The sequence below is a fragment of the Acinonyx jubatus genome, chromosome C1 (genome assembly GCF_027475565.1).
Source record: "Acinonyx jubatus isolate Ajub_Pintada_27869175 chromosome C1, VMU_Ajub_asm_v1.0, whole genome shotgun sequence".
Lineage (NCBI taxonomy): Eukaryota > Metazoa > Chordata > Mammalia > Carnivora > Felidae > Acinonyx > Acinonyx jubatus.
This window is the reverse complement of record NC_069381.1, coordinates 19,749,242-19,855,710: the sequence shown is the minus strand read 5'-3', so window position 1 is coordinate 19,855,710 and position 106,469 is coordinate 19,749,242. Positions and strand designations below refer to the sequence as shown.

At 46.1% G+C, this 106,469-nt stretch overlaps 2 protein-coding genes and 3 long non-coding RNA genes across 12 annotated transcripts; 2 read left to right on the top strand and 3 right to left on the bottom strand.

The window, feature by feature from the left end:
- Positions 1-3,339: 3,339 nt before the first annotated feature.
- On the bottom strand, positions 3,340-12,991 carry PIGV (phosphatidylinositol glycan anchor biosynthesis class V). 6 transcript variants are annotated; one of them, XM_015075077.3, is made up of 5 exons: positions 12,112-12,991; positions 11,717-11,811; positions 9,800-9,934; positions 5,508-6,629; positions 3,340-4,154 (listed from the first exon to the last, which is right to left on the bottom strand). In XM_015075077.3, exons 3-5 carry the CDS (start codon positions 9,875-9,877, stop codon positions 3,873-3,875), a joined length of 1,482 nt encoding a protein of 493 aa, XP_014930563.1. In that variant the 5' UTR covers positions 9,878-9,934; positions 11,717-11,811; positions 12,112-12,991; the 3' UTR covers positions 3,340-3,872. The 6 variants fall into 6 exon arrangements, with proteins under 6 accessions (XP_014930563.1, XP_014930564.1, XP_014930565.1 ...); XM_015075078.3 differs by having other exon boundaries at positions 12,497-12,987; XM_015075079.3 differs by having other exon boundaries at positions 12,530-12,987.
- Positions 12,992-19,500: 6,509 nt separating this feature from the next.
- ARID1A (AT-rich interaction domain 1A) lies at positions 19,501-89,911 on the bottom strand. Of its 3 annotated transcripts, none has more exons than XM_027059970.2 (20): positions 88,052-89,911; positions 63,404-63,616; positions 61,597-62,049; positions 60,286-60,402; positions 36,788-37,028; positions 36,416-36,505; positions 35,687-35,854; positions 34,679-34,991; positions 33,215-33,360; positions 33,008-33,117; positions 31,584-31,793; positions 28,831-29,038; positions 27,531-27,663; positions 27,182-27,357; positions 26,667-26,817; positions 26,451-26,585; positions 26,270-26,366; positions 24,904-25,795; positions 24,426-24,556; positions 19,501-22,593 (listed from the first exon to the last, which is right to left on the bottom strand). In XM_027059970.2, exons 1-20 carry the CDS (start codon positions 89,189-89,191, stop codon positions 20,863-20,865), a joined length of 6,855 nt encoding a protein of 2,284 aa, XP_026915771.1. In that variant the 5' UTR covers positions 89,192-89,911; the 3' UTR covers positions 19,501-20,862. The 3 variants fall into 3 exon arrangements, with proteins under 3 accessions (XP_026915771.1, XP_053065547.1, XP_053065548.1); XM_053209572.1 differs by having other exon boundaries at positions 27,182-27,354; XM_053209573.1 differs by lacking the exon at positions 88,052-89,911 and adding an exon at positions 82,680-83,599.
- LOC113599468 (uncharacterized) lies at positions 47,336-54,105 on the top strand. Its single transcript, XR_003420332.2, has 3 exons — positions 47,336-47,593; positions 49,862-50,039; positions 52,254-54,105. It is a non-coding gene; the product is annotated as an uncharacterized LOC113599468 (long non-coding RNA).
- LOC113599466 (uncharacterized) lies at positions 68,334-70,343 on the top strand. The gene is made up of 3 exons (XR_008293290.1): positions 68,334-69,190; positions 69,318-69,400; positions 69,621-70,343. It is a non-coding gene; the product is annotated as an uncharacterized LOC113599466 (long non-coding RNA).
- Positions 71,066-73,915, bottom strand: LOC128313085 (uncharacterized). Its single transcript, XR_008293289.1, has 2 exons — positions 72,163-73,915; positions 71,066-72,119 (listed from the first exon to the last, which is right to left on the bottom strand). It is a non-coding gene; the product is annotated as an uncharacterized LOC128313085 (long non-coding RNA).
- Positions 89,912-106,469: the final 16,558 nt, after the last annotated feature.

The window sequence follows — 106,469 nt, the reverse complement described above, 5'->3', positions numbered from 1 at the left end:
CATGTGACTGAGTTCTAGCCAATGGTACGAAGTGCAAGTGATGTGCATCTCCTTTAGGCCTGGCCTCTTAAAACCTCTCTGAAAGCAGAGGACTCTGAGCATCTAGAGGGAGAGTCACAAAATGGTAGAAGCCTGGGTCCCAAACGACTGGGTAGAAGAGGCCTCCCTCTCCAAAGCTGCACCAGACTACGATGTAAACAAGAAAGGAGCTTGTATGATTAAGCCACTGAGTTTTAGTAGTTGTTTATTACAGCAGTTAGTCTATCTTGAATAATATCCCTGATCCCTAAATCAATAACTTTTCCCATCCTTTCCTTAACAGTGTGTGATCTTAGTAACTATCTTTTTCTTCTTGAAACTTTCTCTTCCCTATTTTTTTTCTAGTCCTTTGATGATGATGATGATGATGATGATGATGATGATGATGATGATAAATACCCACTGTTCATGAAGTTCTTACTATTGCCAGGTGCCGTGCTAGTGCTTTATCTAGTGTCTCATTTAATCCTCGTAACTACTCTGTGGGGTTGGTGCTATCACCCCCATTTTCAGGATGAGAAAACAGGCTTGGAGAAGTTGAATCAATTGCCCAAGGTCTTCTAGGCCCTCCTACTCTATACTTTTCTGACAGTCTCATCCAAGATCGTGGCTGCTGCTGTAATGATCATGTCTGTGTGGATGGCTCCCTGACCTCTCTCCTTGTCTCCAGTTCCACATTTCCTGGCGTATGAATGTGTTGAATGTGTTGTCATTGTAAACTCAGCAAGTCTGAAGTGCAGCTATTCATTTGTTGGACTGTTCTAAACACTTTTCCTTTAGTTTCCACAACAACCCTATGAGACGGATATTATTCACATCTGTGAGGTAGATAGTGTTATCCACACTTCACAGATGAGTAAACTGAGGCTCAGAGATTCAGTATCTGGCTCACATTTATGCGTCAGTACGCAGATCTCAATGACAACACCTCAGTTCCACTCAAGCTAAGCTTCTTCCAGTCCTGTTCCATGGCCTGCTTCCTATACTCATTCTCTGCCCTTAACTTTCAAATCCTTTCTGTCCTTCCAAGTCCAGCTCAAAGGTTATTTCCCCGCCAAGTCTGTTCAGGTATTACAAACTGGAAGGGATCACCACCTTGTGTGAATTTACAGAGGACTTAATCTGTACCTCACTTACCTTTTCCTAAGCATACAAGCAAAACTTTAACTCTTCCTTGTCATAAAAAGTTCAAGTAGAGAGGTACAGAGCAAGAAGTTTACGTGGCCCTTCAGTCTTCAGAATTTTCCAGTTTCTACCTTGATTAACGTTTCTGTGTATCTGCTAGCAACTCTGTTAGACAGTTATTTGAGGGCAGGACATATAGCAAATCACCTTTCGTCCCTAAAACAGGCATAATAAACAATTGTTGAAAGAATCCATCAATTTCAAATCCTTTGAGCTTGCACACACTACATTTTTAGACGAAGGTGAGAAGGTCTGTTCAAGAAAAGAAGTGATTTTTCCTCAAGGGGACTGGTAAAGACATGTCAAACACTCCCTCTCCTCCCACCTTCATTAAAGAACAAAAAAGCATCTACTTCTTAGGTGTATGAAGCGTCTGGTTTCTGTTTTAGCTGGGTCTCAGAAGGAAATGACTTTTCTCTGAAATTGTAGACGCCCAACCCAGCTGCAGCATTGTTAGACCTTAGGGTAAACAGGAAGCTTCCTGCCTTGGGCCCTTCATGTCCCTCTCCCAGACTATTAAAGACTGTTAATAGGATGGTAAAAGGACAGCTGCTGGCCATAAAATCAGCCCATTCCTTAGATCCTTGGAGAATAGCAACTAGATCCCTCCAAGGTCAGAGAGAAAACCGTGCCCGTCTCCAGGTCACATACCAGGTGTGTCCACCTAGCTGGGGTCCTCAGTTATCTCCTCTATGATCAAATGTAACCATTAAGGCCTTTGCAGAACACCAAGAGTTTGATTCCTCGGTATTAGTTGAGAAGGTGGGATTTCCATTTGTAGGGTTTCTGGTCCTTGAAAGAATTTGTGTCTGCAAGCAACATGTCCTGTTCACCCCCCAAAAAGAGGTAAAGAGGAGAATCCATGAAAACAAAGCATCTAGTGCTCCTACCTCTGCGGTACAGAGCTGAAATAGGACCTCAAGTCTTCCTGCACACGGGGTGGATTTGCAGCTGTTGGTGAGGAAGGAGGGAATGGTTTCTGCCAACTGGAGGGACACTAGGGCAGGGGTTATCCTCTTTTGCCAAGAAGGGCACTCGGGTGTCTTGGCAGAAGGCAGAGGGCTGCCCCAATCTGTGTGTACATTTTCAGAAGCATTTGACTCTGGACCAAATGCTCTCAGCTGTGCTAAAGCTGGGGCAATGGATGGGAAATGCTTATTGGCCAGGCTGACTGGAAGCTCCAACAGAGGGTGTTGGGGCTCAGCCAGGAGCTTCCCTTCAGCTGGCAAGTTTAGCTTTCTGTCATGGTCAGAGGGAGCATGTCAAAATTCCAATTCTCAGTGCTCTCCAGAAGCTATGATTACCCATCTATTTTGAAATTTCTGCTTGTTGGAATTTTTAGCTCAAACCGGGATCGAGTGGTGACGATACAGAGCCTCTTACCTGGCTCAAAGAATGAGCAAAAATAGCTGAGGAGGGGTCAATGCTCTTACCACCAGTACCGTGATGGGCTCATAACCAAATGGCAGCCAGAAAGATACCATTTCGTTCAACCCTGTACTTACTCACAATTTTTCAATTCATGCTGCCTGGTTGGCTCCTCTGACCCATGTCTACCAATCAAGCAAGCACAGACACTTGGGCAGGGCAGGGAAACCAGTCACCACTTTGACCATTTACTTGCCCGGCACAGATTTACTTACACAGGTCAGGGAGCCGCATTTGCCAGGTGTCGCTGCTTTCCCTCATTCAAAGGAAAGGTCACTTGAGTTACTCCTCAGAGTTGCACCCAAGAAGGGAGAGTTCCTTCTAAGTACTGAAAGCAGGAGAATTGGATATTTTCTCCTAAACTCACATGTTTGAGCCACTACATGAAGTGTTTAGACTGGGGTGATTCCATGGCTGAAGGCAGCTCGTAAGATCCTAGAGCAGAAAGAGACCTACTAGATTATATGGCCCATCCCCTCTCCTCTCCCAATAGGATAATATTATTTCCCCCAGTTTCAGAAGAGGTGACTAAGGCTGTGAAAACCCGCCCAAGGTCACACAGCTGGTAAGTGGGGTTTTACTGAGAGGACTACAATCCAGGTCTCCTGCTTCTTTGTGCAATGTTCTTTTTACCATGACTTTTTCCCTAAGAAATTTGTAGTATTTTAAAAAAGGTAATTCATTGCCTGCATAACCAACAGTTGTTTAATTTGCCTATCTTTGCAAGTTTTTTCATATAAATAAATGAACGAATCATGAAAAAAGTAATCAGAAACAATGTCCTATTAAAAAGGTGGTCCTACTTTACTTCTTACTGCCACTACACTGTTCAGGCCTCTGCCATCATGTGTGGACTATTACCAGCCTGTCAGCTAGAGCCTTTGATGAAATAGACATTTAAACGATTTACATTTAAATTTACATGTGGGTCAGTGGTAAGTCTGCAACGATTTTTGCTATGCTTGGTTGAGGGGACAGATCCAAGTGTAACTGTAGACCTAGAGTATGATTTCTTTACTCACAGAGAAAATAGCTGCTACTAATCTAAAATTTGCCACAGCCAGGACCAGCAGGGGTTCTCCAGTGGCTCACACTTCTCCCAGTCCTGACCAGCCTTCAGAGAGAGAGACGGAGGGGTTCTAATGGACGGAGCAACGGTCCCAGGGCAGTGCAGCCAGTCCCAGTGTGTATCTGTACTTCCAGACCCCTGAGACTTCAGGTCACGTCCAAGGCAGGAAGTTGCAATGTAGGAGTAGTCCCAGGAGCCAGTAAGACAGGAAGTAGCCCAGAATGCATCGTGTGACTAGAGAACAGGTTTTCCAGTTGTACAAAAGTCCCATGATAGAATTCCTGGGGACCTTTTGTCCTGGTGGGCAGGCCCCTGCAAGCGGCTTCCAAGGCACAGTCTCCAGGGATCTCAACAGTGGCTCTTGATCCTGAAGCAAGTAAGCTGGAAACCAGTACACAATAGGAGTGGAGGAACCTAGAAATCTGGTGAGAACCTGAAATCGTAAGAGAGGGAAAACCGACATTTATTGGACTGTCAATGCTTCAAACCGGACCAGCCTGGGACTTCCCTGCTGCTAGGTGAACTACAGCCCCATGACTAGAAATGTACTGGAAAAGAGACACAGCAGAACTTAGGATCTGCCTGGTAAAGCTGTGTGTAACACCAGCCGGGTGACCTCAATGTTACAAATAAACAGCTACAGGCTAATTACTACAGTAATGGGCCAATCAATACTAAAAACTCTTTGGGGTCCAACTTTAGCCTAGGGCCTGGACTCTAAACACTAGGCTGTGACGTGGGCTTTGGGGACCTGAAGTGGTTCCCTCATCCCCTGGGAATGGCAAAACAGAGGGAAAAGGGGCAGGCAATCCTGCAGTTCAACATTTTCCCTTCTAGGGGAGTTCAGAGCCAAGTCTCCACATGGCCTCCCTCATCTAAGCTGGAAACTCTAAGCTTTGCTGGCACGCACTCTACTAGTTAATCCAGCTACAAACACAGAATGCTACTTTCTATTTCCCCTGTGCCTCTTCTTCACACAGCCCAGAGAACTTCACAAACAGCCAATGTGCGCCTCCAAGAGGCAGAAACTGCTAAGGAGTGGCCGGCACGGAGAAAAACAACTTCCTCGAGATTATGTGGGAAATGGGGCCACAGCCAGGAATAAAAAAAAATAGAAAGTATCAAACACTTCCCATTCCTATCTCCCCACCCCCACCCCAAACATGGCACAAGGGAGCTCCTCTGAAGATGGAGTATCTGCCAGAGTGGAGAGCACCTCAACAAGTCAACACTCAAGCAGACACTCTGGGTGTTAACCATAAAGGAGGGGAAGGTCCCGAGCTCTCCTCTGCACTTACTCCTTTATCACCATCACATCAGGTCCTTCTACAACTCTCGTGTCTCCGCACACACCCTTCATCTGCCCAGAATAGTTTTCCTCTGCTTCTTAAACGCATTCCTTCTTACTCTTTAGGACCCAGCCTTAGTATGATGCCCTCCTCAACTCCTTCAGTCCATTTTTTGCTCTGTGCTCTGTGCTTCCACAATACTTGATCTCAAAACAGCAACTCCTCTTCCATCCCGCTATACTAGACTTTTATCTGGGAAGTGTCTGTCTCCCCATTTCTACCATGAGACCCACCAGGGCTCACTTGTGTTCCATTCCTCAGTGGTCTGACCCAGGATCTAGACAAAGAAAGCCCACAAATAGTTGTTGAATGAATAAATTACGTGCAGGTTTCTCAAATGGGAGAAGCTAGCAGGCTTCCTTGTCCCTGGCCAAGGGGTCCTGCCTGTATTCACACCCTTATCCCAGCCAGGAACTCACACCCTTATCCCACCTCACCTGAACATGCATGCACAGACTGCCAAACAGCAGCAGTGCTGCAGCGTGGACCAGGTACACAAACACCCGAGGACCGAGGAATCCAGAATCAGATTTTTCTAGGGTCTTACTCTTCTTGCTCCTTTGCATTCCAAGGGTAAGGCAGAACCAAGGGTGGGTGGTCACATATGTCCACGTGGCCCAGGCAACCAGGAGGGCCACTGGTGCAGCCAGTAGGAAATTGGGCACCTGCTTGAGCTCATAGTATCTCAAAAAGCCAACATTCCAGTAGATATCCTGGATATAGCTATATATTAGGGGAAGTTCCCAGGAGCACCAAGGTGGCTCATTTCCCTCCACGATCCGGTAGCCCTTGTCAACAGCTAACTGCAGCAAGGGCTTAGGGATGGGGTGGGCTGAGCCTGACAGACAGAACTGAGTATAGGCATAATACTGAAAGAGGGCAAAGGGAAGGCCAAGTATGAGCACAGAGAGGAACACAGAGCCCATCAGCTTCAAGAGCTGTCTCAGAGGATTCAGCACCATGAGAGAAGACAGAAAGCTTTGGCACTGAGAATACACGAGGAAGCCAATGTTGACCAGCCCATTGGAACGTACACCAGTGGCAAGGGCAAAGAGGAGTCCACTAGTCCAGCTTCGGCCCCTTTCCAGCTGCCCCATGGCGCTGAATGTCAGGAGGGCAAACAAAGCTTCTGAGTAACCAGCTGCCAGGAAGACATTGGCTGGGCTGAGGCAGAAGAGCAGGGCTCCGTAAAAGGCCTGGCGGGGACAGTGCAAAACCAGACAGCCCAGGTCGTGAAGTGCGACTGCAGCCAGGACGGAGAACAAAGAATTGAGCAATGCTACTGAGATTAACAGGCAACTCCGTAGGTTCAGTAATGCCCGCAGGGGTCTCAGGAGTTCAGCTCCCACCAGGAGAGCCAGGGGGAAGCCAGGGAAGAAGGCAAAGTTGTGCTCATACAGATAGCCATGCTCGGCAATGAACAGGAAGTGTTCCGCATCCCAGTGAGACAGGCCACCCAGAAGACCTTCCACAAGTTGGTCCACAGAGCCCGAGGGGGTGAGGCGAGGAGGAGAGAAGGCTTCTGCACGGTGATCTGGGATGACGACATTGAAGAGAGCCTGCGGGATGAAGGAGAACTAGGATTTCGGTTGAGCAACTGGAAGGGAAGAACTACCGTTTAATAAAATGAGGAAGAACCGACTTGTTGGAGGACAATCGGGAGTTCGGTTCTAGATTAGCTAAATTTGAGTTAAGACATTCCAGCGCAGAGGTCAACAAGGCAGTGAGATCTAGGAGTCTGAGGGTAAGGAGGGCAGTCAGGGCTGGAGATGTAAATTCAGGCAACATAAGTGCACAGAAGGTATTTAAAGGCATGAGACTGAATGAGATCACCTGGAGAGGAAGTATGGCTAGAGAAGAGATATGGGAGGATTGGGCCCTGGATGTGTCAACATTTAGAGGGTTGGGGCTTGAAGGACAATGAGGATCCAGAATGAAGATAAAGAAGGAACAGTCAGTAAGGTACGAGGAAAACCAGGAGAGAGTGGTGTCTTAGAACCAAGTGAAGCAAGGGAGTGACCAACTCTGTTAAGTGCTGCTGGGAGGTCAGGAAGATGGGGACTGAAAAGTGACCACTGGATTTAGAAATGTGTAGGTCACTGGTAAGTTTGACAAGAGTTATTTCAGTAGAGTTGAGGACACAGCAGACTTCATGGACTGGGTTTGGCAGAGAAGCGAAGAAGGCAGACTGAGGCAAACAGACAACTATTTGGATAAGTTTGGTTGTAAGCGGGGTAGTAGTGAATGACAATGTGGGAGATAAGTATTTGTTTGTGAATGGGAACAATCCAGTGGAAAGGCAACCACCAGGTTTGCAGGAGAGAGGGGAGAACGCTGGAGCAGGCAGAAGGGGGTAGGAACTGCTACACTGGTGGAGGTGGGGGGCGGGCCTGGAAAGGAGAGCTGGGTTCAGCCTCACTTCAGCAGTGAAGGCCCAGAGGTGCAGATGCAAGCGTGTGACGGAGGAGGTGGGAGCACTCACAAGGCCATTTCTGATGGCATCTATTTTTCTGAGTTTTCACTCAGGGAAGCAAGTTGAGGAAAAGGTGTCAGGGACTTGAACAAAGAGGAAAACATGTAAAATAAGTCATCTCTGACTCTAGTTCTCAAAATAGGCTGTGCACTGGAATCACCCCAGGAAATTAAAAACTACTGAGGTCTGAACGTCTGGGCCCTATCCCCAGGGTTAATGATTGAACTGGTATGAGATACAGCCTGGGTATTGACATTTTTTTTAAAGCTCCCCCAGGGGGATTCTGATGTACAGAACGATCTGAGAGAATGGGAGGGTGAATGGGCCTGGGAAATACACTAAGATTGCCAGGTAGCACTAAAGACTCACTTGGGCCAGTGATCTTGCAGAGAAAGAGACTAGTCAATACAGTTGTGTGTTCTCTGGGCAGACGCAGCAGTAGACAGAGAATGAAACTGAGCGGTGACTGGGCTTTTGTGTTGTAAGCCAGGGAGAAGGGAGCAAGCAAATTATGCGTGTATGCCTGGTGGACCATGGAATCTAGCTGGCTAAGAAGGGGCATGGAAGCCATAAGGTGGATGAGGCACAGTGAAACAGTGGTAGAACCAACGGATTTTAAGTTCTGAGGGGGTGGGAGAACCGTTAGAACTGGGTTACTAGAGGGAGTGAGCTGGAAAGATAGGAGATAGTGGTTAGTTGTATCAGCTGTATTAATCTTGAAACCACCAAGAAATCAACAGTTCTGGAAAGAGCAATGGTGAGTCAGGAGCTAAAATCTTCAAGGAATGAAGAGGAATGAGTTGTCATTAACAGAGATGCCAGCAACAATGAAGGGTGACTGGGGATATCACTTGAGGCGTGAGCTTTAAAGCTGGAAGGGGGCTGGGGGAGAGAGAGGGATGATGAAATAGCATTATTGTCAAGTGTCTTTTTGCATCATTAGATTGTCAGTTACTTAAAGGAAAAGAGAGTGCCAAGACTTTTCATACTCATCACCTAGCACAGTACTCAGAACAGAGTAGGCACTTCATACAATTGTGGTGGCTGAGTGAGAGAAGAGGAGACAAACTCATTTCCAGATCACCATCGGAATTAGTCCTGGTTCCCTATCCCAGATGCCAGTTCACGGTCCTGCCAGTCACTCATCTGATGCTGTTCAAAGCCATCACTGAGTCTTTTTCCCCATATGACCCCATTTTTAAGGCTCTCTCTCTTTTTGGCCAGTTTCTTTATCAGGCCACTTTCAACAGTGAAAACAAATGGGACAGGAGAGATAGTCACAGAAAATGGCCCTAGTCTCCAAGTTGAAGCTACTTTTAACTAAACCTGGGGCCCAGCAGAGGCTGCTATGCCTCATTGTGTGGGAAGGGAGAAAGGAGGCTTCCAGAAAGGAACCAGCTATGAGCCTGAGGAAGTGCCATTTGTGAAAAAAAGCACACATAATTATGCTAATATAACATCACTAGGTTGTTGACATCCATTCAACAACACACAGTGAGAACATACTAAGCACTGAGCACCGTGCTAGGCACCAGATAGAATTCATATATGTGTGAAATTTGATTAAAATATGTATCAAGGCCAGCCTCAGAGGGGAAAGGGAATTGTAAAAGTGCAAATGCATTCTGAGGGTTGTGGTGGGTAAGGCAGCAAGGGGCGATACCAGGGGAAGAGTTGGGACACTGCTGACTAACCGAGTATACATAGAGTGTCTCAGGATCGTGCACTCAACTGACTGACACAGTGCTCAGTCTCCTGCTAAGGGGACTCTAGGGCAATGCCTTGTGCTGTCATGCCCTAATGGCATCTCTCATTACAGAACTTCATGGTCTGTTAGAAAGCCCACTACCTCTGGAGTTAGGAACCCTGGGGTCTGATTCTGGCCCTTCTCTAACTTGCTGTGTGTCTTTAGGGAAGCCATTTAACCTTTCTGGGCCTCTGCTGCTTCATGTGTAAAACAAGGGATTAAAAGATCATTTCTGGGGGACCTGGCTGGCTCAGTCAGTAAAACATGCAACTCTTGTTCTTGGGGTTGTGAGTTTGAGACCCACACTGAGCATGAAGTTTACTTTAAAAAGTCAATAAAATATTTTTTAAAAAGACCATTTCTAAGAGTCCCGACCACTTCTCAGTTATCAGGTATAGGTGTCTATGGTTCCAACCACATGGAAGGGTACACCTGGGAGGCAGAAAGAATACGGGGACAATTCTTAGTGCCTAGCCCAGCATGTTCAGGACAAAAGATCAGAGACTGACCTGCAGCACCAGAGTCAGGACACGGCAGCTGACTGCAAACCTCAGCACCTCTTTCCTGGATGGATCCATAGGCCACATCCTCTCACCACCGGGAATTCAGGGGTGTTGCTGCCAGGACTGAGCTCCCTCGGGCTTCTAAACTCCAAAACCCAAGGAGAAAACATTACATGTGGGCCGAAAGTAAATTCTTGAAAGCATTCTTCACAGGAGCCTCCCCCTTCGGCATTACATGGCAAACTCAACCACCTAACGGCCCAGATGAGGGAAAAGCATCTTGAAGGCAGATGGGACCCACTTGGTATCACCCTGAAGCACTGTATTGTCAGGGAAGTTCTACATGAAGATTGGCATGAGGTTGGCAGCTAAGCTCGCAGAAAACCTTTAAAAGACTGTTGAGTGCCTCTACGTAGGAACTAAAGACCTGGGTTCAAGTCCTGACTCTGCCGCTCACAAGGTCTCATTTAGTCCTTGTGAGCCTCAGTTCTTTACGTATAAAATGGGATCAGACTATTTTTTTCCCCAGACTATTTTCTCTCACAAAATTGTCATGATGGTGAAATGGACGAAAGTGTGAAAAAGTACTAGCAAACCCATGTTGTGGTTGCTATTATTTGGTGTGTGCCCTTTTCCTCCTGCCCAGAATAATAAACTAGATCCCAAACCAGAGTCCCAAAAGTGGGGCATAGAACTGAACTGGAAGACCATAATGACTACACACTCTAGCCTAGCTCTCTGATGTGTGTTCAGCTGGTCTGTTAAATTAAGTGGAGAAGGAAAAGAAAACCACCACTCAGCAGGACTTCAGCCAGCTCACATTGCTAAAACAAACTTAGGGGGAAGACAGAGTCGACTACTAGGGATGGAGAAAACTCTTATTTCCCCATCTCTTTGTTGGAATGGCAGCAATGTATAAACAATTGCAAAGCCATTCTGAGGCAAGGAAAGAACTTTAAGGCTTTTTTTTTTCTTTCTTTTTTTTTTTTTTTTTTTTTGGTCTTAAACAGTTCCTTGGGCTGAAAGAAGTAGCAAAGGCTCCTACAGAACATTCAAACACCAGTCTGGGAAATCAGAAGTGGGGGCAAGAGCACCAGAGGCAGCTCACTGACTTGGGGTGCACTATCCCTAACAGAAAAAATATTAAAACTTAGAAATTAATGGAGAGGGCTGGAAGAGTGTTCTTTCTTATCTGGCCAATACCTATCACATCTTTAGGTGTCACCTGTTTCTGGAATTCTTCTCTGATGCTCACTAGACTATTTGATATGCTCTCATTATACTCTGCCTTGTCGTCCTTACTGCTGTTGCTTATTTAAGTTGCTTGTGAGGGCCGGGGCTTTGTTTTGCTCCCAACTATACCCCCAGGGCCTGGCATTATAAACAGGCATTTCAAGCCTGTGTTCCCATTGAGTGGAAGTGGCAAGAACAAGATATGGCATCACCAGTTCATTGGCTCGGGATATAAAATCACTGCTTTAAGTATTCCTCCCACCATATCTCACGGTAAGATCAAGACCTAAGTCACAGAAGCCACAGGAAAATACAATTCCTCCAGAAAGGGAGCAAGGTTGGCCAAGGCTGACAGTACACTGTTCTCAGCAGAAGGGGGCGCCTGCTGCTCACTCCATCACCAGGAGGCCCGAAGGAAGGGAGGGGCCGTTAACGCCACACCGGTTTGCTCATCAAGATTCAGTTCAAAGGCAAGCTTTTGAAAAAAACCAAAGAGCCGCGGTAGTTTATGAATCTACCCAACATTTCCAGCATCTGACTCGCTGAATTGAGAGGAATTGTAGAAACAAGTACAGCCAACTTCACACGGCGGCTGATTCTTTATCCTAGGGCGAATTCACTTTTTCCCTTCCTTCTCTTCCCACTCACATGCAGAAGAAAAAGTTGGGGACAGAAAAGCAGTTAACCCACCTCTGCCTCTTCACCAGGCTTCCATTCTTCCTTTCCTCTCTCCAGAGTCAAGCTCTAGCCCCAGCGACCACCGGAGACTTGTAACCTACTCTTAGCTTACAGGTAAACCAAGTAAAAAACAAAATAAAGCCAGTGAGTTGTCCCCCTTGGCTAGTTGCAGACCTCACTTCCCAACAACCCCTTGACGGAATCAGACTCTTGAATTGGCAGGACATTTACAGGGCAACTAGTTTTACTCTATCTTCCCGGGAGATAAATATGCCCATAGTGGTGAATAATAAAAATCTCCTTGGTTTTTACATCAGAGATCTCATTAGGCCCTGTGAGGCCAGTATGGTTACCATCGCCATTTTATGGATGTAGAAACTGAGGCTCATTGGGGTCAAGTGACACACCTTAGGCTATATTTAAAGAGAATGCCATTTTTTTCCTTCTGGAACTTCATGGTCTTCCGACCAGCCTTCACCCGGGCCAAAGGGGATGCGCTCTTTCACAGCCAGGGCAACAACCCAGGTCTCCCAAGTCCTAGCCCAATACTTGTCCAAAGGCAGCGCATGCTCCTACTGGGTATGCTCAGGGCAAGGGAGGGCCCTATCTGAGACTCTGGGGGAGCCTGAATCGGAGCCCTGGACCCTTGGATGCTCCCTTGGAGCATCCTCTGTGGAGTGAGGAAGTTTCCGTGACTCAGGGTCCTTGGGGCCAGAGGCCTCGTTGGCTGTCGGGAGCCAGGGGCCGCCTTCTGCCAGCCCAGCCGGGTCGGAAGCCCATTCTAACCCTTACTCTCGGACATAGTCCTAAATGGACAGTGGGCACCTCTTCTCCCAAAAGGAGCCACGGCTCAGGGACTACTCCCGAGGGGGCCGGCGGGGCCCGGCCTAAGGCCGGAAGGCAGGCTAGGGCGGGAGGCTGTAAAGGAAGAGGCGGCACCGGGAAGCCGCTATGGCGGAGGGGCGGGGCTCCCCGCTTCTCGGCGGCCTCCGCCTCATTTCCCTCGGCCTCCGTTTGACGGCTTCCCTCTCCCGAGAACTCCAAGGCTCCCGAGCTGGCGCCTGGTCCACAACGCCGGCCCGTCTCGACCTCCCAGGCGGGGCCCGAACCTCGGCTCCTCCATCCGGGGCCCCGAGCATCCCGCGCTTGCGCACTGGCTCCGCCGAGGCGACCCCGCCCCCCTCCTGCCCGGACTCGGTGTTGCCCCGCCCCCTTCCGCGGCGGCCATGTTGACTCCGGGCGCGCGGGGCGGGGACGGCGTGGACCCAAGAGTCCGCGCCCCTCGGCCTTGGCACCTTCCCGCCTTGGTGACACCTGAAGAGTTCCCCCTGGCGCTTTACGCGCCTCAGGCCCCCTCCCTCTCCTTCCGTTAGTCCGCCGTGTGTCAGAGTCGGCGCTCTCGCCCGGGTTGCATCCCGCAAACATCCACTGAGTTCCCGATGTGTGTGTGCTGAGGCTCTCGGAGTTTCGGGCCGCCCCGCGACCTCTTCGCAGAAGCCGGAGAGAGCCGCACTTTCCCTGCTGTCAGGCCACCCCAGCTCAGCACAGGGCCTGGCACACAATAGATGTTCCCTGAATAGAAAGAAACGCCTTGGGGTTTCTGTGGCCAGCAGTGGCATTCTGCGTCCTGGGTGTGAGGAAAGTGGGGGATCCCCCTGCTTTTCCCCTTCAGCTCCCGGGCACCTCGTGTCCTACTTCGATCCTCAACCCCACCTCCTCAGGTGGCTAACGAGGATTATGAAGGAAACTTAAGAGAATGCGCCCCGCCCCTCCCCCCCCCCCCCCCCCGACTCTTCTTCCTCATTCGGGCAGTTGCTCTCGTAGGAAGTGAGGCCAAAAAGAAGAAGAAAAAGAAGCTAACTCAACAAAACCGTCTGTTAGGGAGGAGCGGCCGGTGGGCACCCCTGTAACGGAAACTGTTAGAACAACTTTGCACCCTCCTTAAAGGAAATAGATAATAAATCCTTCTCCGTTGGTGGATTTCTTGTTTCTCAGGATTCCAAAGCCTTCTGTGGTTTCAGTTATCGGCCCTCCAGAACGGAGCGAGGGTCTGGGTTAGCCTCTGGCCACAGCCCCGGCTGAGGGAGGGGTTTTATCTTCTGCCACAGCCATTAACGTGGGTGGGAACAAAGGGATGGTTGCTATCTCTCCAGGCAGAGAAAACTAGCCTCCATCAGTTCTGTGGGGGCCAGGGACTGTAGCTTTTGGTTCTCCCTCATTTCAGGCTCTGAGACCTAAGCTGCCCTAGGGTACTGTTGTGTGTAAGGTGGATCGGGTAGAAATCACATTTTAGTCCTGTGTTGGAGAAGGGAAACAAATGGAGAGGACTCTCCCCCCCCCCCCCCCGTTTTTTTTCAGGGACACTTGTCCTCAGCTTCAGACGCCCCTGAGTGAATCGGCCAAGCACACTCGTGACTGGGGCCTGAGGTTGTGGCTTGAATCTCTAAAAGTCCATGAGGCTCCCAGCAGCACTCAGTTTGCAGAGACAAAACTGAGCAGTGTACCGTACTTGCTTTGTGAATTCACAAGGGAGAAAGACCAGCATTCCTAAGGTTCCCTCTATCCACACCAAATTCTCTCAAAAATCTATTTGTAAAAAGGACAGGGGTCTCTTGTGACAAGCCAGAATGTTTTCTAACAGTTCAACTGTCACCCGTTAGAGGTAGAACTTTGTCCAGACCTCCAGCTCTACTTTCCAGCAATTTCTCCTTCCTTCCTTTCTCTGCTGCCCACCCCCCTCCTCTTCCGCTCTGTTTCCTGTTTCATTTTCTGGCTTCTGCTCTGACAGGAAAACAAGAAAGCTGAACCTTGTGCTCTCAAAGCCCTGGCTTGTCAGAATGGAAGAAGACTAGGTGGGATGGGAGGGGGTTCTGGGCCTCCAAGGCCGTGGGTAAGTAGTTGAGGAGGCAGCTCTCTCCAGTCTGCGTTTAGAGTCTGCAGCTAAAATGGAGTCTGCATCTACACAGGGAGCCAGCTGAGCAACCAGCACTGTGGGAGAGCCAGAGAGACAGATACGTATCCAAGGGCTCCACAAAGACTCTATACCACCCATCCACTTCCATTAAGAAGCAAATGTCCCATACCACCAACAAATGATTTCATAATACAAACCCCTGACCTAAACAATACAAGCAATGCGTCACTATTTCTAGAATCCTAGAAGGTAAGAGGGTTACAGCATTTCTGTTTCTTCGACTTGCCTGGCTCTGCTCTTGCTGCTTCCCCTGTTTGAAATGCCTCACTGGCAGACCACCCTCTAGCCAGCCCACTACCTTCAGGTCTCAGCTGACAGGTGGCTTTGTCAGAGGGGCTTTCTGCCACTACCTGGCCACAGCCAGCACCCTGTACTATCCCATCACCCTGTTCTGTTATTTTCATAGCACCTATCATCACCTGATTGTCTTAGGAACTTTCCTCCTTTCATTGTCTGTTTCCTTCTTATGAAATATAAGCTCTATGACAGCACAGGCCTCGTTCACCAAAGTGTTACCAGCACTTAGAACAGTGCTTTGCGCATCGTATATACTCAGTAAAGACCTGGTTTATGAATCAGCTTAACCTGACACCAGTTGTTTATGGATATGGGAACTAAGGCTCAGAAAAAGAGGAGTTACTCGCCTGAAGTTACATAGCTGGTGGTGAAGGTGGGACTTGAATTCGGATCTCTGGCCTCTGAAGCTGGTTTTCTGTCACTCCACACTGTTTTAGTCTTTTTCAGGTTTATTCTTTCCCTCTCTTCCTTTTGTTCCACACAACTACGAATCTGTACAGGCTATGCCAAGAATCCTGCATCGGGCATACCATGGCTTAACGGCTCCTATCTCATCTTTCCTCTAGTAAATTCCCATATTACCTCTTTGATTTAGTCAACAAAATGGGACTGCCTACTGTGTGACAGGGGATGAGAATGTAACACAGAGCAAGACAGACACAGTCGTCGTCCTCGTGGAGATGGTGGTAATATCTACCTCATGGTTTCTATAGTGCTTGGCGCAAAGGGCTCGATAAAGATGGGCTTTTGTAATTCCCTGAACAAAAAGGGGGAAAGAGTGTGTGAAGGGGGAGGTGTGAAAAAGGAAGGTTGGTAGTTCTCATGGAGCACTCACCATGCTGAGCAACCTGACGACTCATTTCTTTCTGTAGCTGCCTTGCCTTGCTCCTGCACCATATCCAAGCCCCAGACCGAGCAGTGTTATCTATTCTCAGTAATTCAGTTTTCAGACACTAAACTTTCCTTTTTTTTTTTTTTTTTGAGTTTATTTATTTTGAGAGAGAAAGAGAACGGGCGGGGGAGGGGCAGGGAGCAAGGGAGAAGGAGAATCCCAAGCAGGCTCCTCATTGTCAGCACAGAGCCGGATGGGGGGGCTCGAACTCACGAACCGTGAGATCAAGAGCTGAGCCGAAGTCAAGAACCGGATGCTTAACTGACTGAGCGACCCAGGCACCCGAGACACTAAACTTTCCATGGCCCCAGTCCTATGGGAATGATGGGAGTAGGTGACCCTGATCTTGACTTTGAGGCCACGCCATTATGGGATAAAAGTGACCGCACTGGCTTCTGATTCAGTCACCGCCAACTGTTAGCAGGCAGGTCTAATGCCTGTGATGACAGGCAGGCATCTGTGCCTTACTAGAACTTTATGCCACTTCTTTCCCCTGTGGGTATCCACTGGCAGTTTCCAAGGGTGCCCGGTGACATTTACATCCATCCTGAGATCTGGGGTGGCACCAGCCAGGTTTTGGACATTTACCAAAAGCAGCATCCTTTTGGCCTCTGTTGTATCATTTGAAGATGTCCATCCACCGTAGGACAAAGTCCCCACCCTGCCTCTCAATTGCAGGAGCCACCAGACACTGACCCTTTAAAGGTCATGACACTAAATATTTTTCACCCTTCTTTCGGTGTTTGCCTTTCAGTAATTAGAAAACCTTGACCCCACTGAGAGGCCTAGTGGGAAGGGCCTTAGCCACTTGGGGGTGGCAGTGGCTGCAAGGCAAAAGAGCCAATGAGGTTGAGAGTATTGTTTAGGCCAGACTTGGCTGCTCTCCAGCTATGAAAGAAGGTTAAGGTCATTTGGGGGGTGGGGAGGGAGGAGCCTGGGAAAAGAACTACTGGCCACACCCCTGGGTTCTCTACTGGCGAGGTTCTATTTACTTCTCAAAAGCAAATTACTCACAGCTCAGTGGCTAGCTGTTCTCTTAGCCTGTGGTAACTCCAGTCAGAAACTGGAGACCAGGCTAGGCTCCCCCTGCATTGCAGGAGAGTAGATGAAAGGAACCCGGGAAACCAAACTCCTAGGTAATGCTCCACACACAGCCCAGAAATGCACTTTCTAGACTAGAAAATGAAGTTGAAGAGGCCCGGTGCAAATATAGCCATTAGCAACACCGCTCACCAAAATATAGATATGAAAAGTTTCCCATGTAGTTTTTTTTTCCAGGAAAGTCCTAGGAAGGCATCCTGGTTGACGGAGGTTCGCCATTGTCTCTACCTCCCCCTTAATCAATAGAGAAAAACACTGACTATTCATTCCTGTCCCTGACCCAAATATTAACAACCACACTTAGGCTGATGAACACTTGATTGATATTCTTGGGACACTTTTTACCTCATGCTGAATACAACAAAGATCTTTCCTGCGGAGCTCCACAAGTAGATTCAGTTACTCCTTGTTGTCCTCTGACCCAGGAAGGAGGGTCTTCGTCAGCAGGACCTTGCTGGGTGTGTGAGCTCAAACCAGCTCAAACCATTTTCAACTGTAAAATGGGAACCAGAATACTGATTCACAGGCACAATCCTCAATCCTCCCTTGTAAGGTTATTTGACCTACTACATCTGGTACCCAAGTAGGTACTCACTAGAAAACCGTGGTTTCAAGTTTACTTCTAAGTGTCCACAACAACAGCATTTTCTCTGTTACTGCTTCTGATCTCTCCGTTGTTTCCCCAAAGAAGGAGATGAACAGAGAAGCTCTATATTGCAACATTTAGCCTCATAAAAGTAACTGCATCTGGCCAACATCTACAATTTCATTCAACAGCTACTTAAGTGGCCAGGCTGTTGTAGGACAGGGATGGAGCAGTGAACAAAATAACCTCCCTGCCCTCAGAGAGCTTACATTCTAGTGGAAGACGACAGGGGAGTACAATATACAGTTGACCCTTGAACACTGGGCTTGAACTGCACAGGTCCACTTAGATTTTTCCATACGGTGCAGTACTCTAAGTGTATTTTCTGTTACGATTTCCTGACATTTTCCCTCTCTACCTTGATTGTAGAAACACTGTATATAATACATGTGACATACAAAATATGCGTTAATCAACTGTGTATCAGTAAGCCTTTTCCCGTCAAAAGTAGGCCAATAGTGTTAAGTTTTGGGGGGGGGTCAAAAGTTATACGTGTTATTTCTGGGGCCCCTAGCCGGCTGGCTCAGTTGGTGGAGCATGGGAATTCTTGATCTTGGGGTGATGAGTTCAAGCCCCACGCCGTGGGTCAAGATTACTTAAAAAGAAAAAAAATAAAAGCAACATGTGTAAAATTAAAAAAATTACACATGTATTTTTTGCTTGGGCAGGGGGTTGGTGCGCCCCTAACCTCCGCACTGTTCAAGGGTCAACCATACACTAGGCCAGATGCTAACAAGTGCTACCAAGTAAGGTAAAGCAGAGAGGGAAATAAGGTAGGGGAGCAGAGATTGCTATTTTAAATAAGGTAGCCAGGGAAGGATTCGCTGATACAGTATTTGAGCAAAGACCTGAAGGAGAGAAGGACTTCAGCCGTGTAGTTATCTGGTCAAAGAGTATTCTGGACAGAGGGAACAGTAAAGTTCCCTGAGGTGGAAACATTGCTATGTGGTGGAGCGAGCAACGGGGAAGAGAAAAGGGGCCCAGGGAGATAATAGCAAGCCAGATAACGGAGTGAGACGCACTGAAGGATTTTTTTTTTGATCTTAGGTTTTAAAGGGAGTGTTTCTGGTTACTATGTCAAGAATAGGTTCAACCAGGCAAAGCAGAAGCAAGAAGGTCAGTTTGGGGAGTAGTTCATGAATTCAAGAAAGATAGGATAGCGTCTCGAACTACAGTGATAATGGCTAGACTGAGGGTTCTTTTTTGGAGAATGCTAACATACTGGATGTAGAAATGATAGTAGTTGGGTTTTTGGGGTTTATTTTTGCCAAGGAATGGAGTTGCTGTTTACTGGGAAAACTATGGGAGAAGCAGGCTTCCAGGGGGAAGTCAGAGCATTTTAGCTTGGGGGGGGTGTTCAAATTAAACTTCCAAGCAGAGATGTCAAGAAGCAGCTGAATGCTCAAATCTGGTAACAGAGGAGAGTGCCAGTCTGGAGAAATAAAGTTAAGTTGGAGGCTGCCTCAAGATAAATGATTGTCTTACTGTTAAAGATTTTCTAGAAAAGCAGATATCCTCCCTTTGCCAACTATTTCCGAAAGTTTTTTTTTTCTTTCCTAGAGCATCATCAATTTCTTTGGCTATTGCACCTGTTTCATTTCAAGAGGCTAATGTGTTTTTTATGTCTAAAAGTTCCTATTGCAGGTGTAATCATCTCAGACGCTTTCTTGCACTGTAGAAGGTAAAGCAGGATGTGATGCAACAGTGACATCGTCCAGGATGCCACCACTCAGTGGGGAGAGAGAGCGCACCACAGGAGATTTCCAAAACAAAACAAAACAAAACAAAACAAAACAAAAACCGAGACTGGCAACTCCCCATGCCCCACCCCCCGAAAGATCAAGCTTTTAAATAGTCGGAAAACAGTAAAAAGCCTCACAAACGTCTTACCAAGATTTAATGTACATTTATTCTTAACACGTGGAACATATAGTATAAAGATTTCATACTGAATAAATGATATTCATTAAGCCAAAAAAGGAAAAAAGGAGGAATTTACATCAAGTTTTAGCTACATTGTTTGAAATACAAATATGCAGATTTTATCACTGAAAAAATCTCAATTGTGTTTCTTCATCAGGAACTTCAACTGAACCTAGAACTTTTTCACACCTCGATTAGAAAGAAAACAAAACAAAACAAAAAACCCGGAAAAAAATAAACTATAAGTTGATTGGCTGCTGAGACAGCAAGGACTTTTTACAGAGACCTGTACAGCATCGCGCCGAGGGGGGCGATGTCTGGCAAGAGATTAAATAGCTGTGTCTCGCTTTGTGCAGGTCACCAACTTGTTAACTCGTCATACTATAAAGGGGTAGCTGGGAGGGGGACCAAACTGTGGGTATCCAAGGGTATGTGCAATGTACAACGTCATGTATATACACACGTGGCAGCGCAGCCGCTGCAGCTAAGGTTAAAACCAGTTCTAAGAGGTGATCTCAGGGTTATTCATACAATCAAGGAGGAGAGAAAGAGGTCAGGGTGTTGTAGGTTCACACATGATACTTTGGGGGAAAAGCCTTTTTTTTTTTTTTTTTCTCCTCAACGTTTAACTAAAAACATTTTTAAAAACTACAGCTTGCTGCTGACCCAGCGTTTTCTCTTGTTTCCATGTGAGACATTATTATTACAGTATGTTTACAGTATCGGGTGTACAGTACAGTACATGAAAGGGTCTACACTCTACTGCACAGGCCTCTCCAGTGAACAGAGTCTGTCCACAACTGCGAACTTCTCGGCTCCCGCAAGATTGTGAATGTACAACAATAAACCACACACAGTTCAGCAGTCACCTTTTTTGTCCTTCAGAGGGTTTTTTTTTTTTGTATTTTTTTCCTTTTTTTTTTTTTTTACCATTAAAAACAGTTATGAAATGTGGCATCCCGTCGATGCAAGGGCCGGGAAAGCCATTTTTATTTTATTTTATTTTTTTTCCCCAAACTCACTGTAAACGACAGTAACTTTGGTTAAAATAAAAAAGTCTTCTATGTAGGCAGAGCTTTGTCTTTCCAAACAGGGTGGGGTCCTGAGGGGAGTGAGGTGAGGACAAGGAACAGACAGGTGAGGGGGGGGTGGGGGGGAGAGGAGGAGGAAAGAGAACTAGGAGAGACTTTTGACCCAAGGGAGAAGCCGGACAGCACAGGGTAAACTGGATTCTGAGGTGGTTTTGCATAAATAAAGGGCAACAGTCAGTTTCTAAGTTCTCCACACACGCACACACACACAGGGAGGGAGGTGTCCCACGGCTGTCATGACTGGCCAATCAAAAACAGTACATCACAAATGACTTGTGAAACCAACGAGTTCATCAACGGCGAGACCGAGATGTCCAACAGCCGCGACTCGTACAGCGTGAACTCCGAGTGGTTCTCGTCCACCTTGGCCAGGGCCAGCAGCGCGCGGGCAGCCCGCCGCATCATGTCCACGCTGGTTGGCTCGAAGGGCGGGTTCTGCATGTGGAGCAGGCTGGCCTGGCTCTGCTGGAACTGTGTGGCGGCGAGGCTGTCCTCCAGGAAGCCCAGGAGGTTGCCGATGCTGCCCTTCTGCACTGCGATGGCACGGGCCGCCAGGCTGTCGCCCTGCGCCAGATTGGCCAGCAGTACCACGGCCATCTCCCGGCACACCGGGTTCTTTCGGTCACTGAGGAAGCGCACCATGGTGCTATACAACTTCTCCAGGCGGCTGAAGGGGGGAGTGGCCAGGATCAGGTCCACATTGTTGTCCTGGATGCTGAGTTTGCTGAGGGTTTCCAAGACCAGTCTCTGCGGGGAGAGGACGGCGTTGGGGCCCAGGGTGGAGAAGGGGTCCTGGGCTTCGGCGGAAGGGCAGACCGCCCAGTGTAGGAGTCCGTCCAGGACAGGCAGGCAAATGCTCTCAGGGTATGGGGAGAGGTCCAACTGCCCCGAGATGTTGGCGAGTGTGACCAAGGTGTTTTCCCGGAGCATCTCCAAGCAGTCCCACCACCACTCCACCTTGTTGCAGCTCACCCCTTGGTCCTGCTCCTCCTCCTTCTCGTAAGTCAGTGGTGCCTGCTTCCGCTCTGGGTGCTTGTGGTGCAGAAGGATCAGCTTGCCCAGGATCAGCAGCAGCCCCGGGTGTTTGGACATCTCAAAGTCGTTGCCTGGCACGAACGACAGGCTTCGGATGGTGTTGGAGACACAGACACAGCGCTTGGCGAGGGAATCCTGCCAGTCCAGAAGGGTACACAGTGGGGTCTCATCTTTACTGTGGGGCTCGTCCTCTAGGATCTTGATGTTCCGGTGGCTCTGTGCCGGGCTGATGCCAAACGGAAACTTGCTGCTCTCCTTGGTGGCCTCTGCACTCTTAGCTCCCTCCTCGCTCAATGTGCTAGACCGGGTGGACAACATGTCATCCATTGTGGCTGTGATCCGTTTCTCTGGAGCGCCATCGGGTGGGGGGCCCTCCTGTTCTGTTGTCCCTGGTGTCCCCTCTGCCGCCGTGACGTGTTTCCGGGTGACTGGTGGGCAGGGCGCATGAGGCCGGGTAGGCAGCAGCTCCGTCTTGCTCTCAAAGTGGGTCTGGATATGCTCAGTGGTGTCCCCCCCACCAATCCGCCAGTGCAGCAGGCCACTGTCAAACTCCTGCACACGCCCAAGCTTATCTGAGCAGTCCACCACAAACGGGTCATTCTTCTGCACGATCTTTACCGGGAGCTTGTCAAACTTGCTAACCAGTTTCTCCTCACTACTCTCCGAGGCCACCTTGTCCTTGCTCGAAAAGGCCATCTCCTCATCATTTTCCACTACTTCCTCCTCTTCTTCCTCCTCTAGTTTAGGACCTAGAAGGTCTTCCTCCTCCTCCCCCTCCATAGGGGCTGGACTAGACGCCTTGCTGAATCTCCCAGGGTCCAGTAGTGTTCTCTGTCCTGGGTCACCCACCTCATACTCCTTTAAAATACCAAAGATCTCGATGAGGCAACGCCGGAAATATTCCACGAGGAGCTCTAGCAACCCTGGGAGCTAAAAGAGGAAAAAAACAGGAGATAAATTACGGGAGAGAAGTGGGCTAAACGAGAGGATCCTTGACTTGAGAGGCCCCCCCCCAGGTCTTCTAGCAGATCTCCCCGCTTTCCTTGTAGGTCAGACATCTGTATCCCTGGGAGAGATGAGAGTTGCTCCTTTCCCCAAAGGCTCTCCACACAGCAAGTCGTTGGGTCTCTCCAATGCCCAGCACACAGTTCTCCCTTCTGCTCAGCCTACCTCCACATAAGCCTGCTTCCAGCAGGACAGACGTGCTGACCGACAGCCCTGCACCTCACCATCTCACAGCCTCCTCTTTCCCTACCAATCCCTGCTTTTCTTCCTCAGGCCCAGTTTCCTACCCACTGGTCAATGCTACTGTCCCTCTTACGACACCCTACGCCACACTGCCAAGTGTAGCCCGAGGCTAGGCACGGTGGGGTGACCCCTCTAACACGAGCGGAGAGAAGAAGAGATGCAGTGTGGACAGATGTTCCACCTGCTGTCTTCTCCAAGCTCCCCAACATTCCAGGAGGCTAGACCTCCATGAATCAATCGTGCAATGTAATGAAAGGGATGAGGCTTCGGTCCTCCAAACACTGGTGCACGCTGGTGCTAGACAGACCCAAATCCCAGCTTGGATCCGAAACAGGCTAGTTATCTCTAGAAGAAAACCCTAATTGCCGGTCAGATTAAATCTCTGGCAAGACTACAGCAAAATGGAAAAAATAAGGGCTTTAGAATTATAAAGACCTAGGTTTGAATTCTGGCTTTTCTAGGAACTATAGCCATATGATTTAAACTCTCTAAGCTGTACTTCTTCTATCTTTCCACTGAACATGACGGAAATTCCTAAACTTTACACAGTGGTTCTGAGGACTAAATGGAATATATCAAATGCCTGGCACATGGAAATCAGTATCTGTTCCTTTTCTTTCTCATGGGGAGGCAATCTTATAAAATGGACATCAAGTCAGGCTTTGGAATCAGAAAGACCCTGATGACAGCTGTGTGAACTTGGGCAAAGATAAGACTCTCAACCGACTTACTCATCTCTAAGAGGCCACATGTGCCTCGGAAGACTGTTGTGAGGCTGACATGAAAGAAAATATGAAGGATCTGGCACAAGGTGACGGCACAATAAATGGTTAACTATTAATAACAATGCTCCCTAGTCAGCTCCTTGATAGATGGGTTGGTAAGTGCTAAGGATGATCAAAAAGACTGGGATGGTGCAGCAGAAACTCTTCTCAGCTAGTGGGGAAACTCAAGGTGCACACATCCTGTGGAGAGAGGATCCGGAGAACCGTCTCTCTGCAAGAACGTAATGAAAATACCACCATCACCCCTCGCCCCCCGCCAAGCCTACTTCTTTCCACTTCCCTTTCTATACCTTAGGAAAATGGGATTGATAAAGACCTCCCGTACTCATGGTGGATGAAGTAAGAAGGGGAAAAAAAGAAACTGTCATGCTCACTAATAAAGACCACAGGTTTTTCTTGTAGCCTGAAAACGTGGTGTCCTCACTCACACCAACAGAATCTGCATTTCTTACCGATTCCAAAAAGTTTCTCCCCAATTCCCTTTGAAGTCAATCCTGATACCTTACACAAATTATTATTGTTCCCAGTGTTCTGGGCCCATGGCCAGTGGCAAAGTACTGGCATGGAATCAAAGCACTGGCATGGAAGATACCAGAGAGTGAGTGAGAGAGGGGAGACCATGTTGGCCGGGGAAGGCTTAATTCCCTGTGTCACGTAGCACTGTCTACTTCAAGAAGATCTCAGGCCCTCCTCCCATTCTTCCAATCTTTCCGAGGCACCTGTACTCACCTGACTGAGGTTGAAGGTCATGATGCTGTTGTCGTCATACAGCAGGATGTTAATGGTGTCTAATGCCCATGTGCTCTCTGCCAGCAGCCCAGACTTGAGGGACATCATTACCCGCCATGCCTCCGGGGTTCCTGAAATAAACCTCCATGTCGTCCATCTACCAAGCCCAGGTTGGCCGGATGCTCCCCCAGGGCTGGCCCATCAGTCAGGCTACTCTGAAGATAACACATGGCGGGAGGCAGTTCCTATCTAGGAGAGGACACACATCTGCTTCTAGGCTCCCTTAGGATATCACTGCATGGCGCTTGCTTTTAGTAAAGCCTGATACCAGCTGTCTTCCTTATCCAAAGTTCTTTGGCTCTATTTCAGACAACACTGGACCAGATTTTATCTCATCCAGAATGTTGGGATGGAGACAAAAAAAATGGACAAGACTTTAAGAAGAGATAAAGCAACGTGATCGGGGAGGTCTCCTTACCAATGTCTTTCATTGTGAGCCGCCTCCTCTGCTTCAACACAGGCTGTGTTGCTTCCACAGAGCCAGGTGGGAAGGTGATGTCCCGCCGAATCATGGGTGGCTGCACAGGGGCAGGTGCTATGTGCGAGGCAGGCACTGGGGGACCTGCCTTTTGCATCTTCATCCCAGAGTGCAGGAATGGAGACTTGCTAGGGGAGGTGCGGTTCTCCATTGGCCGGGGCAGGGGAGCGGGGCTGGATACCTGAGGAATGTGATTCTGCATGCTTGGCGGGGGCTGGTAGTTGGATGGAGGGGGCCTTGTCATGGGGGGCACGGGGGCAGAGGGACCATATGGGGGCTGACGTGTGCCATGGGAAGGCCACGGGCCTTCATGGTTGGCCCTCTGATCCGTGTGCAGCATTTCATCTGTTCGGTTCACACCATGATAGGCGGGGCCCTGGGGGGCAGAGCCAGTGCTCTGCCTGTTGGCGTAATTGTAGGTCATGTCATTACGCCCTTGCCACATGGTGCCTTGCTGAGTAACCTCAGCCGATGCCTGTATGGGGCCGCCCATCATTTGCGGTGGCATGTTCTGCTGGGCATTGGAGCCGGGGGGTGCAGAGACACGGTCTCGGCCAAACTGGAATGGAAACTGGTTCTGGGGGCCGCCTGCTGGTCGGCGCTCAGTAGCAGCAGCGGCAGTGGCGGGGTAAGTGTTGCCATACTGGTTGTACACATCTTGCTGAGGGGAAGGCTGGGCAGCTTGCTGCTGGCTGGCAGGCTGGGGCTGGGCTGGGGGCAACTGCTGCTGTTGGGGCTGCCCCTGCCCCGTGCTGTACGGCACGCTGTACATCTCCCCTTCGTGCCGCTTGGCAGGAGGGCCGTACGTGCCATCCATCGGCCGCTTGTAATTCTAAGACAGGGACAAGCAGAGGGGAGGTTAAATTCTGCACTCAGGGACCCAAGATCCACACGCAGCTGCCAAGATGGCTACACCAGACACTCGCCAGGCTTACTTCCACTCCTCTAGAAGAGGACACGGTCTCCAAGAGAACACAGGATTCACCTTTACAAATGATCTTTTAAAGTTGTTTCTGAAATCAAGAACCATTCCCTATTCCCCTCTGGTTCTCCCTTGCTCTGCGTAGAAAAATGTACATAAGTCTAAAAATCAAAATAAGGCCTGTATCTGGCCCTTGTGGAGAACTAGAGAGACTGGACTAGAATCTAAACAGGACAAGGTTGAGGGCTTGGCTCTTCAGCAGAATTGGTCACGTAGGTGGGAGAACACCAAAGTATCAAAAGCAAGCCTAAACTTTTCAACTTCGTCTTCTAGCTGCCTCTCAAGGGGAGCCTGTGTGTCAGTTCACCCTGCTACCCTCCTCACCTGCTGCTGCTGCTGATACATTGTGGTCTGCTGGCTGGGGAAGGGGCTGCCGGAAGGGGTGCCTTGAGTGGAGAACTGATTGCCATAGGAATCATGTCTGCGGGAGGGAGAGAATCAGAGGATCAGGGTGGGAAATGGCAAAGCCTGAGCCACAGCGACACTAGGACCAGGGTTCACTCACCGTTGTTGCTGCTGCTGCTGCTGCGGGGGGTAGCGGCTAGGAGAATACATCCCCGAGTCTGGGTTGGAAGGCATGAGATTCGGCTGTGGGGCTCCAGTGCCCATGTTTCCCTCGGGTCCTATTCCAGGCTCCGTCCTAAACACAATTGAAGAAGTGGATTGAGTCCACTAGAGCTGTGGGGTGCTGGGGTGAGACAGGAGCGGGGGCCATGCTTACCTCACTCTGTCATAAGGACCTCCATAGGGATAGTGCTGTCGAGGTCCCATCGCCACATTTCCCAGCCCAGGGCCGGCAGCTCGGCTGTAGGGGTCTCCCATTCCGCCATTGGGGCCCTGCCCTGAGGACATGAAGGGATCACTCCCTGGAGCTGAGTACAGAAAGGAAGGCAGTGAGCAAACGGGTAAGCCAGCAGGCCTAGCAACCCACACCTTGCCTGCCCCAAAGACCAGGCCCTGTTTAGAGCTTGGGTTTGTTCCTACGGTTTCACCGGCAAGTTCAAAAGAGATCTAAAGAGGCTCCAACCAGCAAAGAGCACATACTTGTTAAGGTATGACAAGGTAAGGCCAGGGAGAGGGAGACAAGAAAGGAGATAGGGACGAAGAGTGGTGGTTAGGTCTGGAAATGCCTTATCTCAAAAAATGGCTCAACAAGAACCCTGAGCCACTCTCAAGACATCCCCCCATTTCCCTGGCCCTGTCCTCAAGGGCACGAGGCCAACAGTAATTGGTCACCTTTCCTCATGCTGCCATAAGGATCCTTATTTGGCTCGTAGGACATGCGCCCCATCATGTCAGAGGTATTCATACTGGGCTGGTACCCAGGGTTTGGAGTCATGGAATTCCGCTTCTGGAATGTGGGGTCACTTCCATCAGGAAAGGCATCCTGGATCCCAACCGAATTGCTCCTGCTCCAGAGTGAGGAAAGCCAATTAAACCCCAAATAAAGCAATTCCTCCAGCAAGCAGGGCACATGCGAGTCACTGGCCGGGCAGGCAGAGCAGGGACCACTCTTGGGCTGCACAGAAGCTCATGCACTTCTGCTCAGGTCTTTCAACCCCCCTGCCCCTGCTCCTGGCCTTACCTCATGCCTGGCAAGGGGGGGATCTGACTGTGTGGTGTGGATGCTGGAGTTGGTGGCTTCAGGTCTCCTCCTTCTGCCATGGAACTGCTGGTTGACTGAGGTGTCTGTGGCCCCTGCATAGACCCAGATCCCGCTGTGGACAGAGATGTGGGGTGAGCCAGCAAGTGTTCAACTCTCACAGAAATACACAAATGCCCCAGGATCTTTTTGGAAGGGATTGCTATAAGGCTAAAGCTGGGGTTCTTTAAAGCCTGAATCACCCTTCTCAGCAGGAGATCGATCTATAAGGCCAGGTAATAGAGGAGGGAATTTGAGGGGTCTATTGCTCCTTGCTACGATTTCACATTTGGAGAACAGGAGTAGTGTCGCAATGCCATCACCACGCTAGTGATTTCCTGGACTCTCTGCCAGCTTCCCTGACTATTTTGCTTTCCTTCCCCAAGGACTCTGGCTAACTTACTAAACCCTGTAATGCGGGAGCCCAAGTTCCCAGGCAGAGCCCCTAGAATCCTAGGTAGCAAGGCTCCATCTTGCCCTAAACCTGCAGCGTGCTGTAGGAACCTAGGAGCTCCTACTCACAAGAATCTAGCACAGTGTCACCACTTAGGTTCCAATGTTCCTCCTCTAAGCTGATGCGAGCAGAACCACCAGTAATTAATGTTTCCATTAGTTACCATTCCCAACAGCAGACATCCCACTGCTTAGGCCTCCCCAGCTGATGAGTCATCTCAGGCACTCATTGCGCCCTCAGAGGTCAATACCAGGGCACATGTGTTTACACCCACCTTCTAGGAGCCCTGGCCCTCTTCCCTCTCCTTCCCATGCTTGCCCAGGACCCAGCCTCCTCTCAGAAAGGAGGGTGGGCAGAGGCCCTCCCATCAGAGAGTTCCATTCATATCCCTCCCTACCCGCTCCTTCCCATTCATTAGCATCTGAGCTCCCTGGGGAATTCAGGGCTCTCGTCTGAGCGGCATTCTAAGGCGCTGACATCAGTGGGCCAAAGCTCCCAGATGGCCCTGCCTCACTGCTATTTGTCAGATTTCCCCACTCCTCTGGTGTCCCTCCCACTCACTAGTTTACAAACATTTGGCAAGATGCCAGGTGCACAATGAAAATTAAAACTTAAGGGCTGCTACAGACTACGTCTCAAGGGAGTCGCCACCGTCCGCTCTTTAGTCTGCCAACTCGTTAAAGCCCTGTGGTAGGACAGGGCAGAGTACACGTCCCCGGTGCCAGGCACTGCCGGATAATGAGCCTGGACCCTGAATGCTTTGGTGGGGCGGCTCACCCAGATCCTTACCAGGAGAGGGAGGCTGGATCTTGGGCTGGGACTTCTTGGAATCAGCAGCTGCGAAGATGTCTGGGGGAGGGTCTTCCCCCCGTTCAATCTTGCACTCAAAGGCATAGAGACACTGGATGTACTGCTTTTTCAGGGAGCTGGCAGCGCTGCTTGAGGTGCCCACATTGAGGTTGGTCGCAAGTTCCCGCCATTTTTTATTCTTGTTGACCTGTACAACCAACCAGAAGAGTCGGGGTACGTCTTCCACCTGATCTTCCTGCCCACAAGCCCCAGACCCCATCAGGCTTCCAGGTTCTCATCTCTTAGGGAATCACAGTTCTCAGTCAACCACCAAAGTTAACCCCGCTTGGTGCGTAAGTCCATGACAAGTGTTAAATCCACGGCTAGCATCCCTCCACCCTCAGCAGGCTCTATCCACAGATCACTGCAACTAGCAGACAGTGCTTATTCACATGAGGGCAAATTTCACATCACTGTTAGTGGGAGAGAACAGAATTTAGAAGGTATGATGCTTTACACAAGTATATTACTGAAAACTGTTGTGCAAATCACCATCAGATCCAAACCCCTTTCAAGGCAACAATAAAAAATCAGTTTTCAAAAACGGAGATGTGGTACTGTCAGCCACCACTCTGCCTGACTTACTTTTGTCAAACTGGAGGTTTCCGGGTTTTTCTTTTCTTTTCTTTTCTTTTCTTTTCTTTTCTTTTTTCTTGGTGTGGGGCTCTTTGCACATTTTACATTCTTGTGCCACTGCTGCCCTCCTTCTCAGTGACATGTAACTAACTACAAGCCCTTCCCTACTAGTCACTATCCTGATTGTTCAGGAGATGCTTCAGGCCCTATAACTTCTCTGTGCCTTCCCAGCAGCTAACCTACCCTTCTGCCTCCTTTCCTAAGCTTCAGGACACGCTGACCAAGACCATGCCCCAATCCCTACAATTAGACAGTCTTTCTGCTCTAGTCAGGCAGGCCTCCTTCTTCATGCATTCTTACACTTATTCATCTACCTCAAAGGCTGGGAACACCAGCTTTCCAGTCCTAACCCACAACGGAAGTTCAATATGTTGTCATATCTACTGATCTGGTACCCGTGATACCAGAGAGAAGAGTGATAAGGAAGCAAAGAGAGGGACAACCTAGATGGCGGGGAGGTGACCAGAACACTTCCCTAGAACAGGTAATGTCTGAGATGAATTCTGAAGGTTGGAGATGGTGTTGGTTGTGTATATTGCAGACTCTCTCCTATTTCCATGCCACTTAGGCCAGTCAACTGGAATGGCCCCTTCCTCTGCCTAACACCCTACTTAATCCTTCACAGAAGCTCAGGACTCATTTTCTGCCTTCTTGGAAGCATTATAGACTAGCTTATAACAGCGCTATTTCTCCTCTGAACCCCGTCTTTAGCGTTCAATTACATCATAGCGCCTAAAAGGCTGGCATTCTCTCACAAACTGCAAGACAGGCGCAGGCTTCAGGATTCCCTCTGTACCTCACCCTACATCATTTAATGAATCCAGAAGCCCATTCAATCAAAAGCGTGCCAAACCTAAGCCAACGACCCCCCCCACCCCCGACCCCATCCCCACAGGCAGGAGAAGCCTGGCTAGGAAAACTCAACGTCAGGGATAACGGCGGGAATGAGCCCAGGGTCACCTCAGAAGCCTGCTGTGGCGTTGCTTCCCACGCCAGTTATGTGGCAGTGTGCACGTGTCTTGTTTTGTTTTCCTTTGTGGGGGAGGGGAATAAAGCCTGAAGGGAGAAGGAATTCATAACTGACTGTTGGCTGGCTTCATTCCAATCACTTTCTTTTCTGCTGGTGACAGCTGTTTTCCTCTTCTGATTTAGAAGGTTTGGAACACATCTCTCCCTGCCACGCCTCCCCCTGAGCTAAGCCACAAACTCAGATCCAACAGCAGGCTCCTGATCTAATGACTACGTAACACACATAGGAGGAAAGTTTGCAAGGCACAGCATTGCCTCAACTGTGTGCCTCATGGGCTGAGTGTAAAGCAAAACTATAAGGTTTCAGAGCAGAGGCAGGGCTCAGGATGGAGTTCAGTTCAGAGTTTTTCAGCAGAAATGAATCCATTCACTTAAATATCCCATACAGAGTAACTAAACAATTTCCCAACCTACTTTGTCCTTCATAAACTATTTCTACTAAATAGCTCCTGAAATCCCATCTTCACCGGGAAGTTTCCAGGAATGAAAGGGTCAGCCACTACTCTGGCTACCTGGGTACCATCTCACAAACCAATTTATGTGGCAGAAATCTTGCTGTAAGCTTTGCATATTATTTCCAGCTTTAGACAATCTAGCAGGATACACACTATCCCTACTTTACAAATAAGAAAAGTTAGGACTCAGAGTGGCCATACACCTTGATTAAGGTGACATATATTGTTAAGTGGCTAAGGAAGAATTCAAAACCAGGACCATCTCTCCAAACCATGGTCTTGCTTGCAATGCCAGACTGCCTCCCATGGAATCAGAATGTCCACATTTTCCCTATCTTTGCACCCCAGTGAGACCCTAGACATATGGTAAACTCAATGCTAATACTTCATACTAGCCAGGGAGGTCTCAGCCTCCTGCCTATGGAAGCCCCATGCTTCCAGTCTATCAGTATGTGCCTCAGAGAGCAGGAGACGGTGACATCCCTGTGGGATGCTTTGCACCAGGTGAAGCCACTGAGCACCTAGAGAGAGGCTTGTTGAAACCACAGGGGAAGCCAAGTGCTAGGCACTCACCTGAGTCAATCCACCAATCTCCTTCACAGACACATAGAGGCGATAGAGGTCCAGAGGTTTCCTACCCACAGCAGGCAGATTTGTCATGCCCATGGCCTTCTCCTCCGTGAAGGCCAGATAACGGTCCACCCACATCTTCCTCTCAGGCTCACCACCCAGCTCATACAACTTGGTGATCTTCTCATTGGTTGTAGTAGAAGAACTGGATTTCTGGAAGGGGCAGGTCAAGATTCATAGGAATCGGTCAGATTCAAAGCCTATGCTAAGGGTCTCAGAAGTCCCTTGATTAGAGTAGTGGTAAAGCTTCTTATTCTGGGGTACCTTGCATTTGCAAGGTCAAAAGACCAAATGAGAGCTAGAAATTCTTCCTGTAAAGGAAGGAAGCTAACACTGACTATATATAATGCATTGGGTGCTATGCTAAATGCCTTTTCATATTAGGTATTATAAATTATTCTCCTCTTCAAAGATAAGGAAGCAGGCACATGGAGGCCATTCCTAAAATCTCATAGTTTTTAAGCAGCAGAGCTAAGTGTCAAACCCTTATCCACCTCACATCAATGTCACTACTACTCCCCTGCTATCACCCAGGAGCCTAGGCATGCTTTTATACACTGTTTCTGAGAATTCAAGAAACTCAAAACATGATCTTGAGACAATGGGATGGACTAAAACAAAAAGAAACTTCCTCCTCTCAAGAAAGGAAGGGTCTCCTACGTGCCTGAAAAGGCTCTGGATGTTAATTATCCTGTCCAAGACAGGAAGATGGCTAAAAGGGTTTGAGAGCCAGAGGTGAAGGTCCACAGGAGGTGGCAGCTGTAGATTTTTACTTTCCCCTACTTTATAAGATGGGGAAAATGGGGTATGACAAAGGGCAGAAATGTTTCAAATGACTCAAACACTGAGCAGGTCCCCAGATTGCCACGTATCCCAATAGATAGCACGCTCAGGACCATCCTACAGGGAGGCCAAGCAAGGGCCCAAACCCCACCTGCCTCATCTCCTTCTTTAGAGAACCCAGGGCACCAACATTCCTACTGCTCTGAGTAAGGTCCAGGAAGAGAAGAGGAACTAGTTGCCTATGGCACACACCACCTATCAATGCATGAGGACAGGGTGCACAGTTTCACAGAGGGCATTACAGAGAATTCTACACTGCTGGCCTGGCACTTCCTCTATAAGAGACAGCTGTGAGAACACTGTGTTATTTACATCAGGACCCCTTAGGCTAACTGAAATCTAATTCCATGAGCTATTAGCCTGGGAACCTTCATGATTAGAAGAGGTAAGAGCAGCCTTTTCTGAGATGATCTAATCCATGTCATAAAAGACTAGAGAATCTAGTCACCCTCTTTTCTTTTTCCTTCCTATCACTGGAAAGCATGGGACAGAGAGCTGAGAGGAGTCAAGATATAAATCATTACCTTGGATTTGGATTCTGTCTTGGGTGTCCCATCTGCCTTGTTGTTCATTTTGGTGGCTGGAGTTAACTTGACGTCCCCAAGGCCCATCATCTCTGGGCTGGCTGCCATCCCTATAAAAGAGGGGAAAAAAATCTCAAGTCCAACAAGCGTGTGACAGGAAGATCATTCTAGACGAAATTCCTGGAGTGAGCAAGGACTTGTACTTACCTGCTGAATTGTTGGCCATGGTTCCACCCATGGGATACGGGGGTCCCTGAGGGTTGATCATGCCAGCCATACTATTAATCCCTTGCCCATAGGGAGGTCCTGTTCCCATCATGCCTCCCTGATTCATATTGGGGTAGCCTGGTGGCCTGAGGAAGAAGATGGAAAGTGTGAGAGAGAGAGAGAGAGAGAGAGAGAGAAGACACTGAGCTTCACACTTGGACCTGAGCTGAATACAGTTTGTGAACCAAGATTATCTAGTGAGGCTTATACAAGGAAAAAGTTTATGGGTTTCTCAAACCAAAACCATGTACCACCTGACCTAGATATTCCCATCTTCTACCTCCCACAAGAAGTTCCAAGAGGGCTCAAGCTCCAAACAGGACACAGTAAAGCTCAATTTTAAACGATACAGTACTTGAAGAAGCAAGTCCTACAGCGTCTCTCTTTAAGTACTGCCTCCCTCTAAGGCACCTCCAGTGTCAAAATGTGTTTCCGTACAAGGACCTTCTGTATGGCAAAAGGCCTAAATTAAATGCTCAACTTTACCATTCTCTGTTACATCAAATCCCAACCAAACTGGACCCCTCACAGCATTGCACCTGGATGGACCTACTGCAAACCCTATGGTTCCATCATTTTTCAAAGTACTATCAAACTCACCTCTTTACCATTAATCACCCTATTCTACCTTAGTTCATCAAGATTTCCATAAGACAAGAGTCACTTTAAGAACTATAGCCACCAACAATGGAGTGCACGGACAGAGTCTTCAAAAACTAGTAGAATCATATTCACTGAAGTCAACAGCCACCAAATTGAGTGGCCAAGGAAGAATGGATGAATCTTCAAGTCATTAAACCAAATCACATGAGCTCTCTGCACTTTAGTACCAGACTCAAACACAAAGAACCATACAGAACAGTAGAAAAATGGCAAACCACAACCCTGCCATCCTCTATTTCTCACACTACAGATCCAAGTCATGTGTATATTAAAAATCCTTTTGGAAACCAAAAAACTAGATTAACACAAGAAATAAAGAAACTCTGAAGACTTATTTTACTCATCAAAATAATCTATGTTTACATACAACATCAGGTCATGTGAAACTTGATACCAACTGAAGACGCTTAAGAATCAGCACTTTGGATCCTGTGTCCACCCCCCCACCCCGGCTCTCTCTGCCCCTCCCCACTGGTTCTCTTGGTTCTCTCTCTTTCTGTCAAAATAAATAAACTTAACACACACACACACACACACACACACACACACACACACACACACACAGAACCAGCACTTTTGTTGTGTATTTCACTGTAAGGAAACTCAGTTTTCAAAAGAGCTCTCAATAAAATACATATTTACCAAGATGACATGGTTTAGAACCAGAAGTGTCTCAAGAACCTGAATCACTTTACAATTTATTTCCTTGTGCTGACACTCTCTTCACTTCCCAGACCTTACCTGTTTTGGATAGAGTTGGCAGCAACATGCATGGCGACAGCAGTTTCTTGAGTTTTCCGGTTCATGCCCCCTGGTGGGGGACACATCCCTGACCCAACCTGAGGTGGCATATTGGCCATGTTAGGGCCATAAGGCCGGTTGCCCATGGAGGCATGACTCATTCTCCCTGGAGGGAGTGTGCCATAAGGTGGGATGCCAGGTTGCCCATGCATCTGACCTCCAGCACCCATAGGGTTCATGCTTCCAGCCATGCCTGCACTGGGGTAGTTAGCATTGGGCAAGGCATTATAGTTTGGCTGCCTGGGGTAGCCTCCTGGGAGGGAAAGAAGAAGAGAAGACACAGAGATTTGGTTAGTGACTCGCTAGCAACTCCCAAATCTTGCTCAGCTCTAAAACTCCAAAGATAATACATGATGGGAATCACTCAATATTTGGTCTGGTAAGACCAACTTCATGGCAGCCTTCACCCCATTAAAAAAAAAAAAAAAAAAAAAGGTGGGGGGAGGCCAGGAGCATACAAAGGCAGGCCTCAGCTGTCCTCTCATCTTAAAGACAGTACACAGCACAAAGCAAGGCTGGCTGGCTGGCGAGGCTAGCTTTGTTGCTATCCAAGCCCTTCAACTCCCGGAACTCTTTCCCTTCTACGTGCAAAACCTGCATTCTCTCCCATGCTCTGTGTAAGACATTCAGTTTTACAACTGTCCAGGGCTCATTTTGAGCAAAGATAAATTCTATAAGGACTAATTTATTTTAATTACCATTAAGTGTCTGTGCCCAGTCTTGGGTTAAACACCTTCTTCCCATTTTACAGATGAAAAAAAGGCTCAGAGACTTTCCACTATTTTAGGGCCTGGCTATGTAAACATAGACTATTTTAGGGCCTGGCTTTGGTGGATTTAAAGCAAAGGGCAATCCTACTCTTGCAACCCAGATAGAAGCATATCAGACAAGGAACTGTTTTCTCCTCCCTCCCACCTGTATGTACTCCTAACTGGGCAATATACTCACCCTGTGGGCCGTACTGACTCCCCTGGGGACCATAGCTCCCCATGGAGTTCTGCTGGTAGGAGCCCATGCCTGTGTGCATCTGTCCACCCGAAGGCTGACGCGGAGATAAGGCCGAGCCGGGCTGGGGGGAACTGTACTGGGGCATCTGGGGGTTCCTCTGCATGTAACCTATTTGTGGGTAGTGTCCATATAAGTTATTACCTCAATACAATGAGAATAAATGCGCTCCCTTATCACAGGACTTCACCATCTACATTTTCTTTAGCAAATACTTGCATGAAGTCTCTTATGTTATTTGCTATATAATTAGGTGCCCTTTTAGGGACCCTCCGAAGTAACATGGCCATTAACCAGGGCATGCCAACTGTTTCTATTAAATGGAGGTTGAAAAGACAAACAGCAATGACAACAAAAAGGTACATGATTTGAAGGGTAAAGATTTGATGCCGAGTCTTCAGTATTAGCTGACCAAATTAGGTACAATGTAGGGAGGAATCCATCAGAACACAAACACTGAGAAACAAAGACTGGCGGGGTGGGAGGAGTGGTGCATGCACAGTGGAACATAATTCTGGAGCCACCAACATGGTTAAACCCACTCTAACTTCACAATTTGCTGCTGGGATTGTCCTAAGCTTCCTGGTCATACAGCTCTCCCAAAGCTATTGCACAGGATAATCAAATGGCTCCCTTAGACCTCTGCACCTCCTTGAAAGCCCAGGGTCTCACCTCGATCTTGAGCAATGCTCGACTGATTCATGGAAGGATGCATGATGCTGTCCGACTGGCCACTGGGTGGCCGAGGTGGCATCTGGTTGCCTGCTCCAAACAAAGAAAGAAGCCAATAGTGGCTAAGCCTGGAAATTCTAGCTCAAAGGTCATTTCAGAGAGAAATGGCTCCTGGGAAGGCCAATACCAATACCACCTCCCAATACCACATACACAGAGGGACCCAACCAAGGGGCTCTCATCTCTCTTCTTCAAATGCTGAAGGGAAACTTTGTGGACATGCTCTCTGTGGCAGTGGAAGGCTGGGGCTCCCTGATATCACTGGGGACTAGTCCCCTTTCCCTCTCCCCAAAGTCCAGCATTTGAGGGTACCTGGCACTGCAGCAGGCGAGAGTGGTCCTGAGCGAGACTGGGCAACACTGGCGGGAGAGCCAACAGGGGACGGGGAGGGGCCTCGGATGCCAGGCAGGTGAGGGGAAGTATGAGGAGAGAAAGGAGACTGAGCTGGATTACTCTGCTCTCCTTGGCTGCTGGAAATCCCTGATGTGCTCACTCCAGGGCTCAGAGCTCCTTCTGTCCCCATGGGGAGATCGTCTATTGAACCAGACAGATCCTGAAACACACACACAAGGACATATATTAGCAATATTAGGCAAAAAGACTCTTCTTTCAACAGTCGTACTATACGGTTAACATCTTCCTTAACCAACCAAGAGCAAATACACTGCACACGTTATATAGTCCTGATACTAAAGCTTACAGATGGCAAAGTCTATTCAGAGCCAGATAGAAAATATTTTAGACTCTGTGGGCCATTAGCATTTGTCACAACTACTCAACTCTGCCATCATAACACAAAAGCATAATCAGATAATATATAAACAAATGGGTGTGACTGCGTTCTTTTTTTTTTTTTTACTCTTCCCTAGCTGTGTTCTAATAAAACTTTATTTATATCTATAAAAAAAGGTAACTAGCCCATAAGCTGGAGTTTGCTGACCCATGATCTATCTACCAGAAGCAGATCATCTAGTACTTTCGTCTTCTTTCCTGTCCCCAACATCTACAGTCATAGGAAAGCTGCTCTTTCAGTGAGCCTTTAGTTCTTTTCCAATGGGGAAACTTTATAAAACACTGCCAGGATGGCACCAGGAGTTAGCTACAGTTCCCCTCTCCATCAGGTTATTATAAAGTACATTTACCAAGGACACACTTGTTCCAAGTTACCATACAATAAACTTAAAGTGTAGGAGGTGGGAAAAAGATGTATTGTATAGGAAAGACAATTCCCTTTCTGCCAAGAAGGTCTGGGACTATATTCCTAACAAGTGGCCCACAACAGGGATGAACAAATGTACAAATGTTTACCAAGCGAACAAATTCAGTTTTTGTCCTAGCTTTGTTGTTGTTGTTTAGTGAGAATTTGATGTTTACTGGGGGGCCTTGCTTGCCTTGAATTAATCAGTAAAGAGTTCACTCTAGGTCAGTAAACTCCAAGATTGGCAACCAAGAGCTCAATATGAAAAATATTCGCCACAGCAAATGCACCGCCGGCCCCAGCTTCATTCTCTAGCAATACCACTGGTTCAACACCACATATTAACTTCAAGCTGGGAACTAACTGTATCCTGAAGAAAGGATGAGAGCTTTGGGTATGGGCTCAGGTCTGGGAAAACTCTTAATACTCAGATGGTTAAGAAAGAAGTTCTCTTAAAGAGACACATCTGAAGAGAAAGGAGATCCAAAATGGCCTGATCTAAGTCTATTGCTACTCCCACAACAAGCTCATCCTGGAAAGATTATTTCGAGATGACTCTGACTCTGGAGTCTGATGATAACATTGAAGGACAGAAGGTACCTCTTAGGCTCTCTCCCAAGTATCCAGGTTGGTTGGACCTTCTGCAAACCATGGGTTACTTCACTAAGCTGGGAACATTTCTGCTGAGTACTGTGTGAACAAAGCCTGCCCTCAACGCAAGGCAGGCATGTAGGTATGCATTTGTGGATGTGTCTAGCTCTCCACTGTTAGCTCAGAAAGTCAGAAAATCTAGCTTTCCTCTAAGCAGCAGACCTAGAACACCATAGCATACTTTAAATATACAATTAGAATTAGTCCCATCATGGACAAGAACTCAAGAAGGCCCTCCTCTAGGTAACACCAGAGTGTCTTCCCTTCCAAAGGAATAAAGTACCTGTAGCTATAAAAAGCCCTGGGTTCATTCCAAGAAAGGAGGATTCCACCCCTATGTTGAGGGCTAAGCTATACCAGGGACAGCTGGCTTCTGAGCCAAAGAGAATAAACTCAAAAGAGGCAGCAAGAAGACAAGAGGAGCCAACTGTGTAGGCCTTGAAAGCCACCTGCTAGGCTCTGGTCTGTATCAGAAACCACAGCTCAATGCTCTCTTTTACAGGGGCCAGTAGGTTCCCTCAGCATTCCTTCCCTCAGTATCCATTCCTTATCAATCTGCCAGCTTCTGGTAGTAAGAATTACTTGCTTGCAGAAAAAAGAAATCAGTGTATTTTGAAACAGAATAGGAATCAAAGGTCCATCCATAAGAACTTGGCTCTTTTCAAATGGCTTTGAAAAATTAACTGTTTTGGGGTGCCTGGGTGGCTCAGTCAGTTAAGTGTCTGACTTTTTTTTTTTTTTTAACATTTATTTATTTTTGAGACAGAGAGAGAGCATGAACAGGGGAGGGTCAGAGAAAGAGGGAGACACAGAATCCCTGTGTCTCCAGGGAAACAGGCTCCAGGCTCTGAGCTGTCAGCACAGAGCCCGACGCGGGGCTCGAACCCACGGACCGCGAGATCATGACCTGAGCCGAAGTCGGACGCTTAACCAACTGAGCCACCCAGGCGCCCCTTAAGTGTCTGACTTCTAATCAGATCATGATCTCACGGTTGGGGAGTTTGAGCCCCATGTCGGGCTCTGCGCTGACAAGCCCAGAACCTGAAGCCTGCTTCGGATTCGGGGTCTCCCCCCTCTCTCTGCTCCTCCCCAGCTTGTGCTCTCTCTCGTTCTCTCTCAATAATAAACTTTTTTAAAAATCTTAAAAAAAATTAAGTAAGTGTTTTGAACATTTTTCTTTTTAACTGAGTAAGTAAAGCATAAATATTCTCATGATAAAAACAGTTCCAACAGTACAGGTAAAGCCAAAGTCCCCTTTTGTTCTCTTTCTGCTGCCCTCAGCTGAGGAACCCTGCTCAACTAGGTGTATATCCTTGAAATCTTCTGAGGAACTCACGGGCGGGGGGGGGGAACCCAACAACAACCCACCAACCACTGTTATATAGGTCGGGCAGGGCCTACGGATGCTCCTTCAGCCACAACTTCTGTTAAAAAACCAGGCTCTCCACAGATCCACAAGTGAATGTTCTAGTCCTGCTGAGAGATCCCAGGAGTTGGAAGAAAACATCAGCAGCCCCTGCGACAGGGCTCTCAGGACCCTGGAGGTATCTGCAGTGGCAGTGTGGTGGCTTCCTTCAGAGACACACTGAGGAGGGCTGTCAGTTTTGGTAAAGTACCCTGAGCTCCTTGGAGAAAAAGTGCGAAATAAACCACTGTCAACAGCAGCCCCACGTGGGCTGGGATGCCTGGGCACAGAATAATAGTAGGGAAGGAAGCAACATTAATCTTATCTCTCTGATTTGGTTGGTTTGGGGCCAATCTCTCAAACTGTCATTTTCAGCAGATGGCAACTGGTCAGCATGGGGGTAGTTGATTGGGGGAAACAAAATTTTTTTTTTTTAAGAACCCAAACGTTAGCATAGGAAGAGACAGATCATTTCCCATTTGAGCATGTATGATGTGCCAGGCACTTTATGGAATTCCTTCATTTCCTACCACTCTTGGAAGCACTCCCGTTCACATGTGAGGATGAGCACGCTAATGCTCAGAGGGACTGGGTTACATGTCCAAGTCATCCAGCAAGTAAGTGGCAGAAACAAGATTGTGATCCCAGGTCTGCTGAACTCCAAAGCCTATGTTCTGTCTCCTCCATTACGCTGTGATACTGTATGAACTAAGGGGAAAGCACCACACCTTTGTGTTAGGAGACCAAGACCTAGTGCTTGGCACTTATCAGTTATGGCCTTGGACAAAAGCTGGCAACAAGCTGGGCTTCGTTCTCTCAGTTATACAAAGGAGGACTGGACAAATCGGAGTTTGTCGTACCCCTGGGGCCTATGCATGAAAGTCCACTGGTACCATATGGTTGGGGCCATATGGAATATGCAGTTACCGGCAGTAACACCCTGGAATGAGAGATATGACAACACATAAGCAGTGTAAAGATGTAAGATGTATCTATCAGTCCCAATGGCTAATCACAGCAAGTGTGTTTATTGGGAATTAGGAGGGACTGGTAGGGGAGGAAGACTCCGAGGGGGAGAAGTCTCTCCCCTCTATCCACACGGACAGATAGTGCTCTGAACTCCATGTCCTTTTATTGCACGGGACACACCTCTGCTTTCTACCCTACAAAAAGCCAGTTTTTCAGGTCTTTTGTTCCACAAAAAGCCGGATGTCTGGTTGTTGAGTCAGACCTCAATGTGCCGAACAAGTTCGACTTTCTACAACACACCTATCACACAGACAAAGTTCAATCAGCCTAAGCCCCTATTCACCCTGGTGGGGGCCACTTTTAGCATTTCAAAACTCAGGGTCTCAGTTCTTCCAAAAGGGCCCACCTAACAGGTACCTTCCAGGAGGTCTACTGAAAGAATTGTAGCAATGCCCCTTAAGTGGAAAGATCTCTTTCCCCGGGTTAGCTATCTTCCAAGCATAATCCTGCTGAGAGATGGGAGGTAAGGATCAGCCCACTCAGTGCCCTGCCAGTTCCAAGGAAGCAGCAGGGCCAGGGAGAATTTCCTCACGTGTTTCCAACGTGTTTCATGCATTTTATTGCTCATCTACCATGCAGATCAAAAGCGCTGGAGCAGGTCCAAGTATTTCACACAGAATCTCACACTCCAGGCTGGCTACAGCCCCGAAAGCCTTCGTTTCTTCACTTGAAATACTGCCCAATGTTATTTTGGGATGTGACCTGATAGAGGAAGCCCATAGGGACTCCATGACGATAACCGTTCCAGCTGTGATTGGTTGCCCAGCCCCAGCAAGTGCCAGCATGGGTTTGTCAGGCTCTGCTGACAAACAGAACTCGGCAGCTAACACCTTCTCTTCACACCACAACAAAACCATGCCTGAAATCACACAGTCCATACCTCACTGGGGGGTGTGTGGGGGGAGGCCAGCCAGTGCTCTCACAGGAAGGGCTGCAAGCTCTAACATGAATTGGCTGTCTGATGAAGTACATTTTCAAAGCAGGAAGATACCAGATTAGGGTTAGAGGAGGGGGGGGATTCAAACAATCTCCTGACAGAGCCTGAGGATGACATCAGTTCGTTTTGCTGCGCAGATTAAATAACATCAACAGGCAAGTCTGAAGTACAGGCTCGTGGAAATGCTCAGATTCAGGGTTTTCTCTCAAATTTGGCTGAATCCTTGAGAAATGGAGCTTTTGTTAACCCCCAGATGGAGTTCTCGTCTTCTTTCAGTTGAGGAGTGCTTTTGCCAAGTTGTGCAGACTACTGGCGAGGAAACCACCCACCAAGAGAACCAGGTAAATCCTATACACATACTTACAGGGTGTGTATGTTGGGGTGGGGGGGGGGGGAACCTTGAAATTCAGCCACATTCACTTAAATGACTTTTCCTTGAATGAAAATGCACAGCCTGAAATGACCAAATCTGCACTGGCATTTGTCAAGTGTTTTTCCGGCAGCATACCTAACAGATCCATGGCCACGGCGGGAGGCTGCTCCCATGCTGGAGAATGGGAGGAAATCCTGAAGAACACAGAAAAGGCTGGGAGACCTGACTCTTGAAGAAAGGCAGACAGCAGGGAAGGAGGCAACAGCCTGGACAAACTTCAAGGAAAATGGAGTATGGCAAACTTAATTATATAGGAACTACTTAAGGCAAGTGAGTTTTGGGGGAGACCTGGTTTTTCATAAAGACTTCCTTAAGCAACTTAATTGTCAAGTGTCAGGGGAAAAGAAGCTACCTCAAATGCTTCTAAAAGATATTCAGTATAATAAAGCTTCAGTTGTAGGTTCTCTTTTCCTCAGTATTTGCTAAATGGAAGAAAGGGTGATCTGACCCACCCCAGACTGGTAGGGATTCCAGAGTTACAAAACTCTGCCCTTGTTCCAATGAGTGGTCAACAGTCCAACAGACGAGCTGCCATCCCTGCCCAGAGAGCAGGCTAGCTGGTGGTGGCTGAAATGCCAAGAACGAATCAATACACAGAACAAGCTGCCTCTTAATCCTGGTGGTACTTTTTTTTTTTTATTTTAATGTTTATTTTTGAGCGAGTGAGTGAGAGAGAGTGGAGGAGGGGCAGAGAGAGATTGAGAGAGAGAGAGAGGGAGGGAGGGAGGGAGGGAGGGAGACACAGAACCTGAAGCAGGCTCCAGGCTCTGAGCTGTCAGCACAGAGCCTGACACGGGGCTCGAACTCACAAACCACAAGATCATGACCTGAGCCGAAGTCGGATGCTTAACTGACAACTGAGCCACCCAGGTGCCTCATACTGGTGGTACTTTCAAGTCAGGGGCTAAGCAAGGATTAACAAGGTGAAAGGAAAGGCAGAGAGGCTGGCACCATCGTTTTAGCTTAGGACCAAACACCATCTCCTGCTTGAACTACACCCACTGTTTGGAATGGCAGAAACTGCTCTGGGAAAGGCTAAGAGAACTTGATTTCCTACCTAACCCCTACCCCAAGCTTCCCAAAACCCCCCACTGAACTCCCTCACAATAGGCTATTGTTCTGGAGATAAGGGGACATTTCTTCCTGGTACCTTCAGGCTGCCAGGTGGGGAATGCACGGTAAAGGAGAGTCAGAACTCTTCTGGTCTCCAGAATGCTTTTCAGGAGCCCACCTCCACAGGGAAACCCCCTATATATACACTTCAGAAGTCATAAATAAAGCTCAAGGAGACCAAATCTCCAAATTCAAAGGATGCTGGAAAGAGGAATAAAGCAAGTCTCCTTGTGGGAAGGGAAGCACAACTGATACAAATATGGGACTCTCGTGTGTCTAACCCTCAGGTACAAGGCTGACTCACATTTAACTCTCGCAACCGTCTTCTGATGCAGGCATCCTCCCCATTTTACCAAAGCAGGAGCTCAGAAGTGAAATGACTTGCCCAAGGACAGAGAGCTATTAAACAGAAGCAGTGGAGTTCAAACCCACAGCCCTGATTCCAGAGCACGCACTCTTTCTACTGTAAAGGGGAAGCTTGCCACCATGAGAGGCGATGCTCCACGCTCCACAAAAAGCCTGACGACAACCCGTCTCTGGACATGCTGAGTGCCTACCTCCATGGTTCTAACAAGTTAACCTCACTAGGCCTTGCCTGGCTCCTCTGTAGAAGGGAAGACTAAAACTAGCTAAGCTAGCTCTACTAGTCTGCAATGCCTCACACTCTCCTCCTTCCTAGCCGCTCTTCCTAGAAGAGACCTTCCTTTCTAGACCTTCTTTCATGGCTTATTTCAAATTGGCCCTTTCATCTAGAACTCTCTTAATTTAAACTTACTATTGCTACACTAAAGGGTATGGTGCTTCTTCTCACCTCTGGGCCCTTAGAGGGGTACTTAATGTACAGGGGGTAGGAGGAAGGACAGTGTGACTGAGACTCCAGGGAGACCAGCAGGAAGTTGAGTCCCATGAAGGTATCTGGTCTCTGCAGGTATTCATACTGCATGTGCTCTAATAATGTTATCAAGCACAGGGGTGTGGCCCAGAGAGAGAAGTCAAAACATGCCTGGCCTCTAGATGGCCTCATCTCAGGCGATTTCAAACCCTCACCCAGACCTGCAGGCAAGCAAGCTTCAACCCCCTGACCACAGCTGTTCTCCAACAGGGGGGCACCAGAGCTCTCCTCTCACACAGCCGGGTGGCCCATTTCCCAGCCACCAGAGAACTGGGTGAGAAAACCAATCACTTGAAGCTATAGGTGCAGCAACTATGGACTAAAATCATTTATTTTTTGGCTTGGAGACTTCAAAGATAAGAATAGCTTCGTGGGGACAAAGCCTACACAGTCCCAGCACAACTTCTCTGGCCCTTCACTCTCACCCCGCGGGCGATGCTCAGAGTCCCTCCAAGGGTTCCCCTTGACCCAGTGCGGCAAGACTGATAGCACTGTGTTGAATCTGCCTGTGGGACCAGAGCAGGACCAGGCTATACCCTCTTATGTTATTAGTAACCAGAAAAATGTCAGGCACACAAAAGGCAACATGTTTCATAAATGTTACTCAATGAACCAATCTACTCAAAAGCATCCTCTTTAGACCCAGTCTCTCTGTCTTCTCTCTTTCGTTTAACCTTCACTCCCACAGTAATCCCATACCCGACCGAGCTCTAGACCTCTAGATGCAGGGAGAGACTCTTGGGTGCCGGCATCAGGGGAATGAACTCTCCTGTCTAAAACTGCCAAGTACAACCCTGAATAGGCCCTGGCCACTTGGGTAAGAGCTCTTGATAGAACTGCAGTGCAGAGAAGGAACGCCTGGAAAGGAGGCTGCCGGGAGGCGGGGCTCTGTGTCACTGGAGAAATTTCAATCTAATTACAAAAATACAAGAACCTGCCGTTCTAATCCACCTCAGCAAAATCTCTTGAGGTAGTTCTGACCCTTTGGGTGGGGGCCGAGGGCGTTTCTGAGGTGAAAAAGGGGGGAAGAGAGACTGTGGGGCTGCCTGCACTCCTGCGGCGGGAGCCCCTGCAAACAGCAGCCTGGGCCACTGCAGCAGCCATTGATTTTCCAGGGGTCGATATTCTGCTCCCACAGATCTGCTCGGCTAGAGGTTTAATCACATTGAGTGCTTCTGCTCAACATCTCCCCTGCACTTCCCCCTCCCCAAACCAATAAAACAAACACCAAACACAAGGAGAGCTGGCAATGGGTAGATGGCATTCCCCACAGCTGGCCCCCACCCCCACAAAAATTCTAAATACCAGTTCCAAGGGAGCCAAAACTACATGGGTAGTCCACAAGAAGCTGCAGGGACAGACCCACAGGTGCCAGAGGACCTTTTAACCCACCGCCTGACACTCCCATATAGACTCTTCTAATAATCCCAAGATTTTATATTAAAAACCCGGGTCACCTGGGTGGTTCAGTCAGTTAAGTGTCCAACTTTTGATTTTGGCTCAGGTCATGATCTCACGGTCCTGAGATCGAGCCCCATGTCAGGCTCTGCGCTAACAGTGAGGAGTCTGCTTGGGATTCTCTCTCCCACTCTTTCTCTCTCTCTGCCCCTCCCATGCACACACTCTCTCTTTCAAAATAAACAAATGAACTTAAAAAAAAAAAAACAAACCCACAAAACTCCAGTTTCCCAACTTGTGAAAAAAACAGATCCTAGAACTCCCATAGGGTAGCGAGCTAACTTGTTTTCCAATGTGTCACAGTCCCCACCAGGCCTGTATAATACCGTGTTACCTACCTGACCAGCCTTTGGACACATACCCCTCCCCTGAAAAGGCTTCTTTCTCACTTGGGCCAGGAGAGAATGTCTTATCTAGTCAGAAATCACCTCTTGGCCAAAAATGTACAGGGTTTTAAGGGTCACTAGCTAACGGACTCAAATCTGAAAAAAAAAAAGGAAACTGGGTCAGAGCTGGGCCTGAGTTAGAGCAGTCAAGAACAGTGCATATTTATGGAATAGGGCTGTTCTAATCCCAGCAGGAAACAAGTGCTGTAAAGTTTGAGAAAGCAAAGAAGTTAGGAACTCCCTACTTTCCCCAAGTTAAGCATTTCCTGTCAGGAAAGCCAACCACATAGACCTTGTTCTACCATGATCATCAGCTGAAATCCTAGAACTTGAGCAAGGAGCGGGTAGGGGAGGGAAGAGCAAAGAAGCACAGAAAAGAAGGCAGAGTTCTAGAAAGGAGAAGTGTTAAGGGAGGGGTGCCTGGGTGGCTCAGTCGGTTTGAGCGAGTTGACTTGATTTCAGCTCAGGTCATAATCCCAAGGGCAGAGGCTGTGTGGAGTCCGCTTAAGAGTCTGTCTGTCTGTCTGTCTCTCAAATTAAAAAAAAAAGTGTAAGGGAGAAGGGGTGTGGCCTTAGGCTTCCACCTCAAGCAGAAAGCAAGCAAGGATACAAAGTGCATAACTAGGGAAGGCAAGACTGGCACTGTGCTGCACACAGCTTAGACCAAGGTCTAGGGAGCTCCAAGGCCTCCTCGGTTTGGTATTAAAACCCCCTAAATTTATATTTGCCAGTGGTCTTCTCTACCATGGCCTACTAGATAAAATCCAAAGATTTGGGGGACGATAGGGAACAAACAGATCTGAGAGTAGGAAATGGACAGCATCTTTACCCAGAAAAGACAGCCAGCCATCTATCCCAAAGGCCTGAAAACCAGAACTCTGAACATGGGGAGAGACACAGTCAAGTTCTGAAAGTAGAAGATGAGGGGGGAAAACAACCAACTATTCTTTTTTTAAATTTAAATATTTATTTTTATTTTTGAGAGAGTGCGTGAGCACACATGCGTGCAGGGGAGGGGCAGAGGAGCTGAAGCAGGCTCCGTGACAGCCCGAATTGGGGCTCAAACTCACAAACTGGGAGACCATGACCTGAGCTGAAGTCGGACACTTAACCGACTGAGCCACCCAGGAGCCCCACAACCAAATAGTCCTAATAACAGTTCTTCTGACACTGATCCCATTTATTTGGAACTTAATTCTTCACCTACCTTCCCCAGAATGTCAGGAAATGACCTTCACTTATCTCAGTAAATAATATTCAATATTCCTCCCACATGAAAGCTGGTCTTAAGGGACAGGTTCTCTGACTCTCAGCTTGAGCCTTCCACTCTTAGTTTCCACTTTCAACAAGACATGGCTTCTTAGTTTCCTTGGGAAAGGTCAAATGGGGAAGCAAGCTAGCAGCTTGGAGGTGAGCTATACCTCACAGAAATCAGAGACTATGTCACAATACCAGCCAATTCCATGCTGACAGCAGGTGGGGAAGAAAGAACAGGTTCAGGCTGTGGAAGTGGATGGAGCAAGAGAGTAAGCACCGGTCCCCAAAGGTTGAACACCAAATATCTTAGAAATATGAAGAAAAAGACAACAGAACTAATTCTATGCTTGATTTATCAGGTATGTTAACACAGCTCCATACCCAGGGGTCCTCCCCTCTGGACCAAGTTTGCCAGAACAGATTTTCACTCTGGTGTCCGGTTGGAGGGGGAGGCCCTCATGGTTCTAAATTATAGCATTTCTAGGAAGACTCGGTTTATTTCTTTCTTATTTATTTATTTATTTATTTATTATTATTATTATTATTTTTTTTTTAATGTTTATTTATTTTTGAGAGGGAGAGAGACAGAGTGTGAGCAGGGGAGGGGCAAAGAGAGAGGGAGACACAGAATCCGAAGCAGGCTCCAGGCTCCGAGCTGTCAGCACAGAGCCCGACACAGGGCTCGAACTCACGAACCGTAAGATCATGACCTGAGCCGAAGTCGGATGCTTAACCGAGATGCCCCTCTTTTTTTTTTTTTTTTAATGTTTATTTTTGAGAGAGAGAGAGAGAGAGAGAGAGAGAAAGAGAGAGAGAGAGAACATGAACAAGTTGGGGAGGGGCAGTGAGAGGCAGAGACCATAGAATCTGAAGCAGGTTCCAGGCTGAGCTGTCAGCAAAGAGCCCGGTGTGGGGTTCAAACTCACGAGCTGTGAGAGCATGACCTGAGCTGAAGTCAGATGCCCAACCGACTGAGCCACCCAGGCACCCCCAACTTGGTTTATTTCTTGTCCAAAAAGCCCAACACCCCCCTTGCCCCAAGGACAGATGAGAAACAGCTTGGCAATCACACATCTGGGGGCTGGATTTCTGATTTTGTTGGTCTTTTTGGAGAAGGACAATGGCAGAAGCCAGGGCATGTACTTCACTGAGGTAATCGTCCAAACAGCTTGCAGAACGTTATAAATGTACCAATGGGAGAGAAAGGGAAGTGGGGTGGGGGTGAAAGAGAGCCATGGTCACCAAGGCAACTGAGTTCATCCATATGTTGACTCAGGAATTGCAGGAAATTCTAGTTTTTGAGGTTTCTTCCTATCAGAATATTTCCTACATCTTCCTGGAGAGTAGACCTAAATCCAGAAGCTGTATAGTATCACTACCTTTGCCTAGAAATCTCAACCCCGCATCTCTACATACCTCTTCCTTCCTTTTCTCCAAAGAAGAGACTATGGTATTCTTCCTTCTCTTAAAGGAGTTTTTTTTTTTTTTTTTTTTTTTTTTAAACTGATCCTTTAGAGGAGTTTAGTAAAAACTCCTAATAGTAAAAACAGGTCCTAATAGTAAAAACACTGGAATGGGAGTCAGGAACTCAATGTTCTCATTTACTGAATGACCTTGGGCAAGTCCTTTACCCTTTCTGGGCCTTAGGTTCCTCATATGTAAAGTGGGGGTAAGGGGGAGGGGTAGTGTTTGTGTTAGTGTGGTGAATATTCTGTGGCCTAGCTCACGCTGTCTCCATTCTACTCTTTTCCTAATTATAGAGGTTAAAAAGCTAAAAACCGAATTTCCCAGAATCCCTTGTGGATGGGTTTAGATATAGTTCAGGTTCTCCTAATTAGGAGCAAACTCGAGGTTAGATCAAAGTATGGCAGAGACCATATTTCCGTCTCCTTCACTTGTTTCTGCAGCAGCATTTTGGCTTCTTCTTCCAGTAAACTGGATGCTGGTTCTGGCGGCAGCAGCTGCTCCTTCTTGACTCCAGCTCACTGATCCCTGGATAGCAGACTTAGGGCATTTAATCTGATAGTGGCTCAAAGGTAGGAATTTCCTTCTGGAGGACAAGCCTAGAGCATGCTTCCTCAACCTTCCTAGCAAGTTTGTAAGCCCAATTCCCTGCATTAAATTCCTCTCTATTAAATATACCTAGGCCTAGGGTTCAGTGTAGAAACCACTTGATCTGACACAGGATTACCAGATGATCCCAAAAGAGTTGTTATGAAGGAGAGAGGAGAATAGAATTATTCACAAGGCCTACTCTCTGCTAAGCCAGCATCTTCTGGGGAAAATGGGCAAGATGGAGGAGCATTAGAGCATTAAAATACATTTGTTCAGAACAATCTCCTTCACTTCTTCATTTCTTTAATTTTTTTTAACAACCTCCCTGCACTTTCTCCCTCCCACTCTAACCCTGGGGTGGGGGTGGGGGTGTTGAACTGCTTACACAGGACAGAAGGTTGAGTCAGCACATGCTTTCTTTCCATCTCTATACTCTCTGCAAGCTATTACTCTGCTGAGGATAGCATTACCTGCCCAACCCCATATAAGTATTCTCTGGATTTTAGAGGGGGGAGGTTTGGGCTAGAAAGGGCTACAAAGTGTCTTTGGCAGCAGCAGGAAATGCTTTTAAGCGCCAGGTAAAAAAAAGAACCAGTCCTGACAACCCTGTGCAGCTGAGGAGTGAAGACAAGTTTGGCTGCAAAAGATCCCAGCTCATCTTCTTATAGCAATTTCTGGTCTAAGCAATGAGCCACCAGCTTCCTGTAGCAAGACTGGGGACCAACTGAAGAACAAGGTCAAATCCAACAGGTATAGTATGCTTGGTGGGAAGGAGGTACTTCCTGCCAGTCCTCCATAGGGTACTGACCCCAGGAGCCATCACACTGGAAGTAAGGCTCAGTTAGTTTTCAGACTGAAGTTGTTCCGAAGAAAACAAAAGGTACTAGCAAGAGGAATCTGTGTGAGACACACAGGCAGGAAGCAGAGCTGAGCCACCAGCGACTAGAATAGAAACAGGAAATGGGCCCAGGAACAAGCATACAGTAATGTGCTGCAAGCAGCACAGGCTCCGGCAGGCACCAGGCAGTATCAGGGCCGGAGCAGCGTGACTGGGATGGAGAAGCAGATTGGCTAGCCCTGCCAGAGAACAGGCGTTCTAGAGAAGGGGCGGCTACTTGCACATGGTACACGCTGCTCTGAGCAATCTGGGCAGATATGACGGAGGGGGTGGGGATTTCCTTTCTGAGACTTTTTGAGAGCACCTGGGCTACAATTCAAGGGGAGCAAGCACACACAGTCAGATATAAAGAAAACAGGTCACCAACCTCAGAAAAGCCCAGCTTCTCTGAGTACCGAAAGTGCTAGTGGCATTTTTGTCAGCCCCTTGAAAATAAGCCATCAAAAGCCTAGGCAAAAACTGTTGGCCTGTTTCCTTTCACCATGAAATGTGACAAAAGGCAACACAGTGTAAAATTTTAATCCTTCAAGCATTCCAATTTTTTTAAGCCTTCAGAGGATTTCTGTCACTCCCCCCAGTAAACACAGATGACAAAACGCTGGCCCCCGAGCTCACGTGGGCAGCAGGAGCCCAGGGCTGCTCAGCACAGGTGTACCGAGGAGCTGCCTCGCACAGGTGCTACACGCAGACCTGGTCCCTGAGCAGAGGTCCCAGGCCACCGTGAAGAAATCGGGAAAAGTCCCAGAGAACGTATTGCAGCTAGGTTTTGAAGCCAAAGTAGGAGTTTGCCAGGCATTAAAGAGAGAGACAGGGAAGGTGACTGGGCAGTCATCAGAAGCAAGAAGACACTGGCAGGAAGGACTGGGAGTTGTGAGGAGTTTGAGGCACACCTGAGAGGCGGGGGACGAGGCTACACCGGTATGCTGGGAGCTGTGGCTGGTCCCACAATGGGGTCTGGCCTGTAGGCATGGAGAGCCAGGGCCCCCAAAGCACCACAAAACAACGGGTGGTGGTCTTCCATTCCCACCCCACACACTCAGAGATTATTTACAGTTTACTGGACACAGTCAGTAAAATTCATGTATTCCAAAGTCCCCAAGCTTGACATTTCATTTGAAAATTTTACTCTCAGTTCTCAGGGTCTAACTCCTTGCTGCTGCTGCTGCTTCTTTTCTTTTAATGTTTATTTATTTATTTAGAGAGACAGAAAGAAAGAGGCAGAGAGAGGCAGGAGAGAGAGATTATCCCAAGAAGGCTCTGCACTGTCAGCATAGAGCCAGACTCAGGGCTCAATCTCAGGAACCATGAGATCATGACCTGAGCCAAAATCCAGAGTCCACCAGACGTTCAACCGACTGAGTTACTCAGGAGTCCCCCTAACTCCTTGTTTCTAAACCATTAGATAAATGAATCACCTGGGGATCTTGTTAACAGTGTTGGATTCAATAAAGCTGGGTGGGACCCAAGAACCTGCATTTCTAAGCAATTTCCCGGGTGATGCCTGTGTTGCTAGATACAGGACCACATTTTTTCAGTAGCAAGGCTCTGATTAACATCACCATTAATCAGGACACTGTTCTCTAAGAAGAAGGGCACAAACAGGGTTTGCTCCCATCTAAGTCAAGGGGAACAAAAGAACCAAATTTGAGTCAACTTCCCACTGTTTGAGGCGATTCCCTAGTTGGTTACTTCCTCCAGCAACCCTGCGCCCTATCAATTTGGGCATGTTCCCTCTCCCACCCCTCCCTGCCCCCCCAGCTGCCCTTTTCACAACTCATTGGTGCTCCATGACAAGGAGGTCTGGAAAAACAGAAGTGAAATGGCAATTCTTTCAGGACAAGCCTGGTAAATGTTAAACGACAAAGGGGTTGAGGCTTCTGGTTAAACTTGAAGAGAGAAATTCAGATTCTCCAAGCCTTTCTTCTGCTGTGTGGGATGCTAGAGGAAATATTTTATCTGAAATATCAGAGAGAGCTGGATTCAAATCCTAGTTCTGACCCTTAGTTTCTTCTAACATAAAAAAGGAGTGGTTACTCATTACATTTCAATTCCTGCTCTTCTAGGAGGATTGGTATTGCCTATAGCTCCTTTCCTGGCCTCACTCCTACCGTCTTAAGATCTGGATGCTACAGAAACAACGTAGTTCCCTCCCATTTCTTCTTTCTAGATCACTGTAACCCAAGCTCCCAGCAGTCTGACAGTAGTAAAACATGAGTGCTAATAGCTATAGTGTTATTAAGTAAAGTCTTAAAAAGGGCTTGAAAACCCAGGTGATTAAAAAAAAAATCTGTACATAACTTAACAGACATTAAAAATCCTAATCCTATTCTCCACCTCATTCCCAGCATCCATAACCTCCATTCCTACCTAATGAGAAGAAACAAGTATGATCCAGCTCTTCAACACTGGCCTCTAAGACTTCTCCAGTCAAGGGTACAGTGTCCTTTGTGAGCTAACCCAGTGAGTGCCCTTGATGCCTTTTTTTCACAACTCTTGAGAGATAAGTCTGTTTACACCCTCCTAATATTCTGCCAGCATCTTCAACCTTCTTCCTATCTACAGTATACACATGCGGGTCTTCACATGAAGTGGAGGAATTTGGGCTGATTCAGCTGTCACTGCCCCCACCCCCCAACACCTTTCAAGAGTGTTCTTTACCTTTATACCTTTCCCTGAATTTCCTTTTCCTCCAGCCCTCAGAAACCAGGTCCTCTCCACACCTAAAAAGGATCCCAATAACCTGCTTCATGACAGATCCCACTTTATATTCCTTGAAATATAAATTCGATGTGGACCATTCCCCCTTGCCTTTGGCTTCCATAAATATGACACAATCCTGGTCCTACTCAGAGCTCACCAGCTATCTGCTGGGCGCTTCTACCAGATGACTGCAGGCATTGTCCAGGGCTCCATCTGACTCCTCTCTCCGTAAGCCATGGGCTGGGAGGCCTCCTTCAGGCCACAGTTTAACTGTTAATCACTATACACACAGCTCTCCAATTCTATCTAGTCTCAGCTCTTTCCCAAGTTGCAGTCTCCTCTCTCCAACTAGCAACTCAGCATATGTTTTTGTCTTGTTTTTTAAGTAGGCTCCACACCCAACGTGGAGCTTGAATTCACCATCCTGAGATCAAGAGTAGGATGCTCTGGGTGCCTGGGTGGCTCAGTTGGCTAAGTGTCCGACTCTTGGGTTTCAGCTCAGGTCATGATCTCATAGTTTCATGGGTTCGAGCCCCATGCCAGGGTCTGCACTGACAGTGCGGAGCCTGCTTGGGATTCTCTGTCTCCCTCTCTCTCTCTCTCTGCCCCTCCCCCAACTCACACTGTCTCTCTCAAAATAAATAACTTAAAAAAGAAAAAAAAAAGAGTAGGATACTCTATCAACTGAGTCAGACAGGCACCCATAAGTATTTTTTTTTTAAGTTTCACTATATGGAACTTAACTTCTCCCCCAAAATGAGTTTTCCTTTTAACTTTTCCGTCAACGAGATCTTTCTCCGCACGCCCTTCAAGATCATTAAATTTTCTACCCAGTAGAAGCCACTTTCTCTCTCAGATCTATACATTTTTTCCTGCATACCTCATAAATGGGACTAGATGGCTATGCAAATGAGACAAAGGGGTACAACTCCACACCTCTCACCAGAATTTTTTCAACAGTTTAACTGCTGCCCTTGCTTCCAGACTCTCCCCTTTTCAAACCACACTATACACGAATGGATTACTTTTTATATCATTAGTTTTATCACGTTACTGCTCTAATTCCATATCTAGTCTGCAGGCCTGTAAGATCAAATCCAAATGGCTTACTTGGCCCACCAGGGTCCTAATCCCTTTAATCTAGCTTTCCTTCCTGTTACTGTCCACCCCCTGGAAGCTGGATCCTGACCAACCCCCTAATATTATCTATACTATACCCCACCCCCACCTGGCCTCTGCTCAGGCTATACTTTTCTTTTTTAACCACCCAAGTATCTCCATATCTAGGTCATTCTAAACTTCTGCCATGATGTCTTCCCTCAACTATGTAGACATAAATGACCACTGACTTAACCAAACTTGGCAGTATCCATTATGACATTCAGGTATACATTCTTCTACCTGTTTTACTAATGAAACAGAGAAGGATCCTTGAGGGTAGCAACCATGTCATATTCAGAATCACAGGCTGCCTCAGAAGTCATCAAAGTCTAACCCTTGTCTAATGCCTGTCTGCCTTCTCTAGAATGCCCACAGCAAACAGTGTGCTAGCTTTTACTCCAGGGACAGGAAACTTACACACTTTTTTTTTTTTTTTTAATATTCTCATCCTCCAGATCACAAAAGAACTTGAATGTCACACTTGGCCTTAAACCTACAGGCAACAGGTAGCCAGAGGCTTTTAAAGCAGTGATGTTAACTTGCCAGATTTGACTTTTTAAGATGATTACAATGAGGACAGACTTGGAAGGAAAAGAAGTAGAACAGCTGGGAGTCTGGGGGGAAGACACTAGGTGAGAAGTAACAGGAGACTTAAAAAAAAAAAAAAAAAAAAAAGGCAATGGGTAGGACGGGGGAAACCAGATCCAAAAGCCATTTCTGAGGTAGACTGGGATTTGGTGGCCAACTTCTAGAAGGGCTTCAGTGACGAGTGCCATAGAGCAGAGAACTCCCAGGGTGGTGTTGGCAGTGCAAGGGCTGCCCTACCCCAGGAATAGACTGCACTGAGCCCACAACTGTGGGCAGACTATTTCTCCCAAGTCTCTTTTCTCTCCACCTTTTTCAAGTCACAGCCTTCCCTCCAGATCGCCAAGAGTCAAACTACAGTTTAAGTCACCACTGTTATTCAAGTTACCATTGTGGCTTCCTAGTCTTCTGATTTTTTTCTTCCCCTTTCGAAGGGCTACCTAAGCTCACTATTATTCAAGTATGGTTTTTAGAACTCTAGCACCACCTGAGAGCTTGCTAGAAATGCAAACTATTAGGTCCCACTCTACACCCAGAATCTCTGGGTAGAGGTCAGTAATCTGTGTTTTAATTAATCTCCAGATGATTCTTAGTGCATGCTAAAGTTTGAGAAGCACTGATCTAGCTAACCTTTCTAGATCTGGATTTTCAATTCTATATCTATTTTCCACCGCTGAATGGAAATTGTATTCCAAGTAAAATTTCAAGACTAAAATGTAAATTTACAAATGTGCCTCAGTAAGAAAAAAAAATTGGGAAGCATTCTCTAGGGAAACCACATACACTTGAATGAATCACTTAAAGAGAAGCTTTTATTTATTTATTTATTTTTTTTAGTGTTTATTTATTTTTGAGACAGAGACAGAGCATGAGCAGGGAAGGGGCAGAGAGAGAGGGAGACACAGAATCTGAAGCAAGCTCCAGGCTCTGAGCTGTCAGCACAGAGCCCGACGCGGGGCTTGAACTCAGACTGCGAGATCATGACCTGAGCCGAAGTTGGACGCTCAACCGACTGAGCCACCCAGGCACCCCAAACAGAAGCTTTTAAAGCTGCAACTCCTAGCCATTCCCAGAAATGATTATAATCAAAAGTCAGATACCAATTTTGAGACGAGACCCTTAAAGATTTTGCCCCAAACTAAAGAAACCCCAAACACACCCATTTTGTTTGCTTGTTCACCCATCCCTTACAAGAACCTTCTTCTCTTTTTTTAAATGTTTATTTATTTTTCAGAGAGAGAGAGAAAAAAAAAACCAAACAAACAGCGGGGGAGGGGCAAAGAGAAAGAGGGAGACACAGAATCTGAATCAGGCTCCAGGCTCTGAGTTGTCAGCACAGAGCCTAATGTGGGGCTCAAAACCATGAACCGTGAGATCATGCCCTGAGCCAAAGTCGGATGCTTAACCAACTGAGCCACCCAGGCACCCCAAGAACCTTCTTACCATAAGGTGAAGTAGTTGCTATTTTACAAGACAGATGACAAACCCTAACCCCACTTCTTCCTAAGGCCACTGTCAGGAAGCACAAATAAATTAATCCATCCTCTACCATGGAGTTTGGGCTTTCCTGTAACAGGTTGTGATACCTGCCTTGCCCTAGTAGTGAAAACAACAATCTTATAATATGGTCAAGCTGTCCCCTGTCAGACATACACTTTGTGAATGAACAATGTAATAGATGCTGCTCAGTGGAGCCTACTTTATGCCAGGCACTAGGATGCCAAGGAACAAGACAGTCAGCCCTCATGAGTTTGTGTTAAATAAGTAACACTTATTTAAATTTGAAATTACACTTGAGAAAGATACTGACGAAAAAACATGGGTGCTAAGACAGTCTATTTTAGCAAAGGAACCTGACACAGTTTGGATTAGTGGATTTCTACCAGGGCTGCAAATCACAGTCACCTGGGACAGCCTCTAACCACAGCAAAGCCCAAGCCCCACCCCCCGCCAAACAATTCAGAACTCTGAACCCTGGCCACTGGATTTTAAAGATCGTTTGTTCCCCAGGCATTTCTGACATGCAGCCAAGGTAGAGAACCACTGGTCTGGGGCATCATGTGATAGATATTAGGGATAGATAGGTCATTAACACAGTGCCTGCCCTCCAGAAGCTTACCATCAAGTGGAAAAGACCCAAGTAAGTAGAGGTATCAGCAAATTGCTCTAGTGACATGAAGGAAAGAAACCTCAGATATTGGATAGTGTTTCCCTTGGTACAAGGATGGGGAAGTGATCTCAGAGAGCTATATAAGGTGCTTTTACCTATGTCAGCAAGGTTTGCTTGCTAACGATGGGTCCTCAGGCTGAATCATTCTTTGTATCTTTTAATTTTTTTTAGTGTTTATTTATTTTTGAAAGAGACAGACAGACAGACAGACAGACAGTGAGCAGGGAAGGGTCAGAGAAAGGGAGACACAGAATCGGAAGCAGGCTCCAGGCTCTGAGCTGTCAGCACAGAGCTTGGTGTGGGGCTCAAACTCACAAAACTGCGAGATCATGACCTGAACCGAAGTTGGACACTTAACCGACTGAGCCACCCAGGAGCCCCTCTTTGTATCTTTAATAGGTCTTAAATATTGCAGAGTTGTTTTATTTATTTATTTATTTATTTATTTATTTAGCATTTATTCATTTTTGAGAGACAGAAACAGAGCGTGAGTGGAGGAGGGGCAGAGAGAGAGGGAGACACAGAAGGCTCTGAGCTGTCAGCACAGAGCCCAATGCGGGGCTCAAACTCGTGAACCGCAAGATCATGACCTGAGCCAAGGTCAGACACTTAACCGACTGAGCCACCCAGGTGCCCCTGTTTTTTGTTTTTTAAATAAAAACTGACTTCCGTCCGTGAGGGCATCGCAGACGTTATTTAAGCTGAGTTTTGACACTTGATTAGGAAGGAGTTTTCTGAGGAAATAATCTTAAATATGTAGTCTGAAATATGAACAAGAATTAGGAGGAAATGTGTATAGGCAAGGGAAGGGTCTGTGCAAAGGTCCAGAAGCAGAAAAAAGCATGGGGCCTTATAAAAACTGAGAGGAAGTCGACAGCAAGGCAAAGAGCAAAAAAGGATGAAACAGAAGTTCTCAAAGTGCCATCCCTGATCTAGCAGCATCAAGTGATTTGTTAGAAATGCAAGGTCTCAGGCCTCATTCCAGATCTAAATCAGAAGCAGGGGGCAGCCTATGTAATATTAAGGATTTTGGATTTTATTCTAAGATTAATGAAAAATAACTGAGAGGTTTTAAATAGAGGGATAACATAATCAGGATAATAGCAGCTAAATGGTCTGGCATTAATAGCTGAGCAAAAACTCCTCAAAATCTAATTTTTGTAATAATCAGGATCAGAAACCATAATGAGTCTTTAAATCAAGGGTCACAATCATAATGCTTTTAAGGCTAAGTGGGTAAGGTGAATGAGCGAAGAGGGTGATGTGGAAAACTGGAAAGGCTGCCCTCCAGTCAGCTGCTAGCTACTGTTCTGGAGCCACACACAAAGAGGTGCCCCATAGACATCTGCTGAGTGAAGGAATACACTGGGAAACCTAGGGATCCCTGACACAACTGCTTAAGAAAAGAGAGGGCCCCTTCTAGGGAATCCCAACTTCTCCTTTCTTCAGATGTGACGGTTTCCCAGCCTGGCTAGGCAAATCTGGCATCAAACCAAAATTTCAAAGAATAACCACCTTTTGTTTCTTAGTCCAAGTAGCAGAGGGATAAAAAGCAATTCAACAAACAAGATGCCAATAACCCAGCCAGCTCACCTCCCACATAGAGCTTCTACCACAGAGCAAATGACCCATTTGGATGAATCTATAGTAGAAGCCTGAGCTTGGGAATGCTGCTTGTGATAGGCTGCCCAGGAACAATCCTCCCCTGGGCCCACAAAGCTGCCAGCACCCTCCCTTCAGCAGGTCAAATCAGAAGCTCTGGCTCAAGGCTCTCAACCGTTAGAAGACATGCAACATGTTTGTATGCTAGGCTTCCCAGGACTAAAAAACAACAAACACAGTTCTGTTGAAAGCTTACTAGGAGCAAGCAGAAACTTTTTGACGGGGAGCAACTTAAAGCACCGGCAAAAACCCACTGATTTGGTTTCTTGCCACAGTAGCACCTCACCAAGATTTACCTACAGACCACAGATGATGAGGGAGTGGTTACACATTTCTGACTGAATCAGGTTAAAAAACACGTTCCAGTGAGGTTCAGGATGCAGAAAAGGATTGCGACAGACGTTTGTGTAAAGGGAACAAAAAGGGACTGCCTTATTCAGACACATCCTCACCCAGTTCCTCAACTGAGAAAGTCAAGGGTCTCAGACTCCCATCTGACAGTGGCTACTTGTCCTGGCCTGGGATGCCTGCACAGCAGGTACCCAGGGACTCCGCAGATCTTGCCCTACTCAGGTCATGGCTCAGAGATCTTCAGGGGAAGCCCCGAGAGGCTTCATGATGAACAGAGTTCCTGCTTCCTACCTCTTCCTTAAAGATCCAGAAACCATTTTCTCCCAAGTCAGAATAACTGAAGAGACAGGCTTCAAATCTGAGTAGAATCAAAATTTCAAAAGACTTTTATCTAGATACATGTGGCTGAATTCCTATTTACTAATAACTGAAGCACGATTTGCCATGGAGGGTTTGATACCTACTGTCTTAACTAGATTTCAGAGCAGCCCATTTTATTCCTGTGCCCAGATTAATTTTCAGAGTCCAACTGACTTGCCTACATATAGCACCAGAGCTAAGATCTGGGGCAAATGTTCCCAGAACCAGTCTACCGTTAACTAGTTGGTGCCATCTCTCAGGTATCATGTAGAGTCTCTATGCCCTCAGAAGTGACGATGATCGTATCTGACATTTATGTAGGGTCAGATATTCATAAGCACTCTATTTTCACTTATCTCACGTTAGTAACCACCCCACAAAGTGGGTACTTTAAGGTTCGTTTTACAGATGCAAAAACTAAGACATGGCAAGGTTAAGTGACTTGCCCAAGGCTACAGTTAGTGGCAGAGTCAAAAGGTAGACTGAGTAACAATGGCTCCACAGCCCAAGCTCTTCATCAGCAGACTGTACTGCTGTTCTCAGGATACAGTCGGTCCATCCATAAACACCAATCAAGCATCTGGGCACCAAGCACTTGACTAGACAAAAGCACCTATTCACGCAAAACAACCAGAAAAACTACTTTTACTCAGTCTATGCTCAATGCAATAATCCATGCTGAATGCACCCCCAGATCATACTTCCTAGCTAAACACTGAAACAAAAACCTAAAAATTAAGCCCTGAAAAGTAAAGTGAAAACATCCCTGAGACTTCTCTCCCCTTTGGTGGAGAGCACATAGTGCTTCCAACATCTTCATCATCTCTGTCCCTCACCTGGCCCATGCCGCAGAGTCCAAGATTTAAAAAACAAAACCCCAAACCAAACAAACTCTAAATAGAGATCACAAACTTATTCTCCAGGCAGGGAGCCAAAACAGACATTCCACAAGGTCAGTCCATAAATTCCTATTTAGAATTTTCAACCTGAATTCAAGGAATAGCTCATTGTTTATTTAGGTCATACCACCAAAACACCCAACCAGAAACCAGTTTTCTTTGCTTTCCTCTCTGACCCAACATCTTTTAGAGGTTGGCAAGAATACTCACAGGCAAGCTTGAGGGTCTTGACTGAAGACTCAAGTTCATATCTTCTTGCCCTCCCTTACTGGAGGTCATTGAGGGGGCTGAGGATGCCTGAGACCCAAATGAATCTTGAGATAACTCCTAAAATAAGAAAACAAAAGCTGTGAAGGCCTGGTACTGATAAACCAGGCAAGCTTGCTTCATGGTTAATGGGCTATGGGGCTGTCTCACAGAGGGCCAGTGAGAACAAGAAACTGCCCAATTGCCCGCAATATTATCTGAAGGAAGAAAAATACAAGGTGTGGCTCTTAAGACACATGTCAAGGAGCACCAGGTGATGTACGGAATTGATGAATCGCTATAATATACACTTGAAACTAATAGAACACTGTGAACTAATTGGAATTAAAAAAATAAAGTTGTTGGTTGGATTAAAAAAAAAAGGACTTGTCAAAATGGATGTAAGACTCTTTCTGAATGGCACTGCTGACCATTTATCACCACAGAGTGTTGTTTCTTCGAGTTAAATGTTGAAGTATGGCTAACTATAATTTTATGTATCAAGGAATGAGACTAATTAAAAAAAAAAATCCCTCTGCATTAAAATGAGTCCTGCTTCCTTCAAAGACATTGCCTTAGGGTGAGATATTCATTCCAATAATGCTACCAATGCACAGAATCTTTAGTGGATCTGTCACCACTCGGTCATTTCTTCTCTTTTTTGCTTTTTAAAGAATAAAACCCAAATTGTTATTTTTAAGCTTTATCACCTACCTTGTTCACAGACATGACTACAAATGAATGTTAGCTATTTCCTAAAATCAAATCCACCTTCAACAAATGAAAGGACTCGCCACCATGGAGAATATTCTAAGCTATGTGATGTCAGCTCTGATGGCAGTTTCAAATGAAGGGGTCCGAAATACCTTGAGCAATAGCAGAATGTAATGGCAGTTGGAATGAATGTACAGTACAGCCTCCCAAAGCAACTGTATTTAAAAAGACCAAACTCACTTAGATGTTCAAGTTCTGAACGCTAGTATTAAAAAAAAAAAAAAAAAAAAAAAACAGTCCCGTTATCTTTAATTTCTTATCCATCTATGCAACTTTCCATTGCCCTATTTCTTCATCAGTAAGGAAAGGTACAGGTTTTTATGCAGTTAAGGTTATGCCTTTATTAGTTCAATCAATCCAGTTAGCATGTTTACCCAGAGTTTAATTGGTTTTTAAGTGCACATTTGAGAACCAATTTGTATGGCAAAGTTTTCGGGACAACCAATCCCCGAGTTGCCTGTAGTCACATGTAGGGAGGGGTGAAAGGCAGAGGTGCCTTACCTGCGGTGGAGGGAAGCGCTGCTGGGAATAGGCAGTTTGCTGGGACTGCTGAGACTGGGGCTGAGGGTATGCAGCCTGCTGGGAGAGCGTCGAGGAGGCTGGCTGCTGAGGTTGCTGCTGCTGGTAGGGAGACTGTGCCTGTGGCTGTGAGTAGGGGGGCTGGCTCTGGGGGTGCTGCTGCGTCGTGGATTGCTGCGAGGGGTACGGAGTCGGGGACTGCTGATGTGGAGGCTGGGATGGCTGCTGGGAATAGGGAGGCTGAGAAGACGGGAGCTGTGGCGGCTGAGACTGCGGCTGCTGCTGATAGGAAGGCTGGGCGTGAGGGTTCTGGGATGGTGGCTGCTGGGAGTAGGGTGGCTGCTGCTGCTGGGGGTGAGGACTTTGCTGGTTGTAATATGGAGTCTGGCCCTGTTGACCATACCCACTGGGGCCTTGTTGTCCGTAAGGAGGAATCTGTAGGAAAGGAAAGGATACTTTTAGCACAGACTCTTCTGGATGAAGAAAGGTATTCTGTCAGAAGCTACGCCGTAAGGATGGGTATAGAAAGCAGGCAAGCCAAGCCTCCCACTTAGAAGGCCCATGGTTTCTCCTACCATCCCTCTCTCAACTGAGCCAGGAAGGACAGCCAAGCTGGGTTACTAGTTGGTTTGTTTACAAGTAGAATGCATTCATCCACAGAAAATTTACACTATTTAATATTTGAGCAACTTACAAGAGTTCAAGAGCAGCTGTTTTTACCAATGAACCTACTCTTTTTATCATGGCCTAGACTGTTTTTGTAAGTGCTAGGAATCTGCACCCTAGCCACAACGAATAGTCAACAGCAGCCTGGCTCAGCCAACTGAAAACTGGGTTTAGTAACCCAGACAGTGTGCAAATCTCTAAGCTACTCGGGCTCTCTTTTTCATTTAGTCTTCATTCAAAAAATATCTGAAAGCCTACCTGTTTACTTGTACGAGGCATGATTCTAGGCACTGGGGATATATTTGGTAAGCAAGCAAAACCAAAAAACAACAAAAAACAACCAACCTAATAATATCTACCCATCTTTTCCTCCGTTTTCTCATTGGAAAAAAAATCCAAACAAAAGAAAACAAAATAAAACAAACAACAAAAAACCCCAAAGTGACAGTATCCTATTTTCTATATTTAAGAGCATACTTTAAAGTCTTAGAAGTAAAGTTAGGTTTTATATTCTGTCCATCACCATTTTCAGTATGAGTATTACTCAAATATAAATGATAGAAAATGCTGTCAAAACAAAAAAATGACAATAAAAAGATAATGGTGCAGATGGCCAGACAAGAGGAGATGAGGGAAATCTTAACATTTATAACAGCACTGTTAGCATCGTTATGGTTCGGTCTTCCCCTTCTCTTCTATTCCCAGTCCCTCCTAACCATTCATTTTGAATCAGCTATATGCTGAAGGCCTTGGGAAACGTGAAGGGTCTTTTCCATCCCCAGGGCTCAGGGCATGAGGGGCTTTTCTTGGTAGCTGTGGATAGGTGCCTAGCTGCTGCCTTTCTTCCCACCTTCCCAGAGATCACTAGTCAGTGAATACAAGCAGGCCAGCCAGGTCAAAGAACACAGATCTGTACAGCCTGTGGCCAGGGAGTTTTCCTTCAAGCACACAGGGGATGGTACCCACAACCTTGGCCTTGTAAGCAGCCTACTGGAGCCAACTGAGTTAGTTGGTCTATCCTCCTTTCAAGAGATTTAGATGCCAGAGACACATTCTGATTCTATAACTCAAGACCAGATCATGGACAGCAACAAGGGTTAAGGTAACTGGAGTCACCATCTACCTGCTGTGCATAAGAGAGGCCGCCCATGGTACTCTGCGCCCGGCCCTGCATGGCCATCGGGTACCGCTGCGGGGTCTGGGACCCATATGGCTGCCCTGGGTACCCATGTCCTTGCTGCGGTCCTGATGAAGGTCCCTGTTGTTGCGAGTATGGGTTAGTCCCGCCATATGGCTGAGGTCTCATCTTGCCCATCTGATCCATTGGACTGGATGGCTACAAAATAAAAAGCATTTCATTAACCTGAAGCTTTGATAGCCCCTGGCCAATATGAACATAAACCCAAGCGTATAGGTCTGTATGCCACATAGAAAAACAGTTACTGTGAAAAAACAATGGTACAGACCCAGTAACCCGTGGGCAAGTCACTTAACCTTCCTCAGAACCTTGATTTTATCATTTGCAAAATGAAAATACCACCATGAAAACATCTTGTATAAGTGTGGTACTACTTGAGATCCAAGGGAAAAACCATGTATAGAGCAATGAATATATGTACTTTATGATGCAGAAAATCAGAACAAAGGCCCTGCAAGCTGGGAGAGGACATTGCTGCTATATCTTGTTCAACACCACCAAAACTAATGCTTCAATACTGTGGTTGGGAATTCAAATACATAAGCATCTAGATGTTTCCATTCTTTAAATAGTAGAATCCCTTTTCTGCATATCTGTAGACCGTTCATACTATGCCACAAGCACTTAAATTTATGCTTTCTTCCAAATGGGTAACATGGCTAAGTTACAGTTGTTGAGAGCCTTGGGCATCTCAACTGAAAAGTTCATCTCCTTTAATATTCAAGAGTTTGAATGTGTAAGAAGGATTATAACTTTTGTCTCTTTAAAGGACAAGGCATAGAGGTATACCAATAATGGAAACTCAAAGTACAATTCACAAGTATTTGGCTATATGTATAGCTTTCCTTCAGCTCTTTGAGTGACAAGTTCAATCTCATTCACTTTCTGACATAACTCTACCCTACTGGAGCTACATAGGATAGAGCCCAGCATATTTCCCAGCCAGAGATGCCTACCCATATCAATGTGGGCATGGGGGGTGGGGTAGAGGGAGTGTCTCTAAACACCTTAAATAGATACACCCAAGTTGAGAAGTAGGCTTGGACCAGACACAAAACTTGGAAACTAAATTTTAATTTGGGAATGGGCAGTAGATATTAATACCCTGGACCTGAAGATCATTAGCTCTCAAATTAAGAAGGAGTTCAGTAGTTCTCAAACTTTAGCCTGCATCAAAATCAGCCAGAGGGCTTGTTAGAACACAGACTGATGAGACCCACACACACCTGGGGTATCTGACTCTGCAGGTTCAGGGTTGGGCCTTGCATACATTATCTGTAACAGTTCCCCAGTGATGTTGATGCTTCTGGTCCAGGAGCCACACTTAAGAACTTTAGATTATATCTAGGGTCCCCCTTCCTGTTCCATTATTCTGTAGTTAGTAAATTATTCTGTAATTTAAGGTGTGTAAGACCTTAAAACAACAAAACCCCTCTAAGGGGAGGGAGGCACATTCAGATAACTGGTTCTCTGTACATATCTTTCTTGGGGGGCAGAGTACTACATAATTATTTTATAATAGAGGGAAAGTCAAGCTATCATGAGGAAATGGATAAGACAAAAAGCTACAGAAACTATTCTTCTAAATACCAAGAGGAAAAAAGCTGAGGCAAAATTCTCTTAGGCTACAGCAGAATCTCAGCTAAAAAGGTTAGCAATGATGATGGGAGCACCCTTCAAGTTTCTAAACTACAGTGAATCACAGTAAAACTGTATCCCAAATTACTACTACATGTCAACATTATTAAAGTGTTGTTTCAATCATCCTACATAAACCATTTTTGTTTAAGTCCTGCCTCTGTGTCAGAAGCTCTAAGAAAGCTCTCAGTCATTAATTTTGGAGCTACACAGATTCTTTTGGGGCTTTTTAGGAAATTCAGATTTAACAACAATTGGACTAGTGAGTAATAAATGGCATGTGGTCTTCCCCAGATACACCTGGCAGTGAAGCCAAAACACCACCAGTCCTCCCCATACAGAGCTCAGGGGCTTACGCAGCTAAGTTATGCCACATATAACGACCAGATCCTCATCTCATCCCAAACTGCAGCTGCTCTCCATGTGTCTCCCAGGTGACACCCTCTTCCCAGGTGAAGAGACTGCATTTACTGAACAGGGAGACTAGCCCACTCTGGGTATCTCTGTCAGTCCAGGTCTCCCCACAACACAAGAGGGGCAGTCATTACCATGGTTACTATGGAGCTTCTAGAGCAGCAGCTATCAACCAGGGCTACCGATCAGAATTTTCTGTGAATTTCACAAATGGAATCTCTAGGGAGAGACGCAGGCACTATAGAGTCTGCAAGGGCTTGGGCCCACCCACCCTCTCCACCCCTTAAGATCCTTGGATGATTCAGATGTGTACTACTGAGATCTAGACACACTGTCCGATCAAATTTTCTGTGACAGGTGACTATTAAGTACTTGAAATATAGCTAGTGTGACTGAAGAACTCGATTATTTTTATTTACTTTTAATTAAATTCATATAACCACATGTGGCTAGTGACTATCATATTGAACTCCACAGTTCTAGAGCAATGCCCACAAATCATTTTCATCTTTCCCTGTCCAACAATAGCTACAAACTCCCTGTCTACATCCTGGACACTATCACATAGAAAGAGCAAAGAATGTAGTACATCTACAGACTTGGGCTCAAATCCTAACTCTACCACTGTCTGACCTTGAACACAAGCCCATCTAAACAGTGACTTTTTCATCTAAAACGCACACAACACACTACACACAGTGCCTGGTATTTAAATGCCCAATAAATAGTAGCCATTATCAATAATGATAAATAGTGCTTCTGCCTGGCTCCAAAGCCCTACACAACGTGCTCCAGTTCTACACATTTTTTCATCCTCACCCCAAAATTCCCCACATAGATACAAGCCCAGCTCCATGCAATGGTACCCTGCCCTGCCCTCCTGTCCACAATGGATTCCACTAGCAGAAACCCAACCCTTCAACATGAAGCCACTTCCCATTCTTCAGCACAGTCTGATCTGTCATGTTTCTAAACATCCTATGGCAAATTCAGTCAGAATCCTAAGATATGGCACTTAGTTGTCTAATTAACTGACTGCATCTCTCAAGACTACGTTGTAGGAAGCCAGAGATCGGGTGTTTTACCTTCAAAGTCGTCCCCCACCCTGCCCCACCACCACAGACCCCAAGTGCAGAGCTAGGGCAGTATAATTGCACTGTGCCAGGCTGCCCTACTGTAAGAAGTAGGCAGGGGCTACTATGGGGACAAAGTCCAGATCAAACCCTCGAACCATAGGGTCAGGGGCATACCCTGAACCAGGTTATGACTTTGAGGGAAGAAAAAAAATGTGGATTGAACTGGAAGAAAAAAGAGGGCAGGGTAGAACAAACAGCTAAGGGGAAACAAGCATACTTCTGAGAAGAATCTTACGCGCCATCCTACACCAGAGAGGTCTTCAAAATTGCAAAAGCATCCCCAAACCCACTCCTTAAAAACAAAAGGCTAAAGGCCAGTTAGTTACCTTTTCCTCCCTCATATCTAGGGTCCTGCACCCCCAACGGAGGACACCTACTTAGCAGAGGCTAGTTAATAAGCATTTCAAGGATCTCTCCATCAACTTTAGGAAATCTTTGCAGTCCAAAAATAAATGCAAATCAAAGAAATTCTTATTCTAAAAATAAAACTAAGACATTTCCCTTTCCTGGACATCAGACTTCTGACCTCCTCTCTTCACCAAAGAGTTCTAATCAACAGAATATTCAGTTTAGCAAACTAAAATATATTCAGTTCAAACAATCTGATTACTCCGATCTCATGTCCAAGTTAAACATTTGCTCATATCAAAAGGGGAGGTAAGTCAGGACCTAACTCATACTTGTGACATTTAAAACCATTGTGAAAGATTTGTGATTTGCAGTTATAGATGAAATGCCATCTTCCAATCTCTCATAACAGAAAAGGGGCTTTAAATCATCACTAATCAGTTTTATTGGAAAAGAGCAATCTCAGGCCAGAAAAATCCCTACTACATGCAAGACAGAAAAGCCAGTATCAGCAGTCTGCAGACAGCAAGAAAGAGGCAGGGGATGGGAAACACCAAATTCTGGCTGCAAAGAGCCAGAGATTCCACTCTGGGAATGATGGAGAGGAAATCCTTTCAATGGGAAACCACAGGAGTAGATTTTACTGTGATTACACTTCAAAAGCAAAGGCTCTGCCACAAAGACACATACTTGAGAAGAAAATGCTGCCCCCTTGATCAGGGAAGTCGGGCCTCTTGCTGTATATACTCTCCTGCATTCATAAAAACATAAAAATTAAAAAAGGGGGGAAAGAGGCATAAGAAAAAAAATCCACCTCCATCCACCACTTATCGCTTTCCAGATTACTGACAAACTGCCTGTCAAATAAAATGCATCAAAAGACACAGTTTAGGGGCATCAAAGCCAAGGAGGCCTAGTACGCTAGACCTTCCTCTAGCAGGTTGTAGACTGTCCATTTGCATAGAGTCCCCCTATCCTAAGCAGAAAGAATTACATGCCCCTCCAGACCAGTGAGCTAACGGGATCCCTTACAACTTCTTATTGACCCCAAGGAAAGCCATAACAATCCTCAGGGTTGCTGGGATACAACAAACTGGACTTCAAATTCTCCAACTTCTGACCATGACCGATAGAGAAGAGAGCAGAGAAGCCCCCCGCCCTCCCCTGCCTCCTGTCAAACTTCCAGGCAAAAAGATACTATTCACCAAAATGTATCACACCATGTTGCAGTGACACCAAAAAAGACAAACTCAATGTTCTTGAAATGAAAGTCCGACTGAGCAAAGCTCCAGGCTTTGGTCTCAATCCAAAGACGCAGAAAGGATGTGACCAGGCAGCAACCGTAAGGAGCCAGATTTGGTATCCCAAGACTGGCAAGAACAAGAGGGGAGCTGGATGGGCCGGGGCTGCGGAGACAGTGCCCATCAGAAAGCAGAAGTCTTGCCTCCCATTTGTTCTGTCATCCTAAATGCCAACTAGACGGGGCCAGTATAAACTTAGTGCCATACCCTGGAATTTGGACATTTAAATATTATTCCTTACTCCTTGTGTTTTCAATTCATTCCTGGCCAGATTTGTTGTATGACTTTTAATAATAACAATTTAAAAAAAAGCATCCCTGGCTCTTTAACCGAAAGAACCCCCTAATTGATTCCCACAGTAATTAACCTGCATTTTACCTCAGAGAGCGGTAGTTAAGGAAGTCGGCACTGCTATTTATAACTCATCTCAAATTGAGGGCAGACTGCCTAAAATCTAACACATCCCAGCTGTACTCCTGTTTGAACTGGGGCCAAGGGAATTTTTTAAAGCAATCTTGGCACCGAATGAATGACACCAACAGTATGAGAGCGCGAGCGGTTGTGTTGTGGTGACGTAGCACTGGAGGTGGAATGGGAGGGGGCCAGTGTACTGTGATCCCTCTCGTGCACGCCTGCTGCTCGCGAGTCCCAGTACAGTAAGCTGGGAACCGCCCACTGAGAGCCAAACACAGGAAAAGGCTTTTCCTGTGGAACGCCTTGAAGTGAGAAACACATGGCTAATCTGCATAAACGCGAAGCCACACCGCCCCTGCCAGGAAGGTTAGTGCTCGTAATCTCTGGCCATGAAGCTGGCTGCCTGGGAGGACTTGGACTGGCGCCTGATAACCCAGAAAGAGCCGAGAGAGAACAGATGGGTAAGGACCCCGGCAGAAAACAGCCCCGGGTCACGTGACTCGCCACATGGCCCCGCCAGCACAAACTATTGTCTGGCCGCGGAGCTCCCATACAAAGGCACCCGGCCTCAGCTTCCTGTGATTACAGGGACAGGCGGCAGCTGTTGATCCAGTTCCCGTTCGGGACCCTCCCCTGTTGAGGAGCATTCCAGGCGGGGACAAATATAAAAGGTAAGGACTCTCCCAACCAACGCTTTCAGCTTCCCGCGAGCTCCACGTGGCTCCATTGGGATCCTAGGGTGGACAGAATAGACTCCCCTAAAACGAACCACCCTTTTTACCCTGGTACACATTAGTTAACCAGAATAAGTCATTCTCATGGTGTCCCCCTCCCCAGCCACACACATCTGTATCCAAAGCCGCCTCATCCTTTTCTTACTTACTCTTCCAGTATTTCGTGGCTTTGAAAATTGTTCAAAAACCCTTACTCCAACTGAAGAGAAACTGCCCAGAAATCTGTTTAGTTCTATCCCCAGACTCTGCCTCCTAAAATAAAGAGACTTCCTTCATTTGGGTTTGCGTTTAAACAAGTTTCCTTACTGTTTATGTGACCTAGGACAATAAAACATTCCTTAACTTCCTATTGGCCTCACCAGAGTCATTAAGATTTTCTGAAGCTAAATTGAAGTTGATGATAGGATAAGAAAAATATCTCATCAGACATACCAACACCTGACCCCGGAAATCAAACCCACTCAGCCCAAGATTCTTATTATCCTTCTTAATCTCAGAATCATACCCCAAATTTTCTACTTTACAAGAGATTGGAAACAATTCATTCTAGTTCTAGTTCATTCACATTCTAAACAAACTGGTCATCTGCCTATGGTGAGAGAGAAATTACCAACATCTACCACTCCGAAGAGACAGGTTTAAAAACCAAATCTTTTCAAATTCCACAAGTGTCCAAGTTGAATATAAATTAAAAACCCAGGGGTGCCTGGGTGGCTCAGTCGGTTGAGCATTTGACTTTGGCTCAGGTCATGATCTCACAGTTCATGAGTTCGAGCCCCGCGTTGGGGTCTGTGCTGACAGCTCAGAGCCTGGACCCTCCTTCGGGTTCTGTGTCTCCCTCTCTCTCTGCCTCTCCCTCGTTCATGTTCTGTCTCTCTCTGTCTCAAAAATAAACATTAAAAACAATTTTTTTTAAATCCAAACTCAATGAAAATCAACCCTATTCTGTTTACAGAAACAATTCTATTTTTTAAAATGTTTATTTATTTTTGAGAGAGAGAAACAGAGCATGAGCAAGAGGGGCACAGAGAGATGGGGACACAAAATCTGAAGCAGGCTCCAGGCCCTGAGCTGTCAGCACAGAGCCTGATGCAGGGCTGGAACCCACAAACAGCGAGATCATGACCTGAGCCGAAGCTGGCCACTCAACCAACTGAACCACCAAAGCGCCCCTGTTTACAGAAACAATTCTAGAAGATTAGGGCATGTTCCTCTTTGCAGACTAAGTAAGAACTCATTTCAAAGACATCACTTGAAGCACCAGCCTGACCAAACCCCTAAGAGGGGCTGCAACCAGACATCAGACTTGACCTTCCAACCCATACCTGTCTCTAAAGTGATAGAGAACAAGGTGCCTCTCTCCCTGGCTCAGAGAAATTCAGGCTACTGTGCTCCATCCTTCCAGATCAGATGAACAGAGAACGCTAACTAAGGGTAGGAAAAAAAAAAAGACCAAAGGGGTAAGAGTCATTGAATCATCTAGCAAAACTCAAACAGCTTATGAGAGCCAACTGTAATAACCACCTCACAGCTGTCCACCCAAAAGAGACATGCCAGAAAAACCACAACCAGGTGGCTGGTATTTTCTTTATTTCTTCCTGGGTTCCAGAAAGAGTCCTTCAAATAATGCAGCTACAGCACCAAACTAATGAACTTATTAACAAATGATCAAGGCTTTCTCATCCAGAACACTTTCAATTAGCCACCTTTCACACAGAAAATGCTCTTCTGTAAATGACAAAGATCACTTTTTTGAAAGACCAAACTTAGCTAACGAATCTCTCCCATTTCCAACGACTTACAAAAGCCTCTGAGAAAACCATACAACTTCCTTTTTTTTTTTTTTTTTTAATTTGAGAGAGAGAGAAAGAGAGAGAGAATCCCAAACAGGCTTCACACCCATTGTGGAGCCCGATGCATGGGGCTCCATCCCACGACCGCTGGGATCATGACCTGAGCCAAAATCAAGAGTTGGACACTTAACTGACTGTGCCACCCAGGTGCCCCAAAACACTAGAAACCATACAACTTCTTGAGAAAGAATTCCTCTTTAGGTGCTGCTTCAATCCCAGGGCTCTAAAAACAGTAAGGCCTCAAGAAGATGATTAAACAGGAACTGAAATGCCATCTGACAAAATTAAACATCCCCTTCTATACAATATTTTAATCTCAAGAGTAAGGCAGCAGCACAACATGGTGAGGAGTACTAAGCTGAGAGGACACCTGGGTCCCCATCCCAGTTCTCTGACTGACTCCCTGGGGTGAGCTGGGGGTGGGGAGGGGCAAGGCACTAACCCGGTTGTAACTTAACTTCCTCAGCAACACAATGGAATCCTGCCCTCCAGATTCTGAATCAGCAGCTCTGGGACAGGGCCAAGAATCGCCTCAGGAGATTCTCACGTCCAGTCTAGGAGCATTTGGGCTACATGCCCTCTTTCCAAACTCCTCCCATCTCTAGCACCAAGTGACTCTAGAACGCAGATGCACATGTCCAATTTCCTTAGCCAAGAAAGGGTCTGAAGAGGGCAGTGCCTGGCCAACAGAGAAACAATCAGGAATGCACCTCAGATTCCCAGATTCCCAAATAAGCAGCATTCTCAGTCAAAGCCAAGCTTTCCTAAATTCCTATACCCGGTCCCTGGATTATCTTGTTCACCTGAACACGTATCACTAACGTACTATATACTTATCTTGTTCACCATCTGTATTCTAGACTAGAATATAAGCTCCAGGAAGGTAAAGATTTGTGTGTAAAACAAACTTTCCTACTTTAAAAGTAGGAAAACTGTCAAAGAGAAAGTGAAATTCTAGAGGCCTTGCAATTCCTAACCTTGTTCGTGCAGAGGAAATGCTTTGGCCCTGGGTGGCCAGTCCCACATAATGGTTAAGAGCTCTGCCCCTGCAATGCCTTCAACTTCTCTGTCTCTCAGTTTCTGCAACAACAGAATAGAGACAATAGTAGTAGTACCCTCAGCAATGAATGAATGAGTTGATACATTAAAACAAAACACTGTTCCTCAAACCAGCAGGATATGCTCTGGCCTCACTATCTCTCCACCAGGTACTCTTTCTTCAGGTATTAGTCTAGCTCTCTTTCACATCAAATAACACTTTAATCTGGTCTTCCCTGGTGAACCCATCTAAAATTTCAATCCTGCACACCTCTAATACCTGGTCCATGACAAATCTTTCTCCTGAGCATGTATCACTAGAACACTCTATGGTTTACTATTTATCTTGCTTAATGTTTATATCCTAGACTAGAATATATAAGCTAGTGGGTGGGTATGTGTCTAGAAGAACTAGAGGTGGATGTGTGTTTAATTGACTGCTATATCCTCTAGCACCCAAAATGTTAGCTATTATCATCCTACACAAGTCCCAAATTTCTAGAAACGAAGCTTAGCAACCAGAACACATAAGGTCTGGTCCCCATGCATTCCAGACCAGAAACCCAAAGTGGTCAATTAGAGGTTAACTAACAATCAAATAAATTAAGGTTATGCTTTTTAAAACAGAGAAAAAAGTATAGGCTTTGACAAGTCACCTCCCTTGGCACCAGAACCATCTGTAAAACGGGGATTAAAACCTAACAAAGATATGAGACAGCTGAAGTGATTAGGTATGTGAAATGCTCGTTAAAGTACCAGTTCATAAACTATACATACAACAGACATTACTTCCCTCTCTCTACCCTCAATAAGAGGAAGAGCAGAATGGGTTGAAAGCAAAGTTTCAAAGTAAACGCTTAAGAATCAAGAACACACAAGTCAGACATCAAAAGGATTGAGGAGTCCAGTTTTCAAGCTCCATCTACTTTCAGTCTGTTCTCCCAAAGGAATTTGTTCAGTAGCTCCTCCCAAAAATCCTGACAGTAAATAAAGCCCAGTAGTTTTCAACCAGGACAGTACTAAATCCCTGAGAAGTGTTTGGAAATAAATGTATCAAAGTGCCTTTTTTTGGTTATCATATCAACTCTGTGGTGCTACTGGCATTTATTACCTGGGGAGCAGGATGCCAAATGTCCTGCAATGCATCTCCACACAAAGAAGAGCCTCGATGAGAAACAATGGACTCTAGCCCATTACAAGTCCAATCTTAGATGGAGAATTTCCTGTAACACTTGACCCTGGAGCAGTGAAGGGAAAGGGAATCAGAACTGGCCAGTACCCATCCCAAGAGCCCAACATTACAAAGTCACCCAGTAGCCACGGTAATCATAAATAGAAATTTACTTTTAAAAATGGTTGGAAGATAATTTACTGAATGAATGTGGTACTTCTCCTCCAGTGCACTTATTACAATTTAATTATGGTTATTTGTGATTATTTACTTACATCTTTCCCCACTAGAAGTACTCCATGGAGGCAGAAATTATGAATCCCATGTTCACAACAGTGACTGATACATTGTAGAAGCTCGGGAAGTATTTGTTGAGTTACTGTAAGCAATTGGCAATTGACTGATACATTGTAGAAGCTCGGGAAGTATTTGTTGAGTTACTGTAAGCAATTGGCAAAAGGAAGGTAGGCACTCACAGGTTTTCCAAAAAAAAGTTCTGCCATTAAGATTTATTACACTGGCAAGTCCCAACTATCGTATGCTTCAAAGTCAGTTAACAGGACTGGGTAATTAAGTGAGCCAAAAAAAATGTTATTATCCCCAAAACTGAGAAACAGGGAATATGATCAAAGTCTAGGAAATCTTGATGGTGTGCAAGAAAGATCGGCTGGGATACTGCATCCCAATAAATGCCCAATAATTAAAAACAATGGGCAGATCTTGCTACCCACATAAGGTGGGATGGATTGACACCAGGAAAAGGTACTTCCTCCCACAAACCACCCTTTGGTGTTTCTAGGAGGGAAAGGACCTTGTGGATGGACCACAAGCCCAACTAAGTGGTGCAGTTTTTTAGACATTTTCTGCCCTGCTCATTTGTCATTTATCATTAAGTCATATGGTACACTTAAGGAATACACGGAGAGGCAAGGGTCATGTAACCTTACAGAGATTCACCCAGGAGGGTACACAGCAACTTATCTTTAAGTTTATTTATTTATTTGGGGGGGGGGGGTAGTGCGCACAAGCGGGAGAGGGGCAGAGAGGGAGAGAGAGAACCCCAAGCAGTCTCCACGCTGTCAGCACAGAGCCTGATGCAGGGCTTGATTCCACTAACTGTGACATCACGTCTTGAGCCGAAATCAAGAGTCAGCCCAGCCGACTGAGCCACCCCAGCAACTTTTCAATAAAGTTCAATAAAGATAACACTTCTAAATCACACCTACTTCTGACCTAGTTTCTAAAATACTCCTCCTTCTTCCATATTAAACTGCTTTGCAGATAACTGCTCAAAAACAAACAAAAAAAGGCAAAGGCAAAAACTGCTCCTAGTCATAAAACTTTAAGGCCTCATTTGCTTTCTCTTTAAAAAGCTCTCCTTTTCCCCACTCCTTTTATTTTATCTATAACTCCAAACTTGGACTGGTCTTGCATGGGTTATATAAAAAGATCCTAAATTTCTCTAAGTGCACAGTTCTACATCCTGCCAAAATTTCTCCTTCTGTACTATAAAAGGTGTCTGTGACACATCATTGAGCTGTAGGAACTTGATTTACATGCAGTCGGAGATTCCGTTTGTCATCAATCCAATCAAGTCCTGTATTTCAGTAAAGACACTGAGAAGCAGCAGCAGTGCCACTGTGTTTATTTAATTCCTAGTGCTGCCTTGGACCACTTTCCAAAAATGCCAGTCTCTCACCTGGTCCCCCTAAGTTCACTCTGAACTATAACAGGCACGATCAAGTAAGTTAAAGAATGGCCCAGGGCACAGCCAACCTTACTAAGATTATAGTGCCTCCAAATCCTCAGGCTTTTTTAAGGTCAACAATTCCCTGAATGAAAAGCCAAGAGTCCCGTAAATTGTCCAGTTCTTTTCAAAGCTCCAAAAGTACATTGGTACCAACCCTCTCTACACCACTGTTCACACAAATGTGTATAGGAGACCCTGGCTTCATCATTTATACTAGAAATACATTGGACCAGACCAATGTTACCAGCTGTCTTTTCTGAAGCTTATTTGTCTCTCCTCTTTATTTGTTATCTCTGGCCAGTATAATCAAATTGAGATATGTACTTGGCATGCTAAGTTATGCAAATCTAGCTAAAATTTATCTCTTCCTCACCCCCTTACCCCCAAGTGTGTTTGGCTCATACACTTTTATTCAAGGCACACAGAATTTCCTTTTGGTGAATGTGTCTGGGTGGATGAACCCAGCTATCTCAATCTCATTTTATTTTAAACCAAAATACCATAATGAGACCACATATTGGTCACTTGAGGTTTTATGCAGGGGTTTTAAAGAAGCCGATTCAAAGCTGCGCTGGGAAAGCAGAGAATTCAAATCACAGACCAGAAAGAAAAACAAAAATGTTACAAATCTGTCATGTCCCAACACAACCCCAAAAACAGATCAAGGAGGGCTAAGAAACAGTCTCCAGACCAAGGCAATAAAGTGGGAAAAGAGAGCAGAAGAGGTAGAGATCATTTAGGAAAACTTCTGTTTGTTAGTTTATTAGATAAAGGCACTGGCTGCTGCTAGTTAGCCAGGCAACTCCAACAGAGGTACACAGATATCAGGAATTTTTACTAAAATGATGTTGATCTGAAAGTGGTATAAGTTGCATCTCCAGTACTTTTAAAACATTTAAGCAGATCTGGTGTGGTAAAGTTACGGAGGCCTCCATGCACTCTGTGTTCTGCTAACGGAGTTAGACACCAGAGGACAGAATGAAAAAGAGGAAAAAAAAGAACAGAGAAAATAAAGAAAGCTATAAGGCAGAGGGACGACAAAGTGAGTTTAAAACACACAAACACACACACAAAGAACATAAAACTCCCTACTGGAACTTTTGTCTGTGCATACAAATGTTAAATCCCAGATCAAACTGTCAGCATACTGCCTCCTGAAAGCCTCAGCCTTCATTGCAGCCGGGTCACAGTGATCTCAGCTTCAGTCCTCAGGCAGGAAGGAAAAGAGGCCTGGTACAAGGAAACTTGCTTGTATTGGGGACGATACAGAAACCACATCAGGTTTTCAGAAAGCACAGGTGTACCAGAACACGGGTTCTCCACTAGGTCTTTTGCATGGTTACTGTTTATTATCTGACCATTTCTCTAACTTCCATTTCTGGGTCAAGTACAATCATTATTTATTACATACAACTAGGGACAGGTCTTGGCTCAAATGTCCACCCCTTAGAGAGACATCATCTACTTCAACGATGGGTGATTTGTCAGGAGTTGACTTAATGGGTTTATTTGCTAGGACTTTAAGACAAGAGACACAAGGAAAGGAAAAATCACAGTACAACTGGCTAGCCACTGGGGCTCAGGTGAGAGAGGGAGGGAGGTCTTTGAGGATGACCTGAGAGACCAGCAGATCACTGAAAGTCCTGTTCTCAGATCACAAGCCATCATAAGCAGAAGGGACATCATGGTGTTCAATTAAAGCTTTCCAAACTGGCATCTACAAGAATCACTTTCTTAAGCAATTTACTTGGCTGGTCATACCTGGAGACCACAGGTCACCATCCTAAAATTATCTTTTCCACCTTCATCAAACAACCAGTACCACAGATTCAGATTATCCTCATGCTACATGTCACCAAAGAGCTAAGAGAAAGAGAAATGGAAGGCAGGGAGTCCCCAAGCCCTATAAAGAAAACAGACATTTTCTGTCACTAGAGTTTATCATTATTGCATAATAGAAGATCCATCTCAAAAGTATTTCCTTACTTCTCCCCCAACCCCAAGCACTTTTAACCTTTTCTGTATCCAGTAACTCTTTCACATCTTGGGAGAAACACATACATCTGAAATATTAGCCTATGGTGTAATCTGGAAGAAGCCCCTCGGGTCATTCTGATGGACTCTAGCCCAGTTGAGCATAGATGCATAAATCCGGTAGTTTCAACTTGGGCCTGCATCACAATGGCCTGGAGGGTTTGTTAAAACAAAGTTTGGGATTCAGTAGGTCTAGACGAGTATTTGCATTTCTAAACAGGGCCCAGGTAATGCTGAGGCTAATGGTTAGGGACCCCCCACTCCCCATCCCCTGGAGAACCACTGCACAAATCTGTCTCTCAAACTGACAACAGGTACTTAATAAAATTTGTTGGTTTTTTCTTTTAAGTATTAATATAACTTAGATGCAGCTAAAAACTATGGGATAGCTTTTTTTTTTTTTTTTCAGTTTATTTATTTTGAGAGGGAGAGGGAGAAAAGGGCAGAGAAAGAGGGGGAGAGAGAATCGCAAGCAGGCTCCATGCTGTCAGAACAGAGCCCTACATGGGGCTTAATCTCCCGAACTGTGAGATCATGGACCTGAGCCGAGATCAAGAGTCAGACACTTAACCAACTAGCTTTTAATTCAGTGAAGATCAACAACAGTCTTTAACCACCAATACTATCCCCCTCTCAAGCAGGGGCCTCTACCAACCAGGAGTCATGTTCAAATTTTATTTGATAATAGTATTTTCACATATCTCATTAATATTTATTGAAGCCTGCAAGGTAGATACTTTTCCTCATTACACAGTTGAGGATACAGATTCAGAGAAGTGACTTGCCTAAAGTCACACAGCCTAAGGGAACTTTAAACCTTGGTTTTAGAGCTGACTCTACTAGGAAACTCTGTGTGAGGCACTTAATCTTTGTGTTCACTTTCCCCAAGTGGAAATTAAGACAATAATCTTTGCCTCTCCTGCAAGTGCTCCAAGTCATAGAAAGTAAAATCACTCTGCAAATATTTTTGTAATGCAAGTTACTCTCACTTAGATCAAAGTGAAGGAGTCTATTTTTGAGCCTCAATCCACCACCCACCCACCCCCAGCCCGCCAACACTTTCAAAGACCCCTCCCAAAAACAAAGTGGCCTGAGGACCAAATGCTGCCAACTCTTACACTGGGATCACATGGCCACTCATCAGAAACTTAAAAAAAATTCTAAATGGACAGAAATCTAGGCATAATGTAAAATTGTAACTTTTCAGTCTTTCACCCCATTTAAGAGGTCTGGGCCATTGCAAAAATAATGTCCCAAAAAGCCTTAGTGCTTAAAACATTTATTTTAGAGAAGCAAATTTAGTATTTTACGTTACAACTCTAGAGAATCAGACAAACCTTGATTCATATCAGAACTCTACCTTTTACTAGCATATTGCCCTAGGGCAAATTTCTCATTTTTACTGTCTCCTCATGTGTAAAGTAGGAGGAGTAACAATAGAAACCCACCTCACATGGTTTTGAAAATTAAATCAGTAAATTCATGGAGAGACCCAGCATAGAGCTTGCACATTGTAAGTGCTCAAATGCATGGTTGCTATCATTAATACTCACCCTCAACATGCCATCATTTGAAAATTTGGATCTCAGTGAGGCTTTCAGCCTATCCGTGGCCCAGGACACAGTTACGGATAAACTACCTATAGAATCGTTCCCGCAGTCCTTTATAATAGAATTATCTTTGGCAATCAGATTCCTAAACAGACAAATAGTTAGAAGTCTACCACTGTTGGACCAACCCAAGAACTCCACCACCTTCGTAACAGAGGAAAAAAGAGAGAAAGCCATCTGTATGCACCAGGCAAGGCACAGCAAGAAACAGCAATTAATTCCCAGCATTAGGTGACTTGTTCGCTAAGGACAAGAGAAAGCCATAATAAGGTCCACCCAGAGAGAGGGGGAAATCACTGTGCAAGAAGAGGCCGAAGACATACTTGTTTCCTCTAAAAGGAAGCGGCCATGCACTTCAATCATCTACCACGTGGCTGAACTCACACTTTCTTAAAGACACCGGCATAAGTCAGTTGAGAGTAAACAGCTGGACCCAGATGCACTCATGCCCAGCAAGCAAGTTGTGACCTCAAGGGAAACAGGAGGCAAAATAAAAAACACAAAGTACACGGCAAATGGGTTTTTAAATGACTGGTATCACACCAACCCCTAAACTCCCCTGCTGCAGTCATGCTGGTGCTAGATCTTGAGCAGGGAGTTCCTTTTAACAGAGATGTCTATAAACAAGCAAGCTGAAAGCTAACAAGTTTAAGAGGGAAAAAGCATACAAAAATCTTGGCTGCTGGTGATGAGCCACAGAAAATCATAAATGTGCCCGTGCCAAGGGAGGAGGAAGTCTAATATCTAACATTGCAGACTTGGGAACCCAGAAGCAACGAAGCCATAAGGAAGCCCAAATGTAGAAGAGGAAAAAAAGCACATGGCACATTTCCTCTTCATATGGGTGGCAATTTAAGCAGCACTCTGGGCCTGCAGAGCCCATAGCTCCAGTGCCCCAAGCTCCTTAGTATTTCATATCAACATTAACTTCCTGGAGGGCGACAAAAATCTGTCCTGGATTACTGGGTGATTTCTAATATGTACCATAACCAACACTAAGTCAACATTTTAGGGATCAAATTTCCTACTCTGCAGCATGTTGGAATGCATTCTTGGCATTAGACTGCTCATTGCAGTACACCCTTAGAAAATGCAGAAGCCACTGGTAAATAAAGACTCAACTTGTCCCAAGACTATCTTCTAGTATGCATAAATGACTAACAAAAACAAATGAAAGTTCACTCAGATGTCCTTTTACATTCAACAAAAACTAATTCCATCCATTTGAATGGCGGGGGGGGGGGGAAGGAGGGGGGGGCACAATTTCAGGGAAGAATACTCAAGATAGTTAATTCCACATTCACCCTAACTTGGATTCCTCTAAAACTTAGACTAAGGAGTTCATCTCAAGCCCCTACTCACCAGCTATCCATGGCAGACGAACCACTGCGCCCTAATTCTGAGTTACTGGAAATTTGCTTTGCCAAATGCCAGAGTATTTTCTAAACTAGAATCTGTATTTAAGACTCCACTCCGTACTTGTATTCTGGAACAGTGTAACCTATCCTTCTCTTCCAGGTGAAAGCCCTGTAGCAGCCTGGCACCGGACTCTCTATGCATTTTCAGCTGTTAAAGCATCCACTTACAGTCCTTGAAAAGTGCCAGAAATCATGTGTGTTCCAATCACACATGGATCAGCAGGTAAAGAGAAACCAAAATCACTACATTGCAGAGGCTCCCATAAGGAATAAGCATGTGTTTGCACCATTTATGAGCTTCTTGGCCACAGCCAACCTAATCAAAAACAATATTAAAGGCCATTTCTGTGAACAGATGGGCAAACTGTGTACATGCAGGCTTATCCACCCATCAACCCTCAATAGAAGGTCTCATCCAAGCAACTCAGCTTCAGCACAGCTCCCAACTCTTCAGAAATAGCAGCAGCCTAAGTGTCTGGACAGGTACTTCACGACTCTTGTTTTGCTTAAAAAAACTCAATTAACTCTACCAAAAAGAAGAAGAAGAAGAAAAACAGGCTCTCCAACCAAAGTTAAACCACCGTCACTGCAGAGTTGTCCAGGGCACACAACTCTGAAGGTGACACAACCTTCCAAACCCGAAATTACTACAAAAGAGCCCCTGAACTGGCCAAGAACTTGGCAGGTTGTACTAAAGGCCCCACATAACCACAAGAACCACTAAGACCCTGGAACCACTCTCACGGAATTTTACAGTTACAGTCCAAATTCTCAAAGTCACTAGAATGAGACAAGTACAGGTCTGGGGAGGGTTGTGTAGTTTGGATTCTATAAAGCCCATGGAACTCAGAGTAGCGGTATGAAAAGGCAAATTAATATTTTAACTTTCCCCCTCTTGAACATTAAGCTTCACAAATCATTGCCTCTGAAAAGCTGTCCCAGGTTAACCTTGCCCAACTCTGATGGCTCCTTATTCTGGAATTCCTTCAGCCCATACACTTAGGCTGGTCTATACCCATTTATAAAACCCTGCTTTGCAAGTTTTCCAGATGTATGCACATAAGCATGCTTCACCAAGAAAACGAAATTCCTCTGAAGCAGATACTGTCTCTTTTAAGTCCCTTCCTAATATCTAACTGGTGTGTTCACATAGAGCTATTTCCTATTTCCATTTGAATCTCCAAATCCCCCTGAGCTAAAAATTATACTCTCAGCAATGAGCCTCATGTTCTAATATCCTTACCACCACACTGACAAAGGCCTGGGCAACCACTGTCTGTGTCAACGCAAGTTTTTGAATTTTGTTTTAAAACAAGCTGATAGCCTTTGGTAAGTCAGCAGAACCTAAAAATTATGGTCAGGGCCATAATGACATTCATATTCCTTACTGCTATGCTAAATCAAAAAGACACTTGCAGGACTCTGGTCTATAAAAACACTTCTTGGGGCACCTGGGTGACTCAATCAATTAAGCGTCCGGCTTCAGCTCAGGTCATGATCTCACGGTTTGTGGATTCAAGCCCCGCATCCGGCTCCGTGCTAACAGCTCAGAGCCTGGAGCCTGCTTCAGATTGTGTCTCCCTCCTTCTTTGCCCCTCCCCAACTCACACTCTGTCTCTTTCTCTCAAAAATAAATAAACATTAAAAACACTTCTTGTAAAGAAAAGCAGTGTCAGAGTCAGTGGATTTTGTTTAAAAAGAGATTTTTAGAAGATAAATCTGGTTATCTCACAAGGCTACCAAACCAGAGTACCACAGGCACACAGCTAAAATACTTCTAAAATATTTCTTCCTCCACAAAAAGAATGTTTCACTGAAGGAACTCAGAAATGTTTTTAATCCTAAAATGGCAATTTCAGAAACAAAGATTGAATCTATCCATATAACCCTTCAGGCAGGATTTAGTGAGTCCCCAAACATTTGGACTTTGTACTAACCCAGGAACTTGGGAGCATTAACATATGTGTGTGTGTGTGTGTGTGTGTGTGTGTGTGTGTGTGTGTAGATATATATGTAAATATACATATATAAATATATGTAAATATATATATATATATATATATATATATATATATATATACACACACATATATGATGCACAGAAGAAGTCCAGTAAAAACTATACAAATAAACCCAACCCTTAAAGCGGGCTTACAATTCCAAGAGCCACAGCCAGAGGCTGAGGACGACGCTGAAGTTGCAGTATCTTTTTTTCTCCTTTCTGGTATTCCAAAAATGCAAACCCAACCCTAGAAACATCTCACCAAACTACAAAACCTTTCCAAAAGAACAAGGCTTTAAAACTCAAAGTCTCATAAACCAAGCTTTTGGAGCACACTTACCTCACTATTGAAACTTAGGATCTTCTTTCCAGACTTCTGTTTATTTTCTCTCTGAAACTGCAATCCATTTTGAACGGGGCTCCATGTGCCCTGAACTACGCCTAGACCCAGGACCATGGAGGCTTCTTTTCCAGCGTAGTGTCTTTTCACTTCCAGTCTCTTTTAGATCATCTCTCCTAGCCTCCATCCACGCCTCCACACCCCCAGTACTACCCTCTTCCCTATCCACATTTCCTTTCCTCCAAAGTTATTTTATTCCACCACATGAGAACAGACTAGCATTATCTTTGCTTGAAAACTGTTTATTAATTTGCCTGTCAAACATTCTATAGAGCCGTTTACATCTTACTACAGAAACCTCCTGGGTACATATTGACAGCTCAGCAAGTATTTACACAAAGCTCTGAAACATTTGGTTCCTTCAGAAGAGGAAGGAGCTGCTGTGTCAAGCAGAGAATTATCAAACACCTTTTCCTCTCCCTTTTTTCCTCTTTTATAAAGGGAAGCTTCTTCCTTCTAGCATACCTCTAAGATGCCTAAATTATACTTCTAAACTATCCAGCCAGGAGGAGAAAGAATGGAAATTCAGGTGTGCTGGAGAAGGGAAAGAATAGCATTTCCAGGACCACTTGCAAAACACACCACATAGTTTAAAAAACTAAGGGTATGAGAAAAGGCAATAGGCCTATGAAATTGACCCTGCAATGGTTAGCTTTTCCGTTCCAGTCTCAGGAACTTTTGCTCCTCTCTCAGCAAAACTTACAGGGCAAGTTCAGGCACTCAGATTACAACCAACTGCCCAAACCAGACCTAGACCTGCCCAAACACCTGAAGAGTCTGGAGAACTTAATGCTACCTCTCCCCACCTTCCTATCCCCCCAAGAGAAGCAGAGTGTTAATGTTATGACTATCCACTCCCTACCCCACCCCAAATCTACTCCCAAAATCCCCTCTTAGAGATTTTGAGGCAACTATTTTTCAAGACTTGCTTTAATCAAGTCTGCCCAATTTTTCAATTAATGTTTAGTGTTTTAAAACCACCAGCCAGGTGGAATGACTAATGACAAACATAAACAGTTTCAAAACAAAATAGTCTGGTAAGGCTTTTTCTGTAAAGGGCCACAGACCATTGTGGTACCCAACTGTTCAGAGCTTGTTCCTGTAAACCCTCAAGAGAAAACAGCCTTGAGTTCCTCGAGCCCAAGGGAAGAAAGATGGTCTCAAGACCCCTACTGGTCAATGTACAGGCAGAAATTGCCTTCATAACAAGTTAGGTGTGGAAGCACAGCCCAATGCGTAGCATCACAGAGGAAGAAGGCCATACAGTCCACCAACTTCACTTTACTGATGAAGAGAAAATAAACCCAAGGTCAGTGGCTTGCCCCAAATCACACAGCTTAATCTAGATCTGCATGTGGAACCAAAGCCTCTTCCTCCTGAATCCTGCACTCTTTACTCCTCACCACTGTGTCACACACAACTCAGTGTGCATCAATAATGATAATAACCAATCTAAACAAGGAGAAACCCAGAGATAAAAGCCATGGGAATTAGGACTCCATGTTAGAGACCAAGGTATCCCAGCTCACTTGCACGAAAGAACTATTCGGTGCCAATTTATTTTGAATACCGTATTTTAACCATATATTTGCTTGGTTCATTTCAGTTGCTTCTAGAATTTGGGGATTTGAAGCCAATCAATACAACAGCAGAGGGGCGGGGGGGAGGATTGGAAAGGGTCCTGACCATTACTTTGTTAGCCTATTTCCACATTAAAAAAAAAGTCCACTAACCTCATTGCTAAAGCCTGCTGCAGACATCACACCCTACAGGAGCCAATCCAACAGATGAATGTTTAATGCAATCCAAGACATCTTATTACAGTAGGTGCCACTTGTCATGGTTACTGGTTGCTCTGTGTCACACACAAAGGAAGGAACCTTAAAAAGTCCTTGCAGGGCCCAATACAAAGAAGCCAACCTTGGTCCTGATGCTTTCTCTTCTCTTGCAACCATCCCAACCCCCATCACCCCTAGTTCCCTCACGGACAGTAGAGAAACATGAAGCCCTCACAATGAAGTGCCGTCTCAGTGTGGTTTTCCTGGTCCCTCCTACTTGAGAAAGTTCCAAGAGTCCTGTATTTTAGCCAGCCCAGAATTTCTGCCAGTAGGCATTCCCATAATAAGCCCAAGATGCCTGTATTTGTTTCCCAGGAGTTGGAAATATCGTCTGATATTTCCATAGCAAGAACTAACAGCCAAACTTCTACAATCAAATCCATCTTGATCCCAGACTACATATTCTATTTCATTTTTTACTTTGATGAGCTGGTACTACTCTCAAGGTACTAGAGCTAAAAGCATCCCCAATAAAACGCTTTACATGAGGATCAAGTGCATAGGTGACTAAAAAGTATCTCATCAGTAGCAGGATTCAACACCTTGAGATACAGTATTACTTATGGAAAGCCCTAAAGGGAAAGTTTGCCTGCTGGGATCTTCCGGCTCCTGTGAAAAAGACAGAGCCACAATACAAACACTCAGCTAATCTTTATTTCATAAAGGCAGAGTCAAATGAGAACGTTACAACCTTAGCTATGTCAATCAATTCTCTGCAAAACAGTCTTAATCCAAGATTCAGTTAAGGAAAGAAAGGGACAGAGCAAGACCCCATTATTTAAGAATGCTTAAGAATAAGGCATCATGGTCTGATAAGAGGTTTATCCTTTAAGTAGCAAAGAGAAATTCCTATCAAAATCTACCCACCTACATCCCTCATAGAGACTACCACAAAACTGGAAGTTGCACTGTCTCTTCCACAAGTGAATGCTCACTAGCCCATTCTCTGGGCATCAGGGCAACTGGAATGAAATTGAACAGGAATCTATGTTGTATGAAGTGCTAGGAATGGTGATGTTAAAAGTGAAACCGAAAATTCACCCAAGGGCAGCACAAACTTCCAAACAGGGACTGTATCTATTTTCCTACCATTTACTCAGCACACAGCATAGTACTCAGCACAAAGGAAGTGCTCAAATATTCGTTTAATGACTGAAAATCACTATATGGCAAGAGTTGGTTTTATACCCCCCAAAAACAAAGTGCTTGCCTGAATATTATTTTTCAACTTTAATTTTTGCTTTTAAATGAACCTTGACTTAGCCCAAATTTACTCCTCTAATAGTTTACAAAAGGTAAATGACTCAGCCCCCCTCCCCTCAAGGGAAAGAGATGTAGCATGTCTCTTGTCCAGAGACAAGAGAATGTTCTCTTTGCTAAGACTAAGCTCATCCTCTAGACACTAGAGATTCAATTTAAAATTCTCCCAGTTTCTTGCCCAAACACAGAACACTATGGACAATGTGGAGTCAAGGCACAGCACTCTAAACCTGCCATTTAACCCAACTGTTTTCAAAATTCCTACCTTAATAGAAGAGAAAAGCAGTTCTAGAATGAGGAAGGAACACAACTAATCAGTGAACAAAATCTCATAGCAGGAAGGTACAACTGAATACTGCTGGGGCGGGGGGCGGGGGGCATGAAAGGAGCTTTCCCCCTCTTTGAAAAGATACAGGACTCCTGACAAAAGCACTGAAGGCAGAACATGAAGAGGTACGAAGAGCAAAATTAAAATAAAACAGAATGCATAAAAATGTACCTTAAAGTTGTCATTTCTAAGCAAATATCAAGTATCATTATAGGTGGTATCTTTATTATCTTGGAAGATGGGGGGGAAATGGAACATACCTTAAGATGCAAAGAAAAAAACAGTCGACCTCTATTTCAAAGCTCTAAAATAACAGATGACAAAATACAAAACTAGCCTTTTTGATGTCTCAGGAACAAATGATAAATTTCACCAAACCAGGCCTTTAGGAGAAAGTCCCTCACAAGATCATGAAAGACATCGGCTTCTCTTTAAATTGAGCTGCTCTCCCAAAGTTCAATTAACAAAAGAAAGTGTTAACCAGACTCAACATGTAAACAAAGAATGAGGCCAGTCGTCCTTAAAACAGAACACTTGAACCTAATATGAAATTCTCTCTCAGAAAGCTTCCAGTTCTCAAAATAAATAAATAAAAGTTTTCCTCCTACCCCCTCCCATAAAGATCCCACATTTGTCACTCGATAAAAACCCCAGTAAAATAATTTCAATTCTGCAAAGCGAACAGGGTCAAAATTACTCAAGACAAATGCATCTTCAGAGCCATCAAAGAAGTCATTTATACCATCAGGAAAGTCACAAAACCAAAACAAACAGCAAACCCATTGTAGAGAAAAACTCAGCTACTGTTCTGACAACACAGAATCTATTTCAGGCTGCATAAAACATAACAAGCAAAATAAATCCAAGGTACAAGCAAAATGCCACTGCCTCCTCTTTTGTTTCGGCACAATGTAACAAGGGCAGCCTGTCTGGGGCTCTGCTCCTGCTGATACAGTATTGCTGCTTAAACCTCCCTCCTCAAGGTCACAGCCAATTTCAGCTCGGGAATAAAAGGCAGATAGTGGCAGCGATGGTTTGGGTTATCACTGGCAGAAAAGCAGAGTGTAAAAGTTTATGAGCTCATCAGGATTGTTGTACCATTACATCAGAGGCAATTATAAATGGCCAAGAGCAGGAGATGGGGAGCCAATCAGATCACAGATAGGATGTCAACCTAAGACCAACTGTCTCCTGGCTTTGACAGAAGGATTTTACCTCCATAATTCAAATCCCAAACCAAAGCAATCTGCACTTACTACTCCAATCACTCAGCTGTTTACCAGCACTTCCAGGGAGAAGCCCAGGCCACTGGGCCGACGGAGACTAAGACAGGAGATGGCCCAGGCTGCCCTGGGTGAACCGCAGCCGGCCTCTAGCTGCCCCCAAGCAGGCCCCTGCCCTCCCTCGAGGTACCCCCGAACCCGAGGGGCCCCTCCTTGAACGCACAGATGGGGAACGGCCTAGAGAAAGACAGGAGGGCGGGCAGAGAGGAGCGGCAGGTGAGCAAAGAATTGTTCACTCCACTCCCGAGCTCCTAACACCGCACACCCCTAACCTGAGCCCCCAGCACCCCCCTCAACCCCGGCCAGGCCCTTCCCCGCACATTCTGCCCCACACCCCCTTGAAGACCCCCGGAGTTCGAGGGGACCAGGAGGGAGGGAGAAGGGGAGCAAACACCTCAGGGAAAGCCCCACACAAAGGCTGAAGGAGGGAAGGAGAGGAAGGCAGACAGGCAGCCATTTTAAGAGAAGAGCCAGACAATGGCAGCTCCCCAGCAGTGGGGGCCCCGGACTGGGGGTATCCCAAGGCTGTGGCCTGCTCCCCGCAGCCGCCACCCACTCCCAGGACCCCGCTCGCCCCAGCCCCCTCCCCACTCAGCTGTGTACCTGCGGGGTCCGGGCGAGCGGCTGCCCCCCGCCGCCGCTGCTCCCGGGGCTCATGGGCGCGTGGTGGCTCCTTTGTTGGGCCCCTCCCGAGGCGGCTGCTGCCGCCGCCGCTGCTGCCGCCGCAGCCCCCCAGCACTGCGAGGCCATGTCCGCCGGGCCCTTGCCGGCGCCCCCGTCCTGGGGCCCGCCGCCGTAGTCGCCCCCGGGGTAGCCCTGGTAGCCCCGGGCCGAGCTGGGCGACGTGAGCAGTTGGTTGAGGGTGGGGGTGGCGGTGGGCTGGGGGGTTCCCCCGCCGGCCGCTGAGGGGCCGCCTCCCCCCATGGCCCCGAAGCGCTGCTGAGCGAAGGACGAAGACGACGAGGAGGCGGAGGCGCTGGAGGAGGGAGGCGGCTTGGAGCCTGCGGCCGCCGCCGCGCCGGAGCCCGGAGTGCCACCTCTCGGGGAGCTCAGCGCGTAGGCCTGGGGGGGCGGGGGGTAGGCGCTGCGGTTGGGGTAGTAGGAGTTGTACTGGTGGTTGGGGAAGCCGTGGTCGTGCGAGTTCTGCTGGGGCCCCGCGTAGGGCTCCAGGCCCCCGCCGCCGCCGCCGCTCTGCAGCGCTGCCAGGCCAGGGCTTTGTTGTCCGCCATGTTGTTGGTGGAAGACGGCGGCCGCCGCGGCGGCGACGGCAGACGGGCTCCGGCCGTAGGGTTGCCCGAAGCCGTAGGCTGGGGGCGGCAGGGCGGCCGCGGCTGAGTGAGGAGGCGCCCCCACCCCATCGCTGCTGCCGCCGCCGCCGCCGCCGGGCGGCTCCGTGAGGTTATTGTTCAGGGCGGGCCTAGGGCCCGCGTTCCCGTTCGAGTTCTTCAGGTCCGGCTCCGCGCCGGGCCCGCCGCCGGCGCCGGCTCCGCCGCCGCCGCCACCCCCATTGCTCTCGGCCCCGTCCTGCAGCTCCTTTCCCAGCGGCTGCGGCGGCCCCACGGCGGGGCCCTCGCTTTCCTGCCCGGCGGCTGCCTTCATTTCCCCGCGCTCGGCCGCTGCCGCCGCCGCCGCCTCGCCCCCCGCCTCCTCCCGCTGCTGCTGCTCCGCTTTCTTCAGCTCCGAGGGCGGCGGCGGCGGGTTGCCCAGGCTGCTGGCGGCGGCGGGGGCGACCTGCGCGGCCATGATCCCCGCTGTCTCGTCCGCGGAGAGACCCGGCCCTGTCTTCGTCTTCTCCCCCCCTCCCACCCCGCCCCGGGGCCGAGTCCCCCGGGCTGCCCTCCCCACCCGCCCGGGCGGGCCTCGCGGGGCTCCGCTGCTGCGCGGCGCTCGCTCGCTCGCTCCTCTCCCCCCCGCCCCGCCGGCTCAGGCTCCGGGCTGGCGGCGGCGGAGGAGGAGGAGGCGGCGGCGGCCGAGGCGCCGGCGGCTCAGCTGCTCCCGGCTCTGTAGGCTCGGGACCCGGCTCTCCCGGCTCATTCCCCCCAAGCCCTTGCCTGGGAATGAGGGGGGCGGTGGAGGCTCCGCTCCCCAGGGCCTGGCCCCGCTGTGACTCTCCGCTTTCTGCTGCCGGAGAAAGGAGGAGGGAGGGAGGGAGGGAGGCGAGGGGGAGGGGGCGGGGAGGGAGGGAGGGAGGGAGCGGGGGGAGGGGGACCCGGGACGGGCGGGCTGGAGGGCGCGCGGCAGCAGCCCGGGCGCCGGGAGGCAGAGTCGGAGCGCGGACTGGGCCGGGCGCCCTGCCTCCCCTCCCCGGCCGCGGCGCGAGCTGAGGCTGCTGCGCGGCAGCGGGCGAGCGAGCGGGCGGGCGGCCGGACTGAGCGGCTAGAGCGCCCCACTCTCCTCCGAGTCCCCCTCACTCCGACACGAGGCTCAGCACTGCCATTTTACCCAGCGCCGTCGCGGCCGCCTGGCAAACCCGGACCGGAGCGCGGAGCGGGCGCAGGCCATGGAACGGACTCGCTCCCTTCCCCTCACAAAGGAGGAGGGGAGAGAACGAGCCGCGGCGGCGGCAGGCCCTCTGCCGCTTTCGCTCGGCAGCGCCGCCGCCGAAGGCTTCGGGGAAAACCCGGCCCGGAGCCCGCGCCTCCCCGGAGCCTGCGCCGCCTCCCTCCTGGCGTTCCTTCCTATCCGGGTCGGTCCCCTCCGGGCCGTACGGAGGGGAGCGGGCAGCGTGAACTTTACTCGCGGCTGCAAAATTGGCCTGAGCCCGAGACCGCGGCCGCCTCGGCCCAGGCCTGACCCTCTGGCAGCGGTCCTGGTCTCTTGGCTGCTACTTAGCACCTCTACAGCACTTTTATTCTTCAAAGCCTTTTACAAACCCGCTCTTAAAGACCCAGCTGAGTGAGCGAGCAGGGCCTAACATTTTACACCCTTTGCAAGCCCTACGGAATGACAGATCATTTGTTCAGACTTTCCGTTTTCCCACTCCCCAGCCCTCTTTAGCCGGGCCTCATAAGGCCCTGGGGGCGTGAGGTCCGACTCTCCCCATTTTCTAGAATTGTAAGACCGAGGGGAGGGGACTGCCCTGTCAGGGGGCAGAGGAGGGTGATTTTAAAAAGTAGCAAAGTCCCCAAAGCTACCCGCGTACTTAGCCTTGGGGGGGGGGGGGGGGGAAGTGATCAAGTTGCATCATATACAGCAATGGAATCAGACTATAAGAATGGGTTTGAGACCAAGCTGATCATCTCAGTCTTAGCTCATCCCAACACTAACGTAAAATGGTAACCACTGGAGCTACTTTGGGGGCCTAAGACAGCCTTCCAGCAGGAGAACCCAACCCTAATCTTTTCCCAAGAGAACTTAGCCCACAATGACCAATAGTGCCAGTCTCCAGAGACAATACCTGTAAAACTGGGGAACAGACCACAGAAGAGGCTTTGCAGAAAAGGGACGGCCACGCAGTGGGAAACCATTTTCTCCTTAAAGAGAGAAAAGGGACAGTCTAACAGGTCACTTAGAAAATAGATGTCCCCAGGAGCACCCAGGTGGCTCAGTCAGTTAAGCATCAGACTTTGGTTCAGGTCATGATCTTGAAGTTCGTGGGCTCCAGTCCGGTGTCCCACTCTGTGCTGACAGAGCAGAGCCTGGAGCCTGCTTCTGAGCCTGGAACCTGCTTCACGTTCTGTGTCTCCCTCTCTCTCTGCTCCTTCCCCGCACATTCCCATTCTCTCTCTCTCTCTCAAAAAGAAACATTAAAAAAATAAAAAAGAAAGAAAATAAATGTAACCAAATTTATTTTCTATCCTCCAGTGTAAAGATTCATCACAGTTTACCATTATATCCCAAGAGATGCCAATGGAGCTAGAGGCATACATAGAAACTTCTAGATCTACAGGCCCTACCACATCCCAGCACCAAGCAGTCTTTTCCTCCTCAAGCTGACTTGGAATGCTCTGACGTGACAGGCTACAAAAGCCAGAGGGGATTCCAGCTCCTCACCAGGCCCAGGCTGCCTTGGGAGAGGCCCAGGCCAGTGTAGTCACTAAACCCCAGGGCCTCTTTCCCCCCTCAGATTTTATAAATGGAGACTTCATAGCCACAGAGCCATTATCTTAGAACTGGCAGATCCCGCAGGCCCCTTGGACAAGTTCTGGCCATGCCACTGGTCACTGTGAATAATTCCAAAAACCTGAAGGCACTCCTACTCTGAAGAAAACTTAATAGGATCTTACGCTAAAAAGGCAAAAACCTTCCTGTTAGTCTAAGAGTGGTGGTGGGTTTTCCGCCTCTAGCCAAGAACCAAAAGGACTACCAGGATCTGACTGACTGGAACGGGCCAGTGCCCTGGTTTCACTCACAGTCCTCAGGGGCAACTACTCTCCCAGTGCATTAGGTCCTAGAAACCAAATTATAGGCTGCCTCATAAATGGAGCTTGGCTATTTAATCAACTGCTTCTGAGCTGGCAAACAGTCCTGAGTCCTGCACACAAATGAGGAGTTTTTACATGCAATTACCCTGCCATTTTCCTCAGAGCTGGACTGTAATGGGAAACCTGGAACCCAGTGAAAATCTGGAAGCCAGAATGGATTTGTCTCCAGAGAAAGCCCTCATCTCCTTTTTTCAGTGGCTGTGAAATTTGGAAAGTGCCCAAATCCCTTTCCTACACGTGAGCACGCTGTTTTGAAAACAGCCACCATTTTTTTCTAGCAATAAGGTAAAGTGCACAAAAATCTATCCACCTGGACTGGAGCAGGTAATGTGGGATTTCTCCATTCCCACTTAAAAAAAAAAAATCTCAAATCCTTCAGGGTCCTCTTCCACCTCTACCTTTAGAGCCCCACACCACTATCCCAGGGACCGACGAGTTGAAGGGAACTTTCTTAGAAACTGGCCCATCAGCTTTCCCTAGGGGCAATGGCAGCGGGAAAGGGGGGGGGGAGGGGAGGAGCTGGGCACGTGGCTGGCTGGAGCTCCAAGACCCAGGTTTGGGGCTGCGGGTTCTCCCCGTGGAGTTTTTTTTCCCCCACGGCCCCAGTGTTTTAACCCCACACCCAGGCAGCTCAGGAATCCCGGCGCAGATTGGAGAACTAGGACTAGGACAGCGCTACCCTCACGAAAGCGCCTCTGCCACCAACAGCCTGATGGCAAATATGGACTGAATCGTTGACATGGAAACCGGACTAAAGTCTTGCTCGCTCCCTCACAAGAGAGTTCTTATCACCATCCCCGACCGCAAAGCACTTGGCAAACGTGGACTGGATCTCCCGCCCAGAGGATCAGGCGGAGTTTCTGTGCGCTGCTTTAACTCCTGCGGCTGCGGCAGCCAAGGAGGGGGGCAGGGCTGCCAGGACAAACCGACTGAAAATGGCAGAGGATGTTCTCATTTTATCTGGCTTGTACAGTGTGCACGGATTGGGCCGAGAATAAGAGAACAACCTATTAAAATCCACGCAGTCAACTGCAAAATGTGGAACCGAGGCCTGGAGGGTTTGTTAAGAGAGAGAAACGTTTGCAGGGAGAGAAACAGCCCTTCCTTTCTCGAAATTTGCTTCCCTTAAGTGTGCGAAATACAAAACTCAACAAACAAACAAAAGATCAGTCTCGGCTCCTTCCCTTCCTCACTCCTTTTGGGGGAAGACGTTTTAAGCCTTAGGACCCTAGTGGAGGAATTGCCTCTGTTCTGAATAAGGCGCTGGGAATCGGGGGAGCGCGGGGTTGTGGCCCTCACACGCGTCCCCGCCGCGGCAAAGCATCCGACACCCAGCGGAGCTCTCCCAAGTGCGAAGTGGAGCTGCGAGTTTGAGCAAAAGGGCAACTATGTCAGTTGACGGAAGCCAGAAGCAGAGTTCAAATCCTGGCGTGGATTTCCGTCTGGAGCTGTCTGCTTCTTAAAGTTTGTAACTCGGTGTTCAGAAACAGCCCCAGCGGAGGCTTTGGGAGCAGTGTGAAAGTCTAGCACTACCATCTGACAGCGAGCAGCAAAACTTTGGGCTGCATATTAAGCGAGGAAAGTGGATTGAAGCAAGAGTCAAGGCAATTCATTATATTATCGGCTCCCAGACGGGAGCTGTAAGTTACGAACTGGATCGCCACGGAGAAAAATGGAATGGAGTCTAAATGGCGCTCAACAGCTCTTAGAGGTAAAATTGTGGCTGCCCAGCACCTAGGATCCTAAAGCAGCAGCAGCAGCAGCAGCAGCAGCAGCAGCAGCAGCAACCGTAGAGGCATCGAGCCTGGCGGGCGCTCAACGACTGCTTGGGTAGATGCTTTCTTCCACTCAAGATTTTAAAATAAAATCTCAAGATTTTAAAATAATTTGGAGGAATTTACATTTAGAATAATAAGGGACACATTTTGAGAAATGTTCATTTCTGCATGAGGCTTTCTTTTTTTTTTCCCCCATGAGAAGAGTAGCTCTGTAAAAATACCTCTAGGCATAAGTCAACTTGCTTTTTTTTTTTCTTTTTGTATCAATATAGAATGAGAATGCTCCTCACCATCACCTCACCAAAAACTAAAACCAGAAATAAAATAAAGATCCACGTTGGTCGGTTTGTGGCAGATTGCAAACAAAATGTAACACCCAGGTTCAATCTAACATGAGGAAATAGGTACCAACTCGTACACTCTAATATTTTAGAGTGCACATTTTACTTATCCACAAATTTCATTGATGAGTTTGCTGACTATTCCTTTGGAGACGACAGAGTAAAACTACTAACAATATTTTAAAGGCAAACAAACATACCTGAACTGGAGTTCTATAAAACCACTGGCAGATCAGGAATTTGGACATTTCTGCTGAGCCTCACTGAAGGTCTGTATTCCCCAAATGATACAAAAATAGTAGATGAAAAGCCTACTTGCAAAGAAGCTTGAAAGCCACTTTATAGTCCATCAGAAGAGAAACTTCAAGATGCTGTATTTGGTACTTACTACACCAAGTTGTTTTTAGATTTGGAAAGCTAAGTACCAACAATATTACCAAGGGAAGATCAGGTCAGCAATCTTAATATTGAAGTCTATTTCTCAGGAACAGGAAAAGTTTGTTATCTTTGACTTTCCATATGAAACCAATGTAGGCTGCTTTTGTTTTGCTTTACTTTAAAACCAATCGAGGAAAATTTCACACATGTAAAATGATTACAAGGGAAATTTTTGAAAGCTGAGGGTGGAGGAGAAAATCAGAAGGAAAATAAAATATTCGAGGTGGGTATTTCTTTCAGCCTGATTGCATAAAGCTTTCTTTACTGCCATTTTACTGAGATAGGAAAAAGAGAGAGTGGGGAAGTTTCTTGTTGCAACTCTGGAATGGATCTGGAATGGAGTCTTTTGCTCCAACACAAGTTAAATGGAAGAGTGAGAAAGAGAAGGAAAAACTGTGAGCACTGACAAAATGGAGGGAAGCAGGCACGCAGTCCTGTAAAACAGGATGGAAGGCTAAAACAACAAATGTTCTGCCTGCTCTCTGCCACACAGCCACCTCAAGAGAATACTCCTGGCGTGATCATCCCAGGCTTTTTATGTAAGAATCAAAGAAAATCCAAAGGAACCTATTAGGCATAAGACAGGAAGTGAATGGCCCCTAAGGGAAAGCATTCTGACTAGCTTTAATAGAATTTAAACTCAACCATCCTCCCTACAGAAAGAAAATGGCTTCTTCCAAAGATAAAAGAAAAGTTGACCAAACAAAAAAGTGAGCTGTGGAATACTTTAGTGGTAGTGTTGTGGCACTCCAGTGAAATGCACAACTTACCAATGACACCAAAGGCAAGCTGCCGGGGGAAAAAAATCACAGTGGGCTTTGGCACTTTATCAAATGATCACTTTCTGCCCCAAAATTAAACAACATTGGATTCAGAAGCCCCCAGAGGGGCTGAGGGTGGGGACCACCAGGTTGGTTCTCGTTGGCCTACCCCTCCAAAGATACTTTTGGAAACCTGTGTACAAGTGTGTTGTTCTTCCAGTCTTGCTGTGGAGGGAGAGAACAGGAGACAAAGGAGAAATAACCCAACATACTTCCTTGAACCTATCTGACAGGCCATTGAGAAAACAGTGCTGAACCCACCACCCCACCCACACATACACACAATCCTCTCTACTACAGTGTATTTTCATCAATAGAGTTCATCCACAAAATACACTCAAACGAAAGAATACACAATGCCATAAAACATTAGGCACTAGTTTTGCCCCAAACACTAAGACCAGGATATAGATTATACATTTTTTTAAAAAAATGTGAGGTCCCTTTCGACCTCAGAACAAAGTCTGAGAGCTCATTTATTTTTTTTTTTCCTAATCAGCCACAGCTACCTAAAAATATGGACACTCTGTCCAACAAAAACTGGAGTTTATGGCTGATGTTGTGTTTCCCCTTCAACCAGCTAAAGTTGGAAGTCCAAAGTATTCTAGGAAAGAAGTGTGATAGTTGACTCCACACCTACTGTCTGGTTTTTTATGAACTAGCAGCCGGTGTTTCTAAAATGGAATCCTAGGAGAGTTGGAATACTACATGGCTTTCAAAAAGATCTTCTCTAGGAAAAAAACTTAGAGGTAAGGAAGTAATCCTGATTGGCTACTGAAGATTTTGAGTAATCCATCACTAGCACAATACTGGAGAGGTTAGACAGAAACCATTTTTATAAACATAACCAAATACCACAGATCAAGGGCACTCATTTTCCCCCTTAAATACTCGCCTTTCATAATGAAGCAACCTTACCCTATGCACCTGCCCTTCTTCAGCAATCCTTGAGTTGCATGTGCTGTTCTGACCCAATCCCCACCAAAACGGGTCCTCTTCTGAAGCTCAGAAATCTTGTGAGCATGTTATTCTTTCAACTAGAAATTAATAGTATGACTATTGCTAATAATAAGATTATTCCAAAGCCATGGTTATAAACTTCATTAAGTACCTTGCTCCTTGCTTTAACTATCTCCTGGAATACTTATTAATGCTATGTTTGGTGTAGACATTTCTAAAGTGCCACAGTAAGACCCATAGGACAGCCTTGTCATAGCAAGAGCGCTAGGACCAAATGCAATAACAAACAGGAATAGTCATGCCGAGCCCTAACCGTTCACTGACATCACCTTTTGACTGCCTGTGAGTGATTCATATTCTCAGTGATCTGCTAATTGAAGATTAATTAATTTAGTAAGTTCTTCACCGTTGCACATTATGCTATCTGACCTACCTCCCTCATCTCTACCGCACGCGCGCGCGCGCACACACACACACACACACACACACACACTGACGTTAGGTTTTGGTGTGCAATGCCAAAATGAAAAATATTTAGCAGGAACAACAGGAAGAAACATTTTCTAAACAACTAAAAACATGGAGGGGATCTGGATAATAAGGCACGTTTGTTTTCTGCCTTATTTGAGGTTTTTAATCCTGTACTTCAAACACAGAACACACACACATAGACACACACACATATACAGTATATATAATTCTTTTAAGAGATCACAGATGCCAACCAGCATTAGAGTTATACCAAACATTTTCTACACTGCCATTTTCCAAACTAAGTGAAACAGAACAAAAACATGGAGAAGGAATTTACAGGAATGGAGTACTACAAAGACAGATGAAAACTCTGGTCAAGGTCTTTTGGGAGATGAGTGGGGATGGAGGATGAACTAGGGAAAGACAAGATTTAAAGGAGGATGACCTACCTAATATTCAAGGCAAAGAGCCTATAGTTTGAGAACTATCTCAATATTTGAGACAAATGTCTGGACTTACATTTTAAGGCAGATTTCCAAATGGCTATCCTCGTTTATAAATTGTAATGATCAATCTTAGACTCACGAAATCTAATCAGATGGACTGTGTATGCTCAGATGCATCAGAGCAGAGGCTCTCCATGACGCAAATGACTATCACTGCTCTGTGATGCTTTGAAACCAGTCTAGAATTTTCCACTTTTTGATTGTGGATATCAATTCTCTCATTCAGTTTACTATAAATGGGAGGCCCTTTGACAATTATTTTGCTGTGCCGTACAGCATTGTATATATCTACCTTTGTACCTCCTATAAAGTACGTTGTAGGCTAAGGTCTACTTAAGAGGAAAGACATGCCTCCAAAATAGCATAGGCCTTTTTCACTCAAAACTTATAAGTTCTTAGCACTCAGGTCAAGATCCCTCATTTTCAGAGAAAGTTGATGAAGAAAGAGAAAAGAGAAATAAAGAAAAACTTAAGACATGGCAATACCCATTCTATAGGTCCTTGAGATTTTGGTGAGTACCAAGAAAATAATGAATGTTAAAAGTACTTTGAGATCACCGGCCTAGTTATCAAAGGTATTATTATTAATAATATTAGTAATGCTCTTACATGCAGGTTATATTTTAGTCATTCTTTTCCCCTCGTGAGAACTCAGACAAGTGAATTTGGATAACTTCTCTTCCTCCTTCTTTTCTCTCTTCTCTCTCTCCTTTTTGTCTCAGTGTCACATAGGCTTTCACATCGGGTAATCGGACTCTGACTAAATAGTACGAAAGTGTCCATGAGGTACAATTTATGCCACACAGCTGCTTTCAAAGCTCAGGCACCTGTCCATAACAGTGATCATAACAGGGACTCCTGCATAGATCGGAACCCAGTGCTGCTACGGCAGTTACGTAGAATGATGCGGTATTTGTTCTACCTACTTGACTGAGTCTGAGTTTAGAATGGTCTTTGATCTTTTTAAGAAGAGAAACAACTATCCACCAAAACGAATGGCTGAGATGCACCAAATCAAATAATGTCCTTAATTGGACAGATGAGGGCGAAAAGAACAACCCGGACTTAGAGTCCGTTTAATTGCACCTCTCCAACAGAATCCTGGTGCTAGATGAGGAAACAGAATACAGCCTTCCACCCTTTTGATCCTTGCTATTGAAGACAAGAATTTGATCTTTAGATCAGTGTTTGAAGGGTTTCAAAATTAGTGACCTGGGAAGTCCCCAGCCAGCAGCTAGCACTTCCTCACTCCATGAGCGTGTGGTTATTCCTTTCAGGGGACTGGTGTCTCCAGCTCAGTCTTTTTGAGCACCTCATGTAGCAATGATGCAAAGCAGAACAGTTACTAGAAGAAATCCTAAATATTCAAAGCTACATTGAGCAGGTAGAAACTCCTGTTTTCTTTTTCAAATGTGAAAACATGTGTTCAAGAGAATTGTTTATAAGATGGATTTTTTTAAATGGCATCTTCAAAACCAGTTTGCTGTTGGAGTGATGTTTATCTTAAACTCTAAACGTTATAAAAGTTGGAGTGATGTTTACCTTAAACTCTACACACTTACCAGTTGACAGCATTAGAGTCTTCTATAATTTAAAAATCAAATAGAGAAGAAAACAAATTCTTGTCTCCATACTGCTTAGGCCTTCATATAGGTAAGGCTGAGTACACGGTGATAGAAATGTGTTGGCAAGAGGTTAAATTTATAAAAGTATAAAAAACAAGAAAAGGAGAAACAAATTTCGCTAAGGCTGCATGGCAGGAACTTGCCAGTGACAATGTTTGCCACATTTTCTTCCAGAAACCAGGAAAACCAAGGAGATGAAGTCGGCCTAAAAGTCAGAAGAATATGAAAAGAAAAGTAAAGAAAGACATTGGCAGCCTCTTATATGTCTGTAACTTCCAGAGAATAGCCCGAGTGTAACATGGGGGAACAAGGCACCTAGACTCACCTAGGGCTGTAGGCCATGAACCTCCAAGGTTCTCAAGAAGTCTCAAGAAGTCTCAAGAAGGAAGAAGCAGCAGGCTTTGCTCCAGCCCAAGCCGTGTGCCAATGATGTCATGTCATTTGTAGCAGGAATCCCTCCTTCCATGGGGAGCTATTAAGGAGGAGCTCTGTTCCAAAACAGGGTTTTCCAAATCGCCTCTCTCTGTAGGCTTCCCCGAGGGCCAGGTATTAGAAGAACTTGCACGCTGTACCTGTAAAGGAAAAGGAAAATAACAGAGGCCCTAAAATGAAATTAAGCAACTCAGTCTGAAATTTTTTTTGATGAAAGTAGGGATCATTGTTGTTGAATTATTTCAGCCTCACACATAAGAATCAGGGAGACTGGGGCGCCTGGCTGGTGCAGTTGGAAGGGGATGTAACTCTTGATCTCGGGGTCGTGAGTTCGAGCCCCGTGTAGGGTGTAGAGATTACTTAAATAAATAAAACTTTAAAAAAAAAAAAAAAGAATCAAGGAGGCCGAAATTCCTTATGGAATACCTCAAATTTACTTTGAATTCCTTTTTTCTTAAAAATTTTTAATGTTTATTTCATTCTTGAGAGAGAGAGAGGGACAGAGGTGAGTGGGAGAGGGGCAGAGAGAAAGAGAGGGAGACACAGAATCTGAAGCAGGCTCCGGACTCTGAGCTGTCAGCATAGAGCTTGACGCGGGGCTCGAACCCGTGGACCTCAAGATCATGACCTGAGCTGAAGTCAGATGCTTAACTGACTGAGCCACCCAGGCGCCCCTACTTTGAATTCCTTAATATCAGAATGAATTTTTTAAAAGCACAAATCTATGTATGAAAAATTTTATATTCCATATGGATTTTACTAGAGCTCTGAACAACAATGCCTTCTTCAAATGGATGAAGAAAAATATTCATACAGAAGCATCTCTTACACAACCAAAATTTCAAGATTTAGGATAGATTTAGAAGAAAATATGGAGAAATACAGACATGAAAAAGAAAGGTGGATAGATCCTCCCATCTCATACACTTTTGATGACAATAATAGTAATCTCTTGAGTGACCACTATGTGCATGCCATCTAGTCTCTAGTGCTCACAAAAATCCACTGAGATAGATATTATTATCTCCAAATATAAACCAAGATACTGGAGCTCAGATAGATTAAGCAATCCAGGCCATGATGCCTGTAAATGACAGAGTCAGGATTCAAACCTAGCTCTCTTACAAATTCCAAGTCCTGACTTTTCAATAAAAATAGAGAGTAAATGCCATAGTGTATTTGGTAATGTACTTTTTCAAGATACCAGTATTAACTGTTTTATTAGATGCATCACCATACATATATATATGCCACTAGACATATTAATGCCACTATCAAGTATGAGGTCAAAATACAACTATTTAATTGGTCTTTTAACTTTAGTATAGAGCTGGCATACTACTGATCCCAATCAGACAATAAACATAATTTCTTTGGATGTCTTAGAGTCTCTCAGTTCAAAATGTGTTTCTAAGACTAGAAGCTTCAGGATCACCTAGGAGCTTCTTAGAAACGTACAATCTCAGGCCCTATTTCAGACCTTCTGAAACAATCTGCATTCTGACAAGATCCTTAGGTGCTTTGTATACAAATTAAAGTGTAAGTGGCACTGTCTTAGAGATGGATGATTCCAGAAAAAGGGATGCCTCTCACCCACACTGAAGTCATCTTTGTTCCTAAGACCAGGGAGGGAGAGAATTATTCACATTATTCACATTATTACCTTTCCTTTCTGTTTTTAAACCAAATGTTCATCAGTCATTCTTTTTTTTTTTTTTTAGTAACAGCTTTATTGAGATATATTAAAATTCACCCATTGAAGCGCACAATTCAATTGTTTTTAGCTTACTCAGAGTTGTGCAACCATCACCACAATCAATTTTAGAACATTTCATCACCCCAGAATGAAACCCCATACTCTTTAGCAGTCGCCCCCCCCCCCGCCCCCACCATTCTCACCAGCCCCAACCCTAGGCAACCACTAATCTTTCTGTCTCTACAGATTTGCTTGTTCTGGACATTTCATATAACACAATACAATACATGGTCTCTTGTGATTGGCTTCTTTCACTGACCATGTTCTCCGAGTTCATCCATGTTGTTCATCAATTCATCTTAATCCTTCTTCATAAGTGGAAGTTATTCTTTCAACAGATGTGTGGGTGCCAGGCCAGGGGACCCATCACCCAGTCCTCCCTATGGAACTCCTGAGTGCCACTGCTCCCCTAGCAAAAGCCTTTCTCTTCCCATTACTAACTACCCTAATAAGGAGGTCTTTAAGAGTTCCCTTTGCCCATCTTCTCCCTGGGATTTGGCGGCTCAAGGACAGCTGGCCCTTGGCCAAGTTTCTCTCCACAACACCTGCGGGCACACTACGAGTGCTGCCACCTTATGCCCATTTCTTGAAGTAGTGGACACTGGGTCAGGCACTGTCTTCCTCCCCAGAGTCCTGCTCTCTGCTGTTTCCACAGCAAGGAAGGTTGTGACTCATGACTGTGACCAGGAGAGGTCGAGGGTGTGCCGTGTGGGAACACATGCCTGGTACCTTCAAACAACCAAGAGGCCGAGAAAGAAGCAAGTGCAAATGCACTTGGGGCGAAAGGGGACATGATTTTGCAATCTCTCTTCCTGATTCTCTTGGCTGTTTCTTCAGCCACCATTTGCTCTTCCTCTCCTCGCTTCACTTTCATTTCCCTATGTTATTCTTCGCAGAATAGGGAACCTAAACATCTCTCCCCTTTCCTTTCTACCTGGATTGTTTTCTCTTGTGCTTCCAGCAGCACCACAGTGGTGCACTTAGACATTTGGATTCACTAAGTTACTTCTTAAAGAAGAGAGTCAGTCTAGGGGCGCCTGGGTGGCTCAGTCGGTTGAGCGTCGGACTTCGGCTCAGGTCATGATCTTGAGGTTCATAGGTTCAAGCCCCGCGTCGGGCTCTGTGCTGATGGCTCAGAGCCTAGAGCCTGCTTGGGTTTCTGTGTCTCCCTCTCTCTGCCCCTCCCCCACTCGTGCTCTCTCGCTTTCTCTCTCTCTCAAAAATAAATTTAAAAAAATGTACATAAAAAAAGAGAGAGAGTCAGTTTAAACATTCTGCCTTACTGAGAAGCAGGACAAGGAAGAGGTTTTTTTTTTTTGTTCTCCCATATCAAGATAGTCTTCTTTAATGGAGAATTCTTGATATGAGACCTAAATTAACGGTCCCAGAGAAAAATCAGCGTAATAACGAAAACACTTTCTCGAGATGCTCGTGGCTGGATTTAGAACCTTGCCGGAGTTCATTTTGGGGTGGGCAGTTTGGCTACAGGTTGTTGCACACTACCCCATACTTCCTGAGTAGCCCATACGTCCCCCGGTCATGGCCTTATTCCTGAGACAGGCTTTCCAAACTCACGCTTCAGGTACCTCAAGCTCTCACTGCCACTCTGTCATATTCATTCAGGAAATGTTTGGCTCCTACTGCCCTCCAGAACTGTGCCGTACACAAGGCAGACAAGGATCCAGTTCTCAAGGCGTTTTGCACGAGAGAACGTGGAGAAGGATGTATAATGGTACACTGCAGCCGTAATAGACTCGTCATGTGTTTGGCTGATTCCCTCTGTGTGTCTTAATGAACCCTGCTCTCTCGGTCTGAAGCAGGCAAGAAAGACCTTGCTGTCTTGGACATCAAGGAAGAAAAGCAGATGGACTGATGTGGTCCTGGCTGGTAGCCTTGCAGAACCTTCTACCTTCAACTTCCTTTGACACTTGAATCACCCCGAGAGCCACCGAGGTATCACAAAGGCTAAGAACCATGGTGGTAATGGATTTCATATTTCTGAATTCTTAGCTGATAGCTTATATGTATCAGGCATTGCTTAGAAATTGTTCTTATACATAATCTTTGTTAATTTATATAGTTTCATATTATTTAGCTGCATAAATGATTTATATTGGGGGTTTGTTTGCGTGACCATCCTTTAATCCTTGGGAACTTAGAACAGGGTGTTACATACCTTTTCTATTTTCTACTCTTTTTGTCTCTCACAGAGCTGGGCATACCAATGGGAGCTTGTTAAACTTTTACTGTTAGTCAGCTTGTAGTGGAATGCATTATTTATCTTCTCTTGCTTGGGGGTCAAAGCAACCAACCAGATCTAAAGACACATTTAGAAGACCTGTCAACATAAACTGGTGCGTATTTACTCTGACTTTGCTATTACAATTCAGAAAAGCTGCACTTATCCACACCTTTGAAAAATATAACCGTCTGAATCAGTTTTCTAAATAACTGAAAGTAATCCCTTTAAGTAGCAGATGCTTAAAAATCTGCCTTTAATGAAATATTATATTAAATAAAATAGATTTCTGCATTCTCAAAATGTATCTTATTTTCTTGGTCATTATTAGCATTCAGAACTCGAGGGCAAAGTAATGCATCTTTGAGAAACAGAGAAATATGCTAGGCTTTTTAGTCTATCCAAAATGATCCAAGGTTGGTGTGTTTTTGTGTTCATTCATGTCCTTTTAATAATTTTCTTTTTTCCTTTTCTTTTTTTTTTACATTCTTAATCTTCACTTTATTTTTTTTCAGTTTATTTTTGAGAGAGAGAGACAGACAGAAAGAGTGTGAGTGGAGGAGAGGCAGAGAAAGAGGGGGACACAGAATCTGAAGCAGGCTCCAGGCTCTGAGCTGTCAGCACAGAGCCCGACACGGGGGTCGAACTCACGAACTGTGAGATCATGACCTGAGCTGAAGTCGAATGCTTAATTGACCGAGCCACCCAGGTGCTTCTATTTATTTTTTTTAATTTTAACTCCAGTATAGTTAACATACAGTGTTAGTTTCAGGTATACAGCATAGTGATCCAACCATTCTATATATTCCTCGGTGCTCATCATGGTACGTGTACTCTTTTTTTTTTCTTTAAGTTTATTTATTTTGAGAGAGAGAGAGAGAGAGAGAGAGAGAGTGAGCACTGGGAGAGGCAGAGAGAGGAGAGAGAGAGAATCGCAAGTAGTCTCTGCACTGTTAGTACAGAGCCCGACATGGGGCTCAAACTCACAAACTGTGAGATCCTGACCTGAGCCAAAACTAAGAGTTGGCCACTTAACCAACTGAACCACTCAGGTGCCCCGATAAGTGTACTCTTAATCCCCTTCGCCTATTTCACCCATCACCCCCACCTACCTCCCCTCCTCTCTGGTAGCCATCAATTTGTTCTTTATAGTTAAGAGTCAGCTTTTGGTTTATTTCTTTGTTTTTTCTTTGTTCATTTGTTTCTTAAATTCCACATATGAGTGAAATCATATGGTTTTTGTCTTTCTCTATTTCACTTAGCATTATACTCTATAGATCTACTCATTGTTGCAAATGGCAAGATTTCATTCTCTTTTATGACTGAGTAATATTCCATTATATATATATATATATATATATATATATATATATATATATATATACATACCACATCTTCTTTATCCATTCATCTATCAATGCACACTTGGGCTGCTTCCATAATAATAATTTTCTTTCTGGCTTTTTGCCCCCTATTTTGTTAAGATATTAGATAGTACCTCTTGAGACTTCCTGGGTGCCTAGCTTTGGTAATCCTCTCCCTAATCTGCATCCTAGGAAACCAGATAACCAAATTTATTAGCATTGTGTGTAAAGTAAAAGCAAACAGGTTTTGAATTTGAGAGTCTTTCCTAAAAGTGAGTAGTACTGACTTTCAAAGGCAGTTCAATGTTCCTTTTTATTTACTCCAGTATTCTGGGGGCGCCTAGGTGGCTCAGTCGGTTAAGCCTCTGACTTCAGCTCAGGTCATGATCTCGTGGTTCATGAGTTCGAGCCCCACATGGGCTCTCTGCTGTCAGCACAAAGCCCGCTTCAGATCCTCTGTCCCCCTCTCTCTACTCCTCCCTTGCTCTCGCTGTCTCCAAAATAAACATTAAAAATAAAAAAGAAATAGTAAGTATAAAAGCTGATATTCAAATCCAATCCTGAATCAAAAGTCTGGATTTTCTAATTTTTTCTTTCAGAAAGCAGAAAACGGACGTTTATTTGTCCAGTAACAGTCTGGAAGATCCTGGACCGCAGGCAGCTCTACTCCATTTGGTCACTCAAGGACTTGGGTTCCTTTCATATTGTTGCTTTGCTCCCCCCACCCTTTTTTAATGTTTATTTATTCATTTCCAGAGAGAGCAAGAGCAGGGGAGGGGCCGAGAGAGAGAAAGAGGGAGAAGGAATGCCAAGCAGACTCCGTGCTCAGTGCCCCTGGATCCCACGACTCTGGGATCATGATCTGAGTTGAAATTAAGAGTCGCACATTTAACCGACTGAGCCATCCAGGCACCCCAGTTTTACTCTCTCGTATAGGGATTTCACCTCAGTTGCATGGTCAAAACTCTGTCTCAGGCACATCTGGTCCAGCTTGTTCTGGATCAGTAGTGGCCTGACAGGAGTGTGCAGAGGAAACTTCAGGTGCCTGTGTGTTGAGGGGAAGGAGGTAGAGGGAATCTGGGTGCTCCTGGATGAATAAGGGTTAAGGACTAGGGGTGCCCATTCTCCCTACCTCCACCTACCTCTCTCTCTCTCTGGTTCCCATACCTAGAAAGCTACTGTCAAAGTCCTCATCCTTTCTATTAAGCCAAATTGCCTTCCTTAAAACCATTGCTGAGAGATAATAAGAGGGTATTCAGCATGTATTCTCGTCATTGTGATCAACTTGACCATGGATGTATTGGCAATAAATGTAACCAACCAGCTGTGTCTATAATCAGCAATTATTATTTGAAGATAAAGTGGGGAAGTGCTTCTTTCCAGTTGCTACAATGTTCCTCTGAAGGAGGGGTTAGGGATAGCTTGGACTAACCCAGCTTAAGCCAAAGGCCAAATCTTTTAAAGTCCAGGGTTAGGTTCCATAAGAGCAGACCTAAAGCTGCCCAAGGAAAGCCAAATGGCCAAATATTGGCCAGGGATATGAACACCCCCTCCAGAGTGCAAAGGCAGATAATGGATTGGTGGAATATAGTGTTGAGATTTGGGTGAGAACAAGTACAGAAGTAGTTCAATAAGAAGAAATCTTAGATGGGGCACCTGGCTGGCTCAGCTGGAAGAGTATATGACTCTTAATCATATACTCAGGGTTGTGAGTTTGAGCCCCATGTTGGGTATAGAGGTGACTTAAGTAAATAAGTAAATCTTAGAAGAAGAAGAAGAAGAAGAAGAAGAAGAAGAAGAAGAAGAAAAGAAGAAGAAGAAGAAGAAATGATCTTAGGCAATTTTCTAAAACACCTGTGACTG

Excerpts from the sequence above, each read along its gene's own strand:
- PIGV (XM_015075077.3), bottom strand. The coding sequence starts at position 9,877 with ATGTGGCCTATGGATCCATCCAGGAAAGAGGTGCTGAGGTTTGCAGTC. Across the intron at positions 6,630-9,799 it reads TCCTGACTCTGGTGCTGCAG|GCTCTCTTCAATGTCGTCAT; the intron begins GTCAGTCTCTGA and ends TTCATCCCGCAG. Across the intron at positions 4,155-5,507 it reads GTCTGTGCATGCATGTTCAG|GTTCTCACCAGATTTCTAGG; the intron begins GTGAGGTGGGAT and ends TTACGATTTCAG.
- ARID1A (XM_027059970.2), bottom strand. The coding sequence starts at position 89,191 with ATGGCCGCGCAGGTCGCCCCCGCCGCCGCCAGCAGCCTGGGCAACCCG. Across the intron at positions 62,050-63,403 it reads GCCTCTCTTATGCACAGCAG|ATTCCTCCTTACGGACAACA; the intron begins GTAGATGGTGAC and ends CCTTTCCTACAG. Across the intron at positions 33,118-33,214 it reads CATGGCCAACAATTCAGCAG|GGATGGCAGCCAGCCCAGAG; the intron begins GTAAGTACAAGT and ends CCTCTTTTATAG.